Genomic DNA, 111,528 nt, shown 5'->3' with positions numbered 1-111,528 from the left:
CTTACCCCTCCGCTCCCAGTTCACTGGTCCTATGCAGGGTTTTAGGGACACAATGGTGAACAAAGTACAGTTCTCAACCTCAATGGAATTCACGATCCAGCGATTCAGACAAATGAACAATTACAACACCTGAGATACGTGCTTCTAACGGGGAAACACCGGGAGCTGTGGGAGACATGAAAAAGGACACCTGCCCAGTTTTGAGGGGGCAGGAGGCAGTTAGCAGGCTAGGCTTCATAGAGGAAGAGGTGTTAAATTTGACATCTGAAGGAGTAGGAATTAGCCAGGAGTAGGGAGAGTGTGAAGAATGTTCCAGAATACGGCAAGTTCAGTGCTGGCCGGAGTATGGACTGTAAGCCGTGGAATAGAGAGAGATATACCTGGGAGGTAGGCAGGGCCCCATCATCAAGGGTCCTGTAACTACCACAAGAAATTTGGATCACTCAGAGAGTTTGAACTGCTCCCTATTACCTACTGAACGAGGTCCCAACTTCTTAATCTGGTATTCTCCATCTTCCCCAGTCTAGCTGCCACAACCCCAGAAGTGTTGCTGGAGCTACTCCCTGACAGGATTCCCCTCTTCTGTCCTGCCCTACCTTCACTATTCTCAGGACACATCAGGCTCTCATTGTTACCTCCACATTTTTACTCATGCTGTTTCCCCCACTAGGTACTCTCTGCCCTGCCTTGTTGCCTGTATAAACCTCTTCTTTAAAGTTCCTCTAGGCCCTCCCTCACCGTGAAGCTTCCCTGATACCCCCAGCCCCGAAAGACCTCTGACTCCTCTCAGTTGCTGGAACGTTTGTTTGTTCCTCTTGTTCAGAGACTTATGTCATACACCTTGTGCCATCTCCTAGTTTGGAAGTTTTAACTTTAAAATTGTGAGCTCCTTGAGGTCAGGTATTGAGTCCTACAGCTGCTCTCTCTACTACCATCACCTCTATTGCATATCAAAATCACCAGTGTCCAGAGCCCCTGCTTTAGGTTTCTTTAGGCTTAGCTCTCCTCCTAACCTAGTTGCTGCTACCAACTTTCCAGGAGGCAATGAAGTCATCAGGACAGAGATGAGTGTAATTAAGCCCTGGATTTAATTAAAGCTGTGGTTGGTGGTAGTGGCAGCAGAACATAAAAAGCTTAGTGCAGATCAGAGAGTCACTCCCTTTGGCTAATTAAATAGTGCTGTGCAGCTGACCCAGCACACACATGACAAACCAGGGACTGCTGGAGGTCTTTGTTCCCAGTCTCCTATTCCCAGACCAGGGACATTTGCTGGCCAGCAGAGTTTAAACTTCCCAGGGATAGGAATGTCACAGCTTCCTTTAGCTCCAGGAATTTCTTTGACTCTGTTGCGAAGGTCTTCCTTGGGCTCAAACTCTTTTCTTTTGCAAAATAAAATACAGTACTAGCATTCAATTGCATTTCCTTCCAATCTAGTCTTTAAGTTTTCAGAAAGTAGTTGATTTTCCAACCTTTTCATTATACCTCTCATTCTCCAATGGCCCAAGGTTCCCTTCAAGTCAGCTACCATTCCAACTTGGGCCTTTATCTTTTTAAGTTGCCTTAAGTTGATAGTTGGGTGCCCAGCTTTGGATTTCCTGCTCTCCTACCCACCTGCTGAAATTAGTGGGAAACATTTTTTTAAAAAATCAATGTAAAATATGTTAAAAATAACGTATGCAAAGGGCACTAATATTAAGTGTACAACTCAACCCTTTTCTTTTTTTACATTTGGTGTAACCACCACCAAATAAAAAAGGTAGAACATTTCTAATACCCCCAAAGGTTATATTATATCTATTCTTAGTTTATAACCACTCATCCCTACTCTTCGAGGTAACTGCTAATCTTTAATGATTATCAGTTAATTTTCAGTAAGCAACATTTTGTGACCTTTGACAATGACATTTTACACTCAATGATCCATCAATGGATGATACCTGGGTCAATATCTCCAGTCAAAGACCACAGAAACACACTTGTAATTAAGCAAGTTGGTTTTATTACTCATTGCAGCAAGGGAAAAGACATGCTATGGAGAACCATGGGGCAAGTCAGTATGAAGGTATTAGAAGGACTTATTATTATACAGATAGGGGTCCTTTCTTTTGATTATAGATATCCAGTTGTCCCAGCACCATTTGTTGAAAAGACTGTTTTGTCCCATTAACATTTACTTGGTAGGATTGTCAAAAACCAGTTGACTGTATAGGTAAGGGTTTATTTCTGGGTTCTCTATTCTGTTCCACTGATCGCTGATTGATGTGTCTATCTTTATGCCAGTACCATGCTGTTTTGACCACTGTGGCTCTGTAATATGTTTCAAGGCAGTGAAATTTCTCCCACATTGCTCTTCTTTTTTAGAATGCTTTTGGCTATTTTGGTGCACTTTCCCTTCCAAATGAATTTGGTAATTGCCTTTTCCAATTCTGTAAAATAAGTTGTTGGGATTTTGATTGGTATTGCATTGAACCTATAAATCAGTTTAGGTAAGACTGACATCCTCATGATATTTATTCTTCCAATCTATGACCATGGAATGTCTTTCCATTTGTTTAGGTCTTTTAAATTTTGTTTTAGCTTTGTTTTGTAGTTTTCTGCATATAGGTCCTGTACTTCTTTGGTTTAATTAATTCCTAGGTATTTGAATTTTTTGTTGCTATTGAAAACAGAATTTATCCCAATTTCCTCCTCAGATTGTTCAGGACTAGTGTACAAAAACATCACTGATGTTTGCATGTTGATCTTGTATCCTGCCAATTTGCTGAACTCATTTATTAGCTCAAGTAGTTTTGTCGTGGATACTTCAGGGTTTTCTAAGGACGGGATCATGTCATCTGCAAACAGTGAGAGTTTTACTTCCTCTTTTCCTATTTGGTTGCCTTTAATTTGCTTTTCTTGTCTAATTGCCCTAGCTAGAACTTCTAGTACACTACTGAATAACAGTGGTGACAGTGGGCATCCTTGTCTTGTTCCCAATCTTAGAGGGAATGCTTTCAACCTTTCCCCATTGAGTACGATATTGGCTGTGGGTTTTTCATATATGCCTTTTATCATATGGAGGAATTTTCCTTTTATTCCTGTCTTTTGAATTGTTTTTATCAAAAAGGGATGCTGGATTTTGTCAAATGCCTTTTCTGCATCGATTGAGATGATTGTGTTGTTTTTTCCCTTCAATTTGTTAATGCGGTGTGTTATGTTGATTGATTATCTTATGTTGAACGAACCTTGCATACCAGGAATAAATCCCACTTGGTCATGATGTATAAGTCTTTTGATAAGCTATTGGATTTGATTTGCAAGTATTTCGTTGAGAATTTTTGCATCTGTGTTCATTAGAGAGATTGGTCTATAATTTTCTTTTCTTGTAGTGTCTTTTCCTGGCTTTGGTATTAGGGTGATGTTGGCTTCATAAAATATGTTGGGTAATTTTCCCTCCTCTTCAATTTTTTGGAAGAGTTTAAACAGGATTGGTGTTAATTCTTTTCAAAATCCTTGGTAGAATTTACCTGTGGAGCCATCTGGTCCTAGACTTTTCTTTGCTGGGAGATTTTTTATGATGGTTCAATATCCTTAAATGTGATTGGTTTGTTAACTTCTTGTATTTCTTGTAGTGTCATTGTAGATTGGTTGTGCATTTCTAGGAATTTGTCCATTTCATCTAGGTTGTCTAGTTGTTTGGCATACATTTTCTCATAATATCCTCTTATAATTCTTTTTATTTCTGTGGGGTCATTTGTAACTTCCTTCCTTTCATTTCTGATTGTATTTATTTGTATCTTCTCTCTTTTTTCCTTTATTAGTTTAGCTAGGGGGTTGTCAATTTGATTGATCTTCTCAAAGAACCAGGTTTTGGTTTTGCCGATTTTCTCTATTGTTTTTTTGTTCTCAATTTCATTTATTTCTGCTCTAATCTTTATTATTTCTTTCCTTCTGCTTGCTTTGGGATTGGTTTGCTGTTCTTTTTCTAATTTCTCTAGTTGTTCAGTTAAATCTTTGAGTTTAGCTCTTTCTTCTTTTTTAATATAGGCATTTAGGGCTATAAATTTCCCTCTCAAGACTGCCTTCGCTGTATCCTATAAGTTTTGATCAGTTGTGTTATTGTTTTCATTTGTCTCAATATATTTACTGATTTCACTTGCAATTTCTTCTTTGACCCACTGATTATTTAGGAGTGTGTTGTCCAGCCTCCACACATTTGCATGTTTACTTTTTTCCTGTCATTTATTTCCAGTTTTATTCCATTATGATCAGAGAAGATGCTTTGTATAATTTCAACCTTTTTATATTTACTGAGAGCTGCATTTTCCCATAACATGTGGTCTATCCTGGAGAAAGATCAATGGGCACTTGAGAAGAATGAATAACCCACTGAGTTTGGATGCAGTGTTCTGTATATGTCTATTAGGTCTAACTCATTTATCATATTGTTCAAGTTCTCTGTTTCCCTGTTGATCTTCTGTCTAGTTGTTCTATCTAATGATGTAAGTGGGGTGTTGAAGTCTCCAACGATTTTTGTAGAGATGTCTATTTCTCCCTTCAGTTTTCCCAGAGTTTGTTTCATATATTTTGGGGCACCCTGGTTAGGTACATAGATATTTATGACTGTTATATCTTCCTGGTGGGTTGTCCCTTTTATTAATATATAATGACCTTCTATACCCCTTATAAATTCTTTGCATTTAAAGTCTGTTTTGTCTGATATTAGTATAGCTACCCCTGCTCTTTTCTGGTTACTATTCTCATGGAGTATCTTTTTCCAACCTTTCACTTTCACCTGGTTTGTATCCCTGGGTCTAAGATGAGTTTCTTATAAGCAGCATATGGATGGCTCATGGTTTTTTTATCCATTCTGTGAGCCTGTATCTTTTTGTTGGGGAGTTTAATCCATTCATATTCAGTGATATTACTATAAATGCACTATTTACTTCCTCCATTTTATTTTTTGGTTTTCATATGTCATATCTTATTTTTGTCTGTCTTTTTACTCTTTTGGTTATCCTTTCTGCTATTCTTTCTTTTACACTCTCCTTCAAGCTTCTCTCTCCTTTTTCTTTCAGGTGCCAAGGCTTCCTTTAATATTTCCTGCAAAGGTGGATTCTTTTTTGCAAACTCTCTAAGTTTCTGTTTGTTTGTGAATATTTTATACTCACCTTCATATCTGAAGGACAATTTTGCTGGATAAAAAATCTTCGGCTGGCAGTTTTTCTCTTTCAGTATGCTAATTGTATCATACCACTGTCTTCTTGCCTCCATGGTTTCTGAAGAGAAATCTGCACCTTACTGGATGTCCCTTTTATATGATGGTTTGCTTCTCCCTTGCTGCTCTCAGAATTTTCTCTTTATCTTTAACATTTGACATTCTGAGTAGTATGTGTCTTGGAGTAGGTCTATTTGGATTTGTTCTAATTGGGGTACGGTGTGCTTCTTGGACATGTAAGTTCATTTCTTTCATGAGATCTGGGAAATTTTCAGCTATTATTTCCTCAAATACTCCTTCTGTCCCTTTTCTCTTCTCTTCTCCTTCTGGAATTCCCATGACATGTGTGTTGTTGTGTTTTGTGTTGTCATTCGACTTTCTGAGCCCCTGCTCAATTTTTCCATTCTTTTCTCTCTTCAATTTTAGCTGTTCTGTCTTTGGTATCACTTAGTCTTTCTTCTGTCACTTCGAGTCTGCTCTTGTATGCCTCAAATGTGTTTTCGATCTCACCTATTAAGTCTTTCATTTGTATGTGATCTGTTACTTTTCTGTTCAGGATTTTAAATTCTTCTTTGCTCTCGCTCAATGTCTTTTTTTTTTAAAGATTTATTTATTTCTCTCCCCTTCCCCCCTGTCCCTGGTTGTCTGTTCTCTGTGTCTATTTGCTGCGTCTTCTTCTTTGTCCGCTTCTGTTGTTGTCAGCGGCACGGGAATCTGTTTCTTTTTGTTGTGTCATCTTGTTGTGTCAGCTCTCTGTGTGGGTGGGTGGCACCATTCTTAGGCAGGCTGCACTTTCTTTCGTGCTGGGCGGCTCTCCTTATGGAGCACACTCCTAGCGCATGGGGCTCCCCTACATGGGGGACACCCCTGCGTGGCACGGCACTCCTTGCATGCATCAGCACTGTGCATGGGCCAGCTCCACATGGGTCAAGGAGGCCCGGGGTTTGAACCGCGGACCTCCCATGTGGTAGACGGATACCCTAACCACTGGGCCAAGTCCACTGCCTCAATGTCTTCTTGATGTCATTTATCTCTTTAACCATATTGTCTTTCAAAACATTAATTTGATTTTGGAAATTTGTGTGCACCTCACTGATTAGTTTTCTCAAATTCTGCATCTCTTCTGGGGCTTTGATATATTCCTTTTCTTGGGCCACGTCTTCTATTTTCTTAGTCTGACTCGTGACTTTTTGCTGATATTTAGGCATCTGATTAAGATGTAGTTTACTCAGTTGCTCAATTTCTTTCTCTTTTGTAGGGATTTAGTGGAAGAAGGCTGTGTGTTCCCACTATTCTTTGAGTCTTGGCTCCACCTGGATTGTTAGGATTGTCCTGCTGGTTGCTCAAAACTGGGCACTGGACCCAGTAATTGGTTATAGAATCACTTCTTAGGGCTTTGGGGAGGGAGGCTATAGAGGCCATAAAAAGCCTCTCCTAATTATTTTTAATTTTCTTTTCTTTTATTTTTTTTTAAAGATTTATTTATTTAATTTCTCCCCCTCCCCTGGTTGTCCGTTCTTAGTGTCTGTTTGCTGCATCTTGTTTCTTTGTCCGCTTCTGTTGTCGTCAGCGGCACGGGAAGTGTGGGCAGCGCCATTCCTGGGCAGGCCGCTCCCTCCTTTCACACTGGGTGGCTCTCCTCACGGGCGCACTCCTTGCGCGTGGGGTGGGGGACACCCCTGCGTGGCACGGCACTCCCTGCGTGCATCAGCGCTGCGCATGGCCAGCTCCACACGGGTCAAGGAGGCCTGGGGTTTGAACCGCGGACCTCCCATGTGGTAGACGGACGCCCCAACCACTGGGCCAAGTTCGTTTCCCTATTTTTAATATTCTTGAGTGCACTTCCTTAGCCCGCCAGCAAATGGCTCTCCTTGGCAATTCTCAGTTCAATGCCTGGTGGGAGTGTATTTGTTGCAACACAGATGGGATCTATGTGACAGAGCTTCCTGTCCAGAGGCTATGAGACTTGTAATTCAACTTTTTCTGAGACAGTTCTCCAACTTTCCCTGGCAGCCCCCTCCCTTTACCCAGGTTGGAAATATTTCCACTCCCCTCTGAGTCCTCAACAATCAGTCCCTGTTAGTAAAGGAGGAGATTGGGAGGGTTGTATATCTTTAGCCCTTTGCTGGCTCCAAGGCATACAATTGTGCAGCCCTACCTGGCCTGGAAGGGCTCCAGGGACACAGCAGACCAAATCTATGGGTCAGAACCTGAGTCAGCCTTGGGCTGTTTCCCTCTCTGTCCCCTTTCCTGGGTTGGTAGATCCCTGGAGCCCTCTTTGTCTGTAGTCACAGGCCCAGAGGCCTGAGAGTTCTGAAGTGTCTTTAGTGTGGGGGAGGGTGCCAGCAGCAGCAGTTGGTGGTTTCAACTCACAGTTCTGTTGTCCCGATTTCCCTCCTTTGTCTCTCTGGCCTCTGAGCAGTGTTCAGGCTTCCCCTGGTGTCCTAAACCCTAGAAGATCTTTTTCTAGGTTGTTTCAGCCTGTCCTCTAGCTATTTTTCTGGAGGAAAAGAGAGTCCCATGTCTTTCTAGTCCGCCATCTTCCCAGAAGTCCGACAGGACTTATTATAGGAATTGGACTTGTGTTAGATGATTTTGGTGAGAGCTTAAGGAAATAGAGCTTTGCTCTGGATTGGGTACTGTCAGGAAGTGGGAATAGTTTTATAACAGGGTAGCTTAATAAATGTTATCTAAAAGGAGGGCAGGCTAGACCAAGGCTAAGCTATCATTAGTAATATACAACAGTTTGTCATATTGAAGCAGGCTAGTAAGATAGGGAATTAATAGACAGATTTGGAGCCTGCCAGAGAGTCCATGTGGACATCAGTAACCCCCAAGATGGCTGCTGGAAAGCCCCCACTCCCAGGATTCTGCTATCTAGAACAAAGACTTCTTCTGGGAACAAAGAAAAACCCCGGATATTCCCCAAGGACTTTATCATTGGGTTTTCACAGGGGGATTGATGGGTGGGATAATCAATCAAAACAGCAAACAGCTGGAACCCCTCCCCTGCCATTAGCAAAGGGGTGGAATAATTAATAGTTTATAAAGCAGACTGTGAGGCCTAAGAGCACTCTCACCTGCTCTCTTCCCTCTGGACGTGTTCCGCCCTCTGTGTGCTGCCCTCGACATTTTTCCTCTGCCATGTGGCCATGCAAGTAAACCTGGGGATTTATAACCTATAATGGGGAATTATGGTCTGTAAATCAGCCCTCTTTTTCCCTTTTCAGCTCCTTTCTCTCTACTTAGGTCCCCTGCTCTGTTATTTTCTCGCATTTCTCTTCCCTCCCTACCTGGCCTAACTCACCTGGCATGCTCTTAAAATTCATTTCTGCAGCATAGCCAAAAAGCTAAACAAAATCCAGTAACAATATTACTGGGACAGGAGGAGAACTGGTTATTTTGTGGTTTGGACAATATTCACGTAGTTTAGGCCTGATTATGGAGTCGTCTTGTTACTGTCTTCATCCATTACAGTCAAAGAGTAGCCTTGTCTGATGTAGCTGTTCCATGAAATTGTTTATGTTCAACAGAACACCAAGGCTCCACCGTGAGTGCCAGGCCAGCTTTTCTTTTTCTTATGTAACAACCTATTTGATGTCTCCTCTGGGCTGGGTGCTGAGTTTATGGAAATAACTTCTCTGTGTCCTTGCATACCTCATAGTTGGAGGGGTATATGGACAAGGAAATATACACACCATTGTAAAGCACTATTGTTAAGGGTCTGAGTTCTGGAGAAGGGCTACTGAGTTGAAATACCAACTCTATCATCTACTAACTGTGACATCTTGGACTATAACTTTATTCTCTAGACCTCAGTTTCCTCATCTGTAAATAGGGATAACAAAAGTACCTACAATATAGAGTATTAAATGAGCTAATGCATGGGTCACTGGTTATTTCAATAGCTCAGACTTGATAGGAGGCAGAGGTGAATCCAGATTTTGTGGGGCTTTAAGCTTATATAAATTGGGAAGCCCTCTTTAAGAAAAATAATTTTTAAATTACTTTTGCAAAATTGTCATAATATATGACCATGTGAACACACTGTTAGGTTCCCTCCCAGGGCCTCAGAAGGGCTCTGAAGCTTCTGAGGAAGCTTTGGGATATATCAGACTCCGAAGGGGAACAATTATATAATAGCCTTATTCTTTTCAAAGCCCTGCCTTCAAACAAGCTTTCCCCAAATACTTTCCCTTGCCCTTAACTGAGACTTTCTCTAGTACTCTTTGCTCTATCCTGTATTATGACCTGGAAATAGGCAATGGGCATATGATGGAGGAATTGACTAATTCTGAATGTAATTGCACCTACTATTTTCAGCATGGGGACCCAGTTGGAATCTGGGTGAATCCTCTTTTAGCATCCAGTTACATAGCTAATAGTATATGCTTAATAAAAGTCAAAACAGGAATTGTTCTTCTCTATGATTGTTACTATAATCATTCTCCCGTTCAAAAAGTATTTATAGAATCCAAAAGAATTGAAAGCAGGGATTTAAACAGATATTTGTAAAATATTTGTAGTAGGATTATCACAATAGCAAAAGGTGGAAGGAACCCAAGTGTCCATGAACAGATGAAAGGGTAAAGAAAATGTAGTAAACCCATACAATGGAATATTACTCAGTCATAAAAAGGAATGATATTCGGATATGTTCTACAGCATAGATGAAACTTAAAGACATCACATTGAGTGAAATATGGACAAAACTTGTTTGATTTCACTTATATGAAATTCCTAGAATATGCAAGTTTGTAGAGACAAAAATAGATTTTTGGTTACCATGAGTGGGGGTAAAGTAGGGAAGAGGGGAATGGGGAGTTAATGCTTAATGAGTATGGCATCTCTTTTTGGGGTAATGAAAAAGTTTTGGCAATGGATGGTGGCGATGGTAGCGATGGTAGCACAACATTGTGAATGCAATTAATGCCACTGTGTTGTGTACTTGAAAACAGTTAAAATGGGAAATTATATGCTGTGTATGTGATACCACAATAAAAATGTAAAACAGGGAAGCAGAATGTGGCCCAACCAGTTGGGTGCCTGCCTACCACATGGGAGGTCCCGGATTCAGGTTCTGGTGCCTCCTAAAGAAGATGAGCTAGATGCTGCACCTGCCACAACAAGCTAGAGTACAACGAGCTAGATGCTACATCGCAGCAGGGAGCAAATGCCTAAATGAGCAGATGCCACAGACCAGCAGATGCCATAGCCCATGAGGAGCAGATATGGCTCAGGCCATTGGGCACTTACCTCCCATGAGAGAGGTCCTGGGTTTGGTTCCCAGTGCCTCCTTGAGAAGGCAAGCAACAATGAGTAGACAGACATGCATACCATCGGGGGTGGGGGTGGGGTGGGGAGGGGAATAAATTTTTTTTTTTAAGTAAATCTTTAAAGAAAAAGAAAAAGTAAAACACATAAACAGAAAATAAAACCATGTAAGTCCCTGGCACATATATGTGCCTAATATGCCCCAGACACTACACTCAGCTCTGGAGATTAAGTGGTGAATAAGAGAGATGAATTCTCTGTCCATTTGGTGCTTTCACTCTAATGAAAGGAAACATAATAAACATATACATAAGAATATTAATACTCTGATAAATGTTCTGTACAAAATAGGCAGGATGTTTTAATGGAGAATAAAAGGGGTAAGCTACTCTTGATAGGTCAACCAGAGGATTCTCTGAGGAGTCAGTATTTAAGCTGAGTCAACTATACCTACCTTCTATGGATTATCTATAGATGAGACAACTTGTTAGGCCTTTCAAATATTTTACCTCACTGAATCCTCTCGTGAAGCATGTCCTATTCTTTCCATTTTCCAGACGAGTAAACAGAGGCTCAAAGAGGTCATAGCAGACTTTGGTCTACTATGAGCTCAGAGCTACTCCACAGCCTCCGAGTTCCCTGGCTGAGTTTCCCGCAGGCACAGAGTCCCTCCTCTGAAGGACCTGCTCCTTCCTATCTGCTTTCTTGCCTGAGGGTTTTCCTAGACTCCTATGAAACAGGAAGGCGGGTTGTTCATGCGCCCCAAGGGCAATTCAACATCAATAGAATTGATGCATCAATGCCCAGCCTGCCCAGCCTCAGATAAGACAGTTTTGAGATGCTCTTCATGCCATTTCCCAGAGAGTCCCCAGAGAACCAGAACCCTGTTGCTCACAGCAACAACCTGCACATCAGCCCTTTTTACTTGACTGCTGCTCCTCTCTCTCTTTCCCCATGCCTTCACTTCTGGTTCTTAAATCACCTCCCAAATGTACTACTAGGTCCCAAGTCCAAGTCCTTGTCTCTGGGTCTGGTCTGGGGGAACTCAGATTATGTAACTTGCCCAAGGTCACCCAACCAAGTGGCAGAATTGGAATTTGAATCCAGGTCCCACAGTCCTAATTTCTACAGCATATGCCAACCAGCCTATCTGCTCTTTGGGAACATAACATTCTCTATTCTGTCCATGCCCTGCCATCTCTCCATGCCTTTGAAGGTGCTGTCTCCTCTACTAAAAAGATGTGTTGAATCTATTGTGGTCTATTCAATGTCCACCTTCACTCCATCCCTGTCATCTTCCAGCTGATAAACTCCAACCACCAGCATCTAGCACAATATATTGGTGCCAATATAGTGTGACTTACTGGTCTCATTCAAAGCAGTTGCTAGAGCCCCAGCTGGGAGGAGCAGGGAGAACAGAGCCCAGGGGAAGGAGGCCAGGCTGAAGGAGCTTCCTACAAAGGAAGGGGCTGGATATCCCACACATCCCCTCCTGGGAGGGGGAGACTGCTTTCTGGCTCCTTCCAGCCTCCTGGTGTTTACTTGGTCTCAGCAACTTCCTGATCTCATCAAAAACGATTTTTGGAGGAGGGTCAGATCAGGGATGCCCAGAGGCCAGAGCAGACCTGAATTCCTGGTTCTTAATCTTCTCTTCCTGGCTTCTAGCCTCAATATCATTAGTACCATCAAATACCTGGTAAAGGCTTGCCAGCCTGCAGAGCACGGGCTGGCCTGATGGATGCCAAGTCCTCAGCAGGTTTGGGGAGGGGAGGCGGGCTGGGGTGGAGTGTAAGCCTTACCAGCAATACTAGGTCAGTCCCTGCTTAGAATCCTTCTAGGACTACTTACAACCTCCATGACAAAGGAAGAGCACAGTTCTTAGCCCTTCAAGCCCACAGAAGCCCTTCAAGATCTAGATCAACTTCCTTCAGCCAGCCAGATTCACTCCTCCTTCTCATCCAAAGTGACCTGCTGGTTCCAAGACACGTCATGCCCTTGACCACTGCCATGCATTTGCTTGTGCTTCTTCCTCTGCCCAAAACATCCTTCCCTTCTGCTTCCTATCCTGTCTTGCAAACCCAATGGAGATGTCACTTTCTCTGGGAAATCCTGCCTGGCTGATTCCCCTCTGTCTCTTTGATGCTCCCCTTACTCTCATTGACCTATCCATGACAGTGCACATAACAATGCAGTGAAGCTACTTGTACTAAGGCTGCCTCCCCACCTGACTGTGGACTCTTTGAGGGCAAGGATGCCATCTTATTCTTTTCTGTGGACTTAGCATGGTGCCTGGCACAGTGGGTGTTGATTAAAAGAATGAGTAAGAGGCACCCAGAGCAGAGATTGCAAACACAAATGCCTTCAGGGTCCAAGTTAGTCAGGTAAATTGATTAAGTGGGCCCCTGTAAGATAAGAGGGAGCAGGAAGGACTGTGGCAAACTGGACAGTGAGTTACTGATTGTTTTAGTTTGCTAAAGGCTGCTGATGCAAATACCAGAAATGTGTTGGCTTTTATGATGCGACTTTATTAGGGTAAAAGCTTACAGTTCTGAGGTTGTGAAGATATCCAAATCAAGGCATGGGCAGAGATTCTGTCTCACCAAAGGTTGGCTGCTAGAGATCCTCGACTCCAGCCACCATTGACTCCTTGATGGAGGGTATTCAGGGAAGGCCTCCCTGAGAAAGTGACATGTAAGCTGAGACCTGGATGTTGGAAAGGAGCTCTGGAAGAACATTCCAGGCACAGGGAACAGTCAGGGTATAGGGCCTAAGGTGAAAGTGGCTTTGCTGGGTCTGAGAAGTGGGAAGAAAGCAGTGCAGCAAGTACAGAGTGAGCAGGGACAGGGCAGGAGACAAGGTCCTGGAGGTTTTTTAAGATTTATTTTTTATTTATTACTCTCCCCTTCTCCCCCCACCCCCACCCCTACCCCCACCCCCACCCCAGTTGTCTGATCTCTGTGTCTATTTGCTGTGTGTTCTTTTGTCTGCTTCTTTTGTTGTCAGCAGCACGGGAATCTCTGTTTCTTTTTGTTGTGTCATCTTGCTGTGTCACCTCTCCGTGTGTGTGGCGCCATTCCTGGGCAGGCAGCACTTTCTTTCACTCTGGGCAGCTCTCCTTACGGGGCGCACTCCTTGCGCGTGGGGCTCCCCTATGCGGGGTTCACCCCTATGTGGCAGGGCACTCCCTGCGCGCATCAGCACTGCGCATGGGCCAGCTCCACACAGGTCAAGGAGGCCCGGGGTTTGAACCGTGGACCTCCCATGCGGTAGATGGACACCCTAACCACTGGGCCACGTCTGCTTCCCAAACCCAGAGGGTTTTCTAGGCCATGGAAGGGAGCCTGGATTTTATTCTAAATGTGATGGAAGGTCACTAGAAGAGTTAAAGCCAAGGAGGGATGATGTGATAGTTTGAAGCTGTGTGGACCCCAGAAAAATCATGTTCTTAAAGCTAACCCATTCCTGCGGGTGTGAACCTGTTGTAAGCAGGACCTTTGCTTTAGGTTACTTCGGTTAAGGCATGGCCAGGGTGGGTCTTAATCCTCTTACTGGAGTCCTTTATAAGAGAATGAAATTCAGACAGAGAGAAAGTCACTGAAGCAAAAAGCTGAAAGCAGTGAAACCCTGGAGAGAAGGGGGAAACCTGCAAATGTCGCCATGGGCCTTGCCATGTGACCGAGGAGTCCAGGATCGCCAGCAACTGGTATTCAGGGAGCAAGCATCTCCAGATGATGCCTTGATTTGGACATTTTTCTCAGCCTTGAAACAAATAAATTCCCATTGTTAAGCCAACCTATTTTATGGTATCTGCTTGAGCAGCTTTAGCAAACTAAAACAGATGGGGTTTCTCTTTTAATCAGATCCCACTTCAGTGAGATAAGAGTAAAGCAAAGAAAGAAAAAAAAGAGTAAAGCAAAGAGATGAGGGAGGAGATCTTTGAATGATGCGGGCCTAGATAGGGTGGGGCGAGGATGGTTTCAGGGTGTGTTTGGAGGCAGGGCCCACGGACCCGAAGAACACCCCTTGGGGACAGTTTGTATTACAAGAGGCAACTTGAGTCTCCTGGGGTTCCTGTTTGTGTTTCCTCCCACAGTTAAGGACTGTCCTAGTTCACCCTGCTGATGTTAAAGCTATAGTAAAGGGGTACAGGGACTCTGAGCCCCTACCTCCAGGATTAGAGGTAGACATCAGGGTCCAGCATAATGCCTGGCACATAGGGTGCTCAACCAGCCGACTGCTTTTTCTTCTATAAGGAAGAGCAGAACATCCAGCAGATCTGGAATCAGACCGGCCAGGGTTTGGGTGCCAGCTCTACCACCCACTTTCTGGATCGGGTTCTTAACCAGGGGTCCATGAGCTTGAATTGAAATAAAAAACAAAACAAAACAGTATTCTTATGGGGATGTGTTGGTGTGGGTGTGATATATTCATTAAATAATACACAGTATTGTGTGGACTTAGTAAGGGGTCTGTGGTTTTCACCTGACTGGCACAGGGGTCCGTGGAACAAAAAAGGTTAAGAACCCCTGCTCTGGGTGATCCTAGGCAAGTGATTTCACTTCTCTGTATCTCCCTCCCCTAATATGGAAATAGAGATTAGAACACCTAGCTCCTCTGGTGGTAGTGAGAATTAAACCAGGGAACGAATGTAAGGTGCCCAGCGCCCAGAGGTGCTCCATCACTTACAGGGACAAGTGTCACACGCTGAGGAATATCTGTGGCCAAGGCACGGAGGCAGATGGGGCTGAGCGCCCTTCTCCTCTTCGGTGCCCGCCACTGAGCCTGCTTCCCTCCAGGCCTGATCCATTGCCCCCAGCTCCCACCCCTCTGTGGCCATCTCCTCAAAGAGCCCACAGAAAGCTATATTTGCTCTGCTAAGAGGCTCCCGGGGAGGGAGGAGGGGAGAAAGAAATCTGGCTCGGCTGTGGAAAACAGGCTGTTAATTACAGCAGCCGGCCTGCTAGGAAAACACTTGCTGAGCTGGCTCCAGCGATGAACTCCTTGCCCGCAGGGGGAAGGTGGAGGTGGCAGGGTGTGTGCTGCTTTGGGAGGGTCCAGCAGCAGGGGCAAGGCTGGCTCCAGCTTCTAGAGCCTGCAGAGAGGGTGTGACTCAGGTGAAGCATTCAGGAAGATGGACAGAATGACTTCAGGATCAGGGCGTGGAATTCACTTTACCTGCCTTGCACACTCCAGTCCCCACCCCACTCTCAGAACCCGGTCCCAAGAATGCAGGTCCTAGGGGCAGGGCCAGGGCTGAAAGGTCGGCCTGCAGTTTGAGGCATGGTCAGGGGCCTGTGTGTGAGGGGCTAGGCTGTGGCTGCTCTCACCATAAGCCCCTCTGGCTTCTCCTGGCAGCAAAGACCCACCCTAGAGGCCCACTCTGTAGGTCTCGTTCTGTAGGAAAAGGGACTGCTCCCCTCCCCTGGGCTGGGCCTAGGTGTGGCTGGTTAGAAGGTAGCCTTGGGTTGACTCTAATTTTTCACATGTGTACAAACCTGGACAGTGTGCCAAGCACTTTCCCACATGTTGTCTCATCCAACATGCCCTACAGTGAGCCTATGAACAGGAATTATCCCCCTGGTTTGCAATGGTTCAAATCCAGGCTCTGTTAACTCCCTGGATATGAGAGGCCAGAACTTGCTTTCCCCAACTCCCATCTTGGGGTTCCCTGGGATAATTCCATACCCCTGCCCCTGCTGGGGTCCAGAGTAGGTTATCCTTTATGGGCACAAGTTCTTCTGCATCCTGTGAGTGGGTGTTGGGATGGGGGCAGAGGTGCGGGATGGTCCAGGAGGGCGGACTCACTCTAGCTGGAGCTGGATTGATGCTGAAGGGTCCTGTGGAGACTCATCAAGGTTTGGGGTTACCTGTGCTCAGGCAAGTGAGAGCTGAGACCCTGGAGCCTCCTGCAGCCTTCTGCAGCCTCCAGCCCCCCGCACTTGTTCATTCTGCCTTGAGACACACAGACAGTCCAGAGCTGGAGGACCAAACAGCAGCAAAGAGGCAGCAGATGGGTTTCCACGGTAATGGCCTCCTGGAGCTCCAAGGGTCTCCTTGCTTCCAGGACAGCGACAGAGATGTAGCAGGAAGGACATGGGCACATGCTGGGGAAAAGGAAGTCCTGGTCCTGACATCCCCCTGGGAAGAGGAGGGATAGCAGGATGCCATTTGTTCGGTGCCTGCTCCATGCCAGGTATGGCATGCTGAATGCTATATAGATGTTATTTCATTAATCCTCCTCCCAGCAAGCCTTTGAAGTGGAGCTGTTATTATGCCCATTTTATAGAGAGGTCAAGTAACTTACCTGGAACACACAGCATGTTAAGGGTACTTGGGCTGTGTTCTTAATCACAGTACTTATCCAGTGCCCCAGCCATCAGAGAGGGAGAAGGGAGGAAGGGTGGCAGAGGCAGGTGCAGAGAGGACATACTTGTGCTCAAACATTGTGTTCTTGGCCCCCATTTTCTCTTGGGCACCCTGGCCAATACGACACCTGGCACCTCAGGCAGGAACTAATCCCATGCTCAGGCAGCCCCCACACAGTCCCCAGCTGGCCATGACACTGCCACAGCTGTGAAACAACGCTGCAGTGTTCAGAGGCTCTAGGATGCCATCCAGACCTCCTCCTTGTCCTCAAATCACTCAAAGTCCTGCTTCAACCCTGCCCTGAAGGAACCAAAATCTGCTGCCTCCTCCAGGGTGCCTCCTTATCCTGAACCAGAGCCCAGGCCACCACCTCCTCTATTTCTCACTGCTATCCTCTCCCACCTGCCCCACTTCCTTCTCCCCAAAGTGTCAGCTGCCATCCCACTGATCAGAGCCCAGGTATAGGACAGGGACTCCTGGTGGCTTTTATGAGCCCCAAAGAGTCCAGTGGCAGCCTCAGAGCTCTAGACAGAGTCCAGAGATTTATTTTTAGGATAAGCCCAGCTCAGTCCTGCCTGCCAGGGTACCCTGTATTCTCTTCTTCCATTTAAATCCCACGGGCATCTTTGCCAATCCCAGTCCAGACAAACCCAGTCTGCAGCCAGCCTCCTCTGCAGGGATGGAGGAAGGAGAGGCTTATATGTGTGCACAAGTATGCACACGGGCCTGAGCTGGCCTGGTTGCTCAGAGCTGGGGAGGGGGGAACAGGAGCAGTGTCAGGTGCTCCCCCAAGCCCCTCACCAGCCAACCTTGGCTTCCCAGCCCTCCCAGCTTTGCTTATCTGTCCATCCATCTGTCCATTTTATTTATCAAACATTTTTTTTAAAGATTTATTTATTTATTTAATTCCCCCCCCCCCCCCCCCAGTTGTCTGTTCTCTGTGTCTATTTGCTGCATCTTGTTTCTTTGTCTGCTTCTGTTGTCGTCAGCAGCACGGAAATATTTATCAAACATTTGCTGGACATTTAAAAAAAAATTTTTTTGTGTTTTTTGTTGTTGTTTCCTTTTCCTTTTATTCTTTTTTCTCTTATTTTTTCTCTTTTGTTGGACATTTATTATGCTAGTGCCTGGTATAAGAAAAATGAATAAGCCATGATTCTTGGCCTCAGAACAGGGCTCCTGATCTTCTTTTCAAGAACTATTCCCCACTCAGTCTTCCCCATCTCAGCTGATAGCAACTCAATCCAGCCTATGGCTCAAGCCAAACCTTACATCTAAACTGTCATTTTGGGGAAGCAGACTTGGCCCAGTGGTTAGGGCATCCGTCTACCACATGGGAGGTCCACGGTTCAAACCCCGGGCCTCCTTGACCTGTGTGGAGCTGGCCATGCGCAGTGCTGATGCGCGCAAGGAGTGCCCTGCCACGCAGGGGTGTCCCCCGCGTAGGAGAGTGCCACATGCAAGGAGTGCGCCCCATAGGGAGAGCCGTTCAGAGCGACAAAAGTGTGGCCTAAGAATGGCGTCGCCCACACGGATAGCTGACATCAACAAGATGACGCAACAAAAAGAAACACAGATTCCGGTGCCACTGACAACAACAGAAGCAGATAAAAAAGAAGACGCAGCAAATAGACACAGAGAACAGACAACCGGGGCGGGGGTGGGGGGGGAGAGGAGAGAAATAAATAAATAAATCTTTAAAAAATAAATAAATAAACTGTCATTTTGCTCTGGTACAGATGAACCTTGAAGACATTGTGCTGAAGGAAATAAGCCAAACACAATAAGACAAATACTGTATGGTCTCACTAATAGGAATTAAATATGACGAATAAACACATGGAGTTAAAACCTAGAGTACAGGTTACTAGGAGATAGGATGAGGACTGAGAAGGGTGTACTGATGCTTAATGTCTATAGAAGTTTTAATTAGCTTGATGGTAAAAGTGTGGAAAAGGACAGAGTCACTGGGAACCAATTATATTGAGTATAACACAGCTGGTAACTGACCCTTTAGGGCTAAGTGTTCGGGCTTCCCCTTTGTTGGCCATTTTAAGGACACCCTTGGGTGTATGAACTGCGCCTCTCACTTAGACTGGCTGCCCACAGAAGGCAAAACATTTCCATGGTGGCCCCTCAGCAGACCAGCAGCCCTCTGAGGTCAGGGGAAGGCAAGCAAGGGAAAGAAGCCACCACTTGTTGAGGGACCCCCATGGCACAGGCCTAGATTGAACCTGGCAACAATCCCATGGATGGATGTTATAGATAAGGGGGCAGAGGCCCAACATCACCCAGCCAGTAAGGGGTAGAGGCAGAGTTCAACCTCAGGTCTGCCCAACCCCTTGTGGCCTCCCTCTTCAGACTGGGGCTCCTGGTAGCCAGGGTCTGTGCCTCCGCCATCCCCTGAATGACCTTGACACCACTCATTCCATGACCCCCCCATACAGAGCTAGACCAAGGAAGTGAGCAGGGGAACCCCTCACTAGCACGTGTACTAATGGAGAGTCAAGTTCAACCTCATGAAGAACAGACAAGAAGAAGGAGAGCTCCAGGCACGCCTGAGTGAAAGGTGCCAGGAGTGACCCCAAAAAGGCTGACTCTGGATGAGATTGGGGCCTTGAGGTGCAGAGAAAGGAAGACAGAGGTGCCTTTCCCAGTACCCCACCCCCAGCCCCTTATCTCCTTTCTCAGCTCACCTGTTGACTTTCTCATCCGTTGAGTAGTAACTTTCCACATTCTGACACTCAGCTGGGGTGAGCAGTGAGAAGCTCGAAGAGTTAGGATCAGGAGCTCAGTGTTCAAATCTCCACTCTGCCACTTAGTGAGGTCACTTTAGGAAGGTGAACTTCCATCTCTAAGCTTCACTTTCTCAGCTGTAAAAATGACAATGATAAACCTCTGCCTTGATTGTTACTATGCGATTTCAAAGATTCAAAGGCTGCTCTTGGCAAACTGCAAACTGTACAGTGAGGTATCAGCTGGTCATTATCGGTAACCATCGAGAGACTGGCTTGGAAGTGGTTAAGTGGAGACCCGGCCTCCCAGCCAGGAGCGAATCGGAGCTGGCGGGGGGCGGAGCCGGGCTGCCACTGGGACAGCGCCGAGAGGACCAGGTGCTGCTCGGAGCCGGAGCCCAGGCGGAGGAGACGTCAGCAGGACTTGGGGGCACTGGGACAGGGGCTGGGCGCAGGGGGCCTGGCCTCTGCACTGTGACAGCGCTGAGCCAGAGGGTGCAGGGTCAGCTGCTGGTGGTGGGGGCGAAAGGGCTGTGCTGCCTGAGCCGGGGACAGCAGCAGGAAGGGAGAAACCCAGAACCCAGAGTCGGCCTGGCTCCCCAGGTCAGGCGCCACGGCGCAACCAGCCTCTGACCCCAGCTGGCCCTGAGGGCCCACATGGGGCAGGGGGTCTAATTTTAGCTCCAGTTGCAGGGCCCACAGGCCAGAAGTGCCAGCAAGCAGGCACAGGGGCCACTGGGATAGCTCAGGCAGGGGAGGGCTGGGGAGACCAGCTCTGCTTCCTTCCAGCACGGCACCCTGGCCAAGCCATCCCCTGTGGGAGCCCTGACAGTCCCCCATGGCCTGGCAGACAGCTCTCGTCTCGGGCAAGGGCAAGACCAGGGGCATCCAGGAGGGCAGAAAGATACAGCCTTGCAGTCTGGACACAGGTTACATCAGCCTGAGCGGCACCCAGAGGCGAGGGGCCCTGCTGGGAGGGCAAAAGCTGGCTTGGTTGTCCAAAGGCCAAGGAATCAGTCCTTACCACAGAAGGCAAGCCAAAAAGCTGGGTACTTCCTGGTCTCGTGCCAGCCTGGTGGCTCAGTGTTTGATCTTAGGCAGGTAGCCTGCTCTGGAGGGGCCTCAGTCTTCTCTTTTGTACAGTGAGGCGGCTGGATTGACCCCAGCCCCAGCCACCCACCCTCAAGTCCCTGCTCTTCCTGCTGACTGGCTGTGACCTTCTAGCTCCCTCCAGCCCAGGCTCTGGGTGGCCACATGCAGCTGTGGAGTAGAAAGTCCATCTGGCTGGCACTGTCAGTCTGCTGGCTCCTCTTTGTCCTCCTGGGGGTCCCCCCACTTCTCCGTCTGGCAGAGCCCCCTGGGCCTCAGACAGGAGCCCCCCAAGGCTGGCCTCGCTGGCTGGATGCAGAGTTCCTGCAGAGTTTCTCCCAGCCTGGGGAGCTCCTGGAGAATGCCCGTCGACCTCAAGCCCCCCGCGGTGATGGCTGCACCTGGGGAGCCTGCTTTGACACCTCTCAGTGCAGGGGTGCTGGCCTCAAGGTGTTCGTGTACCCGGCGGCTGGACCCATCTCTGAGATTCACCGGCGGATCCTGGCTTCCATCGAGGGCTCCCGCTACCACACGTTCAGCCCCAGTGAAGCCTGCCTCCTCCTCCTCCTCAGTCTGGACGCCCCGGCTGGGGAGTCCAGCCCGGAGCCGCCGCGGTGGAGTGGGGGCAGGAACCATCTCATCCTCCGTCTCCACCCAGGCCCTCGGCCCCTGACCTCCCAGCTGGGGCAGGCCATGGTGGCGGGGGCCAGCCCCACCGTGGACACCTTCCGGCCCGGCTTCGATGTGGCCCTCCCGCTTCTCCCTGAAGCCCACCCATGGCGAGGGGGAGCACCTGGCCAGATGCAACAGCACAGCCCCCACCCCGGGGTGCCCCTGCTAGCCCTGGCAGAGGAGAGGGGCAGGTGGCGCACAGCAGGCACCAACGCCTCTGCCTGTCCCTGGAATGGGCACTGTGAGCAGGACCCTGGACCTGAGCAGTAAGTGAACCCTTCCCCAGGGGGGCTGGAGAGGGATGGGGATGGGATAGGAGGGAGCCAGAGGTCAGGGTCTAGGGCAAGATTAAGATGGGAGAGCCAGCTGGTCCCGGCAAATTTAAGCCTCAGCTGCAGCGGGAGGGAATCAGGTTAGACAGCAGAGAACACTTCCACCAAGATGGTGATATGCTGCAAGGAGTGTCGAAGGCAGGTTTTGGTGTTCTTCTTTGGGGATCTTTAAAAACATAAACACAACTCACTGCTACTTACTTTCCCTCATTCCAGACCCTCCTTCCCTAATATTTTGTTTAACATGCACTTATATAATGTCTATTCTGTGCCAGGTACTGTTCAAATCACTTTAATAAATATTAACTTTTTAATAAAATGCTGATAAGAAAATAATGCTAATTGCTCTCATTTAACTGTTTGGGTACCAGACACTGAAGCTCATAGAGATTAAGTAACTTGTCTGAGATGACCCAGCTAGAAAGAACAAAGCTAATATTTGAATACAGGATTGTCTGTCTCCAAAGTCTCAGTATTAGAATTCTGAGTTTTGAGGGAGAGTCTATGATCACTCCTATCAAATGTCTTTGGTTACAGCTAATATGACTTAGGTCAGACCTAAAGAACTGCTCGCTGGTGAGGTTGCCTAAATACTGTACAAGGGGCACAGGAGCATATAAGACTAGAAGAACTTGTTCAGAAACTTCTCTCCATGGGACTAGTTGGAGTTAACCCTTGAGCATTCTTTGTACTCCCAAGAGGTCAGCCATCTCCAGAGGCTAACTGGGCAGACAGGAATGAAAGTCACGTCTTCTGAGGTGATCCACGGTCCCTGCGGCAGGCCTGAGCTGGACCCTGTCACTCTGGTATTCTCCCACTTGCTCCCTCAGGATCTTTCTGTTTGCTGCTAGACAGCAGCAGCTATTCTGAGCTCGACTTTCCTCCCAGGAATTCTTCATCTCACCACCGAACTCCGTTCTCTTGCCTCTGCTTGGGGCTCCTGGGGCTTCTCTCAACCAAAGGGCTTTTGTGGGAATGGAATCCCTCTCCTGCTGAGGGCACACGGCCTCCTGGGAGCCCTGGCAGCCCCACAGCCCTTCTGCCAGGCCGTCCCACTGGGCCTCCTCTCTGCAGGGAAGCTGCAAAGTTGGGGCTCTCTCCCAGGCCCTGCCAGCTCAGAGCTTGGAAAGAAGCTTGCCTCTGGGAACAGGGTTCTCTGTTTACCATGTCCCCCTCACTTTTCTGATCGGGCACTTCACTATCTTGGTTTGCAGGGAGTTCTTCTTTCGGCTACTTTACTTACCGCTAAATGCTGGTTTTTGGTGAATTGGAAAGCTTTTTTAGTCTGGACTTGGAGACGTTGAAAGTTAAGGACTCTGCCTACACAATCACGTTTTTGGGGCACTACTGAGGCCCAGGCCTGGGCTCCAAGTTAAGGACTCTGTAGCCCCAGAGGCCTGCAAGTGCTCACTAAAGGTTTACAGATTGATCTAAAATTGGCCAGAAGTGGCCTGGGCTTTTTAACCAGCTGGGGCCACTCTCTGAGTAGCGCTTTTGTAAGTTTATCTCCATAGTATGCCGCTACTTGGCAGCTGCTGCTTTTGTCCTCTGAACTCAAGGAGTTGTGTCATTGGCGCCAGCCCACCTTCAGGTGACAGGACTTGTCATCCCTGGGGTAGATCGAGCCTGTTTCCCCTGATGTGCCACGTGCCTGCCTGGGCCAGACAGACAGTACAGGGACAGAGTGAGAGAGGGAGGCTCCCGGAGGGTGACCTGGATAAACAGGCACTGGCCAGGGGACGAGGCAATTCTCGGTCCCCTCCACAGGCCACATTCGCTCAGTGGTGGGACAGGGGGAGGGGAGGAAGCTCCCGCGTGGGGAGGGTCTGCTGGGCGCTGGGGGCTGCGCCAGGGACTTTACGTAGGTCAGTACTAATCCTCTCCAGCACCCTTCCAGGAAGGCATTATCCCCATTGCAGAGAACAGGAAACTGAGGCTCAGAGAGGTGGCATGACCAGCCAAGGGCCTTTTGGGACAAGGTTCCCATTCACTCTTCTGATTAGGCACTTGGAAGCGTGGAGTTGGGATTAAATCCCGCACGTCTGGCTCCAAAACCGTTTCTCCACCTTCACTGAACAGTCTCCCGGTCTCCACCCATTTAAATTGTTATTTACTTATTTTTATGAATAGGTAATTCATTCACATGGTAGAAAATTCACAAGGCACAAAAGGGTATACAGTAAAAAGTCTCCGTCCCACCCCCATCTCCAGGCCACCCAGTTTTCCTTCCTGAAGGAAAAACAGTTTCCAGTTTCTCGTGTGCCTTTTCTGAGTTACTCTGTTTGTACAAGCATTATGTATAGATGTTCTCCACGTTTTTGTTTTTTTAAACGTAAATTCAATGCATGTTTTAAAGTCCCCCAGCCCGTATTCATTAGACACAGGAGGCATAGGGTCTCAGGCCTAGGATACTTTTAGAGAGCCATGAAAATGTCTTCATTTCTTTCAAAATGAGAATTTAAAAAATGAATTTTCAGGTAAAAGAAAAATTTTCATATATAATTTTAATATCTTTGTCATTATACTGGTAGAGTTATAAAATATAGTTTTTAATATTTTTATGGAGGAAGGGGCTTGAAAAGGCCAAGTACCCAGAACCCAGGGAAGTCATGACTCAGTCCTGCCCATGGCCCCACCAGAGCCCTGGAGCCCTGGGTAGAGCCGCATCGGGCTTTGCCCTTGCCACTGAGGCTCCAACCTGGCATGGTCACAAAATCCTAAGACCTCATCGGAGTCACCACCCAGATGCACAAGTCCCCTCCATAACACATCCACCCCTACCCCCCGCCCCACAACACCCACAGGTGCTCATGCTGCCCCTGCTTACTTAGCTCCACTGATGGGGAGCTCACCTCCTTCCAAGGCCACCACCGGCTCCACTTTGACAGATCCAGGATGACCGTTTGTGCTGAAACTGACCTCTCAGAACTTTCTGGTCACCGGTCCTGGATCTGTCCTTGTGACTCGCTGAACTTGTGTTCATTTAACACCCAGGGAGGCCTGCTCTCTACCAGGTGCTCTGCCAGGCTCTCTGCCAGACCCTGGGGATATAGAGATGGCAGAGGTACTGCCCCTGCCTGCTAGTAGCTCAGGCTTGTATGAGAGAGACAAGTGAACAGTGACAACACACAGCATTAAGGAGGGAGCAAAGCTGAGGCTCCAGGAAAGAGCTGGGTGACCTCATCTGCAAACAGGGAGAACAGTGCAAACCTTCCATCTCAGTGCTGCGTGGGAATGAAATAAATTGATGCACATAAAGTGCTTAGAACGGTGCCTCGAGCCAAGGGCAGGCTCAGTAAAGGTTGGCGGGAACCATTTCTAAGTGGGAGCCATTTTTGGAGGGATCTGGGAAGGCTTGCTGGAGGAGGTGGCGTTTGAGCTTACACATTAAGACTGAGAAGGAGGAATTCCCTGGTGGTCAAGACAGGGAAGGGCATGACAGGCAGAGTGAAAATGATATTCAAAGAGGACAGTCGAGGTCAGCGAGGACTGAGGGGAGCAGTTCATTCAGCAGGCTCTTTGATCCTCTCTGGGGTCCCTGAAGCCTTAACCTTATAGGTTTCCAGTCCCTCTAAGCTTACCTGGGGGGCTGTACCTGGCTGGCTGCTGCTGTGGCTCTCGGTAAGGTAAAGGATGTTCTGGTATTTAACTTGTGGCTTCTTCTAGGGGGGCCTGACGGATGCCTGAGCATTGGGTGGAGGAGAAAGAGGGCAGGGGTCCTCTGGGAGACCCCTAAGCAACAACTCTGGGGATGATTCAGATAACCTGGGGCCAGGAGTTGGCACACCTTGGTTCTGGTCCCAGCTCCGCCCCAGCCCCTTCTGTGACCCTGAGCCTGTCCTTGCCCTCTCTGAGACTCAGTCTCCCCCTGTGTTCAATGGGGGTTGGCCCAGGGGCTGGCTAAGCTCTTCCAGGTCTGCTTCTTGAAGGTTCAGGATCAGAGCCAGGGGACTGTGGCTGAGAAGGATCCTGGGACCGCCTGGTCCCTATTCAGCAGTTCTGCTCTGAGGGCCTGCCAGCCTCGGAGTCCTGGGTCCCCGCTCCAGCTGGGGCATACGCAGTGGTTCCCCCCCGGATGGTGCAATCCCAGGGAAGTGGCTCTGAGCGGGCTGTGAGTCCTCCCCCTCCCCCACAGGCGCACACAGCCTGAGTGTGGCCCTGGGCTGGGGGGAGGGGTGTTAGGAACAGAGGAGGCCTGTCCTCTGAGCCGGGGCCTCTGGGATGCGAGGGGGCTTCTGGGCAGCGGCTTCCTGTGTGGTTCCAGGCTAGGGGCGAGCCCACCCCGTGACAGAGAGGCCTTTCATGGCCCTGGGCTCTCGGGGTGGGGGGCGTGCTGGGGGTGGAGGCCACAGGTGAGGGGTGCCCCCCCCGAGTCTGCGTGTGGCAGAGTAGTGGGAGGGCAAACACAGGCATCCAAGTCAAATAAGGCCTTGGAAAGTCAGGTCCTGCTTCCCCCCATTTCGCAGATGGGGAGACCGAGGCCCAGAGAAGAGAATAGAAGTGCCCAAGGCCACCAAGGCAGAGCCAGAGCCAGAACCAGGGCTCCTGGCTCCGAATACAGCGGCGGGTGGAGGGTGGTGTGTGGCTCTCATTGGTGCCAGTGTGTGAGCGTGCGGCTATGCGGCTGCACTAGCGTGATCACATGAGAATGCCGAGGTGGGCTGGTACATCGTGAACTTGGGAGAGTTGAGGTCCTGGGGCCGTCGAAGGATCTGGCGGTGTCTGGGGCCTCATGTGTGCGAGACCCTCTCATGTGCCTCCTTAGGACCCAGCCCGGGGCAGCGCCACCCAACGCCACCTTCTGCCTCATCCCTGGCTACCGTCCTGACGCCCTGCACTTCCTCCAAGCCCTGCAGGTATAACCTGGGCTGGGGCACCCCTCCCTGCCTCCCTCCTGAGCTGGCTGAGTGCCCCCGGCCCAGGCCGGTGGCAGGGGCAGTGAGCTGCCCCTCCCTTACTCTGGGATCCAGCACCGCCTGTGGTCACAATCACTGAATTTCTGCAAAATGTGCTCCCCTTCAACATCTCCCCATACACACACATACAAGAAAAACCACCAAAAACGACTTTCCTCTCCTCTTTGCCCCTTGCCCCCAGCTGCAGCAGCTGCTGGCTTGGAGGTGGGAGGGGTGAATATGGGCAGGGTGAAATGGGGCTCCACTGTGACCCGCTCCCCTTCAGGCTGGCTGCATCCCCGTGCTTCTCAGCCCCCGCTGGGAGCTGCCCTTCTCCGAGGTCATCGACTGGACCAAAGCAGCCATTATCGCTGATGAGAGGCTTTCACCTCAGGTAGCTCAGGGCCCTGGCCATGGGGGGGGGACTGGACCGACATGGGAGGGCTAGCCTCAGTCCCCAGTCTCGTCCCCCATCTGTGTATTTTGAGGAATTTGTCCCCCAGCCCCAAGCCTTCCCTGTCAGGCTCCCATAGAATCAGATAGAGGTAGAGGCTTCTGAAGATTCTGGAGAGTGAGCTCTGGTTGGGACGCAGGAGTCCTCTCTTACCCAGAGCAAGTCCTGAGCCTCTTCCCGCCTCAGTTTCCCTACCTGTACAACAGGATAAGTTAGATCAGGTGTGTTCCTTGGGCCCAGCTTCACAGGTCCCTGAATATTTAAATACCCAATATAAAGGAAGCCTATAGAAAATCCAAAATTAGAGAGCATTCTTTCACGGGACTTGGGGTGGGACAACAAAATGCACAGTGCCTTTCCCATCTGTTGAAATTAAATTTGACTGGCTCTGGAAAACATATGTGTAAGCTTGCCTTGAGTCCCCTGAGAACCGAGAATGGCGTGGGGATTGATAACATTTTTTGAGTCTCTACAGTGTGTCTGACACATTGTGCTAAATAAATCATATCTAACTTAATCTTTTTAAAAAATTTTTTATCCTCCGCCCCCGCGGCTATTTTTGTGTGCTCTCTGCTCTCTGTGTCCATTTGCTGTATGTTCTTCCGTGTCTGTATTTATTTATTTCCCCTCCCCACTTGCAACTTGCTTGCTGTCTGCTCTCCGTGTCCATTCGCTGTGCACTCTTCTGTGTTCTCGCTTGTCTCCCTTCTTTTGTTGGGTCACCTTTGCTGAGTCGGCTCTCTGCAGCATCTCTGGGCCAGGCGGTGCTCTGTAGCGTGCAGGCGAGCCTGCCTTCACAAGGAGGCCCCAGGACACGAACAGAGGACCTCCCATATGGTAGACAGAAGCTCATCTGACCTCTTCCCTAACTTAATTTTCATATCATATGATGGTGGTACTATTAACCCCATATTACAGATGAGGAAACTGAGGCCTAGAGAGGTTAAGTAGCATGTACACAGTCACACGGCTAACCCACCTCTTGTGACCCTGAACTCTTGATCATTATGTTACTTGGGACTTAGCCAAGGGTGGCCGCTGCTAACCCACTTGGAGAGCTGTGGATAAAGGGCTTCTGGTTCCCAGGTCTCTGGCCCCAGGTTTCCCTGCTCAGGGGCAGTCTGGGCCTCGCCTCCTCCTTTTTCCCTCTGTGTCTCAGGTCCTGGCTGCCCTCCAGGAGCTGCCCCCTGCACGGATCCTCGCCCTGCGTCAGCAGACCCAGTTTCTATGGAATGCCTACTTCTCCTCAGTGGAGAAGGTTGTTTACACCACTCTGGAGGTGAGGGGGCTGTCTGATGGGGACCCTGCCCCTTGGCTCCTGCCTTGTCCCTGTCCCCTCTCCACACCGCTCTCCCTCGCTACCTTACCTCCCCAGCTCCAGTGTTTGGGGGACCCGCCTTGAAGAGGCCTCTGCGGCCAATCTGAGACTTGGCTATGAGATCTCAGACAAATTCCATCTCCAGTCTGGGTCTCAGTTTCCCCATCTGTAAAGGGGACAGATTTCAATTCATGTTCCAGCTCCAGGTGATCGACAGTGGCCGCCTGGAGCCCTGTGTTGGGAAGGGGTCTGAGTCTGGAAACATGCCGTGGCCTGTTGGTGCTACAGCAAGCATGCCACCACCTGCCACCCCTGAACATCACTGAGGGTTCCCTACTCCAGCTTTTGCATCTGAGCCCCTTTGTCCCCAGGTCCTCACCCCCTTGGGCCCTGCCCACGGCCACGCCAGCCACTCCATCTGCACAGCCCCTCTCATTTCAGATTATTCAGGACCGGATCTTTGGAGCCTCTGCTCACCCTGCACTGCTGTGGAACAGCCCCCCAGGGGCACTCCTGGCCCTGCCTACTTTTTCCACAAGTCCGCAGGACTTCCCCTTCTACCATCTGCAACAGGGTATGCCCTAGGGATGGGACAATTTGAGGTCACCTTATCAACTCTCCCCAAGTCCCCGCAAGCCTGATCCACAGAGCCCCACCAAGAACCCCCCAAACTCCCATCACCCCTACCATCTCCCACTCAGGTCACTCTCCATGAGGTTTTGTCACCCTCTGTCCCCTCCCACCCTGATGGCCTGTGTCTCATTCCCCCAGGCTCCCGCCCTTCGGGCAGGTTCAGCGCCCTGATCTGGGTGGGGGCCCCTGGCCAGCCCCCGCTGAAGCTCATCCAGGCGGTGGCAGGCTCCCAGCACTGTGCCCAGGTCTGCCCCCTTGCCAGCTTGGGTCCTGGGATTTAGGGTGGGGGCGAGGGACAGGGCAGGGCCCCACAACATCCAGACCCCAGGGATGTCCACACATTCTGGGGAGAGATGGGGGAGGATTTCCAAGTGCCCTTGCTGCCTTCCTCTTTTAAGTCTCAAGTTTCTTCTTCCTTTCCCCCAAGTGGAAACTGTTGAAGCCACCCGAAAAGCAGATGCTGCTTGGGGAGGCTAGAGAAGCAAACATTCATTCTTTCACTCGCTCAGTCATTCATTAATTCACTCAGCAATCACTTTCTGAGTGCCGGGCCCTGGGCTCAATGCTAAGGATGTAGAAAAAGCAGCAAGAAAGGATTCTGCCCCCACCCTCGCATTCGGGTTCACTTAGTATCTCCAGGCACACAGATAGTCAGATCTCACTTCCCGAGAAGGCAGGAGGACTCTAGAGCACATAGAGAGGAGACAAGCAGCTAGCTCAGCCAGGGGGCAGGGGGATGGGCTCCAGAGTCCCGGGGCATTTGAGCTGAGTTGGGAATGATCGAGGAGGAGGAAGAGAATGAAAACCTTTGAGACAGGATGGGACAGGATGGAAGGTCAGGGTCCCAGCCCAGGAGCTAGCACAACCCACTGTCTTAAATTCTAACGCTACAGATGGCCTGAATTCCTGACTTTCAGAAGCCCCTAAGTAAGGACAGGGTGGCACTAAAAGGACCTTGGATCCAACTAAACCCTCCTCCCATATGCACCTATGGAGCTGGCCTCCCATATTTCTTCCATCTGGAGAAAGATCACTCTGCCCCCCGCTTCTTCCCCAGACCCCCAGCTTCAGGACCACCCTGTTTTCCTCCTAGATCTTGGTTCTCTGGAGCAGTGAAAGGCCACCCCCACCCAGGGGGAAGTGGCCTGAGACAGCAGTGCCCTTGACAGTCCTTGACGGGCCCAGGAAGGTGAGGGGTGGGGAAGGTGGTGGAAATGCTGGGACCTGGGGAGGGCACACCCAGGTTGCTTTGCTTGGGCTGAGCCAAGGATGGACTTCAAGTTGGGCCTGAAGAAATCAGGTAGTGGGTTTTGGTTGAAATGCTTCCCTTCCATCGCTAGCTTTTTAGAATTGCACTTTTAGAGAACTAGGGTTTTAGGTAAGAAGCAAAGGCAGAGAGGAGGTGTTGATGTCTCCTGGGACCTTGAAAAATCATGGACAGGATTGGGGTACACTTGGCGGGGTCGGGGGAAGGAGCAGCTTCCAAAAACCTGGGTTGATACCGGGTACCTGTTTGCCATGTGGTTCTGGGCAAGTCACTTCGTCTCCTTGAACCTGCTTCTTTGAAATGAGGGATGTTCGACAACCCTTCCAGGTTGATGTATCTAACGAGACAGCAGAGGCATCCTGTGTTGTCAAAACCAATTGCCCCATTTTATTGAGGGGAAATCAAAGCCCAGAGAGGTAAAATGAGTTGCCCAGGTCCCAGAGGGAGCTAGGGGCGGGCTTGCTGTTGTTCACTGCCCGCCACCATTCCTTCAGGGCCTCCTGGGTGGCTGATATTCAGACCTTCGCTGCGGGAGCTTGGGGAGGGGCCCAGGCCAAGTTGTTCTCACTTCTGTCCCACTGCAGGCCAGTGACCGCTTCTTCCCGTACAGTGCCATCAGCACCGACGCCATCCTCAGCCTCGATGCTCACAGCAATCTTTCCACAAGTGAGGTGAGGGCTGGGCCCCACAGGAGCCCCGTGAGGTGGGGACAGAGCCGGAGGCCCAGGCAGCCCCACAGGTTCCCAGAGCTGAGAAGACCGGAGGTCACGGCGTCCAGCCTCCTGCTTTTGTTTTTTTTTTAAAGATTTATTTTTATTTATTTAATTCCCCTCCCCTCCCCCGGATGTGTGTTTTCTGTGTCTTTTTGCTGCGTCTTGTTTCTTTGTCCGCTTCTGTTGTGGTCAGCAGCACGGGAAGTGTGGGCGGCGCCATTCCTCAGCAGGCTGCTCCCTCCTTCGCGCTGGGTGGCTCTCCTTATGGGTGCACTCCTTGCACGTGGGGCTCCCCTACACGGGGGACACCCCTGTGTAGCACGGCACTCCTTGCGCGCATCAGCACTGCACATGGGCCAGCTCCACGCCGGTCAAGGGGGCCCGGGGCTTGAACCGCGGACCTCCCATGTGGTAGACGGACACCCTAACCACTGGGCCAAAGTCCCTTTCCCCAGCCTCCTGCTTTTGAAACCACCCACCATGCCAGCTGGCCTCCTCATTAGAAAATTTAATGAAGGCTTCCACAGCCTCTTTTAGAAACAGACTCTTCAGAGGCTCCCCGCTGGAAAAATTCCCTTGAGCACTCCCCAGAAGCTTTCACACTACACTTCTAGCCAACAGAGTAAGGGCTCCCCTTTCCTCTCTCCTGAGTGCTGTCCCCACCTGTGCGCCGGCGGGCCTTGCCTCCTCATCTCTAGATGTTGCTGAAGGGTTGGACAGTCCTTCCTCATACTTCACTCAAATCCCTCCCCAGGTGGACTTTGCCTTTGTGGTGTGGCAGAGCTTCCCGGAGAGGATGGTGGGCTTTCTGACATGGAGCCACTTCTGGAACGAGGCCTGGGGCGGCTGGGGCTACACTGCGGAGAAGGCCAATGAGTTCTCCATAGTGCTGACCACGGCTGCCTTCTACCATAGGTATAGACGCCGCCACTGGTACGGGGATCACAGGGCCAGAGACCCTTCCCTGAACTGGAGCAAGGTGACATGGGAGTGAACACAGCAGTCAGCCGAGAGCCCAGAGATCCAGGGTCAAGGCCCTGATCTGCCCCTTCCCGGTTATGTGATCCTGGGCAAGACATCTCACCACTCCTGAGCCTCAGTTTTCTCATCTGTAAAATGGGGTATATTCACCTCACAGGGCTGGTGTGATCATCAAATAAGAGAACCACATGAAGTTCCTGGCACATAGATGTTCAACAAATGACAGCATTGTTCTTTTAAGACTTGCAGGGTAGAGGGAATGGACAGTGTAGATTAGGGTTTGTGGTGTGTGTGTGTGGAGGGGAAGGTGACAAGAGAATGGTCCTGACACTGTATATGTGTATGGATTGTCCCAGGCCTTCCAAAAGCTACCTGAAGCACCCCAATCTTGGGACAGGGATCTTGTACTCTTTGGAGGGGGTCCTTACACGTTTAACCAAACATGAGTAACCTGGACCCTCTGGTCACTTTACCCAGGAGCTCTGCTGGGAATTCTCAGTAGGGTGGAAAATTGGCTCCAATGTGTGCAGAGTGGGCCCAAATTGTTCCGTGTGGGGATTGTGGGAAGCGAGGCTCGCCCCAAGCGGCATTAGCCTGGTTAGTCCACATCCTGTGCTCTTTGGGCTGCCATATTTGGTGGCTTTGGAGCCAGCTGATTTCCCGTCCATCTGGCTCAGAGCTCAGGGGTGTGGGCCCAAGGAGCCATGACGGGGGAGTCATGGGGTACACCACTGGCTGCAGACAAGCCAGGGCAGGCCCAGCTCAGTGGAGACCTGTTTATCCTGGGGATGGGGGCTCTCAGAGGTGCCAGGGTTCTGGAAAAAGCAGCAGGGCCCTCACAAGAGGGACGGGGACCACGGTCAAAGGTAAACTGAGGTCAGGGGGGCAGGAAAATGGGGTGTGGGGGTGAACTCAGCTGCAGCCTCTCCCTGTCCTCCCCTTCACCCAGGTATTATCACACTCTCTTCACTCAATATCTGCCCAAAGCTCTGAGGACCTTGGCAGATGAAGCACCCACCTGCGTGGACGTCCTAATGAATTTCCTGGTAGCAGCTGTAACCAAACTGCCTCCTATCAAGGTGCCCTACGGGAAGGAGCACCAGGAGGCCAAACCCCCGCTGGTGAGGCCAGGGGGGGACAGGTTGGCACCGGGAGGGCACTGGCTGGGGGAGGGATCTGGAAGGGGAGATTCCCTCGCAAGGTTAACCCCAATCCTGCTGTGTGCGGGAGTGGGGAGGGCGGGAGGGTGCATGGGGGGAGTTCGCAAGGCCAGAGAGGCCCTCTGACGGCACCCTTCGCTTCGTCTTAGACGCCAGGGGTGCTGGAGCCGCAGCCCCCAGCCTGGGACTGCATCAACCGGATAGCGGCAGGATTCGGCCACATGCCCCTGGTGTCCTCTCGCCTCCGTTTGGACCCGGTGCTCTTCAAGGACCCAGTGTCCATGTTGCGCAAGAAGTACCGCAGGCTGGAGAAGCCCTAGGAGGGACGGGGGAGCCCAGCGCTGCTCCTGCGGCCGCAGCACGCACCACCTGCCTGGGCTCTCAGCCCCTCCGCGAGGGACAGCCGGAAACCAGTCGTAGCAGCGGGTTGGCCAGCACGTCGTATCCGGGCCAATCACAGCCAGAGCGCTGCCGTGAGGGGCGGGGCCCGCGTCGCGGCGTCCGCGGGAGCCTGGGCCTGGAGTACCTGTCTCGGCTTCTCCACTGAGCTGACTACTTGCCTGTCAGACCCTCAGCTCCTCCCGGGCCTCGCCTGGCCCCCTCCTCGCCCCCAGATGGGTTTGGTCTCCTTTGTGCTCCCGCAGCCCAGTGTCCCCGCAATCTCGGCAGCGTTCCCGCTCCTGGAGACGTTTACAACGTCAGGCCCCAGGACCTAGGTGTGAGCTCCGGAAGGACAGGGTCATGTCATCTCCCTGGCCTGGCAGGTGCACCATAAATATGTGACGAATAGATGGAACAGACATTCGCCAGGCGCCTACTGCCTGCCCTGTGCCCGCGGTGGCTGGAGTGCGGCAGGGTGTGCGGACAAACTCCGCCCTCTACCCCCCGGGGTCTCCAGGCTGGGAGGAAAGCGGCCACGCTCAGATCTGAGTCACCAGGCACAATCCTTGTGCCCCACCGAAGGCGCAAGGAGGCGCCGAAAGGCCAAGGCCAATTTCGGGGCTTCCCTCTTCGCGGAGCCGAAGGCGCAGAAAAGAAAGGGAGAATAGGGATGCAGGTGGCCCGCCCAAGCCTGCGGGGAACCCCGGGCCCAGGTTCGGCACCTCCCCCTGCAGTACCAGCGCTGACCACTAGAGGTCCGCGCCGGCTCCCTCCCCCGCGAAAGAAAGTGCAGTTTAAACCCCCGCGAGGTCAGAGAGCCCGGCAAGGGGACGTAGACGATTGGCGGTGTGTGCGGGGGCGCAGGTCTGAAAACCGAGGGGACAAATCTGAAAGAATAGCGCAACCCCTTCGCCCCTTACCCTTGGGACTCAGTAATAAGGGCCATTTCTAGGTGGGCTGAGTAGGAGCACGGACTGTCCCGATTGCTCTAGAGGTGAGGGTGGAATGAAGGAGGGGGTGCTGGGTTCTCCCGAGTTCATCCACCTGGAACTGGAATTATCACTTCCGAAATAAAACGCGCGTCCTTGCCCCCTCATACTCAGGCTATAAATACCCTTGCAGCAGCTGCGTGGGGGAGGGGGTGCTTCTAGCCGGGTAGGGATGGTGGGTCCAGCCCAGGCCCAAGGTGTCCAGTGTGCCCCTGCTTTGATGGCCTAGCAGCTTTGGAAACTCTCGTGACCAGCTCCCTGGCAGGAACATGCCGTCCCCCGAGGCCTCCCGCCCCCAGCCCCCAGCCCCCAGCTTGACCTCTGGCCCCTGGATGACTCAGGTGCTCCCTGGAGTCAGTCACAGCTGGAGGGACACAGAGGTCTGCCCCTTGGGAGGCCTGGGAACTGTGAGACGCTGGGGTGGAGGGGGTTGGGAACTAAACGGACAGGGGGCGGGAGCAGCCTGGCTGAGAGGTGAGAGCAGTTGGGGTGAGTGAGGAAGCACACAGCTGCAGCCCAGGCAGGCTTCCCGGGTGGGGAGGGATCTAGGGATCTGAGTGCCCGGCCATCAGCGGGAAAAGGCACCTTTCCCCTCCCAGCTGTGCGGCTGCAGCACCCAGGCCACTGAACTGCCAAGGCATGGCCTTGCCCACGGGGAGGCAATGCCAGACTCAGGGTTCACGTTGTACCAACCCGCAGCCCAGAGCAGGCCCTTGGCCCCTGCTATAGGGGGAGGCGGGGAGAATGAGGCAAAACTCCCAGACCTGCCTCCCTCTGGCTATGTGACTTCAGGCAAGTGACTCAACCTCTCTGAGCCTGTTTTCTTCCCTGTAAAAATGGGGGACAGTAAAGACTCTCTCTTGGGCGAGGGGGTAGGACTTGGCATATAGCGAAGCTCAGGACCCTGAGGCCTGCCAGAGCTAGGGTGGTAGAGCGGCACAGGGCCCCTGGCAATCCCTCGCACACTTCAAGGCCACCCCTAAGGACTTCTTGGCAGACTGGGGGTGGGAGAGGAGGCACCCATGAACCTCCTGACCCCGTGCTGGAAAGGCACAAAGATCATTTCACAGATGGGAGGACAGACTCACTCTGGGGGGGGAGAGTTAGGAGTGACCAGCAGCTCATCCCCTGCTGAGAGTCGAGGCAGAGCTGAGAGGAATCTAGCAGCGCTGCCCCCAGGGAAGCTGTGGAGCCCACCTGAGACCTCCGCAAGGCAGCCTGGGGCCCCAGAGGATAAAAATAACCAGCACACTTCAGTACCACCTGCTGCTTCCCATACGCTGGCTCTCAGCCTTACAACCCAGCGAGGCGGGCATCAACATTCTCCCCACAGATGAGGCGGCGGCACTGAGAGGCCACTTGCCCAAGGGCACCCTGGGCTCCCTGGCACCTGGGCATTCTCTGTGAGAATGGCGACAGGCCCCCTCCCCCCAGCCCCCAATTCAGGAGTCTTCACACACAAACCCAGGGAGTCAGTGGCTCCTCTCCCAGTTGGTCCCCAGGCTATGTGGCCAGTCCCTCTGCATCCTTGTCCCCGGACTCTGACCAGGTCAGGCCACGCTGGTGGCAGAGCTGGCCCAGTCGTATCTGTTCAGGCTCCTTGTCCCCTGGGACACCATCAAGGAAAGAGAAGCGGTCCAGGGGCCGTGAGGCTGAGGTGAAATCCCTGCTCCCCACCCACCTGGGCTGGGGGAATGAGGAAGGAGTAAACTCAGCCGGAAGGAAGGCCATTACCCAGTAAGAAGCCTCCCCTCCAGGAAAGCGTCACCGCTGCCCTGGGACGAAGGCACAGACAGGCCTCAGGTGTCCCCAGGCTCCCATCTCAGGGAGACTCTTATGAGAGGGCAGGGTCCCACTATACCGCAGCCCCCATGACCCCCTCAAGCCACAGTTACAGGCAGGGGTGGGGGGTTCTGTTCCAGGGATTCTGGACAGATGCATAAGGCAAAGGCTAGACAGGCTGAAAAGGAGAAATGAGGCAGGGAGGCCAGGGGACTCTGCGGCCAGGCTCCTTTCTGTCCTCCCGAGCCTCACTGCCTTGCCCACTGCCGTGGTGGGACGGCTTTACTGGGGATGAGGCCCAAATCCAGCCCTGCCAGGGTCAGACCCAGGAGCTGGGGGAGCAGGGTCACACTGGCTTTATCCCTACCAATTCCCACCCTGGGGAGAGCAGAGTGATAGAAGGTGGCAGGGAGGAGCCCATTCCTAGGGGAGCCCCCTTCCTTCTCCATACTGAAATGGAGCAGAGGTCAGGAGGGGGACCTGGTTTCTGAAACGGCCAAGGGAGGCAGAGTCCTGGCTGGGCCTGGCGGCCACTCGGCCCCACCACCTGCAAGTCCTGTCCTCACCCCAGTGGGCTCAGTCCGCGGGGCCTTGGCACGCCTGACAGTCCTTCATGTCCTCACAATAGTGCTCTATCTGGATGGTCATCGTGTGGAAGTGGAACTTCCCCTGGAGCCGAGCACTGGCCGCCTTCAGCACCGCCTGGGCATCTGCATTCTGGGCTGGGAACCGCAAGGAGACACCAGGGAAGGCACTAGAGAATGGTTCACTCACTCCTGGTCCCTCAGAAGCCCTGAGGAGCCCAAGTCTCATACCCTTCTCCAACAGGAGAGGGAACCATGGAGATTGAGAAACCCCAGATTCCACTCTGGCACCAGGCAGCCCTCCGGCCCCACACCTGCTGAGATCCTGGAAGAGCAGGACAAGCACCAGCCTTGAGGCTCGGGATCTGCCTTCCTCAGCCACTTCGTTGCCATAAAAGCTTGGGCACCCCCACCCCCAGCCTCAGTTTCTTCATCTCTCAGTGGGATTGTGACGGTCAAATGAGAGCATTCATGTCAGGACTCAGCAGGGGCCAGGTTCCATAAACAGGCACCACAAGCATCTGCGGCCCTCTGGACCCGGGAATCCCCCAGTCATTTGGCTGCCCTCTCCCTCTCCCCGCCCCGAGTGCCCACTCACCGATGGCGATGTGGACGGACAGCACGGGCTGGGTCACAGTCAGCGCCCAGATATGCAGGCTGTGCAAGGCTTCCACCCCCTCCACCGACAGCAGCAGATCCCGCACAGCCGTGAAGTCCACGCCCTTGGGGGTCCCTAAGGACAAGGAAATTGCCTCTCCCACCCATCCCCATCTGAGCGGAGCTGATGTGGCCCCACCACCCCAGCCCTCCATCCTGTCCTCTTCACACTGCACTCTGCCTGAAATGATCGTTTTGCTAATTTGTTTATCATCAGTCTCCGGCTCTCCAACGGGCACTCCATGAGAGCTGGGCGGCCTGTGCTGTTTATCACCATTTCCCTGGGCAGTGCCTGGCCCATCGTAAGTGCTCAAGAGCTAGTTTTTTAATGGAAGGAAGCAAAGAAGGACAGAAGCATGTGGAGTATCATTATAATTATCATCACCTCTCTTAACTGGGCCTGTCAGATTCTTAGAGGACAAAGCTTAGACCTGCAGCTTACATTCCTGCTGATCCCAGACTCAGGCTAATCACAGAGAATGAGACCTGAGCACAAGAAAGCCAGTGAATGAGCGCAGTAATTCCAGGCAGAAAGTTCTCCACTACTGGGCAACCCCTTCAAGCATCCCCCAAGGCAGGGGCGCAGGCCCTGAGCTGTCTTAGAACAGGTCTGAGCTGGGAGTGGATTCCATTCAGGCACCTTGTCAGACTCTGACTGTCCTTATCAGAACCACCCCACCCTGCAATCAGAAGCACAATTCTGCCCTCCTCCTGCCTGAGGGAAGGCAAGGGTAGGCTGAGGAGGTCTGTGGGGAAGGGCTGGAGCGTCAGCTGCTGCAGACCTCACCAGAAGCCACCAGACTAGGCAGGCAAGATGCACCCAAGCAGGGGAGGAGGCATTCTTGGGGCTGGTGACTGGGAAGGGAAGGCACGAGTGGGGGGGGGAGGGCAGGGCATTTCCAGAAACTGTCACACCTGTGAGTCCAGCTTGGTGCCAAGATTAGCCCAGGGCCCCAGGAGGGTTTCCAACCTCTGCCAGAGGCTCCAGACCATGGCTCCCCGCCAATGTGTTGGGATCCTTGCCTCCACCCCACACCCCCCCCATACACCCTAAGTTGAGGATGATTAGAGCTGGAGGCCCAGAGCAAAAAGGGAGTCCCACGCCCGGGTTACCCTCCATTAGCACTAGGATCACGTCTCTCAGGATGGTCAACGTTGTCCCCAGGACCAGGATGGAGAAGAGGAAGGTACAGATGGGGTCGACAAACTTGTATTCTGGCTATAGGAGAAGAAGGCAGAGCCAGGGGTCACCGCCTCAGCTTCCCCTTGCCCTTCCCACCCAGCACTGCAGTGGGGAGAGGGGCTCTTTCTACAGGGTGGTCCTGCCTCCCAGTTCTCCACCCTTTATTCCACATCCTGAAGAGCGGGTAGGCTGGTCAGAGCTTAGGATAAGGCAGTCTCTTCCCCCCGCCCCTCCCTGCCCAAGGTGCTGAGACATGGACAGAGCTGAAGGGAACCTCAGGTGCCATCTGGTCCAAGAGCCCCACTTTAGAGATGGGGAAATAGAGGCTCAAGGAGAAGTGACTCACTCAACATCCCATGGCTAGCATGGGGAGGAGCCAAGCTTCAAACTCAGGCCTGACTCCAATACTGGCTCTTTCTCCTCCACCACACTGCCTCGGCGTGGTGGGCCACCCACAGGCCTTCAGCACCACACTGCCAGCTGTATCATGCCCAGCAAGACAATGAACTTTTCTGAGCTGCAGAAAAGGCTCACCAGCACCTACCCTTTGGGGCTGTTGTGAAAATTAGAAGTGCCGACACTTGGTAAGTGTTGGAAAAATGCTAGTTCCTTCTCTCTCCCCACTCTTTTGCCCAGAGCTGGGAGGGTCTAAAATGTGGGAAGGGCCCTGTGCAGAGAAGAGCCCCCAGATGATCTACACTCCCCTGTTCCCCAGCCCACCCCCACTGCTCCCAGCTCTAACCTTGAAATATAAAATATAGGCTGCCACCAGGACACCCAAGCTCTGCAGAAGGTCCCCGATCACATGGATAAAGGCAGCTCGGACACTGGGGTTCTCCTGCTGTTGGCCGGTGTCGTGGCTGTGACCATGGCTGTACCCATGGCCAGACTGGTGAAGAGTCAACCCCATTCTATGGAAGCAGAGACAAAGCCAGGTGGCTCCTTTTTAGCACAGACTTCAGTTTAGCCAGAGGCCACCTGTCTGGTGCGGCCTCCTCATGAGGTCCAAATCCCCTCACCCCACCCCCCAGATTATGTGCAGTCTTTGGCCACATGGCCTTGGTTCAAAGTGCCAAAGGAGAGAAGGCTCAGCTCCAGTCCAAGATGAGTCTGGACATAACAAGGCCCCAGTGCTGAATCTCAAAGCAGGAGGGCACCGTGGAGGGCATCTCGTTTACCCTGCCATGCCACAGTTGGAGAAGCCGAGAAGCAGAGGCCTAGAGACGGGAAGGGCTTGCCTAAGACCACTGAGCAAGGGGGAGAAAGAGCCCAAAGCCACCGCTCTCTGCACCATAGTGTCTCACTGCAACCTGGAAAGGGCTGGATTCCATTCTGCCCCCAGGGACATCTGCTCCTGCAGGAACTAGATTCATCTCTCCCCCGTTTCAGGTATGAAGCCCCCAAAGTTATTCACTGACAGGTTCGGAAGTGGGGAGGGGGGGGGGTGGAGTCTGAAGTTGATGCTGCCCCAGATTTGCAGTTCCAGATGGCCTTGGCCTAGGCCTCAGGCAAGACCCAGGTGTTTCGGGTGCCAGTGCTCAGAGCACTGGGGGAAATCTGCCCCACGGCCTGTAATGGATCTTCCATCAGGACTGGGCATGTGAGCAGGCGTGGGAGGAGGTGGGACTGGTAGGGTAGAAACGTGGCCATACTCACATGATGTTCACGGCCACTGCGCAGCCCGACGTGATCAGCATGGTCCCCCCCTTGACCTCATAGTCCCCAGAGACCAGCCGCTCCACCGCCAGGTACACCAGCACGCCTGTCACCACCCAGATGGACAGCACCGAGAGCAGGGCTCCCAGGATCTCTGAGGAGGAAGCCGACCCCCAGCACCAGCCTCAGCGTGGGCCCCGGGCTGAGGAGGCCCACGCCCCCATCCCCGGGCTGCAAAGGCAACGCGGGGGCTCGCTGGGCTCTGGCACGGCTGCACCTCACCCCGCCACCCAAACATTTAAGAATGCCAGAGCTAGAAGAGACGGACGTCATCTGGGTCGGCCTTTTGTGTTTTACACGTTAAGAAACTGACCTATTAAAAAATATACCCATTGCTCAGCTGGCCAACGGGCTTCTGGAGAGGACAGGCTGGGTCGTTTCCCATCAAGAGGGAAAATGACAGGGCAGCCCAGAGGCGACCTGAAGAGGCCTTAAAACCTGTCTTCCAGAAGGCTTTGCTGACCTTCCCTCTCCCCCTCTCCACTGAGCCGCTCCATGGAGTTCGGGGCAGGTTAATGCCTGTCATTTTATTACTGAAGTTGGGCCGCTGAATTTCTTCAGGAAAAGTGACCTCTCCTTCTCTGCATCCTGAAAGTTCCCAGAAGGCAGGGACCAGGGCTCCCCCAACACACTGGGAGTTTGGGGGACAAGGGACAGGATTCCTTCATCAGACTGCGAGCTCCCAGAGGCCAGGCTGACCCGCCCAGGTCATCCTCCCAGCCCACTCAGAGCTCGATCCATTGCAGCCCCCGGAGAACCCATGTCCAGAGCCACTCAGCCCCCAGCCCTGTTTCCAGCCTGACCAGGGCCCTCACCAGCTCGCTGCCAGCCGAAGTTCATGGTTTTCGTGGCCGGCCGGGAGGACATCCAGAGGGAGAAGAGGCTGATAAGCATGCTGGCAAAGTCAGTGAGCAGGTGGGCTGCGTCGGTCATAACGGCCAAGCTATGTGCCAGGTACCCACCTGCAGGGGTGGGCCAGGGAGGTGGAGGGTCCTTATTGCCTCCCCAGGCTGTGTGCAGTGGGTAGACCAGGGGTTCTGGAGACAACCACACTGGGTTCAAGACTGCTCTACCCACTGGCTGTGTAACTGTGGTCAAATGTCTCACTCTCTGGGCCTCAACTTCCCACATCCAAGCGATGGGGGTAACAGCATCGACTTCAAGAGGGTGAGCGTGAAAATCCAAATAGGAACAGGAAAGCAGAGCAGGAACTCAGCAAATGCTCTCTCCTTACAGACATTCAGGGCTTCCCTTACCCACTGTGTGTGACTCTTGGACCCGTTATTTAACCTTAGTGTGCCTAAGTTTCCCCTTCTGTAAAATTAGGAGGTTAACAGCACCCGTATGGCAGCGCAAGGTTATTGTGAGTGACAGTGTTTATGTAAAGGGGTAGCAGAGTGAGTGCTCAATACATGTGTTCATATTCCTGGGAATATCCAGGAGAAAAGCCTTTTGGATCACCCAGATCGTCCATGCCCTCACTTCAGTTAATTAGCACAGAAGGCCTTACCAATGACTTCACCGATCATGAACACCAGGCAGATGCCAGAGGCCACATAGAGCTGGCGCCGGGCCCACTCCTTCTTGGGGTCTCGGCCAGCACCGGGAGCCCTCTGGGCATGGCAGTAATGGCTGCTCTGGGCGGCCAGCTCAATGACCTGCAAGTCCAGGCCAGGCTGCGGCAGGGGGATCCAGCCAGCCCCTTCCTGCCACAGCGATCCCGTGTATGACCTGGTCGGGGAGGAAGGGAGAGGACTCAGCTCTGAGACACAGGCAAGGAGGGCCGGCTCTAGCCTCACCTGGCGATGGGGCCTTGGCGTTCCCTTGTGTTGAACAGAGACAACGTCTAAGGACACAGCGAGCTTTGACAGTCTCTGAGGAGTGACCGGAAGGTGAGAAGCCCGTGTTCCGTGAGGGGTTGGGAGATGGGATGACCAGTCCAAGAGTCTGGGCGGGGGGAGGGGGTTGGCTCGGCCTGTTCCCTCCTCCCCTGTCCCTTCCAGGGCCTGGAGGAGACCTTGGGGACGGGCCAAGGGGCGGGGCGGTTCAGCGGAGCGCTAAGGAGCTAGCTCAGGCTGGGGGAGAAGGTCAGACCCCCCCCCCTTTCCTCCTCCCTGGGGCACTTGGGGACGAGGGCCTCCCTAGGGCGGGGCTTCTAGGGGGCAAAGTGCTGGGCCGGGCACGGGGCTCCAGGCATCCGACTTCCCCCCTGGCGGGCAGAGGCCAAGATCAGCGCTCCGCCCTGCGGGAAGGATGGTTCCCCAGCCCGTGCTCCATGTCCCGTTTCTCCCACCTCAGCCCAGCCCTCTCCCGAGGGCCAGGTCAAGCGCTGGCCCAAACCGCCCACCGCCAGGAAGGTTGACGAGGAGGGTCCTCCGATGCCTCCCCACGCTCTCGCCTTACCGGGCTCCGGGCCTGGCGTCCAACAGATGCTTTTTCTCCGTGGCCTCCATGCGGCCCCGCGCGCCCGCCGCCCCGCCGAGGGCGCCCTGGAAGTCGCGCGCCGGCCGCTCCGCGGCGCGCAAAGTGCCGGGGGCACCGCGCGCGCCGCTCGGCTGACCCCGCACCTGCTCCCGCCGCCCGGGCGCGTGCGCCCCCCCGCGCGCCTGCCCTGGCGGCTCCCGGGCGGCCCCTCCCCAGCTGCGGTTCGCGCTCGGCGCGCCCGGGACTCCCACCTCCGCGCCCCGGCCCCTGCGCCCCGCGCTCGGCCAGCTTTATTCGGCCCCCGCCACCCCGTGTGAAGCGGCCCGCCGCGCGTCGTGTGCAAAAGCCCGCGGGGCAGGGGGGGGAGGTGACCGGCTGCAAAGAGTGCCCCGAAGCTGCCCCGACCGGCCGCGGGCCCCCGGCCTGCGACGAATGCCCGACGGCCTTCGCCGAGGTGCGCCGCTCGCTCGGGGCTCGCGGAGTGAGGACGGGGCGAGGACTGGGCCCACGGTCCGCCCCGCGGGGCTCGGTTTGCAGGACTCGGCTTTGGGTTACCTGAGGGCAGCAATGTGGCTCCTCGCCTCAGTGTAGGGGGCTCCTGAGACTAGGGGTGTATCTCCCCCCTCAGCCTGGAGACTCCTGAGGACTTGATGGCCTGCCCCCTCAGACTGGAGGCTGCCCGAGGCTTGCTCACGTCTCCCCTCTCCGGCCGGACACTGCTAAGGTCTCCTTTTGTTCTTCCACTCAAGACTAGGGGATTCTTGGGGGCCGTGGCGTGCCTCTGCCCTCAGGCTGGAGGCATGCGCACTCCGAGGGAGTCGTCCTGGAAGCGGTTCCTCCCCTCGGGCGCACTCTGATCAGAACCCGGCGTGGCTGGCTTTCTGTGTCCCTTACAGAGCGCGCTGCGGGCACTTCATCAGGAACTGCCATCTCGGCAGAAATGACTCCACCGCCACCTTCGTCCACTCCCGCCGCCCTCGGGCATGCAGGTGCGGGGGAGATGCTAGCCCCAGGCGGAAGGCTGTCTTGGCAGGACAGCCAGTGGTGGTACCTGCAGAAACCAGACCTCCCTCCCTGACGGCTGGATGCTCCACCCACTTGAAGTAGCCCCGGGCCGCGGTTCCTGGGGTCGGGGCCTGTGGACTCCACGCTGGCCTCTGACAAGTGTCCTCTTTACAGAAAGGCTGGGAACTTCCCTGGCCAGTCACCCCATCATCCCCAGCATCCTTGGTCACCGGGATCGTGGGCTGGAGGGTATGGCGCTGCCCAGAGAAGAGTCTGAGGTTCAAGCCTCTTGCCACACCACTAGGAACAGGAAGACTCCTAGATCCTCCCCGCAAAGGAGTCATCTTCCTTCCAGGCAGGGCGCTAGGGTGGCGTGGGATGCTGCTTGCCTGCTCTGGTTGGCGTGCTGAGTGCCTCTTCAAGCCTCAGGACTCCCAGTTTGGAAACCTTTACCAGGCTTCCTGGTTTTCTTAAAGGTACAGTCTAAGAACCAGTAGGCTCAGCATTACCTGGAGAAGGTGTTAAAATGCAGGTTGCAGGTCCCTGTATCAGACCAACTGAATCAGAAAGAATCTCTGAGTATAGAACCTGGAGAGTTATGTATTTGCAAGATTCCTAGGGGATTTTCTGCACAGTGAAGTTAAAGGACCTCTGCATAAGCTCTTGCAGAATATCTCAGATAAGTATTCACCTTATCTTCCCACTAAATTTTTTTTAAAGATTTATTTATTTATTTATTTCTCTCCCCGCAGCCCAGTTGTCTGCTCTGTGTCCATTCACTGTGTGTTCTTCTGTGGCCGCTTCTATCCTTATCAGCAGCACTGGGAATCTGTGTTTCTTTTTTTGTTGCGTCATCTTATTGTGTCAGCTCTCTGTGTGTGCGGCGCCATTCTTGGGCAGGCTGCACTTTTTTTCATGCTGGGTGGCTCTCCTTATGGGGCGCACTCCTTGCGCGTGGGGCCCCCCCTATGCGGGAGACATGCCAGCGTGGCACGGCACTCCTTGTGCACATCAGCACTGCGCATGGGCCAGCTCCACATGGGTCAAGGAGGCCCCGGGTTTGAACCGCAGACCTCCCATGTGGTAGGCAGATGCCTTATCCAGTGGGCCAAGTTCGCTTTCCCCGCTAAGTTTTAAGCTCTTTGAGGGCAGGGATGGATCTTGTACTTTTTTAACATTTCAGCTCAGCTCTGAGCACCTTCTGGCCCTTAATTAAATACCTATGAGGAAGTGGATGTGCCTCAACCAGTTGGACACCAGCCTACCACATGAGAGGTTCCAGTTCAGTCAAATGCATCCTGAAGACATGCAGATGCCACACCCTGTGGCAAAGAGCCAGATGGTGCGACTTGCACAAAGTGGATGTGGCTTAGGTGGTTGGGCACTTGCCTCCCACCTGGTTCAGTTCCCACTGCCTCCTGGAGAAGATGAGCAGACACAGCCAGCAAAACAATGAGCAGACAGACAAGGAAACCATGGGGGGTGGGCAATAAACAAAATAAATAAATCTTTAAAAAAATACCTATGAATTGGATTGGAATTAAAAAGTAGACAAATACAGGGCTGGTCATTTCACCAGAGCAAGTGAGGTGGGTGCTGTTCACAGGAGGAGTTTCTTGCTGGCCAAGCTCAGCTGTGTTGCAATTTCAAACTGCCCTAGGCTCAGATTCTTGTCTTATCACCCCTTTGAGGGCAAAATGTTTATGCTTTATGAATGTGTATCTTTTAGGTCCCTCTTGCTTCCCTTAATGCAAGGTACGTTGTAAATTTTCAATAAGTGCAGATTTTAAATCAGAGCCAGCTACATATATTCACTTTATAAAAACATTTACAGCAGATTTTCCTTTAAATCAATAATTTCCCATGATATATTTACATTGCTTTGCAAGATTTCAACTAACCAAAGACTAATCAAGACGTCAAGATGCTCGAAAATGCCAGGTCCACTTATGTTATATATGTGGCTCCTTCGACGATGCCCAGCAGGTCCTATGCAGAATGATCCAGTTCCTGGACCTCAACATCACCTGAAAAATTTTATTTACGAATGCAGATTTCCCCATTTTACAATCAGAGTCCGGTTCAGTAGGTCTGGGGTGGGACCTGTGAATCTGTACCTTGAAAGTTCCTCCCTGCATTTGATGCTGTTGTGGAATTATTGATAATTTCATGGTATACTTTTATGATTTTTAAAAGTACCCTTTTCAAAGTACTGAAGGATGAAATGATGTGTCTGGGATTTGCCTTAAAATGATTATCCCAGTTGGAGAAATGAGTAAGGGTAGCAAAGAAACAAGACTGTTGGTGGGCCAAAAACTTGAAACTGAATTATACTATTCCCTCTACTTTTCAATATGTTGAAAATTTTCCAGAATTAAAGGTATTTTTTTTTGGAGGGGAGGATAAACCATCTCTGTGATTCTGATAGAATAGCCAATGGTTTCATTGGAATAATGCCTTTGAAGCTGTTTCCTCTCTTGCAGCATAACTTGTGGCTCAAGTGGTTGAGCACCCACCTACCACATGGATGTTTGCAGGTTCGGTTCCTGGTGCCTCCTGGAGAAAACAAACAAGACAGCAAGCTAGCATGACAGGCAGGCTTGGCGAACTGACACAAGATGATGCAACAAAGAGAAACAAAGAGGAAAGACATTGAGAGACACAAAACAGGCAGCTGAGGTGGCTCAGGTGATTGAGTGCCTCTCTTCAATGTGGGAGGTCCCAGGTTCAGTTCCCAGTGCCTCCTAAAGAAAAGACAACCAGACACAGAGAGCACACAGCAAATGGACATAGAGAACAGGCAGCAAGCACAAACAATGAGGATGGGAGGGAATAAGTAAATTTTTTAAAAAAATTTTAAATGGTGTTTACCACCCTTAAATTTTCTAGCTTACAAGGACAGAAGAGTCCTTTGTGTGGCAAAGCAGAGAAACCCTTATCTGCAATTAACATATATCTTCCTGGAATTTAAGCTTTGACGACAGAGCCTTGACTGCCCGATCCTCTTCCCCAGATAAATGACAAGCTATCAAGCTAGCATGCTTGCTTCACATGTAATCAGTAACCAGATGGAGACAGGAAGTATGCAAGTTAAAATACTGATTTTTTTTTTTAATGCAGAGGGCCTGACACAGTGTTAATTCCCAGTAAGCATGAACTGTTATTATGTTTACCATTATGACTACTACTTTATCGGTCATGTACCAATTTTACCAAAGTGGTTCCATGAACATCCTGTGACTTTTCTCAGCCATCTTCCATCATCATTGGTACAGATTTTATGGCGTCAGTGAGGGGTGGGAGTTGCTCTCCTGGACAATGTGCCATACTTTATATGCCTAACCCTCTGTGGGACACTAAGGTTGTGCCCCCTTCTTCGCTCCTATAAGCCACTCTTGTTCTACACCTTTGTGGATTTGCACAATTATCTTCTCGAAGGTGCTTCCTATTTTATTCAGGTATTTAGTGTGTGTGCAAATTGCATAAGAAATCTTTGAAAGGACCAATAAGACCCAGGAAAAGTCAAGGGATGCAGGAGCAAGTCCAGGGAACTGCCAGGGACCAAGGGTGGTCAACAGGTCTGAGACCCAGAGCCATGCAGCTCCTGGGAAGTGGGGCTCAAATTGCTGCCCGAGGGTCATGAGTGGCACTGGAGTGGGTGTAGATGGCAGTACTGTGCATTTACTCACACCTGGCTCCATTCTGCTGCTCTGCACTTGCCAGATGGCCCTGGACAAGCACCTGCTTCCCCACTCAGAACTTCAGTTTGTCCATCTGTAATGTGGGCAGATAAGGGTTTGTGTGCTTGGGGAAGCAGGGACTGGCCTCAGCTGGTGCAGGCCTCAAAACTGGGGTCTGGTGAGTTGCTGGGGCTTTGTTGGTAGATGTTGGGGTCCAAGGGAGGAGAGAACCACAAGGTCCCTGTGGAGACTCAGGGCTAGCCAAGTCTATAGAAAAACACAGCCGAGAAGGGAGGAGACCTCTTTTAGTATCAGCAGGTAAGTTGAGGCAAACGATGGCCATGGGTGGTCCAGTGCAAACTCTTCTGTTCTGCCCTTTGTTGACCAGCCAGGAGGTACAGCTACAAGCACTTTAGGATGTATAGGCCTCACCCTATCCTCTTTTTATTTTCATTTTAAAAATTGTGGTATCATATATACAACATAAAATTTCCTATCTCAACCAATTGAGTGTACAATTCAGCGGTAACATTCCCATCACCCCAGCAGAAACTCTGTACCTATTAAGCATTAACTCCCTATTCCCTCTCCCACCCCTGAAAACCTGCACTCTAATTCCATCTCCATGAATTTTCATATCCTAGTTATTTCATATTATTGATATTATATAACATTTGTCCTTTTGTGTCTGCCTCATTTCATTCAGCACAATGTCTTCGGGGTTCATCCTTGTTGTAGATGTATCAGAACGTCATTTGTTTTCATGACTAATATTCCATTGCCTGGATAGACATTTTGTTTATTTTTCTATTGATGGACATTTGTTTTGCTTCTACCTTTTGTTTATGGTGAATAATGCTGCTGTGAACATCGGTGTACAAATATCTGTTCAAGTTCTACTTTGAGTTTCCACCTAGAAGTGGGATTTCTGGACCATATGTTAATTCTATACAGATCTGCCAAACTGTTTTCCATAGCGGCTGCACCATTTTTCATTCCCACCAATCACGAATGAGGGCCCCTATTTCCCATTTTTTTTAATAGCAGCCATTCTAGTGGAACTGAGGTGGCATCTTTTGGGACCTTGACCAAATGATGTAGAGGAGAAGTGCCAGGGAGTTAACACTTTGGGAGATGAACTGCAGCCCAGAGAGGAAGGAGATGGGAAGGAGCTTGCAGACAAATCTCTCTCCCTTCTTCCCTCTGATGAACTGTTCTGAGGCACAGTGTGTTCTTTATAGCCTGCTAAAAACATCTCACACAACTGTACAAGCAGCCATGTCTCTTGGTGAAGCTGCAGCCCGTGTAGTCATGTGACACCTTGTACTTTGTCTCCTTCCCTGCCTGGCTGCCCTCTGCCTGCTGCCGTGGGACTGTGGCTCCCACTAAAGCATTTAAGCATTAGCATTTAAGCTTTGCCTCAGGCCCTGGGCAACTATGCAAACCTGGCTTTTGAGGATCATTTCCGGGCCAGTTTTCTGGTTTTCAGTGGGCTCACATTGGGAAGTGTTGGTTTAAAGAGCTCCTGGTAGGATATAAGCCTTACCATTGCCTGTGACTTCCTGCTACAAACATCCTACCAGTTTTTCTGTCCAGCCACTCCAGGAAAAAAAAAAATGGCTGAATGAAACCCCAGTTCCTTTAATAATAACAAGAAAATAGTGCTGTGCATTTATTAAAACATCATATAACACAAACTCGGTAACTACCCACATGTCAGGGATAGGCACTGAGATACAGTACATTATCCCTTTCTAGGGCTGTGAGCGCTACCCAGCCCCCCACCAAGGAAAGGAAGTAGATAGCTGTGTCAGCCCGCTTCCTTCCCTCTTGCTGACAGTCTCCGGTCACACAATGACAGGCGTTATCATACAAAAGTTCCTTTACAAAAAGCACCAAATTTGCATACATATACAAGTATATACAAAAATCACATTTTAAAAATGTACAAAATCTTCCATTTTGCGTCAGTGTAGAAAAGTGTCCTGTGTGGTTGTTCAAGCTCATTTCCAATTCTGGTTCAGTGGCCCCTGGACACAGCCACAGGGTCCTACTCCTAGTCCTTGCTTTCAGAGCAGGGGGAAGACACACCTCCCCATGGCCCCTCCCACCCCGGGCCCGTCACCAAGGCAGCTGGGCCCATCCCCACGCTCCCCAGTTTCTCGGCCTCCAGAGGGTCTCTCGCTCATCCAGCTCCTTACTGGTGTCCTGAAATAAAGAGAAGGAAAAAGAGGCATGTGATGAGACAAGACGATCCAGGGCTCACCAGGCTGCAGTGAAAAATAAAGGATCAAGCTCCAATTTCTTGCCTGGTCTCCTCCTTTTTAAACCAAAACAGCATGCCGTTTCCAAAGCACTCTGGATTGCACAGCCAGTACAAAGTTCCGAGAGGCTACTCTATATTCTTCAGCTGGATTGGAATTTAGCTACAGTAGCTATGGCTTGGAAAATGGGAACATTAGCAAACATGGAGTCCTCCCTAGGTGTCCCTGTGTTAAGTGACTTACGAGCAGTGTCTAATTCACCCGCCACCACTGCGGAGGAGCCTGAGAGTCAGAGAAGCCGTGAACTGCTGAGGCAGAGCCACCGTTCAGAGCCCCGGGTCTGACCCCGCTGCCAGGTTGGCAACCTCGGGCGCTTCCACTGCTTCCCATTTAGGAAAGTCATTCCGAGGAAAAACGGGAATCCTTTATTAACAGTTTGAGGCCATCCCCCCTCCAAGGGTAAAGGTGCCCCCCCCACCAAGGGTAAAGGGAACAGGACTTTGCCCTTCATCTAAGCAGTGTCCCCAGTGTCTACACAGAACTCTGCTTCCTGTTGTTCAACAAAGAAGGAATGAACGAGCGGATGAGCGAATGAAGATGCATGCGGTACCTTCTTCCTTGCCCTCTGGGGACTCTTCCCCTTCCTCATCTTCTCCCTCTTCTTCTAGGAATTCTTCCTCTTCCTCTTCTGTGCATGACAAAGAATGTCTGTGTTAGGTGCCTCCAAGTTGCTGCTCGAAGAGCACCAGGCTGGGGAGGGCCCTTATCTGAACCCCCTCCCCTGTCTGGGGACAAAGGGTCACGCAGAGGCAGCAGTGGCAGGGAGGTGAGGGGCTCGCTGGCCGCAAACTGCACAGAGGACAGGAGCCCGGGAGGCCCTGCCTCCAAAGCGGCCCCCGCCTGCCTTCTTCCCTCCTGGGCAGTGAGGCCCCTGCTCTCCGGGAGGCCTGGGCACGCTCTGGGCTTGCCCAGCTCTCAGCTGATAACGGCCGCCTGGGGAGAAGGGGCAGCCCCCCCGGCCCATCCTCAGCAAAGGCCTCGGCCTGAAGAATCTGTTCGGCCTTTGAAATCTGTTTCCTCAGCACCCCCTGTCCCATTTCCTCGTCCCTCAGCCTACAGAGGGTGGCCATGGAGCGGGCAGCGGGGAGCACGCGTAGGCCCTCTCAGCGCGTCTCTCTCTGAAGCTGAGCCCCAGAGGCCCGGTGACTGCTCAGTGGCCACATTCCCTTCCCGGGAGGTCACCTTCAAGCTCCATTACCAGGGAACACACCCCCACCCCCTCTCCCGACCCCTGTCCTTAAATTATTTGGGGCCCTCAGGAGGTCAGTCCAGAATCAGGGCATATGTCAATAGTGTCTCCAGGGGGCTTGAAAGAACTAATGCCTCCACAACGACAGCCCAAGTTCCTGCTGCGGAGCTGGGACCTCCGCACAACCCAGGGGTTTCTATTGTTGTGGTTGTTATTTAATCATTGCACAGTTATTACTCATCACGGCATTTGCTGAGCACTTACTACGCGTCAAGTATTACACTAAACACTGCACGCGCCTGAGCGCCTCACAAGAGTCTTGTGAGTTACAAACGAGGAGGGGGCACAGCCAGCGGCCCCTCAGTGGACTGCAAGTGTGCTACTTACAGCTGTGTGGCCTTGAGCAAATTGCTCCCCCTCTCTCAGCTTTGGTTTCCTCCACTATAAAATGGAGCTAACAATCAAACGCTTTTCATAAAGTTGTTGTAGTAAATGATAGAATTTATGTGAAGGACTTCATACCCATCACGTTAGGAAGTACTGGGTAAGCAGTAGCTGAAGCTACTCTCCCCTTTCATCCATGAGGAAAATTAGACTAGGGGAGCCTTTGCAACGTTATTATGTTCACACAGTATGATTCACTCTTGACTGTCTCAGCTTGGGGATCTGCAGCAGGTCTGCAGTCATGGATATCCCCGAGTCCATTGGTATTTCAGTTTGGGGTACATTTGGTCCTTATCCATGATTGAGGGTGCTTCTGGGGTTCTGAGAATAGAGTTAATGTCAGATACTGAAGTTGCCGGAGAACCGACACAGGCAGAGCCAAGGAGCTTCTGCCTTTCTCACGCCAGCCAGTTCACATCCAGTTCCTCCTTGCTCCTGTACACACCTTCCTCTTCCTCCCCCCTTCTCTCTCCCCCTCCCTCTCTCTCTGCTGATCTTTGGAGCCTCACCTCTCAGACAGTTCAGTCAAACGGGATCCACCCTCTCTTTCTCTGTTGCTAAATAGCTACCTTTCAGCTGTGTGACCTTGAGCAAACTATTAACATCTTTGAGCTCCTCATCCGGATTGCTGATTTTCCTCATCTTTAAAATGAGGAGAATATGAACATTTATTTCATAGAGTTGTTGTGAGGATTAAGTGGAGCGGCCACATGGTAAATACATAATGAAAGTTTGCCCTTATTATTGCTATGGTTATATAACAATATGGCGCCATGCCCTTCCTTTCTCCTGCCCCGAGATGCGTCTCTGCTATGGATTCCTTCATAATCCGTTGAACCATAGTAATATGCTGGGCACTGTGCTAGGCTCTGGGCTCATCCAGAAGTTGGCTGTACAGATTTGACTTGACGTCTGAGGCTCTTTAGAAACGCATCTGCCTCCACATGGGGCTTGGCAGGGAGCGATGCCAGCTTCCAGGGGTGGAGCAGGGAAATTGATGAGTAGCGCCGTTCCCTTACCTGTCCCAAAGTCGATGGCCCTCAGGGTGTCTGCTATGTGCTCCAAGTCCAAAGTAAAGTAGTCCATGTTCTCAAAACCCTGCTCTGTCTTCCCCAGCTGGCAACCCTTGGAAGCTTCCACAATGCTGTGGGGGAGAGAGAGAAGCAGGGTGAGCTCTCTGTGGCTCAGGGGAGGGAGGCGGTATCTTAGCTTCAGTTCACAACAGGATGGGTGGGTCCAAGAGAGGAGGGAAAGCAAAGACCAGGAAAGCCAGCCGGGGATGAGACCCTCCCACCAGACCAAGGGGAAGGCCTGCTGGACAGAAGTCAGAGGCCCTGGGGAGACACTGACCTTTTGATGAGTGGCTTGGCACTCTGTGGGAGGAGAGACAGAGCAAAGGGTTAGGACTGCAAAGGAGAATGAGCAAAACCAGTGACTGGGTGTTACAGATGGGCCTTTGGTACCCTTCCCTAGCCCAGCTCTGACCTGCTCCCCAGCCCAAGCAGAAAAGAGCTCGGATATTTTTCCCTCTGTCCATGGTCTGCACAGGTCTTGGTCATCATCCAAGAGCCTCCCATGGTCCTGGCAGGGAGCTTGGATCCTAGGGATATCAGCCCAAACACTCCTAAACCCTGAAATCTCAAAGATGAGGACTGTGTACCAATCACCTAATACTGACGCCTTGCACAGAGTGGCCCAGTTGGTGCTCAGGAAAGTTTTATTGAATTGAGCTGTGAAATCTTAGCTGAGCCCTTTCTGTCTCCCCTCCCAGTCTGCGAGCTCTGCTAGGCAAGGCTGTGCCTTGTTCATCTCTGCATCTCTACCTCTGTGCCTGGCCTACAGTCCGTGCTCACTTAGCAGTAGTCCCTTCAGTGGACACCATATTTTGCAGCTACCAAAGCCATATCACAAACACCTTTTCATCTGATTCTTATAAAATCAGTAGGAGGAAAGGAGGGATTGTCACATGCTCATTTTGCTGATGAGAAAGCTGAGGCTTTAGAGAAGTTTAAATGACATGGGGGCGATGAGCGGAGAAGCTAAGATTCGAATGTTAGACAAAGTTGTTGGGTTGATGTGGCCCTGTCCAGACCCTCGTCCTGCTCACCAGGAGGAAGGTGGCCCCTCCAGGCTCGTCCAGGGACTGGATGGCTGTCTCCACCAGCTTGGTGGACTTGTCCAGCTGCTCCTGGTACTGCCGGATGAGGGCCTCGACGAAGCTGAGCTTCTCCTCCTGCTCCCGTGTGATGCGCTGCAGCAGCTCGCTCTTCTTCTCATCCAGGATGGCGTACAGGACGTCAAACTTCTGGCTCAGCTCTTCCTTCACCTGGTGACTGTTCTCCTGGGGACGGAAATCATGGTGTCACATCTTGTAAGATCCTGCTCCCTAACGCCAATGCTTCCTTCCTGGGGTGGGAGTGCCCAGGAGTAAAGACTCTAAAGCTGGAAGGGATAGTACAACACCCCCATTTTCTAGGCAGGAGTACAAAGCCTTAGCAAGAAGGGAGCGCTTGCGAAGATCTCACAGTGAGGACATCAGTAACATTTGGAGGCTGGTGTCATGGAGAACAGCTATCCCCTTCCTCAAAAATAGAGACTCGAGGGTCAGCTGGGATGACCTGTTCTGGATCTCCCATGTACCCCAAGTCACACTCTTCCCCCATTTCAGGACTGAGTTTATTTGGTCCTAGGAACAATGGAGAAGTAGCTCCTTCCCCAGCAGCCTTCTCAATTGAGACTCCCTTCTTTCCAATACAGATGTTACATCTTATTTTCCTTGTCTGTAAAATGGGTATAATAATAGGAGTTCATCAGACTGGGAGCCTCCCACAGGCGAGAACCACATCCCTCTCCCCCTTCGAACCTCCCCTTCACACGAGGCTTCATTGCTCAGCAATACGAAGAGCCTTTCCTGCCATCTCATCTCCAGGCCCCCACCCCACGTGGGGAAGAAAAGCCATGGATATGTTCCAGGGATGGAAAAGTTCCCCTTCCTCTCGCCTTGCTACTCAAACTGTGGTCCGTGGGCCAGCAGCTTACGCAAATCCTGGAAGCTTTTTAGAAATGCTTAATCTCATACCTCATTCCAGACCGACTGAATCAGAACGTGCACTTTAACAAGGTCCCAGAGTGATCTGTATGAACTTTAAAGTTTGAGAAATCTTGGTCTACAGTACCCCCGAAAACAGTGCTCTGCAAACTACTAGTGCTGAATAAATGCTGCAAAGTATGAACAGGACACTCCCCGAGATCAGGGAGAGGAACTGTGTTCAAGAAGTATTTGTTGGGAAACGGACTTTGGCCCAGTGGTTAGGGCGTCCGTCTACCACATGGGAGGCCCGCGGTTTAAGCCCCGGGCCTCCTTGACCCCTGTGGAGCTGGCCCATGCGCAGTGCTGATGCGTGCAAGGAGTGCCGTGCCCCACAGGGGTGTCCCCCGCGTAGGGGAGCCCCACGCGCAAGGAGTGCGCCCATAAGGAGAGCCGCCCAGCGCGAAGGAGGGAGCAGCCTGCCGAGGAATGGCGCCGCCCACACTTCCCATGCCACTGACGACAACAGAAGCGGACAAAGAAACAAGACGCAGCAAAAGACACAGAAAACAGACAACCGGGGGAGGGGAGGAGAATTAAATAAATAAAAATTAAAAGAAATCTTTAAAAAAAAAAAAAAAGAAGTATTTGTTGAGTGAGGGGATGAATGAATTCGTCCCTCCCTTGCCATCCCGACTTGGCCACCCAGGCTCCAGGCCCCTGCCTCTAACTACAGCCCATGGGTGAGCCTTCAGGTCTCACCCCAGAGACCAGGTGGCACTGGGAGGCGTCAGAGCCCGGGCAGGGCTACCCTGCCGCCTCACCTTGGTCACTCGGCAGGAGTCCTCCAGCTGAGTGATGATGGTCTGCACACGGTCATTCCCGGCCACCAGCATGGAGATACAGTTACTCAGCTCAGTCTGGATGGGAGGTGGGGTGGGGGATCAGGAGAGGAGAGAGAGAAATAGTCTCAAGGCTTGTCCTCTTGAGAGAGGCAGCCGAGTGGCACCCTCACTGCTCTCTGCTGAAAAGAACCTCCAGAAGGGGTCTGGCCCCTTTTCCAGGGTGTGGGCAGGTCCAGAGCAGAAAATGTCACAGAGATACTCCATCCCCTTATTTTACAGATGAGGCCCAGAGAGGGATGTGAGCTGCCCAAACCTGCTGGCAGAGGGGGGGCTTGTTTCTAGGAAAGATGGGACGAGGAAAAGAAGTAGAGTTGGAGAGTTCTAGAAGAGAGAGAATCAGAGAAGACTCAGGGGCTGGGGATAGAGCATGGAAAGAGGGGCCACGGCTTACCACAGGGGCAGGACAGTAGGGCTCCCCCCGGCCAGGGGCACCAGGAGAAGGTTCTAAGCCGCAGTGAGGAGCACAGGAAGAGGTCTCTGGGGCCTGAAGCAGGCTGGGATGGAGAGGCCACGGCCTGAGAGGGCCCTGGTGGCCTGGCCCTGGGTCTGACCTCCCCCTGTGGGCACACCCGGGTGCTTTCAAGCGGCTCTAACTATAACCCATGAGCTCAACCACCTCCCCCAGGATGGCAAAAGCTGCTGTGCCTGCGGTCTGGGAAGTCCCTCCAGAGGGCCTATTCCTGAAAGGCCGGCTCAGCAGATCTACTGGGATCAAATCAGCACCCTGCATCATCGGCTGTGCCCAGGCTGGGGACGGAGGTGGCTCGGGCCGGTACCTTTTGTCCCTGGAAGACGCTCTGCAGCGGGGCCACCTCGCAGGCCTTGTGGGCCCCAAACACCTTGCACATGGAGCATGTGGGCATCTCACACGTGAGGCAGTAGATGTTGATCTTCTCGTCCTCGTGCTCCTTGCACATGGGATGGCTGCCTTTCTGCAGGGGCCGACTGAAGGGAAGAAGAGTCACCAGTCACAGGGGCTCCCAGTTCCTCTCTCCTCCCCCGGCTCCAATCAGAGGAAGCCACCCCTGGTCCATGGTCTGAGCTGCTCCCATTCCCGACAGTTGGCTGCCCCTAACCTTTTCTTTTGACCCCCCAGGGACCTGGACCAGGGAAGTCAATGACACCAAGGCTGTCCCACATGCTAGCACTCGAGCTTCAGGCATGGAGTTGGCCTTCAGCTCCGGCCAGCACAGAGGACATGGGAAGGGCTGTAGAATCCCAGTTAGACCAGAAAGGTGAAGCGACTTGTCCAAGGTCACCCAGTGAGTCCGGGCAGGGGAGGCTGGCGTTCATTTGCTCTAATTATAGTCTCCATAGCTCTTAGTTACCAGGGCTGGGTTCCGAGCTAAGCATTTTATACTCATGGCCTCATTTAATTCTATATTTAATCCACCAGACTGTAACTGCTATCAAGGCAGGGAAACTTGCCTGTTTTCTTCACCTCTGAATCTATGGTGTACAGGGCCTGGCACAGAGGGGTGGTAATTAAATATAGGCAGAAAAAATAAATCAAAGAGCGTGCCATGAGGGTGCCTTGAGGCCACCCACAAGCCTTGTTTCCTTGTCCAGAGATTCTTTCCAGAGTTCAGAGTCTCTTCCTTCTTTATTTTTTGTCTGTTTCTTTTTTCCTTTTTCTGTTCTTTTTTTATTTCTTTTCTTTTCTTTTTTTCTTCCTTCTTTTCTCCCCAGATGCGCATTCTTTATTGTCCCCTCAAGTTCTTCAATAAGCCCCCTTTCTGTCCTTGTCTCTGAATCTTGGACGCAGCCTCCCTTGCTGAGAGGGGCCTCCCTTTGCCACCTGCCTCTGTCCCTGAGAATGGAGTGCTGGGGTGGCCATAGGGGCTGAGACTAGACCCAGGTCCTGTGTCTCTGGTGCCTTGTGCCCACCACCCTCCCAGATGCCAGGTTTCGGCATCTGGGTTCAACTCCGTGTACTTGTTCTGTAAGTGATTTCACTGCTCTGAGCTCTGGTTTCCTCCAGGGCTGCCGTGACCATGGCAGGAGGTGTCTGTAATGAGGGTGGTGCCTGGCACAGAGCAGGCCCTCAAGAGAGGAAGAGAGGGCAGCTCTCATGGTCAACTGTGCAGGAAGGTCCTGAGAAGTCGAGCACAACATGCTCTTCACAGGGCATCCCTGAGTAGGTTAAAGTTTTGGTGTGATCTTGGTTTTATTAGTATAGTAATGATCAACAGTCTGCTTGCATTTTTTAGAGCTGTGCTCTATCAGCATGAGGGGCAGGGAAAATTCCTACGTAGAACTTAGGAATATTCACCACAGTCAGTCAGGCTGGGCTCTCTCTCAGCTTAAACTCTTACTAGCTGTGTGATGTTGGACAAACTTTTGCACCTCTCTGAGCCTCCATTTCCTCACTGTAAAAGGGGGGTAATCACCTGATGGGGTAATTGCGAGGATGAGATAGGGATAAGGCATGTAAAGTACTTGGTATGGTGCCTGGACAGAGTAGGTGCTCAATAAATCTTTGATTCGTTTACATTTCCCACCATTATCCTATCTGACAGTCACAATAACAGGTCCTGTGCTCTGTTGCAGACCGGGGAAAGGAAGCCCTGAAGGCCAATGACGAGCCTAAAGATGATTAGGATCAGGGTCAGGTGCAAACCCACTTCCCAGGCCAGGGCCTGTGCTCCCTACGCCTGCTCTGGTCACCCTCCCTTGGGCAAGGTGCTGGCCTGCAGGCAGGTACTTGGAGGAGGTTTTGAACTGTACGAGCTGTAGGTCTGCCCCCAGGAAATCTCATCAGGACGTCCCGATTTATAAAAAGCACTCCAGTTTGAAGCCCAGAACTGCACGACCTCCACCATTCACAAACAAGTTCTGCCTGAGACTGAGCTGCTCTTTTATAATCAGGGGGATCTGAGGCTAGATCAACAGGGTCCACGGCCAGCTGTCCAGAGTCCTAGCTGTCGTAGCTGGGAGCCCTGGGGTACGTGACCTCAGCTCTACGGAGCAGCTTCCTCGTCTGTGCAATGGGCCTAATGAAGGTTGTGCCTGGCCCACAGGGTTGTGGTGAGGCACCACGGTGTAGCATCCCGGTGGCTGGCGCGCGCCCCCTGGGCCTGGGGGGATGGCTGCTGCTCTCAGCAGAGAGAATCGGGCTGCCTTCTTACTGGACGCTTTCTCGGCTGATCGGGGTCACGCTGCTGGTCCCAGTGCCCCTCGTTCCCTCTCACGTCCCACCTTCCCCCAGCTTCGGTCTCGGTATCTCCCCCAGGGCAGCACAAGCTGGGGGAGACGGCCTCTGTTCCTCAGGCAGAGGGAAGTGGCTCTGCACTGGCTAGCACCAGCTGGGGGACTGCAGCCCGAGCAGATGTAAATGGGGAAGGAGACTGGGGGAGCTGGGCCACACTGGCTGGAGCGGGAGGACACGCTCCCAGCGGCCTGGCAAGCTGACCTGGAGCACTCCTGCTTGTAGATGTCGATGATGTTCTCCACCAGCAGATTCCTCTGCAGGCCGTACACTCCATGGCGGTCCATGATCACCTCGTGGCGGCAGGAGGGGCAGCGGAAACGGCCTCCAGACATGGACACTGAGCCGCCCCGGCTGGTCCAGTAGGGATTTGCAGCCTGCAGGTGACAAGGCAGAGGTGGGGCCTGGGCTCCTCCGCAGCCCCTTCCCTTCCTAATCGCCTGTTACCCTTCCCCCACCCCCTGCCACAGCCATTCTTGTCAAAGCCATCCTGAGATGAGAACCAGCTCATTTTACAGATGGATCATCTAAGAAGCAATTGAGCAAGCAAACAGCTGGTGTACACCAGCTTTGGGAATCCACAGACCTGGGTTTAAACCACATTCATTCTCTGAGTGGTTTTGGCCAAGCAACCTAATCTCTCTCAGCCTCAGTTTGCCCATTCATGAAGTGGGGTTTATCATTAGAACAAGCACCTAGGGTTTCTGCTTTGAAGATAAAAGGTGAGAGGGTATGTTGTAAAATGCTCCTGAGGAACCTCGCATCCTGCCAGGACATCCACTCCCATTCATTTCTTAGGGAAATGGTCCTTCCCCCCGCCCCATATTATAGAGAACAGCTCAGAAGGGAAGCTGCCTCTGCCCAGTGCCTCCTCACCGCCCTCCTCCCACAGCGCTGGGCCCCCTGCCACCGCCGGCCTGGCTCCAGCCCCAGGGGTCTGGTTTCTCTCTCCTCTCCGCCTGCCTCCCCCCTTTATCACTAGAGGCATTTGACTCTCGAGTGGAGAGTCAACTGCTGGGCTCAGGGCAGAGGTGGGAAGGAAAACACGTGTCATGGAGCAGGACTGGGCAGCCAGCGCCGCCTCCCCACCCCCACCCCCTGGCCAGTGTGGAGGCCCCTGCAGGAGGCTCACTGGGAAAGGAAAGAGCCAGGCCCAGTGTGGAAAAGTCCTGGGCTAAGAGAGAAAGGGTCTCATCACCCGGAAGCCAAGTGGCCCCCCGGAGCCCCTGACTAGGCCGAGCCCAGCACTGACCTGGAAGATGTCATTGGCACACTTCCGGCACAGGTTATGCTGACACGGCAAGATGACCACCGGTTTGGTAAACATCTCCAGGCAGATGGGACAAATCAGCTGCTTCTCCAAGTTCTCCATCGGGTTCCCATCCTGGATCAGGCTTGACTTATAATCCATATTGTCGGGAGGCGTCCTTCACCTGGCTGCCTCCTTCACCTGCACCTCGCTCTAGGAAGACACCTGGAGGCCTTGCCTTTGTCACAAAGCACCCGCTCGGAGCCTCACAAACCACCCGCTCGGAGCCTCTTTACCTTCTTCTTGTGGCGCCTGGGTTCTGCCTTGGTCTGAGGCCCCTCTGATATTTATAGCTGGACCCCAGTCACATGAGCCCCAGGAGGGGACCAGCTGAGCATTCCGATGCCAGGCGGCTGGCGGGGCTTGAGTTTCCTCCAGGCCTGAGAAGCTCACCGTCTCAAATCACATGTGCGGATGAGCAATCGCTGTTCCTCTGGGATGGGGGTCGTAAACAAGAACAGCCTGTTCAGAGGCGGGCTTCCGGGAGCACAGGGTGCCCCGTGTCTCCTCCATGAATTGGTCTCCCCCCACCCCAGGGTGGTGAGCCAGGAACAGGACCCATTGAGCGGGCCACTGGGATTTGAGGGGTTAATTGCCAATGCCCCCCTTAAGTACAGGAGAGTGTCCCTCTGGCATAGGTCAGGTCCATTCTCTTCTCTGAACTCCTGGGGTGCTCCCAAGATGAGGGATCAGGGCAACCCCCCTTCTCTGAGCCCACCCCTCTATCTGAGACCTGAGCATAGCATTTTCTTGGCGACCTTGGAGACTCCCCCCCCCCCACCCATCCCTTGGCCACCAATTCCATTTTAATACTGAAAGGGCTCCCTCGGGTTGTGATCCAGTCCCCCCATTTTATAGATTTTGAAACTTGGATCTAGAGAGGGAAAAGGGCCTTGTTAAAAATCACTTAGAAAGTAAGTGGCACAGTCAGGAATCTTATCCATTCAAACCTTTCTCTGAGCTTAGGTGCTAATTAACATGGTGACAGATGAGTAATTCCTTTCCCTGACCTGAGAGGCTCACAGACTAGGAAGAGAAATAGCCACAAGGTCCCTACCTAAATTCTTAGAAGTTATTCAGATGCTCTCCTCTACTTTCTGCACAAATTTTAGTTTTCCTCCATGTCTTTCTGGACATCTTCCTTGATGGCAGGTAGAAGTCATAACAGCAGTTCCGAAAACTTCTTTTAAAGTAGCAACATGCAAAGCAATGTTGGAGCCACCCTGGAATGGGAGCGTGGGTGGAGTTCAGGAACAGTGATATCAGGGAGCAGGGTGAACTGACAGGTGCAGTGAGTGCCTGGGGTCTCAAGAAAGAGGTGTGGCAGGGAGTAGATTCGCCCACCTCAGCCTCCAGAGGATTTGGTTTATGGAACCAGGAGATAAGAACTTGAGAGTAGTGAAGGCAGAGGATCCAACCTTGGGAAAGGGAGGAAACAAGAGGGGGAAATAGAAGGAGGAGGAGGAGGAAGAGGAGAAGAGGAAGAGGAAGGAGAAGAAGAGGAAGAAGACCATCCAGTCAAAGAAGGAGGAGGTCTCCTAGAAGACAAAGAACAAGAGAATTTCAAGGAAAGGGTGGTCCCCACAAAATGTCAATGGCTGTTTTTTGCTGAGCACTTTTGATGTGCCTGGCCCTGTGTTAAGAGCTTTATATGTCTTATTTCATTTCATAATTTCAGGAATAATAATGTAAGAACCACTGTGTCCCTATTCCACAGATGCAGAAACTCAGGCTCAGAAACGTAAAATGACCTGAATGAGATCACATAGCCAGCGGGAGGCAGATTCAAGACATGAACCCAGATACCTTTGACTCAGAAGCTCCGGCAACTCATGTCTCTACTGAACTATGGCTCAAAACTGTGAGGTCAGCCAGGGAAAAGAGGGTGACGAGGACGGAGAAGAAACAGCCCTTCTTCTTTGCTCACAGAGCCCCACTTTTATTTACACATTGGGCAGCCCTGGGCCTCTCCATTGCCATATGAGACAAATCATGAAAGATTTATGCCTAACATGGTAATTCCACTCCCCTCTGCCTAAGGGTAGGCAAGGAGCTATGCTAATAAGATTCGAGGACAAGTCTGATGGGGGGTGGGGCTAAAGGGAAAAGATAAAAAAAAAAAAAATGTGGCAGGAGAAAGCTTCATTCTTGCCTTTGAACGGGGTTGTGAGAGGATGGAGCAGCCATCTTACAACCGTGAGGGGACAAGCCTGAGGAAGAAAGCAGCATTCTGAGGATGATGGAGAGGAACTAAAGAAAGCTCCTGGGTCACCAGTAAAATTTCATTGTGCTGCCAGTTTATCCAACTCTGAAGCTGCCCACCATTGGACCACTTCAGATGTGAGATAACAAATGTCATAGGATGATTATTCTGTTACTTGCAGCCAAAAACATCCTAAAGGCATTCATCATTCCAAATCTTTCATGCCAGTGATTCTCAAATCTTTCATTCCAGTTCAGACTACTCTCTCCTCAAAGCTGCAGACTTGTTGAGGATCTCTACTAGGTCTCCACAGCACTTCAAACACACCGTATCCCAACAGAACACCCCCACTTCCCTCACAGCCAGCTCCTCCTGCTTTTCCTGCCTCAGTGCACCATCATCCACCCATTTACATGAACCAGTAAGTTGGGAATCATCTTAAGTCTCCCCCTTCCTCCCATTGCACATCTAGTTAATTGTGTCCAGCATGGATCCACCTTTGCGTCTCACTTGTCATATTGCCATCATGTGTGTGGGAGTCTGAATCTCCCTCCAGACTTTGAAGACTCTGAGGGCAAAGAGTCCTCTAGTCTTCTTTGTAGCCTCAGTGCCTGGCACTCAACAAGTGCTTCTTAAATGAATGGACAAGTGAATCAGTGAACAAATGAGTTAAATGAGGGGACAACTGGGTGACTGTCAGCCTTGGAGGCGATTAAGGTACTTGAGCAAGTGTTTGGGCTGAGATGGTGGAGCCAGTGGAGAGAGAGGGTACTGGAAGGTGGGCAGGAAGGCTGGTGGAGCACAGATAGAATCCTGCAAAGAAGCAAGGATGCTTCGCCCTCTGTGTTGGGAAGATGGGCTTGAGGAAAGGATGGAGATGAAGATCCAAGGTGATGGGGGGTGGAGAGAAATGCTCTTCCTTGAGGACCTCAGGCAAAAGAAAGTCAATGTCAGCTGCTGAGGCTGAGGCAGAGGGGATGGTAGCATGAGAGCGTAACAGAAAAGCTTTGGACTGGCCAGTGTGGGAACACGAGAGGAAGTGCCTCAGAGATGGTGGAAGGAATGTCTGGGAGCAGAAGAGCCTCGCTGCTGTTTCCCAACACAGATCCGTCATTTGTGAGGAGTCATCCGCATGGTTCTGTTGACCCTCCAGCCACGCTTGGCAGTCCAGGCACAGCTGAGCAAATGGACAGTGGGATCGACTCCAGCCTGGGGGTTGGCAAGGCCAGCAGTGCTGAAAGTCAAGGGGTGAGAAGGGAAATTCCCACATGGGCCAGGCTGGGCATAAAAACATGTCTTGTCATTTAATCTTCACAACAATCCTACAGGGGAGGTATTATGATCCTCATTTTGCACAGGAGGAAACAAGGTTCAGAGAGTTCATTGATTTGGCCAAAGTCACACAGCCACAAGTGGCAGAGCTTAGTAGGGGTTCACATCCAAGGAAGCCTGACTCCTAAACCTGTGCTCCTCCCATTGAAACATTTATTGAGCACTCACTGTGTGCCAGGCATCATGCTAAGCCCTTTGCATTCGTCCTCTAGTTCAGTCTTCAAAATAACTCAGCGAAGCAGGGACCTTGATTTTCCCTGCTGTACAGCTGAGCTACAGAAGCTCAGAGAGGGTAAGTCTCTTGGCCAAGGGCCCCCAGCCCTTGCATGGCAGAGCCAGCCTCAGAAGCTGGAAGTTCCTAAAACAATTATTAGTTCCTAAAACAATAAGATCTTATACATGGCATGTTGTTTTTGACTCACTGGCTCCTTTTAATCTAAAACAGTTGCCTTCCCTTCCTTTCTTCTGTGCCATTGATTTGTCACAGCATGATTTAGGGCATTATAATTCTCATTTTTATATAAAGCTGGAACAGAGGTTAAGAGAGGTTAACTGACTTGGAGAGAGTTCCCCAGCTGAAAAACAGGTACCTCATTTGTGACTGCTCCCAAAGTCCGTGCTTCTAGGTGGGGGTGGGGGTGGGGTGCAGCGCTGTAGTGCCCAAGGGGGCCTCAGCTGGGTAGGGGGCAGGCAACACAGGAGGGAAAATGGTCTGGGCCTGGCAAGGAAAAGGGAGACATGGAAGGAAATAGTGACTATGATACTATGATCGATTGATTTAGCACTTGCAAGTGCCCGTGCATCTACTAAGGGCTTCCTGGCGTTATTCCTTTCAGTCCTCACAACAACCATGAGTAGAGCATGCCTACTATACCCACTTCACAGATGAGGAAACTAAGGCGCAGATCAGTGGACGGAGTCATCCCGAATTCCATGGTTATATAGGCAGAGCTGGAAAAGCCTATTTAACTCGAAAGTCTATGCTCTTAACCACCTCATTGTTTGTTGCCAAAGAGAGGATTTTTCAGAAACCTGAGATTTTGAGGCTTCTTGGTTCAGGGGAGCGAGCTGGGCTCTTCATCTCCAGCCTTGCCAAAGACTCACAAAGTGATATCTGGCAAGCCACACCCCGCTTCAGTTTCCTCATCTGTCCAATGGGGCAAGTGTACAGTACAAGATGATCCTCCAGGATCCTTCCACCTCCCCAGTGGCTGGGTCCTAGAGGGCTGTTTCCCAGGATGACGCAGGCCCGGTGGTGGTGATGCTGGATGGGAAACCACCCCCAGCTGCTCTTTCATGCCCACATGGTATACCTTGGTACACCACGAAGCAGATCTTTTTCACATGTTGGGCCTGTTGTCCTGTTTCCTCCCCTCGAGGGTGAGGTCTGCCCTGCCTCCTCCTCTGGATTTCCCTCGAGCCTCTGGGGTACCCAGAATAACCTCAGAAAGGGAGGGGCACTGGACAGGTTTCTTTGCAGTTTGAGATCCTTGTCACATGTTTTAGAGTCATCCCCATTGAAGAATCATCCCTGATCACAGGATCGAACTGATACGTCATTTGATCCCAGGGCTGAAGTCAGAGTAGTTGGCAGAGACAGGGCGGTGAGGTCTAGGGCATGATGCAGTGCCCAGGTGCCAGGGCAAAGTCCACCGGGCCTGGCCCCCATGCCATGGAAGGGGAGCAGAGCATCCCAGGATCTCACCACCTGTGGCCTGGGCCATGAGCCCCAAGGCCTCCTCCCCGTCCTCAGATTCAGGCAACCCTTGTGGATAGCTACATGGGCTCTGGGGAGTGGGTGACCTTTAGAGAAAGAGACTACATCAGAGAAAAGGGGACCAAGAGGGTCTGGAGGGGCTCTGCATTGATGGTATTGAAATAAAGTGCCGAAAGTTCTGTGTAGACAGTGAGGTGCGATAAGCCCTTCCTGCAAGGCTCTGAGAGTACAAAGCAACAACTCCCCAGGCTGCCTGGGTGTAACAGATCTGAGATCAACAGGGTATGTAACCTCTCTGTGCCTCGGTCTCCTCATTTGTAAAATGAGAACTGGGTACATTAGTGATCTCTCTGGGCCTTTCTAGCCCATTTTCCCAGGCTCTGGCATATGACAGACACTCAACAAACATTGTTATTAGTATTATCACGTTTGGAGGAATAATACCAGTTAACATCTATTGAGCAGTTACTATCCCCATGGTCTGTGTATTTTTTAATTAAAAAAAATTTTTTTTAAGATTTTTATTTTATTTCTCCCCCCTCCCTCTACTCTCTCCATTCCCTCCATTTCTCTCCCCTCCTGTGTCCATTCACTGTGTGTTCTTCTGTGTCTGCTTGTATTCTCATTAGGAGGCTCTGGGAACTGATCCTGGGACCTTCTGGAGTGGGAGAGGCAATCATTCTCTTGTGCCACCTCAGCTCCCTGGTCTGCTGAGCCTCCTGTTGTCTTTCTTCTGTGTCTATTTTTGTTGCATCATCTTGCTGCATCAGCTCTCCATGTGGGCCAGCACTCTGCATGAGCCAGCTCACCACACAGGCCAGCTTGCCTGGGCATCAAACCCTGGACCTACTATATGGTAGATAGGCCCAATTGCTTGAGCCACATCTGTTTCCCTGGTCCGTGTATTAGTTATCTATTGCTGCATAACAAATTACCCTCCAAAACTTAGCAGCTTAAAATAACAATAAATATTTGTGATCTCACACAGTTCTTGTGGGCCAGGAAGTCAGGAACACCTTAGTGAGGTAGCTCTGACTTGGCACCTCTAATGGGAGCTGCAGTCAAACTGTTGGCTGGGGCTGCAGTTTGGTTTACCTGAAGGCCTGGCTGGGGCTGGAGATGGCCCCTCACACGGTTGCCCAGTTGGTGGGAGGCCTCACTTCCCTTCCACATGTGCTCTCCAGAAGGCTGCTTGAGCACCTTCCCAACATGGCGGCCAGCTGCCCCTAGAGCAAGTGATCCAAAAGAATAATGCAGAAATGGCAAGGTCTTCTCTGGCCTGGCTTCAGAAGGCACACGCAATCTCTTCCACAGTACTGTGTGGTCACACAGACCAAATGTCACTCTGAGTGGGAGGGGACTTGCACAGGTTATGAACACCAGAGGCATGAGCTGTTGAGGACCCTCCTGGAAGCTGGCTGTCACAGTCTGCTCTAAGTGTTTTACAGGTACTAACTCATTTAGTAATTCATGGAGTCAGTACTATCATCATCCCCCTTTGACAGATGAGCAAACTGAGACCCAGAGAGATTAGGCAATTTGCCTAAAGTTACACTTCTGGGAAATGGTCTGGGGGATTGACATCAAGAGAGTTCAGGGTTTGAACTCAGAAAATTGGGAGCTCTTGTTCTGAAGCTTTTCCTTCCTCTCCTCTCCCCATTAACACTGGTCCTGACCCCTCTCAAAACCTTGCCTGGCACCTGGGCTGGGATGACAAACTCAGTGACAGTGGGACCCGGGGCTGCCTTGGAAAGCCTTGGAAACAGGCGTGGAGGAAGCAGCAGTGGCAAACTCAAGACCCCATGCTCGGTCCTTTGCTTACACCCCAGGGAGACATTCTCAGGGGTCCAGCTACTCACCCCACCCGGCCTGCTGCTTCCCACCCCCACTAGCTTGAACCTGGGGCTTGCCACACACCCCCTCCGGGACGACCCAGATCGTCAACAGTGAGCGGGAGGAAAACAGCCTATATTTAAACTGACAGCTTGCTCCATAAACAAAGCTAAAAAACAAGTGAGCGACTGGGAGAAAAATGACTCTGTCAATATTCATAATACGCTAAAATTTAAAAAACAAGCAAAGGATACAAAAAAGGCTATTCACAGAAAAATAAATGCCAGTCTTCCCTCTAATATAAATAAATAGGTGCTTATCTTCACTGACTTAAAAATAATCACATTAAAACCACAATATGATTTTTCTTCTATCATATTGACAAAAATATTAAAAATTAATATTATCTGATGTTGGTGAGGGTGGAGGGAAATGGGCACTGCTACTACTGCAGCAGGAGGAGGGGGCAATGAAATTTGACAAAATTAAAATGTAAAATACTCATACACATGACTCAGCTTGAGGAATCTATCTTAAAGAAAATCTTTTAAAAATGACAGAAAGATATAGCTAGCTGTATAGAGATACAAATGTAGATACTCAGGTCTACAGATGTATTTACATACCAGAAATTGTTTTTGGTTGTTCTTTGCTGTTGTTTTTTGCACCACTGTTTGTAGCACCAAAACACTGGAAACAACCCAAATGCTCACAAGTGGAAAGAACAAGTAAGTCCTTGTGTGTTCACACAGCAAAATACTCCACAGCAATGAGAATGAACAAATATTGCCACATGCAACAAAATGCATGAATCTCATAAACAATGTTGAACAAAAGAGTACAGACTGTACAATTTGTTTATATAAAATTCAAAAAAAAGTTGGAACTAATCTAAGCTGTTAGAAGTCAAAAGAGTGGTTACTCTTGAGTCCAAGGGACTAAAAGGGTCTGGAGGTGGGGCTCAGTGGTGCTGTTAAAGGTGCATTTCTTGATCTGAGTGTGAGTTAGGCAGGTATGCTCACTTTGTGAAAAAGCCTTAAACTGTATGTACACTCAGAAATTGTGCACTCTTCTGAATGTATATTATACTTGAAGAAAACTTTTAAAAAATAAAAACAAAAGAAGACCCCAATACACATTCTACCTATAGAATAGATATAGAAAAATAGATACATATACACACAAATATTCCTCCAATTGGAAAAAAGTGACATTGAGCTTTCCATATTGAATACCAACATGAAAAAAATGTCAGCAATATATTGTTAGCTGTAAACAGAAAATACGCATACCATGTTTATGTACTCTGACATTTTTCTATTAAAAAATACTATATGTATGCATATAAATAAACATACATATCAAAAATGTATTACAGACATAGAAAATAGCTGGAAAGAAATCCCCAAACTGTTACAAAATAGCTATTACTATGGATTAGAACTGTAGCAGGTGGGGGATGTTACCTTTGTTATTTATTTCAATGAATTGTTACTTTTTAAAATCAAAGAAAAGTAGGCTAAGAAGGCAATATCAAATGGGCACCCTCAGGCCAGGGCCATCAGGCGCCCTTTGTTTCCTTTCTCATGGGGGCCTCCCCACACACCCACCTCCCCTTTCAGCCTCTCTCAGGAAGTTCTCCCTGGGCCAAAGGGGAGGTCCAAGGCCACCTCCTCACCCTGCTGTCAGGCCCAGGGGAGGTGCCCTCCTGGGACAAGAAGGAGTGGAGAAGGGAAGACAGGAGGGGACAGGGGAAGAGCGCCAGGCCCAGATGCAAAAGACAGAGAAGCCGGCCAGAGGGGGGGAGGGGGGCGGTGTGGGCCGAGATGGGGCCTGAGGGGGTCCTGGAGGCTGGAAGTTGACAAGGAGGGGCCTCAGAAGAAAGCACAGAGAACCAGAGAGGCAGAACCCTGGGAAAGAGCAATTAGAAGGCAAACAGAGAGGCTGAAAAATGACACAGAAGCAAAAGGAGAAACTTGGCAAGAAGAGAGAAAATGAGTAGACGACAGCAGAGTGTGGCCTCAGGAGCTTTTAAGAGGCCTAGCAGGAAAGCCAAGAGAGAAGAAGCTGGGCCCAGCCAGTGGGCCAGAGGGGATTTAGAATTGGAAGCTTCCAGAAACAGTGAGAGGCAAGCAGCCCTGGAGCCCTCGAAATGGCTATGTCAAGACCTGGGGGAGGGAGGGTTTCAAGGACCCTGCAGGGCAGGGGGAGGACAGGAAACTAGCCCTGCCTTTCTGGACCCCAGACTAGGGGGTGGGGGTGGGACAGAGGCCTGCCCAGGCCCCCTTGAATCCTCACAACCCTAAGAGGTAGGTAGATATGATTAGCTCCATTTATAGATCAGGACGCCAAGGTAAATATCTTGCCCGGGTCCACACAGGTAGTTAATGGAACAGCCAGACCTAGAACCCAAGCTCAGGGCTCTGCACCAGAATGGGGGGCAGCAGAGAAGAGCAGGTGCCCTCTGCAAAGACTTGGAGACTAGCCCAGGTGTCTCTGCAGGACGCAGAGCCTGGGAGCCCCCAAGGCTTGCAGGGATCAGCCGCTAAAAGCGGGTCCTTCCCAGTTCCCGCAGCCACGGCCATCTGGGGTCAGAGCTCAGCCATTAAATCTGGCCCCAGGGGCTGCTCTGTTAACTCAACACTGCCCTGGAGGCTAACACCATCTAAAATAGATCCCAGGAGTGAGAGCCACACCCGCCCTCCCTCCCTTTCCCTCTCCATCTCCACACTACCCCTCCTCCCCACTGCAGTCCCAGGACCTAGATTCCTCGGGATCCAGATAACCCTGTGAGGCCTGGCTGCTAGGGAGAAGCAAGGGGTGGGGGTAGTGGGACAGTAGTGGCTGGAACTGTCTGGGCCCTGGGTTTAAGTCCTGCAGTTCCAGCCAGCTGTGGCCTGGCTGACTTGTCTTAAGAAACTTAGAATAAGCCAATCCAATGATTGTTAGGGGGTGGGGGAGCAGTCGGTAGTTGGGAGCCTGTTATCTACCAGTTTCGTTCAGCGCTTACAGCAACTGTGATAGGGAAGTAGGATCGTCTTCCTTTGACAGATAACATGATTTACCTAAGGTCACCCACAGCTTGGGCTTTACAACCAAGGAAGACTTGGGTTTCAGGCCGCCCGGCCCGCTATTTACTAGTCACGTGGTCTTGGGCAAATTACTTTCTCTGAGTTCTTGTTTTCTCACCTATAAGGTAGAGATGATATTAAATTAATATCCAAATTATAGTCATTGTGAGAATTTTAAAAGGTAATTTTAGAACCCTTAGCACAGTATCTGACACAGGGAAGGTCCTCAGTAAATACCACGAATAATTTGATCGAGTTGACCGATGAGAGTGGTCAGTCCCCAAGAGAGGGCAGTGAGAGAAAACTTTCCTGGCCAGATCAATCCAGGAGGTCTTCCTAAAAGAAGCAGCATTTCTGTTTCGTTTTAACCTAAGACCAAGCATTCACTGGGTGTGTGTGTATTGGGGTGGGGTAATATTTGAGAGAAGTGGACTAACTGGGATAGGGAGGGCTGCCCTCAGTTGGGGTGCAAGGGGTCAGGCCAGGTCTGAACACAGGCAGGCTTCCAGACCTCGTTCTCAGAGGATGTTTCCACAGCCTCTGCTTGGGCACCTTGGATGATAAACAGGCTGTCACCTTCTGAGCCCCAAGTGAACCTGACCAATCCTGGCAAACTGGAGGAGACGAGAAGAGGCCCATCTATAAATACTCCCTGACTCAGGCTCATCGTCCTACTCAAAGGGCCGCCTGTGTTTACGGCTCTGTTGCTCTGGGGAGATGGTCCAGCTCAGGGAGGAAGGCCTGAGCCACCCTGAGTTCTCAGGCCTTCCAGTTTTCTCTGCTGGGACAGGTTTGGAGCCTGGGGCCAGGACCACCAAGATGTGACTTAACATCCAGTCCATTACGTGACTCTGAGAAAATCTCTCACCTCTCCGGGCTTCGAGTCATTCTAGACGACCAGGAAAATGAAGCATGTTGGCTCTCCCCGTCTTTGGGCTGTGAAGCAGTATAGCCCAGCGGGTGGGCCTCAGGTTTTTGGTGTCAGAAAAAATGTAGGCTCAAGTCCCAGTCTCACTCCTTAACTAGCTCTGTGACTTTAGGCATGTCACATCTCTTTTCTGAGCCTCAGTTTCCTGAACTGTAAAATGGGAATAATAATGGTACTTCTAAAGGGTTGTCATGAATTGGAAAGACAAGCACATATGTAAGGCCCTTACCACAGCAGCCAGCAGGTAGTAGATACTCAATAGTGACTGGTATTATGATTATGGTTAACAAATTAAACAATGTGGTTAAAATACTTTGAAAAAGGGATACTTGGGGATTTGGGGATCCCCCAGAGAGAAGTTTAGGGAGCCACTGGTTACCCCAGAACTTTAACCATCGTTCTGCTTGCCAAAGGTGAAGATTCAAGGAAGAAAGATAAGACAGTTCCCCTAGATTGGTAGGAACAGGGCAAGCTGCTGTCATTTATCAAGTACCTACTGCCTACCAGTTGCTGTCTTATACATCATCATCCATCCCGTTGACTCCTCATCCACCCAGCAAAGTATAACTCTCCTTTGCAGACCAGTAAGTGGAGGCCAAGTGAAGTTAAGTGGATGATGCAGCTGGGATTTGAACCCAGGCCTGTCTGCCTCCAGAGTGCATGCTGTGTGTGCTCCCACTGGACCACGGTGCCTCGCTACCTCCCTGGTCTAGGAAGGTAGCTGAGGAAGGGACAGAGGTGAGAAACATGAAGCATCAAGGAGCTTGGCCAGGGTCTGGGAGAACATAAAGAGCCTGGAGAACTAGGGCAACCAGGGGTGGGAGGCTGGTCGGGATGGACACGTGACTTTGAGGTGACTGTTCTGTGAGATCAACTAGTAGGCAGGTGGATAAGTATGGCTGAGTTCAGAGGAGATACCAGACTGAGGTGAAGAACTCTGCTCAAGATGGTCTGAAACGACTTTCAGACATATGACCCCTCAAGACCCATCAATTTCCCCCCTTCCTGCCATGTTTTGTCCATGAACGACTCACCTTATTGACAAGGTTAGCAGGAGCCTCTGATCAAACTCTTCATTTGTAAACCATTCAGTGTGCCACGTAGGGAAGGCATGTACTAGACGGTATCTAAATTGACTTGTTGGTTGGGGCAGTGGAAAGAGCACTGGACTGGGAGTCTCACAAGTCCCAAGTGGCTGGTTAGCTTGGTCACTAACATGCTGAGCAATCTTAAGCAAGCTACTCTCTCTGCATTGCCTGGCACATCTGCCAAAAGGGGGCATCCCCTAGAAAGCCAAACCTTTCTGCTAGTCATGTGACACATTATGAGAATGTTATTTTAGAGGAAAAAAAACATTGGATCATTAATAAAAATCAATAATAAAAGAAAACAAAGAAGCATTGTCTGATATCATTATTAGATCATGTAGGGGAGTAGGAAATTCCTGGAAGATCTTTGTCCCTTGAGGTCTGCCACCATTTGCACAGGAACAAAAAGTCATGTATAAAAGGAGGGGGTTAAATAGACATATTTATTTACTATTTATTGGGCACTTATTGCATGCTAGGCCCTGAGCTTCATATGAATTATTTCATTTGAGCCTTCAATAGTCAAATGAAAATGTTTATATTACATGGAAGAGTTGATAATTATTATTATTCCTGGTTAACAGTTGAGGAAACTGAGGCTGAGAGAGTGATACAGAGTTTCTCACAGTCCCCTGGGTCTATTCTAGCCCAGAGGCCGAGTCTAAACCACTAGGCCAGGGTGGGGGCTTTCGAAGCCCCCTTGTAACTTTGACATTCAACATTTACTGCCCTTTTCTGGAAGCCCAGCAGGGCTCTGCTTCCTGGAAAGACAGTTGCCGTGTTCTTAGGGGACTTGTAGGTGGTGGCCTGGAGCCTGACTTCATGCAGGAATTTCACACCTTGCCCAGACCTTAGACTGCAGGTGGAGGGTGTCTGGCTGGAGAAGGGGCCAAGTGCTGCCTGCTGAGCCTGGGAAGGATTGCTCCCTCAGAGAGGAAGGGCCAGCAGGGCTGCGGCAGTGCCTTTTCCGCCTTCTCTGGCCCTCAGCCACCTGTTCCTAAGCCCCAACCTCCCTGTCTCTCCACCTCATCTTTGGGTCTTTGGAAAGCAAACTCCGAGAGCTGATGGGGCCTGCTGGGTATTAATAACTGGACTCTGACTTCTGTGCGATAAGAAAGGCATTCTCTCCTAGCAGTGGAGACATTTGAGTGCTTTTGCCACCCATCTCTTCATGCCTTTAGTGGCCCTGAAAACCACGAGGGTGGCGGGATAATAATAACAACAAGAGCACTGTAATGTGCGTATGTGTTTTTAGGAGGTACTGGGGATCACACTGGGGACCTGGTACATGCAAAGCCGGCACTCAACCACACTGAGTTACATCCGTTCTGTGTATTGTAATGCTTTTTGTTTTTATTTTGTTTAGGTACTGGCAGCCAGGGATTGAACCCAGGTCCTCATATGTGAGAAGCTGGCACTCAACCACTGATTCACATGGGCTCCCGAGTTAGTTTTTTTGTTTGTTTTGCTTGTTGTTTTTGTTTTTTTAGGAGGCAGTGGGAACCAAACCTGAGAACTCCCATGTGGGAAGCAGGCACTCAACCACCAGAGCCACGTCCGCTCTCCTGTAATGTTTTTTGTTTTTTTAAAAAAGATTATTTTTTAAAATTTATATCCCTACCCCCACCCCATGGTTCTCTCATCTGTCTTCTCATTGTTTGCTCACCTTTTCCAGGAGGTACTGGGAACTGAACCTGGGACCTTCCATATGGGAGAGGAATGCCTAACGGCCTGAACCACATTTGCTCCCTACAGGTTGTGGCACCTGCTGGTTTGTGGCATCTGTTGGCTTGTGATATCTGCTCGTTTAGGCGTCTGCTCGTTGCATCGGGTGTGGCATCTGCTCATCTTCTTTAGGAGGTACCAAGACCCAAACCCTGAACCTTCCATGTGGTAGGGGCCCAACTGTTTCCCTCCCCAGTAATGTTTTGATGTTGTTAAGTGTGCATTTAATCCTACAGCTGGCCCTTAGGGTGCTTCTACTATCTCCATTTTACATATGGGGAAACTGAGGCATCTGAGAGGTTAAATAACTTGCCCCAGGCTACATAGCAAGTAAGTGGCAGAATAGGAATTCAAATCCTGATCTGCCAACATCACTGAACCCATTGCTTCTCTCCCTTCTTGTGGGGGTGAGACAAAAGAAAGGCATTCTGCTCTGGGCTACCAGGTAAACAGTGTGGCCCAATTTCTTTAGCTTCCAGGAACAGAGTGAACTGGGATGGAAGGGGAGGGGAACTTCCAGGAAGGCTCCTTTCCTGTGGATGTTGGCCCAGCCCTCGTGACAGCCTGAGGGGACAGGGACAGAGCCCGCCTAGGAGAGGGGCTCTGGCTCAGGCCCAGGCTCTGTCCTTGGCCCTCCCTGGACTTCTGGAGTGGGGACGTGAGTGGCAGGAACATCTGCTTCTGCCCAGGGAAAATACAGCTCTGCTTGGGGCAGGCAGGACCTTGGAGTCTTATCTGCCCCCTCTCTTCCTTCCTAGGATTTCTTGCTCTCCATCCCTCACTCATCTCTTCACTCTGTGGAGGTTCTTGACTATTTCACAGAGACAGGGTCAAATTACAGGGAAAAGAAGGCAGAGAGGCCCATGGTCAAGGGTCTCAGAGTCATGAAGACCTCAAATTTAGGTTTCTGACATTAGCTTTTGAGGGGCAATGTGATATAATGGTTATGCCTACAGCTCCTGGAGCCAGACTGCTGGGCCTGCCTCCCAGGGTGGCCATTTGGAGCGCTGTAACTTTGGACAGGTTCCTTAACCTCTCTGTGGCTCATTTCCCCCATCTGTAAAAAGGGGAAAATAGTAATACATATCTTATAGGGTAGTTGTGGAAATTAAATGAGCTGAAAAATTGAAGTATACATTTATGTAAGTATAAAGTCTGGCACTCAAAAGAATAAGCACTCAATTAGTGTGTTAGTTACTTCCAAATGAAATTATATATAGAATCATGGACAGAATGGAAAGAAGAAGACATTCATCAAAGAAACTTTAAAAAAAAACACAACTCCTATAATCCCACCATTCAGCCACCATCACTCCATATTCTTCTAACTTTTTGCTTTATATATTAGTTTTACCACATTGCAATCATAGTGTACTTAATAATTGTGTAAATTTGGGGCTTCTTTTTTCATTTAACATTCTATCATAAACATTTTCTACAATTATTCAGTAAGTTTGTATTGAGGTTCTATTATGTGCCAAACATTGTTCTAGGAACTAGGTGTGGTAGTTTGAGACTGCATGTACCCCAGAAAATCAGGCTCTTAAAGCTGGTCCATTCCTGCGGGAGCGAACCTATTGTGGAGGGAACCTTTTGATTAGGTTACCTCAGTAAAGGGCCTTTTCATTAGGTTACCTCAATTAAGGTGTGGCCCAAGGTGGGTCTTATTACTTTTACTGGAGTCTTTTATACATGATGAAGATTCAGAAAAAGAGACAGAGAGACAGCCACAAAGCAGGAAGCTGAAGGCAAGGAAGACCAGAGGAGAAGGGAGAGCCCAGCAAACAATGCCACATGTGCTGCCATGGGACAGAGGTGTCCAGGATTGCTGGCAGCCAGTTTTCAGGGAGAAAGCATTGCCTCATAATGCCTTGATTTGTATACTTTTCTCAGCCTCAGAACTGTAAGCTTGTAAGCCAATAAATTTCTATTGTAAAAGCCAACCCATTTCTGGTATATTGTTTTCAGCCTCACAGACTCAAACACTGGGAATAGAGCAGTGAGCAGAAGAGACAAAGTTCTTCCTCTCCAGGAGCTTACATTCTAGTGGATATTTCTACATTGTCTTCAGAACTCATTCTTTTAAATTGAGGTCTAATTTATATACAATAGTGTATATTAATATTAAAGTGGAGTTTAAAGAATTTTTACTTGTATATTCACCTGTGTAACCAACTCCCAATTCAAAATACATAACATTTCCATCATCCCCAGAAGATTCCCTCACTTTCCCAATTAATAGCCACCCCTCTCCTACCAGGTAACATCTAATGCAATAAATTGGTTTCACCTGTTTAAATAGCATGTGCTCCTTTGAGAATGCTTACTTTTTAATGGCTGCAGAATAGTCCATCCTATGGATATACTGTTAAACACATACTTTTCCTTTAGGTTTTCAAGGTTATTAAAATGCTGCATTGCCCATCTTCATGCATATTACTTTTTCCATATTTTTAATTATTTCCTTAGGATATACTCTCAGAAGTGGGATTGATAATGTAAAGTATTCTTGGTGAATACTGATCAATTGCTTTCCTGAAAGGGTGCACAGCACTACCTGCTGTGAAAGAATGTTCAGTGGGAGGAGCAAGCTGTGGGTACTGAGCATAACTAGAGCTCAGCTCAGCTCAATCATCTACTTTCTTATTTCTGTTTTACCTTGAATGCTCAGTGCATAATACAGTGCTCCAAAAGGATGTTATCATAAGAAGTCTGACTGCCAAGAAAAAGACTCACAAGACAATGAATGACTTCTTTGGGACACAACTTTACCATGTCAGAGCTCTGACTTTTTACAGAACACTAAAAGGGGATTCATCTTTCCTTGATGGACCATCAGTAACCAAGCAACAGAGCTTGAGTCAATCATAAAGCAGATAACAATGTAGGAATTTCCAAAAATAAGTTTAACGAAGTGAACCAGAGTGTGGGTGTCTTAGAAAGCCACAAGGGAAGCCAAATTATAATCACAAAATTGAGACAGAATGCAGAGGCAAAGGGCTTAGCTGCTGTTACTTAATTAGGGAGTATAATACTGGAAAGCAACAGTGAGGAATAAGGACAATGAGGTAAGGAGGGAGGTAAGGAGGGAGAGAGACCCAATAAGAGTGTGTGTGATCAAGATGGCTGCTGCTAAGTACAAGTGATTACTCATTCTTGCAGGACCATCCTCCAAGAATCATACACATTGAGTGGAAGAGGTAGTAAGAAAGAGGGAGGAAATTGCCACAGACTCCCCTCTCCCATTGGTCAGAAGTTCACTAGGTGGTAGGATAGCTCCTCTGCACTTCCAGCTACACATGCACAAGATTGAGCAGTATACCATGGTGCCCCAGATAAGAGGTATATGGTATAGGCATGAAGTGAGGCACTGTCAGATTATGCAAAATGAAACAGGAAAGAGCCCACACAGAGATAATCACACAGTGGGTAGCTGGAACAAGATACAAGTGAGGTGAAGAAGATGTGAAGTGCTACATGAGAGGTATCTGATACAGTCCACCCCTTACTCCACACATAGATCCACTCGTGCCTCTACTATAAACGTCTTCTGTACCCAGGAAGAAGTCTCTCTCTCTCTCTCATAAGATGCCCTCATTTCTTTCCTGAGAGGAGAAATAAATCCAATCAGTTATAGTACCCTTTAAGATGGTTGCCAGTTGTAATCTCTGAAAGACTAAATGCAAAAAGGTTAGTGATATATGGACAGACCCCACCTCTGCAATTGTTTCCAAAGACAGAATTAATATATATCACTTCTCTCTTCCACCACTCATTTTAGGATTTCCCTCCATTTTGATCTGTACTTTGGCTAGTCTGGACTTCCTCCTTGGTTGGATGACTTAGACTTTCAAGCTCTAGGGATCATGGTCCTTAGTTTCTTCATCCTTTTTTATCTTTGGTTGTTGCAACTGCCTATTTATTATAATTACTGGGCATGAAAGCACCAAGAGATGCCCCACTGTCCCCATTTTGAAGCAGCAACTGTAGTTTATAAGGGCAACCAGAGTTGATTATGCCTGCCAGTTCAATAACTCCTTTCCTTGCTTATGGGACCACTGGCATAAGGAGCCCAGAGTGACCAGGTAGTAGTTCCAGCTTCAATCTAGCAGAACCTTGTTGTGTTCACAATTGATAGTGTCCTTCCCCCCAAGAAAAAGATCTCAGCCAGCTGAGCCTAGTAAGGTCATAGACAGGGAAACAGATGTGACTCAAGCAATTGTGCTCCCATCTACCATATAGGAGGTCCTGGGTTCGATACCCAAGGGCCTCCTGGTGAAGGGAAGCTGGCCCACGCAGGAGTGCTGCCCCGCGCAGGAGTGCTGCCCCGTGCAGGAATGCTATTCCACTCAGGAGTGCTGATCCAAGTAGAGAGCTGATGCAGCAAGATGATGCAACAAAAAGAGACACAGAGGAAAGACAATAAGAGATGTAGCAAACCAGGGAGCTGAGGGGGTGCAAGAGAATGATCACATCTCTCCCACTCCAGAAGATCCTGGTATCAGTTCCTGGAGCAGCCTAATGAGAATACACACAGACAAAGAAGAACACACAGGCGAATGGATGCAGAGAGTAGACAACATAGGGAGGGGGTAGAAATAAATAAATAATCTTAAAAAAAAAAAAAAAGGTCATGGGCATGGGCGTGTGTAATGGATATTGTGACATGCTACCCAGATCCCCATCTTCATGATTTAAGCACTCATTCCACCAGCTGCTGGGAATGGCAGCTGAGTATCCCTCCAGGAATGACCTATCACTGAAGAGAACTGCCTTGCCCAAGGCCATGTCCCCTTCCCAAAGCCAAGGATGTTGATCCTAAGAACACTCTCCAATAAATTTCCTGCACACAAATCTCCAACTCAGAGTCTGTTTCCCAGGGAGCCCAACCTGCAACAGAGAGGAAGCACAAATTTTTGCAAGGGAGTCACTGGGAGTTACAGTGAGAGAAGCCAATACTACTTCTACTTCAATCAGGATCCAAACAAGTTTGCTGCATTTCATTAAGTCCCTTAAGCTTCATGCTTTCACATTCCACTTTCTTCTTTTATTTTCATGCCATGGATTTGTGGGAGAAACCATACTGTTGTTCTGTAGAATATCCTACATTTTGGGTTTGGCTGATTGTTTCTTTGTGAGGTTTGTCTATCTTCCATATTTCTGGTAAACTGGTAATTAGATCTAGAGTCTTGATTAGGCTTAGATTTCAATTTTTTAAAAATATTTTTTAGGCAAGAATATTTCATGGTGAGCACTGTATCCCTCTCTTTGTGATTTTTATATTGGTCAGGGAAGTAGATGTGGCTCAAGTGATAAGGCTTCCACCTACCTTATGGGAGGACCTGGATTCAATCCCTGGGGCCTCCTGGTGAAAAAGAAGAGGAGAAAGTGTGCTTCGTGGTGAGCTGGTACCCATGTGGCAAGCCAAGTGCCCATACGGTGAGCTGAGTGCCCGTGTAGCAAGCTGAGTGCCTACATGGTGAGTCAAATGGCCTTGCAAGTGCCCACGCAGTGAGCCAAGTGCCCATGTGAGTGCCTGCGTGGTGAGCCAAGTGACTGTATGGCAAGCTAGCACCCGTGCAAGTGAGTCACACAGCAAGATGATGACACAACAAAAGAGAGACAAAGAGGAGAGTCAAGGTGAAGTGCAGCAGAGATCAGGAACTGAGGTGGTGCAATTGACAGGCAACCTCTCTCCACATCAGAGGTCCTCAGGATTGAATCCCAGTGAATCCTGGAGGAGAAAGAAGGTAAGACAAAAAGAGAAACAGATACAGAAGATCACACAGCAAATGGATACAGACAGCAAAAACAGCAGAGTGGGGGAGAGCAGAAGGGAGGGGAAGAAAAATATATACATATATTGAAAAAAAAAAAAAAAGATTGGTCAGTGGGTTCAGGCAGTGTCAGCCTAAATTCTCCATTATAAAGTTCCTCAACAACTAGATTGTATGTGCTGGGGCACCAACCAGGGTCCTCGAGTCATCACCAGGGGGAAGATGTGGCTCAACTGATAGAGCATCTGCCTACCACATGGGAGGTCCAGGGTTCAAACCCAGGGCCTCCTGACCAGTGTGATGAGCTGACCCACGCGCAGCGTTGATGCACACAAGGAGTGCTATGCCATGCAGGGCTGTCTCATGTAGGGGAGCCCCATGCGCAAGGAGTACAACACATAAGGAGAGCTGCCCAGCATGAAAAAAGTGCAGCCTGCCCAGGAGTGGTTCCACACACACAGAGAGCTGATGCAGCAAGATGACGCAACAAAAAGAGACACAGATTCCTGGTGTAGTTGATAAGAATCCAAACGGACACAGAAGAACACACAGTGAATGGACACAGAGAGCAGACAACTGGGGCAGGAGAAGGGGAGAGAAATTTAAAAAACAAACAACAAATGTAAGAAAGAGGAATATGTATTCAGAGACACTGGCATTTAAAAGAAGGAAAAAAAGAAGTCATCACCAGGGAAGCCCTGGGACAGGGAGTAAGGAGTTGGCAGCTTGGGCACAAGCAAGGTACTATCAGGTTGCACCTGTGTGATGTTACTCAGCGCTCATACAGAGTGGGTTGCCACAATGGCAGTTAGAATAAGAGACATGGCGAGAAGATATGAAATTATAGATGAAATGAGATATGAAAAGAGAAGACATGAAATGGTGCCTAAGAGGTGTCTGATACACTTGGGAAGTCTGGCAACTAAGCAAGTCATATAACTTGAATATTTAATTACATTAGACTCAAATACCCACTGTTAGGGCCAGGGAACACTAGTCTCTAAGCTCAGCATCCTTTCCCCAGGCAAGGATTGGACAATCACGGCCAATTTCTGGTTCTTTGGATTTTTTTTTCTAAGCATGAAGCTGACCACGTGCTTTCAGACTCCCCTAGGCTTTCTCCAAACAGGATAAAATAAAGTTCATGAGGTTTCCACTTTCCATATCACAGTATAGGCTAGCCTACCTCTCCAAGATTCCATCCGGGCCACCTTGATTGGAGTTTGTGATGATCCCAAACTCATCACACTTTTACTGACAGCAAATATTTATTATACATTCACTATGTGCCAGGCCTAAACCTTATATACATTACCTAATTTAAACTATGCCGAAACCTAATGAATTAGGTATGACTATTAGTCCTACTTTGCAGATGAGACTACTAAAGCACAGTACAGTAACTTTCCCACGTCACACAGCTTGTAAGTGGCAGAGTCAGGACTTGAATTCATGGCACTGACCCTAGTACCTGTCTCTATATAGCACTGGTTCCAGTCCCATGCTGTGTGGTTATATTAGTTAGCCAAAGAGGTGCTGATGCAAAATACCAGAAATTGGTTGGTTTTTATAAAGGGTATTTATTTGGGTAGGAGCTTACAGATACCAGGCCATAAAGCACAAGTTACTTCCCTCACCAAAGTCTATTTTCACATGTTGGAGCAAGATGGCTGTCAACGTCTGCGAGGGTTCAGGCTTCCTGGGTTCCTCTGGGCTCAGCACCTCTGTTTTCTCCACAAGGTCAGCTGTAGACTATTAGGCTCTCTAGGCTTTGCCTCTCTCCACAAAGTCAGTTGTAGACTATCAGGCAAACGGCTGTCTCACTCCCTGGGGCTCCAGCTTAAGACTTTAGCATCAAACTCCAACATCAAAACTCCAACATTAAAAGCCCCCTACTCTGTCCTTTGCCATGCCTCTTTACCAAGGCATGGTAATCAAGTAAACCTCTGAATCCAATATAATTTAATATGCCCAGAGGAGAATATCAGTTTACAAACATAATCCAATATTTCTTTTTGGAATTCATCAATAGTATCAAACTGCTACAGTGATTATTACTAATTTAGCACTCAGAAAGCAACCTTATTGTCATCACCCCTAACCCTGTGGAGTGACAATAGTGTCTAGGGGTCCAACAGTCAAAATCCAATGGCCCAAAGGGGTGCATTGAGAGAGAACACACATCTTCAGCTTAACAGAGTCTCTCAGCCCTAAGTCCTTAATGAATCCTAAGTCCATCGAGAAGTCCCTGACTATTCTTCCATCCCACCCCAAACTTCTAAACACCATATCCTGTGCAATCTCCCACCTATCCTTAAATCTTCTATCTTCTATTTCTCTCTGTCTTTTTGATCACCAGCCTAGTTTAAGCCACCATCATCTCTTGCCTAGAATTTTGCAACTGATCTCCCCACATTCCTCTTGCCCTTGATTCATTCTTTACCTGGTAGCTAGAGACATTTTAAACTGGAAATAAATATGATTGTGTCTTAAAAGCTCTGCTTGAAACCCTTTAGTAACCCATTATTTTTAGCACAAAATCCCAAATACATAACATGTTTTACAAGAGTACATTATCTGGTCCCCACCTCATATCGGCATTTTAAGGCCGATCATCACACCTCTTCCCTCTCCAACTGTAGTCCAGATCCAATTAGGAAACAGAAATAGAAAACAGACAGATGGAGAGATAAAAATACAAGCTCCGTGAGACCAGTCCTGCGTGTGGTTTGTTCATGGCCATATCCCCAGTGCCTAGCACTGAAGCTCCCAGACATGTTGGAGAAAATCAGATTTACTATCACACCCTTTGGGAGGGGTTCTGTATATTGTTGGAAGGAAAACATGCATAAAACTTTGAGGGTGAGAGGTCAGGGGCAAGCCAGAGTCATATTTGGTGCTACACTGAGTAACAGACCTTTTGGTTTTGCTATGAGGGTCCACTGATTTGTCCACTGATTTTGCCTCTACCTTTTTCCCAAATGGCAGTGAGCCCCTGCTCTAAATAACCCTTGAAAAAATAGCCAAAGAATGCCATTTGAAGGAGTGTCCACATGTCTCACTTTGCCCTTTCATTCATCCTTCAAGTTTCAATTTAAATGCCACCACAGTACCTCCTACTTCAGAGAGTAGGCCTCTGCTAATGCCTCCAGAACTTCTACAGAGGAGGAATTTAGGGGCAGCAATCTTGGGAAGTGGGACTAAGAGACTTGCCTTGAAGCTACATTTGCATAGCAAGTCTACTGTTTTACTTAGACTGGGGATTCTCAGGTTCCTCACTATTGACATTTGGGGCTGGATAATTTGAGTTGTGAGAAGCTGTTTTGTATATCCTAGAATGCTTAGCCTCATCCCCAGCCTCTATATACTAGATTCCTTTAGCACCTACCTTCCCATCTGTGATAACAAAAAATGTCTCCAGATATAAAGTGTCCCCTGGGAAACAAAATCATCCCAGCTGAAATGCACTGAGTTAACTGTGTGGTTGACTGGCTAGAAGGTATGACGGAGATTCTTCTAAAAGGAGAGGAGATAAGACTATGAGGTGCCATGCCTTCTTACAAGAAAATAAAATTATCAGAGGCACAGTCAGCTCTAGGCAGAACTGTGAAGTTTGACCTTACCTGCCCACCTTTCTTTTCTTGATCATTTTCTTTTCTTTCATGATTCTCATTCCTACTCAGAAAAAAAAAAAAAAAAAAAAGATGAACTATCCAGAAAAGAAAAAGTATCTTCAGGCTAAAGTGGGACAAGCAGTAAACAGCAGTTACTAGAGGTTAAAAAAACACAGGCATTATATACTTAAAATGGGAGCATTTTGCTGTATGTTAACTACATTTCAAGAAATTAATAAAAAATAAATAAAACAGTCATTGTAGTCATATGTGGGTTCAAGCCCCAGTTCTGATATTTCCCAACTGTGTGACTTTGGACAAGTTCCCCCACCTCTCAGAACTTGTTTCCTTAGTTGTAAAAGGGGAATAATAATAGTACACACCCCACAGGATAATTGTGCCAGTGAAATGAAATAATGAATAAATAGCACTTTACATGGTGCCTGGCACATGAGGTAATATGAATATTAATATTTACATTTGTACTAACATTACATACTTATACTTATTTACCTATAGTTTCCTATAGTTTATAAGGAAATTGCTCCCCAATAACCTGCTTCCTGTGGGTCTGTCCTAATTAAGGGCATCCCCATTTGCCTCTTTCTATGTGACTCCTTTGTTCAGATGGGAAAAATAAGGTCCAGAAGTGCAGTCATTCAGGGGCTTGAGGCCTGAATTCCAAATACCTTGGCTGAAGTCTTGGCTCCATCAATGATTTATTAGAAATGTGAGTTACTGAGTCCCTGAGTTTGTTTCCTCAGCTGTAAATGGCATGCTAATCCTATCCACTTCATATTGTCACTTCATTATGTCACTTCCATAACATAAATGATACGATTTGACAGGTCTGGGAAGTCAGACCTACTTTAGGTTGGGCAGCAGCTGCACTAATGGAACCAGCCACCAGGAGGCAGGATTACTACACCCAAATTCCCACTCAATTCAAGTCATTCATTTTTTTAAGCATCATTCCTTACCTTTTCATTATGGAAAATTACAAACATACACAAAAGTAGAACAGTATAAAGAACCCCATGTACCTAGCACCAGGTTTTAACCACTATCAACATTTTGCCAATCTTGTTTCATCAGCCCTGTTTGCTGCATCTTATAAAGTATTTTTAAAAGCATATCCCAGACTTCATTTCATTCATAATATTTGAGTGTGCAGTTCTAATTGAAGACTTTTATTTTCACAAGTATTAGGCTGGTGCAAAAGTAATTGCAGTTTTGCATGGTTGAAATTTGCTGCTTGATATTGGCATATATTCTGAAATAGATGTGATTATGTTATACATCATTTTAATGTGCATTTCTCACTTTATTTTTGCTGCTAATGACTTATTACTTGCTGTTTATTTTATATTTATTTTAGATTATGGAAATGATGTTAGATAAAAAGCAAATTTGAGCAATTTTCTTATTTGAGTTCAAAATGGGTTGTAAAGCAGCGGAGACAACTCACATCAGCAATGCATTTGGCCCAGGAACTGATAACAAACATACAGTGCAATTGTGGTTCAAGAAGTTTTGCCAAGGAGACAAGAGCCTTGAAGATGAGGAACATAAAAGTTGACAACGACTGAGAGGAATCATCAAAGCTGCTCCTCTTAAACTTTTACTAGAAGTTGCCGAAGTACTCAACATTGACCATTCTATGGTCCTTCAGCATTTGAAGCAAATTGGAAAGGTGAAAAAGCTAAATAAGTGGGTGCCTCATGAGCTGACCAAAACCCAAAGAAATAATCATTTTGAAGTGTCATCTTCTTTTACTCCACACAATAAACCATTTCTGGATCAGTGGATGACATTCAATGAAAAGTGGATTTTATACAACTGGCAATGACCAGCTCAGTGGTTGGACCAAGAACTCCAAAGCACTTCCCAAATTCAAACTTGCACCAAAAAAAGGTCATGGTCACTGTTTGGTGGTCTGCTGCTTTTCTGATCCACTACAGCTTTCTGAATCCTGGCAAAAGCATTACATCTGAGAAGTTTGCTCAGCAAATCTATGAGATGCACTGAAACTGCAATGCCTGCAGCTGGCATTGGTCAACAGAGAGGGCCCAATTCTTCTCCATGACAACTCCCAACTACATGTCGCACAACCAATGCTTCAAAAGTTGAAGGAATTGGCCTACAAAGTTTTGCCTCATCTGCCATATTCACCTGACCTCTTGCCAACCAGCTACCACTTCTTCAAGCATCTTGACAACTTTTTGCAGGGAAAATGCTTCTACAACCAGCAGGATGCAGAAAATGCTTTCCAAGGAGTTCGTTGAATCCCAAAGCACTGATTTTTATGCTACAGGAATAAACAAACTTACTTCTCATTGGCAAAAATGTGTTGATTGTAATGGTTCCTATTTTGATTAACAAAGATGTGTTTGAGCCTAGTTATAATGATTTAAAATTCGTGGTCCAAAACCGCAATTCCTTTTGCACCAACTATGTCTACCACACCTAACAAAACAACACTATAATGCACCTTGCATATTTTACTTCATGTATATGGAAAGCATTCCATTTTAGTAGAGATCCACATTTCTTTTTACAGCTGCATAGTACTCCATTCTGTGTATGTACTATAACTTATTGGGTACTGTTTTAGTTTGCCAAAGGGCTGCTCATGCAAAGTACCAGTAATGTGTTGGCTTTGCTTGCTTGTTTGCTTTTTTATTTTTTGTTTTGTTGTTGGCTTTTATAAAGGGGGTTTATTTGGGGTAAAAGCTTACAGTTCCAAGGCCATGAATGTCCAAATCAAGGCATCAGTAGAGATGCTTTCTCACTAAAGTCAGCTACTGTTGATCCAGACATTGTCACCACGAGATGAAGCAAGAAAGCTGTGGATCTGAGGAGTTCTCTGCCTTCCCCTCCAGAATCTCTTGGAGCTCAGCTGTGAGCAACCGGGCATAGGGCTTCTTTCCTTACAGCTCAACTGTGGGCAAAACTGGAGTCTTTTCTCTACCATGGCAGAATCAAACATGGCAGAGCTTCCTTATTTGTGTGTCTAGTCCATGTGAGTCCACTTGTATCAGACCCGGCAAGGGAGCAGGGACTCAATTTGAATCATGCCTCACAGGTGGTCCAACCAAAAGCCCTAACGCAATCTTTTTTTAAAGAAGATTTTATTTATTTTCCCCACCCCACTCCTTGTTTTGTCTTCATTCTCTGTGTCTGTTTGTTACATGCTCATTTCCTTTTCTCAGGAGGCACGGGAACAAACCCAGGACCTTCCATGTGGGAGGGAGGTACCCCATGGCTTGAGCCATCTCTGCTCCCACCCTAAAAAGCAATAGAATCAAACACACTTCAACTGAATTTAATGCAAAGGTATCACACCCAGAGGAATAGATTAGTTTACAAACATAAACTTTCTCTTTTTGGTATTCATGAAATAACCTCAAACTGCCACAGGTAGTTTCCAAGTTTTTGCTGTAAAACGCCATGTTTCTTCTTTGAGAAAACACCAAATGGTGGATAACGCCGATGCTGCGGGAGGCCCTGGAATGGGAGGTTGGGCGATTTCAGCCAAAGCTTTAGCTGTGGGGTGCTGAGTCGAGGTCACGACTACTGTTAAGGCCAAGGCTGCAGAGCTGAGGAAGGCAAGGACAAGGACAAGGAGTGACTCCCTGTCACCAAGTTGGATCAAGTCCCTGGAGGAGAGGTGTCTCTTTTCTCTGCCCATCAAGAAGTCTGAGATCATTGACTTTTTCCTGGGGATGTCCCTCAAGGATGAGGTTTTGAAAATTATGCCTGTGCAAAAGGAGACCCAAGCTGGCCAGTGGACCAGGTTCTGGGTCTTTGTTGCCATCAGGGACTACAATTGCCATGTTGGTCTGGCTGTTTTAAGTGCTCTGAGGTAGACGCAGCCTTCTGCAAGGCTGTCATCCTGGTCAAGCTCTCCATTGTCCCTGTGTGACAAGGCTACTAGAGGAACAAGACAGCAAGCCCACACCATCCCGTGCAAGGAGACAGGATGCTATGGCTGTGTTGGGGTCCCCCATTCTCGCCCCCAGAGGCACTGGCAATAGCTGGGCCCCAGGGCTCAAGAAAGGGCTGTTGATGGCTGGTACTGACAAATGCTCACCTCAGCTAGTGGCTGCATGGCCTACCTGGGTGACTTTGCCAAGGTCATTTTTTTTTTTTAATTTTTTTTTTTTTAAAGATTTATTTATTTATTTAATTTCCCCCCCTCCCCTGGTTGTCTGTTCTTGGTGTCTATTTGCTGCGTCTTGTTTCTTTGTCTGCTTCTGTTGTCGTCAGCGGCATGGGAAGTGTGGGCGGCGCCATTCCTGGGCAGGCTGCTCTTTCTTTTCACGCTGGGCGGCTCTCCTTATGGGTGCACTCCTTGCGCGTGGGGCTCCCCTACGTGGGGGACACCCTTGCGTGGCAAGGCACTCCTTGCGCGCATCAGCACTGCGCATGGCCAGCTCCACACGGGTCAAGGAGGCCCGGGGTTTGAACCGCGGACCTCCCATATGGTAGACGGACGCCCTAACCACTGGGCCAAAGTCCGTTTCCCGCCAAGGTCATTTTTTATCTCCAAGACCTATAGCTATCTCATCCCCCACCTTTGGAAAGAAACCATGTTCCCAAATCTCTCTCTTAGGAATTCACCAGCTGTCTTGTAAAGACCCACACCAGAGTCGTCATGCAAAGGACCTAGGACCCTGCCATAAGTACCATATAGTTTTTAAACAAGAAAAATAAAGTGAATTAATTATACCTGGGAAAAAAAACGCCATAATGAATAGCATTGTGCTTACAGCTTTTTGTATTTTTGTCAATATATCACCAGGATAGATTGCTAGCTGGGATTTGACCTAGGATTACTGGGATTTGACCTAGGATTACTGGGTCAAAAGGTACGTACATACGGAATGTGGCTATACATTGCCAAATTCCCTTGACAAGATTTGCATCATTTTGCCTTCCCACCAGCAATGTATGAGAAGGCTATCCTCAGGTGTATTTGATACTGTTATCATATTGAGGTTGCAGAAATGATTCATAAAGGTTCTCTTTCCCAGGAACTTAAGTCTAGTAGAAGTCCTATAATAATGATATAACATAATAAGCAAGGACAGACTTTACTGAAGCTAACGAAGCTTAAGCTTCAGTCCTTCATTTACAGGGACCCCCTTCCAGGGCCCCAGCAATGTGTTCACAGGGGCGTTTTGTCTTTTTTTTTTGAAGAGAACAATGGAAATTAAGTTTCAGGCTCCACAAAACCTGAATCTACTTTAGACATTGGAATCACCTATCTCTGGGAAGATGGGACTCAGTTCTGCAACCAGCTGGAGAGTAGGAGGGGCTCCTGATAATTTAAGACTGAGACTAAAGGATGGAAACGCTCCTCTGACCAAAAGGGATATCTTCTGACCCATCCCCTGACTGATCAAATAACCCACACAGCCCTCCATATTTTCTACCACTTTCAAGGGCAAGATCCCCCTCCCAGCAGACAGCTGGCAACTGACAAACCGCACTCAGGATAAGAGTCTGAACAGACCACAGGGCAGTTTTGGGTGGGGTAGTGGGAGAGGGTGGGTATTCAAGGTACCCAGGGGAGACTGGGCATTCAAGGCAGGAACATCCCTAAACAGACACTTTCTGGTCAACTGAGGTAAAGGCTGTTTCTCCACCAGTAAAAACAAGGCTTAGTGATAGCTCTTGTGAGTTCTGGTTACGATTAAGAGAGAATTTATACCGGGGCCTAACCCAGCCCCAGACTCAGTACGTGGTCCGTGAGAGAAAATAAAATGGGTAATCGGTTGATCCTTGAGAGCAGGGACAGGGATTCTTTGTATACATCAGGCCGGTTCAGCGTTCGGACGCGGAGCAACCACCTTATTGACAGATAGATGCGGAATAAACCGGGGAAGGAATGGACGTTTCTGGCTGATGCGCACTGATCCGTGTACCTAACTGAATGGTCTGAGTGTTAGTCCCCGGCTGGTCTGTCAGGCAGGGATCTGATGGATGGCTGTCGTGCAGTCGAACGCTGAGGCGCGCGTTGAGAGCCGGCCCCGAGAGGACGGCTGCCTTCGCTGTTAGCCCCGGCTCCGTCCGGCTCTGACTGTCCCTCCCGCCGGCTGGATCCCGATCCTCCACAGGAGCCCGCAGCTGCCGGGCAGGGAGCGCGCGGGCAGCAGCTGCTAGGTGCCGGCGCCGCCGCGCCCTCCCTCCCTCCCGGTGTCCGTCCGGGCGCTGCCGACTCCCCGAGGCCGGGGAACAATGAGGCGCCGGCTTCTTTAAGGGAGATACCACCACGCCGGCGGGGCAGGGGACGGCGCCTTCCCAGATGATCGCACCCAGCCCCGCGCCGCCGCCGCCTCGGCAGCTGCGCCGTCCGCAAACATGGCTCAGTGACTCTGACAAAAGGTGCAGCCTCCCTCCCGGCGGGGCGGACGCCAGGCCTCGCACCCCGGGCCGCGCCTCTCCGCCGGCCGGCCGAAGAGCTCCGCGGCCGCAAGCACCCCAGGCCCGCGCGCGAGAAGATGCACCAGGCGTCCCAGCCCAGTGCCCCCCGCACACCTGCTCGCCGCTCGGTAGGTCGGAAGGGGGGCGGGGAGGGGGAGGGGAGGCCGCGGCCGGGCGCGCGCGTCCCCAGGCCCGGACCTACTGCTGCAGACTCTCCCCGGGGCCGCGAAGCGGGCGCGCCCGCAGCGGCTGGAGGACGACTGAACCTCGGGCGCGGAGTGGCCTCCCCCTTCCCGGGTCCGACCACCCCTGCGGGAAGGGGCGCAAATGGTGCGTTCCGGAGCGCGCGCACCTCCCGCGACGCCGAGCTCTTCACAGCAGCAGGAGAAGGGAAACAGCAGGGGCGCCCGGGCGCGCGCCCAGCGGGGAGGACGCGGGGCTTCCCGGCTCGCGCTACGGAAACCCGGAGGGGGGCGGGGCCGCGGCTAAGGGGGTGTGTCCGCGCGCACCACGGGGGCGCGCGTCGGCCTCTGACTGGAGGCCGCGGCGGCGGAGGCGCGAGCTGCCCGATAATGGCGGCCTTCAGAGCCCATGAGAGGAAGAAGCGGCGGTGGCTACCCTGAGGTAAATCTGGCCCTTCGGCCTGGCAGAGAAGTCCTGCTGCAGAACCGAGGGCGCTGCATGTGCCTCCCTCCCCAGGAGGCCCGCCACAGACCTGTCAGCGAAGTCATCCTAGGGAAGGCCCGGTGTTCCTCGGGCCTCTGGTTCCTCACCCCTCAGGCCGACCGCCCCAGCTGCGGCCTCCTCCCCAGGCCCTAGCTCCCAGCCCGGGGGAGTCGTGGCAGCTGCGGGGCTGGCTCCGGGGCGAAAGGCCTCGGGAATATCCCCTCGGGGCTTCATCTGGTCGCCGCCGAGGAGGGGGAGGGCCTGATACCTGGCCAATGAGCTGGGCCCTGAGCCGCCGCGTCGGGAAGCACTTGGGCCCCGGACCCGGGCAGGTGTGTGACCTGGCTGGCCGGCGGGCCCGGGCGCTGACAGCGGCAGTCACTTAGGCTCGCGCCGGATGCTTCGCCGTGGTCTAGCCTGGATCTCAAAGGATTTCATAAGCACTCTCCTCCCCCTTATTCTGGAAGGTGCTCTTTGGTCTGGGGATTGTACCACGCTGAAGGGGATGTGGGGCTGCTTCAAAGCAGCGAGCCACTGTGAGACGCATAGTAACTGGCGATCCAGGTAGAGCAGGAAAGAATGCTGTGTAGTTGTACAGAGGATTCTGTGGCAGGTACTCAAAGAGACACCAGGGAATAACAGTAGGAATTTGAAGGGTGGGTGACCAATTAGAGGAAGTGGGGCAGCAAAGCAATCTCAGAAACTTTCATTTTCTTTTTAAAAATCTCCCCTATGGGCTTAAAGTAGCTGTTCCCACTTTCTCAGACTCCAAGGTTAATAGCTCTTTATTCCCCCAAACTGTGCAGTATAGAAATTGTACAATCTCAGGGGTTTTTTCTTGCCCATGGTGACAGTCTACAAATGAGAATTTGTTCCCGAAACCCGTTAGAATCTTGAAATTTGTTGGAGGATGGGGAAGCACATTTCAGACTTTCTTGATTCAATACATGAGCATTTCAGTGCAGCCTTTGCTCTTGCCTTTAAATCATTTATCAAGTTGAATTCCAAGATCTCTGTCAAAGAGTCCCTTGATATGTAGGGCAAATTTTGTTGCTAAAAAATGGCCTAGAACTATATCACTATTGTTAAATGACAACCAAAAAAAAAGGTAGCTCTATAATCAAAGTAGCTTACTTTCTCTTTAAAGGAACATTTCTCTTTACTGTTTCTCTTTAAAGGAACATTTTTGTCTCCACGAACTATTTCCACTTAATTGTCAAGAAATAAGAAAACAACACAAATAAAACTAAGCTATGAATATACAGAGTTTGCCCATTTAGTTTTACATAATAAAAGCAGCTAAACATTTTCATGGTTTGATTCACTTTCAGTCCAGGCCTTAAGCATAAGCCAGCTGTTTGTATTTCTAAATGAGGTTTTTTGTTTTTGCTTTTTTTGTTTTGTTGCTGTTTTTCTGTTTTTATGACCTTTTGTATTGTGTATAGTCTTCAGGAGAAGCTGGAGTCTTGTTTGTTTTCTCATGATCTGTAAACAAAGATAGGATTTTTTTTGGTTTATTTTTAATAGTGATATTTGAAGTAGTTGATATAAGAGGCAGTATAGTGTCATGGACATTGGAGCCATTTATATGGCCTGATTTCCTAAAACACCATTACAAGCTGATTTACCTTGGGCAAGTTACTTAACCTCTCTGTTCTTTAGTTTCCTCATCTGTAAAATGCTCATTATAGTACCTATCTCATAGATTGTGTTGAGGACTAAATAAATTTAATACTGTAAAGTGCTTGAAACAGTTCCTGATAACATGGTAAGTATAATTTAATGGTGTTAGCTTTGTTATTATTATTATTATTAAAATATATAGATGTGCCCGAGGTATAACAAATATCTTTCAAGCACTGTGGATGGTAAGACAGATGATAACTAAATCATACATTAAAAGAAACACATGCCAAGAGGTATTCCTAATTTCAATACAGCACTTTGTTGATTTTTCCAGAAACCTCGACCTTGAAGATGGTGAGTAGCCAGCCAAAGTACGATCTAATACGGGAGGTAGGCCGAGGTAGTTACGGTGTTGTGTATGAAGCAGTCATCAGGAAGACCTCTGCACGGGTAGCAGTGAAGAAAATTCGATGTCATGCACCTGAAAATGTTGAACTAGCCCTTCGTGAGTTCTGGGCACTAAGCAGTATCAAGAGCCAACATCCAAATGTGATTCACTTGGAGGAATGCATCCTACAGAAAGATGGGATGGTACAAAAGATGTCCCATGGCTCTAATTCTTCCCTTTATTTACAGGTATGTGTGGTTGAATGGGAAATAGAAATAATTTGTATATAGCAATGGTTAGCAAGAAGAGGAATGAATACCTCCCTTTAAATGCAGGTGTTTATATAATTGGGAGTAGATGGGGGGATCTGCCAAGAGTTGAGTAAATGTTTGCTTTAAAGCAGGGGTTCTTAACCTTTTTTGTGCCATGGACCCCTTTGCCATTCAAGTGAAAACCATGGGCCCCTTATTAAATCCACACTGTATTGTGTTTTAATATATATATCACACCTGCACCAACATGTCCTCACATGAATAATGTTTTTTTGAATTTCAGTTCAAGTTCATGGACCCCTTGTTAAAAAACCTCTGCTTTAAAGCAAGATTTTATTTAAACCTATGATGCAAATACCTAAAAATAACATAAGCCACCTGTTAAGCTGTAGTACTTGCCAGTCTGCATAGGAATAGGACAAGATAGTTGCTAGAGAAGTGCTCAAGACTAGAGTCTTAATAAGTTCACTTCTTTGAAATCAGTTCTTTTGGAACCGAAGATAGAAGAGAAAACTCTACAAACGGTAGCAATACCTATAGGTAATTGGGTATCTCTTTAATAGTTCACTGATTTAAACATCAGCTTCTGCTGTTTCACAGGGTTATGTGGTTTCTTAACCATGCAATTCCAGTTAATTTTTATGAAGCATGTGACTTGGCACCTGAATATTATTAATAGTGTTCATAGCTAACAATTGGGTTCCTATTTCTAAAGGCATTTGCTCAGAACAATCCTATTAATAAGTACTATTATTCTCATTACAGATGAAGAAACTGAGGTTTGGAATAGATTATAGATTTGTCCAAGGTAACATAGCTAGCAAGTGGCAGAACTAGGTATTGAACTTAGGTCTCTCTGACAGCTAAAGTTCATGCTCTTTTAACTGTTCAGTTTTATTGCCTTCAAATTACTCGTTTGTAAATTTAGGGAAAGCATTAATATAGGAATATAGAAAAGTCTTTTTAGGTTGGCTTCTGCCATAGATCAAAATTTCTAATAGCTTAATACTCATTAAATAGCAAAGATAGTTAAGACATAGCTAGTTAAAGGCCAGTCATTCTTAGAAGAGGAAGCAACTTTCCTTGAGTATGTCTAAATTCAGAATTTACCAAAAGCCTGTTTTAAAACAAAAGCTTTTGGACTAGGGGGAAAAAATAACACATTTATCTGTTTAATTAGAAACTTGCACATTTCATTGTATGTTAACAAAACATTAATCTTGAAACAATTATTTTGCAGCTTTGCACTCTATGCCCTGAAATTTTCTCTCTTAAGACAGTGAATATAAAACACAATTATACAGTTTCTATTCACTTACTATTTGCTTTTCTAAAAGTGCTTATTATATAAGTTCTACTGATAACAGAAAATATTGGAAACATTCATACCACATTTCCTCTTAAAAGTGGATAGAACCTTGTTGTACTTTGCCTTGAATTTTAGAGACTAAAATGCCCAATCTCTTTTGGACTAGAAAAGCAAAGAGATCTTAAACATACAATTGGGTGCTAATAGTATCCTTGAGTACTGATCCAGGAACCATGATAGTAACTAGGCATTTGCTGGTCTTTCAAAGCTTTATTGATACAAAGTATTACCAGACTTGATTCAGTGATTTTTGTATATTAACACTTTTTTGTTTAGTAAATCTTTTTCATCTTTCAAAGTCTGGCTGACCTGTGTTTGACTTGTGGCACTTTTTGCTAGCTGTATGACCTTGGATAAATGACCCAACTTTTATCCACATCTGCTATTTCATATATAAAATAGTAATAATAATTTCTACCTTCCATGGGAGTTGTCACAATTAGAGGTGATGCAGATATAATACTTGGAACATAGGAAGCATTCAGTAATGGGTGGCTTTATTAAAATTGTCTTTTCCATGGATTTATTTAATTAAACAGACATCAGCACATTTAGAAAGTGCCTTCTCTGAATTTATGAATTTACATCTAGTGAGTACAACCAATATTTGCATTTAGTAAAAACAAATAAACAAATAATGTAATGTGTCCAGAGACCCTATACATGGTCTTCTTCATTCTCTACAAACATTTTAATTTTTCTTCATGTTTTCCTGATAGTTTCTTTCTTGTTCTCAGTTAGAATCATTAAATCATTTCCTGGTGCTAAAAACCTCACCTAGTAGAAAATATAAAACAAATTATTAGCAGAGGACACATTCTCATTCTTAGGAATTCTGTTTATACTTGTGATAAGTGTCATGAATGAGAAGAACTAGAATATAATAGGAGACCCAAAATAAGCATAGACCGTTTAAACTGACATTTGTAAGATGAAGAGGAGTTAACCAAAACAGGAGAAAAACTTCCCAGGTAGAAAGAAATATACATACAAAGTTCCTGAGACAAAAAGCATGTACCCTTACGAATTAAAAGAAGGTAGTCTATAGTTTATATGAGAGTTGTTCTTGGTGAAACTGGAGAGCACCCAGGGTCTATAGCCCAGATTAAAGAGCTTGGCATATAACCTAAGAGAGCAGTGAAGCCTTTGAAGGACTTGAGGCAAGAGAATCAATGGCTAATGTCCTCTTTACCCATGAAAATAAATAGTTTGGGCTCTGTGTTTGTGTAGTTCTCAACCAGGGGCCGGCAAACTATAGCCCGCGACCTGTTTTCGTACAACCTGGACGATAAAGATGTTTTTTTATATGTTTTTAAGAGTAGTTAAAATTTTTTAAAAATGAAGAATATGGCACAGAGACCTTATGTAAGTTGCAAAGCCTATAATTACTCTCTGGTCCTACTCTAAATCAGGGGTTCTTAACCAGGGGTCCATGAGCCTGAATTGAAAAAAAAATCCAATGTATTCTTTTCTTCGACCTCTAACTGAAATCCATCATTTCTTTCACTTAGGAATGTATGCAATAAATAAATGACAGTAGCATTCATTTCACCTGACTGGCAGAGGTGTCTTTGGAACAAAAAAGGTCAAGAACCTCTGCTCTAAATCATTCTTTGAATAATTGGACTCTCAACGCTCAGTTATTTAGAAAGTTTACTTTCAAGGGCAAAGAAAAATGAAGAGAAGAAATGAAGCAGAGAGATGTTCCTGGTCTCTCATCTCAGCATATTTAACAACAGTGCACCTGGTGAACAATTGGTGCTTTGTACCTTTTTCTATTCTTTCATTTTCTCTGATTCATAAACACATGCAAAAAGAAAAATGAATCCAAAGACACATCTACAGACCATTGCAATTCCTGCTGTCTGCCATGGGGGAAGATAGCTTGGAAGGATATTCTTGATTCTGCCCACCAAAATGACAAGAGAAAGTATCAGTAGATTTAAATGTAGAATTAGCAGTTCCTTCCCTCTTCAACAACTCCTGAGTTTCTAGTCAACCTAGAGATCCAAAAACAACACAGTACAGTAAATGTTTTCAAAGCTCTTACATGCCACTAGTTTAGTGTTAGCTCATGTCCAGTGAAATAATATTTTTTAATTCCAGCTAATAGAAAGATTATAATTAGACAATGATTAAAACAGTGATTTACGCTAGGTGTTCAACTTGCATCAAGGAAGAAATCTCCAAATTCATACTTGAATTTTTATATCAGAATACAAATTCAGTTTTTATAAATTGGTCTTAAAAAGCCATCCAGTGATAGAGATAGCCAATATATTTGCATTCTGTGTACAGAAGTTTATGAAGTAATGGTGTCAGTTTTATTTTTATCTGTAACTAAAGGGTCACTGTATTTCTGCAACACCTAGTTTTTTTCTTGATCATTTCTTTCTCAATTTCACAGATTATACTGATAGTGTATGTGCAACGAATGAGAAGTATCTTTCAGACAGTTCCATTGAGTAGAATTTCCTATTTGAGGCTTATACCCTAAGTGGCACTCTCCCAGGTCTAACTGCTGAAATTTTGACCTTTTCATGAAACTGTTAGCTAGATGAGTGGAGTTCAGCTCCATTGACAGACACAGAAATGTGCAACCAGTTGGACATGCTTCAAAATAATCTTATTTATAAATAAGTTTTTACCTCTTGGCCTGGAAGTTTGATGTATATTCATTCATAAGGGACAAAGTGACAGTATGAAGTACTGAAGTTTAGAATAAGATGGACTGACCAAATAGAATATTCATGGAGTTTTCATATAAAATTGGAGACTAACTTAACCTTTGAATTACTTTTTTTTTTCCTATAACTGAATTGTGTAACCTGTGCAGGTAGTTGCAATCTTTTTTTTTTTTCCTTTTATAGCTTGTAGAGACTTCATTAAAAGGAGAAATTGCCTTTGATCCCAGAAGCGCCTATTACTTGTGGTTTGTGATGGATTTTTGTGATGGCGGAGATATGAATGAGTATCTGTTGTCCAGGAAACCCAATCGTAAAACTAACACCAGCTTCATGCTTCAGCTGAGCAGTGCCCTGGCTTTCTTGCATAAAAATCAGATCATCCACCGAGATCTCAAGCCTGATAACATCTTGATTTCTCAAAGCAGGTTGGATACCAGTGACTTGGAACCCACTCTGAAAGTGGCCGATTTTGGTTTAAGTAAAGTTTGTTCAGCCTCTGGGCAGAACCCCGAAGAACCTGTGAGTGTAAACAAGTGTTTCCTTTCCACAGCATGTGGAACGGATTTCTACATGGCTCCTGAAGTGTGGGAGGGACATTACACAGCAAAAGCTGACATCTTTGCTCTGGGAATTATCATCTGGGCAATGCTGGAAAGGATCACATTCATAGACACTGAGACAAAAAAGGAACTCTTGGGGAGTTATGTAAAACAAGGAACTGAGATTGTGCCTGTTGGGGAGGCACTTCTGGAAAATCCCAAAATGGAACTTCTCATTCCTGTTAAGAAAAAGTCAATGAATGGGCGAATGAAACAATTGATTAAGGAAATGCTGGCTGCAAATCCTCAGGATCGTCCAGACGCTTTTGAACTAGAACTCAGATTAGTACAAATTGCGTTTAAAGATAGCAGCTGGGAAACGTGACACACATATTATCTGCAGATATCTTGGATAATGTGCTGCTTCTGTTTTAACAGTGATGCAACATTATGTGGCTGAAAAGAATATAAAAGGCTAAACTCCACCTTCTAAGGGTTTAGATTTATTGTGGGGTGTTTTTTTTTCCCTCATTTTTCTCTAGTCCAGGATGGCCATTTAAATGTTAGTATGTTTTAAATGTGTATTCCAATGTGGATGTAAATTTTTTAAAATGATCATTGGTAGAAGTTTGGCAGGAAAATTCTCTTAAGAGCCAAGAAAAGAAGAGAGTCCAGTTTTCTGGAAATATGTCTCTAAGTATTTTAGACATTCCTTGTCAGTATTAGGAATTTCCACGAAAGAAGAGGTTTGCATGCTGGTAATGCAACCTTTCAAGCTTTGTAAAGGAAACATATATGTATATATTTATGTATATGTAAGTATCTGAATGTGCATTTTGCATTCCATATGAAGAAAATGCCACTGGTTTAAATTATTTGATGTAGGTTTGGGTTTTTGAGATTTGCTGGTGAAATCAGTGATGGAAAATAAAAGAACCTTCTCTCATCCTCTTACCCTGTCCCTCCCTCTAATCAAATTGTACTACGTTTTTTATTTTTGTAATATTATACAGCTTTTTTTTTTAAAGCATCATTTTGGAGAGTCTAAAATTATATTTAAACATAAATGAAATTAAGTGATCCAAAGCTGCTAAAGTATGTTTGAGCTCTCCAGTGCCCTGTAACTGTAGGAGTTGAATTAGTCATGTGGTAGCAGGTTGGCAAAGCCATTAATGATTCAGTCATACCGTCTTTAGGTAACCAAGTATGCAGTTAAGCAATTAAACCACTGCATTGGGGCATGTCTGCACTTGAGCATCTACAATCTGATATAAATCTGAACACACGATTTTTCTGTTTTCTGAAAACTTTGCTATATATGAACAATTATACTTGATATGTTCATTTTTAGTTTCAAGACTTTGCCTAAGGTTCAGCATAAAGTTGAAAAAACAAATGAGCTCTACCCTCACATTGCCTGCCCTGATATGGTCTCTTGTTTAATCATTGGCTTTCCTTTCATTTTGGCACTGATATTGTTTTCTCTTGTCTAATTTGAGACAGTGATGGTAGTGATATGGTTGTCTTAAATGTTGATCACCTTTTCTAAAGTGGGAGGTGATACTTAGTTTGGCAAATAGATAAACTACTGTGGCGTTAAACTATATCTTTCAAGTAGAAAATTATCAGTTTTACACAATCACTTAGTATGGTCAATGTCAAAAACCAACAGACCATTATTCTTGAAGTTGGTTTGATTTTAACCCTGTACGGTTGTCTCAAGTTTGTTTTCCTATAAATGCAGATAGTTAAAATTTAGGGAAAGAATGTTTTCCTAAAACAGAACATTAGCCTTTAAGGTTAGTTAAACTTTAAGGCCAGTGACTTATAAAGCACTGGAAGGTATGGTCAAAAGTCAAACAATAGTATTAGAATATTGAAATCATTGATAGTTTGCATAGTCTCCTGAACTTTTTTAAACTTCCACAACTTTTCAAATATTGCCATTGTAAAGTTTTCTTTGTTTAAAATGTGTTCAGAGGACTATAGAAATAAAATAACACACACAAATTGGCGTTCATAAAATTTCTGGTCTATATGTTCCTTGGCCTGGAAATTTACAATTTGAACTGATAGATTTTATTCAGATAAAGCCTCTTAAGATTAAAAAAATGTCATATACTTTTAACATTTCTTTCAAGCTAATAAATATAAGAATTCTTTTGGAAATTAGGGGTGGAAATTATTGACACCTCATAATAATGTGGCCCTATGAATCACCAAATTAGTATAACACAGATCTGTCTATGGACATTTAGTTAACTGTAAGTAAGAAAAATTATACTGTGGCAGGCAGTTCAGTAAGCAATTCATAGGTAATGGTATGCCAGTGCTTCATTTGCTCTTCAGTTATCTATGTGCTTGGAACCACGGCTTCCTAAGTATATAGCTTTTGATCCTGCCTCATTTTGTAATAGTTAATGATTATCATTTATTTTGAAAGATATTACCTGTAAAGTGCAATTGGTTTGTTGGGGAGGGGAAGGATGTGAGGTCATCAGGAAGTTTAGAAAAATTTTCTCAATCTAAAATAGTCTATGATACCCAGCAAAATGATAGTAAATTCTTTGTTTTTCTTTGTTCTTTCAGTCAGAAAATAATAAGTACCTATTGTGTGCTCAGCACCAAATGTCAGTTGATAAAATGACATTTAGCCACAGGCCGTCTCCATCTAGGAGTAAGAAGTCAAAGATGATTGGTGATACTTGGAAATTCCTGAATAATTGTTAGGGGAAAATGAAGGCAAGAATTTGTGCACAGTGCCTTGCCCATAATAGGTACTCAGTAAATAATTGTTCCTCATAGTAGAATATCTTGCCATGGTTAATAGCATTTTATGAAATTTGTCTTAATTGAAAAAAAGACCAAATATTTTAAATGAGCTTATAGGCAGCTGTGGCCAGTTAAAATATGGGGTTGTACAGTTAGTTCCTAGAATGTTTTTTTGCACTAGTTGTCACATAGAGGGGTTCCTGTAGATTTTTGGTGCTAAGGCATACTTTGTCATTATGATGAAGTAAGTGTTAAGTGTCAGATATATAGCACACTGAATAGTTCTTTCTGCTGGTCTGTTTTTCTCTTTGTTGTTGTTTTTAATTGTAAAATATTTTATCAATCAAACTATTGTAGCAGCTACAAAATAATTCACCAGCATGACAAAATGGTCAAAAAAATGTCATCAGCACTTCATAAATGAAAGCAACTTTTGAAATTTTCTTTTAAAATTGTCAAATATATTTTATGAAGAATTTATAAAAGGGGGGAAATGATTGTAATTTATTGTCCATGACAGTTTTTTTTGTTTTTTGTTTTTTAAATAAAGTGAGTTTCAACAAAAAAATCCTGAAAATTCTACATTGCTGCTTTGGTGGCTCTGTACATAGTTCTGTAGTGCTTTCTTTCATGTGCATAAAATAGGGGGTATAAAATTTGAAACTGCATTGTTTGCCTTATCCAATGCTAACTTCTTTCTGAAATACACTGTTGCCTTGAAAAAGATGATAAGATTATCATTTCAAGTTCTCTAAAATGTTAATGCTCACTAACATGCTGTATATATTGGAAAAACTTCTACTGCCTGGGAGAAATTTTTTTCTCAAAATTTTTATATCTCATTACGTTGAGCATGTGTCCCAGACTCAGAATGACATATATTAAACGAATACATTTTTTTCAGTTTTCCCAACTCACTTGAGACCATATTTCTATAAAGTATCTGGCCCACTACTTAAAAAATACGTAGTTTTATTATGTATGCCTTCTCCAGAATAAACAGTACTGAGAATACAGTGTGCTTAGTGATCCAGTAAGTGATCCAGTAAGTGATCCAGTGATCCAGTGATCCAGTGGAGGGAAAAATGGGAAACAAAATGTTACATGTAGTTTATTGACCAGAACAGGAAAGCAGGCATCAGGAATTGTGGCTTCTGACTCTGCCACCTTCTGACATAGCCTTTGTAGACATGTAAACTTTGCTTTTGATTTAGAGATTAATTGAATTTTAAACTATAAATAGTTGTATTTACTAGCATTTTATAGTCAATCCTTCATGTGGTTTTTACATATTTTTCTGTGGGTTTTACTTAAAATAGGGGCTGGTTTCTTAGTGAAGAAATTAACAGTAGTAACACAGTTACTGAGTTAGTGGTAATGGTTTTATCCTAGCACAGGGTTTTAGAACCTAATCTCTGACTCCAGTTGGAGTTTTCTCTAACAACAAAGCTTTATCTTTTTCACTGAAGTACTGACCCTCGGTTGTTTTGGTCTTCTTTAAATTCAAACGTTGCTCTTTTGGTCAGCCAATCATAGATGTCTTCTAAAGTGCAGTGTAATGATAGACAGTTTGTGGTTAGATAATAACTCCTACTTGAGAAAACCTTGGTGCCACACCTCTTGAGAGCAAAGTGCATCTTTTAAAGGCAACACATTTACCCTTACAATATTTCATTGGTTAGAAGGGAATTGTTACAAAGAAAAGGACCTGGGCTTTTGACTTCACGGTTTTTCATTTCCTGTTCAGCCCCGGTATTTCAAGTTCAGCTTGTTCTGTGCCAAAGTTAGGCAACTGGATATTACAGAAGGTATGGTCTAACAGAAAAAGCACAGTTTGGTGTAGCTGATCTGATGCTGAATACTAGCTTTTGCAAATACCTGCAAAATTAATGTGTGGCATTAGGCAAATCAGTTCACCACACTGCACCTCCGTTTTCATATCTGTAAAATAGAGATGATATTTGTATTTCAGAGTTGTTGTCAGAGTCAGATAATACACATAAAGTGGACTAGTGTAATGTTTGGCAATTAAGTTCTCAAATGGTAGCCATTATTATTACTGTATTCTCATTTTAATAACATGTTAAATGAATGAATGGATTCCTGATAAGTCAGTCTTCAGGTTTTTTTACTTTCAATCATTTTCGGTCACAATCCCCTTTAGGAGAATCTGATAAAGGCACTACAGCCTCTTCTCAGGAAAGTGCATGAACTCATATAAAAAATGTGATTTCAGAGTATGAATGGATCTCAGACCCAAATGGATACCAAGTTAAGGACTCACAGCCTTTAGGCTCTACTGTGCTAAAACTCCTAAGTCAAAAGTGGGCCGTACAGTGAGGAGACTTTTGGGGCACTAGTATCGTTTTGTTTTTTGATCTGGGTGCCTTTTAGAAGGATGTGTTCACTTTACATCAATTCATCAAATTGTGCACTTAATTTTTTTCACTTTTCACTTTTTATATTTCAATGAAAAGTTAAAAAAAAAAAAGTGCCTTGCGAATGGGAGGTTATCATCACAGCTATTATCAGAGTTAGAGGGAAAAGCCAAAGACTTTGAAATCAAAAACTTTCCCTTTCTGTTACTAGCTGTGTGATTTTTGAGTTCCCTCAAATCCACAGCTTCTCCTGTGTATAAAGCAAAGATAATACCTGACTCAGAGCATTGTAAAGATGAAATGACATGTCACATGTAGAAATGCATGGCATACTTAAGAAACGTTATTGCTTCCCTTTTCCTTTGGGGCTCATTGGGAATAATTCTGAACTGCCTTTATTCTGATCTTCACCCCAGGGAGATAATTTTTATTTTTTATTTAATTTAACTTATATTTTTTCCACAATTATTTAAGAAATATCTTATGTTCCATTACTATTATGTCTTACCTGGCTCTTTGCCGCTGCAGCGCACCCACAGGTGAGTTCTTAATCATCTCCTTAGCTCAGTTTTTTTTACTTTTTTTCTTTGCAGAAACAACGTGACTGATAGCAATTCAGGATGTCTGCTGTCTCTCCATAGACTACGAAGCCTGGAAATTAGGGGAGTACCAATAAATGCCAAATACTAGAATGACATGACTTTCTTTGGTCCATTTCTCCTCGCGTCACGTAGAGGACAGGTAGGGTGTTTACTAGCATGTTGAGAGGTAACAGTTGAACCATAGCTGTGAGGGGAGAGAGGGAAGAGCAGGGCAACAATGGTTAAAGGTCTGATGACAAAAATTAGACTGCAGTGGTTTTCAACCAGAAGAACCAGTGGTTTCTCAACCTGCACATTAGAATATTAACCAGGGAAGGTTAAAAAAACAAACACAAACTGATGACTTCTGTATCCAGCTGTTATGGAGTAATAGGGCCCAGATTTCTCTTCCTACATTAAACAACAAAAACATCATGTGCTGGTTTCAGTCTTTTGTGGACCCCAGAAAATCTTTTCTTAGAGCAACCCCATTCATGTGCCTGTAAGCCCCTTATAGATAGGAACTTTTGATTAGATTTTGGGACCCAGGGAGGGTCTTAATCCTTTTACTGAAGTCATATATAAATGAATGAGAGGAGAAAAAAAGAAAGCGCCATTTTACCCTACCAAGTGAGAGATGACTCCAAGATCTCCTGCAGCCATAGAAACACAAACCTTGAGAGGCTAAGAGAAAGACCTGAGGCTGAAATCAGCAGAGCCCAGGGGCCAGAAAAAGGTTCCCTGAGAGGCTGAAAAAGATAAGGGCAGGAGGAGAGGGGAGAGATCAAGCAGTATATCTGATTGCCCACAACTGAGCTCAGGGAGAAAGTACTCCTGGAGGAGAAGGCAGAGACCAGCCATCATTTTACCTTGACATGAGGTATAAGTCCAAGATCACCAGCAGCCAACCTTTGATGAGACAGCATCTCTGATGATGCCTTGATTTGGGCATTTTCACAGCCTCAGAACTGTCATGAGTTGTCCAATAGAGAGGCTCAGGTGGCAAGGAATCAATGTCTCCACTAACAAGCAGGGAGGACCTGAAGCCTTGCCAAATGCCATGTGTGTGAATTCATAAGCAGATCCTTCTCCAGTTGAAACTTGAGATGACTGAGACCCCTGGTGATATCTTTACTGTAGTCTTGTGAGTCACCCTAAGTCACAGTCTCCCTGTTAAGCCATACTTGACCTACAGAAACTATGAGATATTTTTTTGGTTTTAAGCCTCTATAATTTAGAGTAATTTGTTACACATCAATAGATAACTGATACACTAAAAGCATGAACTATGAAAGAAAAAAATCAGATTTGATGTCATAAAAATTAACAATTGGTCTTCAAAAGATAGTGTTATAAAAGTGAAAAGGCAAATCACACTGGAGGAAAATTGCAAGACATATCTAAAAAGGACTTGTATTTAGAATACATAAAGAATTCTTACAACTTAATAATAAGACCACAAACAACTCATTTTAAAAAATGGGAGACTGCCCTCATCAAAATGGTGGAGTGAGATGCTTCAAGGCACTGTCCTCCCACAGAAGCTTTGAACAACCAGCAAGAACTGGCAGAAACTTCTTTCTCAAAGCTCCAGGAAAAAGTTAAGGGACTGCAGTAACAAGGTGAGTAGTTGAATCAAGAAAAAGGCTACTTAAAAGTCATAGAATCTCAGGGTGCCCTGGCTGGGCCCACCAGCTCAGTGCACAGCCAGCCCATGCTCTCAGTGCAGTTCTCCCATCAGAGTACTGGAGGGAGCAGAATAACATTCATGCTCATACTGGGAGCTTGTATGTCTGGCCCAAACTGGTGGCCTGAGGTATTCACCATCCAAGAACTTTCCCTGCATGTAGAAGGCAGCTCTCCAAGCTCTTCTACAGAACACTGTGGGAGAGCAGTTGAGTTGTGCTGAGTGGGGCAAGAGAATGCTGGCTGTAGGACATATAATGCAGTGCCAGGATACTTTTCTGGGGAAGAGGGGCATTTGTATCTGTGTAAATGGGGGAATTCATAGGGTCGCACATGCTTACCCAAGACAAGACTCAAGAATGTGCAGAAAGGATCAGGGAGACTCCTGTACTTTGGCCTAGAGCTATTCTCTAAACTCATTGTATGGATAAGCCCTGAAGGAGAGCACTACTGGCACAGGTGAATCTACAAAGACTAGGGAAGGTGTTTTCTTTTTTGCCTGACTTCCTTCCTTTTTTAAAAAAATTAAAAAAATTTTTAAATTTTTATTGTTATTATTAGCTCCTGGCATATAAGGAAAGTTCTGTTATAACATTAGATGGATACAAGCTTTAAGAGCAGATGCCTGAGAGTCTAAATTCCAGCAATAACACATTAAAATATCAAAATTGTCCTGGTTGCAGCAAAAGATTACAACACATACAAAGAAGAAGTGATGGCCCAGGCAAAGGGGATGATACCATCAATAAGGAAGATCAGACCTGGGACATACCAGACAAAGATGGTTCCAAATATGCTCAAGGAGCTAAAAGAAAACATGGACAAAGAACTAAAGTGGTTCTAAATATGCTCAAGGAACTAAAGAAAAACATGAACAAAGAATTAAAGGAAATGATAGATGAACACAAAGAGAAATCAATAGGATGGAAATTATGAAAAGGGACCAAATAGAGCTGAATACCAAACTAACAGAAAATTAAAATTCCCTAGAGGGATTTCACAGCAGATTGGAACTGGTAGAAAAAAGCATTAGTGAATTTGAAGATAAGACAACTGAAATCATTCAGTCTGAGGAGGAGGAAGAAATAATGAAGAAAACTGAATAGAGTCTGAGGAAACTGTGGGACACAATCAGACATACCAATATATGCAGTGTGGGAATCCCAGAAGAAGAGAGAGAGGGTCAGAAGAGATATTCAAAGAAATAATGGGGAAGTGGATGTGGCTCAAGTGATTGGGCTTCTGCCTACCAATGGTATGCTTGGGAGTGGTTCGATCCCTGGGGCCTCATGGTAAAAAAAAAAAAGCATGTCTGCATGGTGAGCTGAGTGTCTGCGTAGTGAACTAGGGCCCACACAAGTGAGTCACGCAGCAAGATGATGACACAACAAAAGAGAAATGAAGGGGAGAGTCAAGGCGAGGTGCGACAGAAACCAAGAACTGAGGTGGCGCAAGTGACAACCTCTCTCCTCATCAGAGATCCCCAGGATTGAATCCTGGTGAATTCTAGAGGAGAAAAATGAGAAGACAAAAAGAGAAATAGATACAGAAGATCATACAGTGAATGGAAACAGACAGCAAAAAATAGCAGGGCAGAGGGAGGAGGAGGAAAAAGTAGAAATAATGGCTGAAAAACTTCCCAAATTTAACAAATGACATGAATATACATATCCAAGATGCTTAATGAACTCCAATCAAGAAAAACCCAAATAGGCCCATACCACAGCATATTATAATCAAACTGAGAATGTCAAAGATAGAGAATTCTGAAAACCTCTGGAGAGAAGCAATGTATCACATATAAGGGAACCTCAATAAAATTTAGTACCTATTTCTAATCGAAAGCCGTGGAGGAAAGTAGACAGTGGGATGACATACTGAAAGTGCTCCCTTTGAAACAAAAAATTGCCAACAAAGAAATCTATAACTGTCAAAACATTTCAAAAATGAGGGATTTATAAAGACATCCCCAGATAAACAAAAGCTAAGGAAGTTCATCACCCTAGATCAGTGCTAAAATAGATGGTAAAGAGAATTCTGCAGGAAAGGAAAATAGATAATAGATTGAAGCCACATCAAGAAATAAAACTCGAATGGGAAGCGGTCTTGGCCCAGTGGATAGGGCATCCATCTACCACATGGGAGGTCCGTAGTTCAAACCCCAGGCCTCCTTGACCTGTGTGGAGCTGGCCCACATGCAATGCTTATGCGCGCAAAGAGTGCTGTGCCATGCAGTGGTGTCCCTCACATAGGGGAGCCCCACGCGCAAGGAGTGCGCCCCGTAAGGAGAGCCACCCAGCGCGAAAGAAAGTGCAGCCTACCCAGGAATGGCGCTGCACACACGGAGCGCTGATGCACAAGAAGATGCAATAAAAAGAAACACAGATTCCCGTGCCACTGACAACAGAAGTGGACAAAGAAGTACACGCAACAAATGGACACAGAGAGCAGACAACGGCGGGGGGCGGGGGGTGGGGTGGGAGGGGAAGGGGAGAGAAATAAATTTTAAAAGTATATTTAAAAAAAAGAAAATAAAAGAAATAAAGTTCTTCAGTGAGGGTAACAATACAGGTAAGTACAAATGCCAGTACTAGTGTATACTGGCTTTGTAACTCTACTTTTTACTTCTTAGAGAATATAAAAGGCAAATGCATAAAACATAATCATAAATCTGAGGTTTGGGACTCATAATGTATAAACATAATTGTACCAGAACTACATAAAGGCAGGGGTTACAGAGGGGTATAGGAATATAGTTTGCATACTCTTGAAGTTAAGTTGGTACCAAAGTAAATGAGATTGCCATAGATTTAGGATGTTAAATTTAAGCCCCATGGTAACTACAAAGAAAAATCAGGGAATATGCAAGTTCATCAAGACAGAAAATAGGATACAAGTTGCCAGGGGTGGAAGGTGGGCAGGGTAAATGTGGAGTTAACATGTAATGACTTCAGGGTTTCTGTTTCTGGCATTGGGAATGTTTTAGTAAGGGAAGATGATGAGGGTACTACAATATTATGAATGTGATTAATCCCATTGAATGGTATGCTTGGGAGTGGCTGAGATGGGAGAGTTTATGCTGAATATATGTTCCCACAATTAGAAAGAAAGGAAGAGTGGGAGGGAGGGAGGGAGGGAGGAAAGAAGGAAGGAAAGAAGGAAGGAAGGAAGGAAGGAAGGAAGGAAGGAAGGAAGGAAGGAAGGAAGGAAGGAAGGAAGGAAGGAAGGAAGGAAGGAAGGGAAAGAAAGAGTGAGCTACTGAAAGGACAATGACAATTAAATTCAAAGGAAGGAAGGAAGGAAGGAAGGGAGGGAGGGAGGGAGGGAGGGAGGGAGGGAGGGAGGGAGGGAAGAGAGAAAGAAAGAGTGAGCTACTGAAAGGACAATGACAATTAAATCCAATAGATTATCCTGGATGGATTTAACAAAGAAGGAGAAAAAACTCAAAGGGATATTACTCAGACTATATGAAAAAACTGGAATATAGAGTGTAAGTTTTATATCAATGTAAATTTTTTGAACTGCATTACTGCACTTAAGATGATTATGGTTACATAAGAGAATATCCTTGTTCTTAGAAAATGTACCTGGCAGTAATAAGTGTTCAAGGAGTATGATATATTCAACCTACACTCAGGTGTTCAGAAAATGGATAGAGATAGTTGATAGAGATGATAGACAGGCAGACGGACAGACAGACAGACAGATAGATAGATAGATAGAACAATACAGCAAATGTGGAAAAATGTCAAAATTGGTGGATATGGCTATCTGGTGGGGTAGGGATATGTTGGCATTCTCTGTATGGGTTTTGTATTGTTTTTGTGATGGTCCTGTAAATTTGAAAGTATTTCAAGAAAAAAAGTTTTTTTAAAAAAATGGGGCAAAAGATTTGAACAGGCATTTCACCAAAGAAGATAAACAAATGGAAAATAAGTACATGAAAAGTTGCTCAGGAAGCAGATGTGGCTCACCTGATTGAGCTCCTGTCTACCACATGGGAGGTCCCTGTTTCAGTTCCTGGTGACTCCTAAAGAAGACAGTGAGCTGGCGTGATGGGCAGGCGCAGCAAGCTGACACAACAAGAGACACAAGGAGAAAAATATAATGAGAGAAACAGCAAAGCAGGGAGTGGAGGTTCCCAGTGCCTCCTAAAGAGAACAAGCAAGACAGTAAGCTAATGCGATAGGCAGGCAAGGCAAGATGATGCAATAAGAGACAAAAAAAGAAAACCACAATGAGAGACACAATAAAGCAGGGGATGGAGGTGGCTCAAGTGATTAGGTACCTCCCTCCCATATCGGAGGTCCCAGGTTCAGTTCCCAGTGCCTCCTAAAGATACAAGGAAGATAAACAGACACAACAAGTGCAAACAATGAGGGGGTGGGGAGAAATAAATAAATAAAATAAATCCTTTTAAAAAATTAAAATAAAAAAAAAGATGCTCAACAGAATTAGTCATTCAGGAAATGTAAATTAAAACCACAATCAAATACAAACATAATTCAAATGACTGAAATAAATTTTAATGGTAATACCAAGTGCTACAAGGATGCAGCACTACTTAAAATCTCATCGATTGGTGGTAAAAATATAGATGCTTACAGCCACTTTATAAAACAATTTGGCAGTTTCTTATAAAGTTAAGCATATACATAGCATATAACCCAGAAATCCCACTCTTAGGTATTTATACAAATGAAATAAAAACATATGGTCATACAAACATGTATGCAAACATTTATAGCAGCTATATTCGTAATTGCTCCAAACTGTAAACAATCTAGATGTCCCTTTACTGGGGGTATGGATAAACTATGGCACATCCATATAATGAAAAACTACTCAGCAATAACAGATTATTGATACATGCAATAGCATGGATGAATCTTAAATACATTATGCCAGACTTAAAAGGCTACATAATGGGAAGTAGATGTGGCTCAACCAATTGGGCATCTGCCCACCACATGGGAGGTCCTGGGTTTAGATTCTGGTGCATCTTAAAGAAGACAAACTGATGCCACACCTGCCGCAATGAGCAGACACCATAAGCCAGCAGATGCCTCAACCCATGGGAAGTGGATATGGGTCAGACCATTGGGCATTAGCCTCCCATATGGGAGGTTCTGGATTCACTTCCCAGTGCCTTCTGAAGAAGGCAAACGGACAAATGAAAGAACCTTCAGGGAGGTGGTGAATAAAAATAGTAAATAAATAAATCTTTTTTAAAAAAGCAGGAAATGGATGTGGCTCAAGTGGTTGGATTCCTGTCTACCGTATAGGAGGTCAGAGAGCTGGAGCAGCAAGATAATGCAACAAAAAGAGACACAGAGGAGAAACAATAAGAGATGGAGCAGACCCGGGAGCTGAGGTGGTGCAAAAGTTTGAGCACTTCTCTCCCACTCCAGAAGGTCCCAGGATAGGTTCCCAGTGCCGGCTAAAGAGAAGACAAGCAGACACAGAAGAATATACAGAGATCAGACAGCGCAAAACGAGGAGGAGGGGAATAATAAATAAAATAAATCTTTTTTTAAAAAAGACTACATACTGTATGATTCCATTTATTTGATATTCTGGAAAAGACAAAACCATGGGCAAAAACAAATCAGTGGTTGAAAGTAGAGGAGGGGAGAGGGTTTGACTACAAAAGGGGTAACCTGAGGGAATGTGGAGAAGGGTAGAGCTACTCTGTGTCTTGTTTATGGTGCGATTTCATGGTTATATACATTTGTTAAAACTCATAGAACTAAATGCAAAATAGAATGCGTTTTGCTATATTTAAATGTGATTCCACTCTGTTTTAGTTTGCGAAAAGCTGCTGGAAGCATTATACCAGAAATGGGTTGGCTTTTACAATGGGAATTTATTAGGTTAAAACTTAAAATTCTGAGGCTGTGAAAATGTTCAAATCAAGGCATCATCAGATATGCTGTCTTACCAAAGGCCAGATGCTGGCCATCCTGGGCTCCTGCCACATGGCAAGACACAGTGGTGGCTCTCCGGTCTGGGTGTCTGCCTTCTTCTCCAGGCTTACTTTCTCCCCAAGCTCAGCTGGGGGCAAGCAGGCATATGGCTCCTCTCTGCCCTCTCCTGCCCCTCTTTTAGCCTCCTTGGGGCCTCTTTCTATGCCTCTGTGCTCTGCTGTTTCTAGCCTCTGGCCTCTGGGACCTCTCTCTCAGTCTCTGGGGGTTTCTCTGTTTCTGTTGCTTTTTTCTGTGTGTCTCTGCTTTCAGTCCTCCATTTATAAAGAACTCCGGCAAGAGGACCAAGACTCACCTTGGGTCACATCTCTGCACTAATCCAATCAAAGGGTCCCACACCTATAGGAATGGATTAGCTTCAAGAACATGATCTTTTCTGGGATGAAAAAAAAGCTTCAAACTGTCTCATCCTTCCCCCCAAAAAAGTAAAAAATATACCTACTCTACAATCCAGCCATTCCATTCCTAGGTATTTTCCCAAATGAAATGAAAGCATATATCCACACAGACTTATACAGAAATATTCATAGCAGTTTTATTTGTAATAACCAAAAATGGGATACAATCCTAGTTCATCACAGATAAATAATGTTGTATTCATATAATAGAATACTACTCAGCCATTAAAAAGGAACAAACCATTGATAAATACATTTATGTGGATGAATCTCTAATGATATTGTGAAAGAAGTCAGGCCATAAATAAATAAATACCTACATACAGACATTCATACCTATGTACAAATAAATAAACTATATGGTTCCATTAAGTTAAAATTCTAGAGCTAAAGTGACAGCGAGTAGACTGGGGATTGCCTGGTGTTTTTTTGTTTGTCTTTTTTTTGAAGATTTATTTTATTTATTTCTCTCCTCTTCCCCCCAACACACCAGTTGTCTGCTCTCTGTGTCCATTCACTGTGTGTTTTTATATGTCCACTTGTATTCTTGTCAGCAGCACTAGGAAACTGC

The 111,528-nt window shown here is 47.9% G+C and overlaps 4 protein-coding genes across 6 annotated transcripts; 2 read left to right on the top strand and 2 right to left on the bottom strand.

Annotated features, from left to right (window-relative positions):
• Positions 1 to 19,905: 19,905 nt before the first annotated feature.
• On the top strand, positions 19,906 to 34,565 carry EXTL1 (exostosin like glycosyltransferase 1). Of its 2 annotated transcripts, XM_004450520.4 has the most exons (11): positions 19,906 to 21,599; positions 26,431 to 26,521; positions 26,847 to 26,954; positions 28,174 to 28,293; positions 28,774 to 28,906; positions 29,104 to 29,210; positions 30,059 to 30,154; positions 30,817 to 30,903; positions 31,700 to 31,860; positions 32,876 to 33,047; positions 33,236 to 34,565. In XM_004450520.4, exons 1-11 carry the CDS (start codon positions 20,827 to 20,829, stop codon positions 33,404 to 33,406), a joined length of 2,019 nt encoding a protein of 672 aa, XP_004450577.2. In that variant the 5' UTR covers positions 19,906 to 20,826; the 3' UTR covers positions 33,407 to 34,565. The 2 variants fall into 2 exon arrangements, with proteins under 2 accessions (XP_004450577.2, XP_058160058.1); XM_058304075.2 differs by lacking the exons at positions 26,431 to 26,521; positions 26,847 to 26,954; positions 29,104 to 29,210 and having other exon boundaries at positions 19,953 to 21,599.
• Positions 34,566 to 36,714: 2,149 nt separating this feature from the next.
• SLC30A2 (solute carrier family 30 member 2) lies at positions 36,715 to 42,865 on the bottom strand. Its single transcript, XM_023586598.3, has 8 exons — positions 42,782 to 42,865; positions 41,889 to 42,109; positions 41,194 to 41,340; positions 40,319 to 40,472; positions 39,405 to 39,573; positions 38,593 to 38,698; positions 37,421 to 37,555; positions 36,715 to 36,960 (listed from the first exon to the last, which is right to left on the bottom strand). Exons 1-8 carry the CDS (start codon positions 42,829 to 42,831, stop codon positions 36,815 to 36,817), a joined length of 1,128 nt encoding a protein of 375 aa, XP_023442366.1. The 5' UTR covers positions 42,832 to 42,865; the 3' UTR covers positions 36,715 to 36,814.
• A 6,281-nt stretch (positions 42,866 to 49,146) lies between these two features.
• TRIM63 (tripartite motif containing 63) lies at positions 49,147 to 90,484 on the bottom strand. Its single transcript, XM_012522221.4, has 12 exons — positions 90,327 to 90,484; positions 83,192 to 83,243; positions 60,952 to 61,117; positions 59,838 to 60,327; positions 58,790 to 58,962; positions 56,154 to 56,322; positions 55,297 to 55,392; positions 53,552 to 53,785; positions 52,795 to 52,817; positions 52,464 to 52,588; positions 50,362 to 50,439; positions 49,147 to 49,695 (listed from the first exon to the last, which is right to left on the bottom strand). Exons 4-12 carry the CDS (start codon positions 59,994 to 59,996, stop codon positions 49,685 to 49,687), a joined length of 1,068 nt encoding a protein of 355 aa, XP_012377675.1. The 5' UTR covers positions 59,997 to 60,327; positions 60,952 to 61,117; positions 83,192 to 83,243; positions 90,327 to 90,484; the 3' UTR covers positions 49,147 to 49,684.
• On the top strand, positions 85,849 to 103,003 carry PDIK1L (PDLIM1 interacting kinase 1 like). 2 transcript variants are annotated; one of them, XM_058304074.1, is made up of 4 exons: positions 85,849 to 87,318; positions 87,717 to 89,739; positions 92,238 to 92,539; positions 96,803 to 100,498. In XM_058304074.1, exons 2-4 carry the CDS (start codon positions 89,493 to 89,495, stop codon positions 97,541 to 97,543), a joined length of 1,290 nt encoding a protein of 429 aa, XP_058160057.1. In that variant the 5' UTR covers positions 85,849 to 87,318; positions 87,717 to 89,492; the 3' UTR covers positions 97,544 to 100,498. The 2 variants fall into 2 exon arrangements, 1 of the variants encoding a protein (XP_058160057.1); XR_011649720.1 differs by lacking the exons at positions 85,849 to 87,318; positions 87,717 to 89,739; positions 96,803 to 100,498 and adding an exon at positions 102,902 to 103,003 and having other exon boundaries at positions 92,399 to 92,539.
• The last annotated feature ends 8,525 nt before the right edge of the window (positions 103,004 to 111,528 follow it).

This window comes from Dasypus novemcinctus, chromosome 9 (genome assembly GCF_030445035.2).
Source record: "Dasypus novemcinctus isolate mDasNov1 chromosome 9, mDasNov1.1.hap2, whole genome shotgun sequence".
NCBI classification, from domain to species: domain Eukaryota; kingdom Metazoa; phylum Chordata; class Mammalia; order Cingulata; family Dasypodidae; genus Dasypus; species Dasypus novemcinctus.
The sequence above is the reverse complement of the archived record's forward strand: the minus strand, read 5'-3'. Positions and strand labels throughout refer to the sequence as shown.

Bases quoted from the DNA above. Each gene is read 5' to 3' on its own strand.
- SLC30A2 (XM_023586598.3), bottom strand. From the start codon at position 42,831: ATGGAGGCCACGGAGAAAAAGCATCTGTTGGACGCCAGGCCCGGAGCC. The intron at 40,473-41,193 runs GTGAGGGCCCTG...CTTCCTCCTCAG, and splicing joins CTTCGGCTGGCAGCGAGCTG to AGATCCTGGGAGCCCTGCTC. The intron at 38,699-39,404 runs GTTAGAGCTGGG...CTTCTCCTATAG, and splicing joins CCTATATTTTATATTTCAAG to CCAGAATACAAGTTTGTCGA.
- PDIK1L (XM_058304074.1), top strand. From the start codon at position 89,493: ATGATCGCACCCAGCCCCGCGCCGCCGCCGCCTCGGCAGCTGCGCCGT. The intron at 89,740-92,237 runs GTAGGTCGGAAG...TGATTTTTCCAG, and splicing joins GCACACCTGCTCGCCGCTCG to AAACCTCGACCTTGAAGATG. The intron at 92,540-96,802 runs GTATGTGTGGTT...TTCCTTTTATAG, and splicing joins ATTCTTCCCTTTATTTACAG to CTTGTAGAGACTTCATTAAA.
- TRIM63 (XM_012522221.4), bottom strand. From the start codon at position 59,996: ATGGATTATAAGTCAAGCCTGATCCAGGATGGGAACCCGATGGAGAAC. The intron at 55,393-56,153 runs GTACCGGCCCGA...CCTCCCATCCAG, and splicing joins GCGTCTTCCAGGGACAAAAG to ACTGAGCTGAGTAACTGTAT. The intron at 52,818-53,551 runs GTGAGCAGGACG...CTCCTCCCACAG, and splicing joins GAGGGGCCACCTTCCTCCTG to AGTGCCAAGCCACTCATCAA.
- EXTL1 (XM_004450520.4), top strand. From the start codon at position 20,827: ATGCAGCTGTGGAGTAGAAAGTCCATCTGGCTGGCACTGTCAGTCTGC. The intron at 26,955-28,173 runs GTAGCTCAGGGC...TCTGTGTCTCAG, and splicing joins ATGAGAGGCTTTCACCTCAG to GTCCTGGCTGCCCTCCAGGA. The intron at 28,907-29,103 runs GTATGCCCTAGG...TCATTCCCCCAG, and splicing joins CTTCTACCATCTGCAACAGG to GCTCCCGCCCTTCGGGCAGG.